General features: G+C 32.8%; 7 protein-coding genes across 16 annotated transcripts; 2 read left to right on the top strand and 5 right to left on the bottom strand.

Moving 5' to 3' along the window:
- Window positions 1-5,741: 5,741 nt before the first annotated feature.
- Window positions 5,742-13,831, bottom strand: Dap160 (dynamin associated protein 160). Of its 3 annotated transcripts, XM_014231486.3 has the most exons (13): window positions 13,707-13,831; window positions 12,940-13,482; window positions 11,944-12,759; window positions 11,441-11,865; window positions 11,104-11,377; window positions 10,899-11,046; window positions 10,573-10,839; window positions 9,864-10,510; window positions 9,504-9,759; window positions 8,903-9,223; window positions 8,421-8,694; window positions 7,037-7,210; window positions 5,742-5,956 (listed from the first exon to the last, which is right to left on the bottom strand). In XM_014231486.3, the coding sequence occupies exons 2-13, from the start codon at window positions 13,101-13,103 to the stop codon at window positions 5,946-5,948; spliced, it is 3,777 nt and encodes a 1,258-aa protein (XP_014086961.2). In that variant the 5' UTR covers window positions 13,104-13,482; window positions 13,707-13,831; the 3' UTR covers window positions 5,742-5,945. The 3 variants fall into 3 exon arrangements, with proteins under 3 accessions (XP_014086961.2, XP_014086959.2, XP_036222340.2); XM_014231484.3 differs by lacking the exon at window positions 5,742-5,956 and having other exon boundaries at window positions 6,251-7,210; XM_036366447.2 differs by lacking the exons at window positions 5,742-5,956; window positions 8,903-9,223 and having other exon boundaries at window positions 6,251-7,210.
- A 718-nt stretch (window positions 13,832-14,549) lies between these two features.
- Window positions 14,550-16,517, top strand: pths (probable ATP-dependent RNA helicase DDX47). The gene is made up of 3 exons (XM_014231495.3): window positions 14,550-14,833; window positions 14,891-15,149; window positions 15,371-16,517. The coding sequence occupies exons 1-3, from the start codon at window positions 14,663-14,665 to the stop codon at window positions 16,423-16,425; spliced, it is 1,485 nt and encodes a 494-aa protein (XP_014086970.1). The 5' UTR covers window positions 14,550-14,662; the 3' UTR covers window positions 16,426-16,517.
- A 158-nt stretch (window positions 16,518-16,675) lies between these two features.
- Window positions 16,676-18,621, bottom strand: E2f2 (E2F transcription factor 2). Its single transcript, XM_014231496.3, has 5 exons — window positions 18,268-18,621; window positions 17,875-17,984; window positions 17,554-17,809; window positions 17,162-17,486; window positions 16,676-17,108 (listed from the first exon to the last, which is right to left on the bottom strand). Exons 1-5 carry the CDS (start codon window positions 18,415-18,417, stop codon window positions 16,999-17,001), a joined length of 951 nt encoding a protein of 316 aa, XP_014086971.1. The 5' UTR covers window positions 18,418-18,621; the 3' UTR covers window positions 16,676-16,998.
- A 201-nt stretch (window positions 18,622-18,822) lies between these two features.
- Mpp6 (M-phase phosphoprotein 6) lies at window positions 18,823-19,570 on the top strand. The gene has a single exon (XM_014231420.3). It carries the CDS (start codon window positions 18,993-18,995, stop codon window positions 19,464-19,466), a length of 474 nt encoding a protein of 157 aa, XP_014086895.1. The 5' UTR covers window positions 18,823-18,992; the 3' UTR covers window positions 19,467-19,570.
- An 80-nt stretch (window positions 19,571-19,650) lies between these two features.
- On the bottom strand, window positions 19,651-20,968 carry LOC106615267 (ubiquinone biosynthesis protein COQ3, mitochondrial). Its single transcript, XM_014231408.3, has 5 exons — window positions 20,829-20,968; window positions 20,572-20,778; window positions 20,138-20,510; window positions 19,928-20,087; window positions 19,651-19,857 (listed from the first exon to the last, which is right to left on the bottom strand). The coding sequence occupies exons 1-5, from the start codon at window positions 20,855-20,857 to the stop codon at window positions 19,742-19,744; spliced, it is 885 nt and encodes a 294-aa protein (XP_014086883.1). The 5' UTR covers window positions 20,858-20,968; the 3' UTR covers window positions 19,651-19,741.
- Window positions 20,969-21,365: 397 nt separating this feature from the next.
- Window positions 21,366-22,797, bottom strand: LOC138856396 (ubiquinone biosynthesis O-methyltransferase-like). Of its 2 annotated transcripts, none has more exons than XM_070107495.1 (5): window positions 22,662-22,797; window positions 22,386-22,610; window positions 21,910-22,282; window positions 21,663-21,822; window positions 21,366-21,601 (listed from the first exon to the last, which is right to left on the bottom strand). In XM_070107495.1, the coding sequence occupies exons 1-5, from the start codon at window positions 22,709-22,711 to the stop codon at window positions 21,486-21,488; spliced, it is 924 nt and encodes a 307-aa protein (XP_069963596.1). In that variant the 5' UTR covers window positions 22,712-22,797; the 3' UTR covers window positions 21,366-21,485. The 2 variants fall into 2 exon arrangements, with proteins under 2 accessions (XP_069963596.1, XP_069963597.1); XM_070107496.1 differs by having other exon boundaries at window positions 22,386-22,607.
- Window positions 22,798-22,960: 163 nt separating this feature from the next.
- On the bottom strand, window positions 22,961-93,691 carry Slob (Slowpoke binding protein). Of its 7 annotated transcripts, none has more exons than XM_070107490.1 (12): window positions 67,469-67,493; window positions 63,211-63,287; window positions 46,237-46,997; window positions 44,531-44,650; window positions 44,028-44,195; window positions 37,271-37,478; window positions 36,938-37,174; window positions 36,412-36,593; window positions 34,271-34,472; window positions 33,840-33,965; window positions 33,598-33,740; window positions 22,961-28,386 (listed from the first exon to the last, which is right to left on the bottom strand). In XM_070107490.1, exons 2-12 carry the CDS (start codon window positions 63,214-63,216, stop codon window positions 25,386-25,388), a joined length of 5,154 nt encoding a protein of 1,717 aa, XP_069963591.1. In that variant the 5' UTR covers window positions 63,217-63,287; window positions 67,469-67,493; the 3' UTR covers window positions 22,961-25,385. The 7 variants fall into 7 exon arrangements, with proteins under 7 accessions (XP_069963591.1, XP_069963592.1, XP_036222331.2 ...); XM_070107491.1 differs by having other exon boundaries at window positions 44,118-44,195; XM_070107493.1 differs by lacking the exon at window positions 22,961-28,386 and adding an exon at window positions 30,375-30,520 and having other exon boundaries at window positions 67,469-67,499.
- Between the last annotated feature and the right edge of the window lie 7,741 nt (window positions 93,692-101,432).

Below are 101,432 nucleotides of genomic sequence, written 5' to 3'. Positions count from 1 at the left end.
AATGGCCAGGCTTAACTAGGCTACTTAAATGCAACCAGCTGGCAACTCTACTTTACTGGAATGAGAATAGAGTGAAATTTTATCCAGATAATAGCGTTCCTTTCGCCGATCTAACCCTGTTTGTAGCGCTAAGTAAGTAACGGATGTATGTCATTTTTGTCAGGCCTCAAAAGTAACAATTTTTTATACCTTAAATAAAACACAAAATAATTTCTTGAATTCAATAATTTATTTATACTTGTACATTTATTGCATCAAATAAATTGATATATGTATGTACGTAGCTAAATGAATGAACTTGTTTATTACATATATGTATGTATATATATATATTTAGTTTTTATTCCTTATATGCTTGTATGTAGGTGTCTATATGTAGTTTCATTCATAAATTTATTGGAATTTCGGTTCAGCTTTATACACCTTTAACTGAATGACTGAATGCGATGGCATTTATTATATGTAATATATATTTTTTTTCATTTACGTGAATATTATAATTGCTTTTGTATTATCTTTATGAATGCCAAAAGCAATAGCGAGGCGCATTCAGGTGCTGTACAACATGCAATCATTGTCATGGATTGATTTAACATAGCAAACACCCTTTGACCTTCTGACGACACTGAAGCTACCATGACAACGTAGAAATTGTCTGGTAACTGTTATGCATTGAATTAGCTTATGTGTTTATATACATATGCTATTTGCGCGCGTAATTTAAATGGACTAGTCTGAGTCAAATTTGATCTGGAGTAGTATATATCAAATGCACGTATATAAATTTGTATGCAAAGCAAATTATTTGTAACATTGTAAATCATACTCCAATTGATAATTAAAAGAATATGATATCTAGAGTACACAACTTTATTGTGGGCGTGTTTCCTCTTTCCCTACACTTTTACGAGCGTTCATGCTGAAGCGAAGTTATATAACGTTGCATATTTCCAGGCGTTTTTCCCAAGTAACCTCAAAATATTATTATTTTATTGTTGCAGAATTTCAACGCTTATGGAAACGTTGCAATAATATTTTTTATATATTATTTTTATGTACTTGTCTAAATGTATTTCGTTACCGCCTATTGCATATTGTTGCATTTTTTTATTAACGCAAATTGTTACAATAATATTTTCACTAAACATTTGTATATATTTAGAATATACTAGTATGTAATGGAACGACTCAACATCAGGCTAATATACTTACAGTTTTACAGTTTATAATTGCATTAATTATTAATTATTGATTAACAAGATGAAGAAGATTCATTTAACTTCTTGTAAAGGCATTAAAGTTGAATGCATCATAAGTCATAACATATAGGAAGGTTTGATATACATATATATATATAGGTAATTTCTTGTTCTAGTATTACTAACTTAATTTCACATATACATATGTACATAGATTTGTATGTAATATGTATATATGCATGTTGGTTGAAAGTTGAGATCTTCAGATATTGGGCTATAGTTTATATGTTCAATATATATATTTATGTGTGTATATAAATACATGTAGCGTTATATAAATTTAACAAATTCTAGTATTCTTTGGTTTAGTAGTAAATATTAAAGCAACATATTTCATTCTTTCATGTATATTCGTATAATATGCATATAATTCTATGAATGCCTTCGCCCAAATATTATTTAATGTCAGTTAATGAAGCAGCTACATAGTGTAATCGTTTATAGAGTGGAATTCGATTTGAATATGTATATTAGTGTATCCGTTATTTCTCAAGTTGATTGTTTCTTTGTAAACGCAAACGAAAGTTTCAGTTTTTGCCCTAAAAAACATTATACAACTTAAATAAGTCAAAGTTATGCATAAAATGTACTGTATTCATACAGTACACCATGGCGTATGAGCAACACGGAATGTATAAATAACTTGTATAATTGCTCAGTACATTTGATATGATGTACCATGTAACTGTAATTACGTATAACTTTTAAAACAATATGTTTATGAAAAAACAAGAAAAACATTTAACTTCCGTTGCATTGTAGCTATAATTCCATCCACAAATACAACACGTTTCTTACAAGAACTTGATGCCGATCTTCAGTTTGTATGGCAGCTATATGCTATAGTGGTCTGATATCGGCAGCTCCGACAAATAAGCAGCTTCTTGCTGAGAAAAGAACGTGTGCAAAATTTCTGATCGATATCTGAAAAACTGAGGGACTAGTTCGAGCATAAACAGACCGGCAAATGTACATGCCTGCATCAACTCAGCTCATCATGCTGATAATTTAGATATCTATATATTTTATAGGGTCCGCGACGCCATTCTCTTCAAGTTGTAAGTTCAATTGCTTTGGGGATAAAAAAAAATATTATAAAAGTTCAAAAAATTCCATTTTTATTACGAGTATATGGAAAAAGTAAATATTCAAAGTGCTTGTTTTTGTTGAATCCTTTTTTTAGGAAAAAACGAAACTTCAGTGGGCGTTTGCCTAAAAAAACAACTTAAGAAATAACGGACACGCTTATGTATAAACTTATATAATTAAATGTCGGCTTGCATGTATATATGTATATAGGTATTACATATGAACACAAGGATGAGCAAAAATTTAGAAAATTTAAAATAAAAGTGCAAATCACTTTATAAAATATAATATAAATATATATAAAAATGTACTATATACATAAATAAAAAATCAACTTTTAGTTGTAATACATATGCACAGTTTTTTTGGTGCCTTTAAACATAAAATTATAATTAATGGATTTATCTAGAACAATAAAAGTGGAGTCGTAATAAATGTGCTTTTGCATATAAATTTTATTTTTTATTTAAGTTTATGCATGTAATTCGTTTTTATGCAATACACTTAATAAATATGATCTACTGCTTTTGACGATTTTGTTGGTAAGTTGATAGTTTTTAAGAGATGTTTATATCATTCCTAACGCATGATACATGACTTTTTCCCGCCGCTGGTTAGACATTAGTAAGTATGCATTATTGTTTTGAGTAATTATTGCATGCATTTTAACACTTTTATTAATAACTTTTTTAATTTATAAATATTTGTATATATTTAATTGTGATTGCAATGTTTTTTATTAATGTTATATGTCTATAATGTATGTATGTATATGCAACAGTTAACATTCAGATTATTTGTAGAGCGTAAGCATACTTACAAATACATATAAATGTTGTGTATATACAAATAATGTTTATATATTTAATGTGTGAATATATGTGTAAATGTTGTATATATGTATATAGCCGACAACTATTTTTTTTTAATTTTTCCATACATTTGTATGTATTGTAAATATTTCCGTTCATTTTTAATAGTTGGAAATTTGTAAAACACATTCGAAACAACAATTTTAGATATTTATATACATTTATGTATGTGAGTATGTATGTATGTTGTTATTATTTTCATGCCATCGAACATTTGTAACTCTTTATAATTATATACTATATGTATTAATGTTTGTTCTATTTCGTTTGGAACTTGAGCCAAATCCACAAAAAGCTTCTTATACCTATATTTTATTATAGGTGAACGTATATATTTTGTATATTTGCTGCTAAATATGTTCTTGGAAGTACAAGCTGTTTGTATAAATTTACAAATGTTTATTGACTTGCATAGTTAATTAAATACATGAAATTAAATTAAATTGAAGATACAGTTTTCAGATTTGATATCAACAAAATTATAGATTTCAATCATTTATAGATTCACTTAAAGGTTAGTTTGTAATTCATCAAAAAAATAATAATAATAAAAATAAAATTTCCCATTCAAATATCTTATATAGTTAATTGTATTTTTATGACCACCTTCTGCTAACATAAGTTGAGATTGTTTGCAAAATTGTTTAAAATTCGGTAATACTACAAGTAGGTAGCTGTTATTTAGTTTACCAAGTAGTTATTATTCAGATATTAAATTAAAATACAAACACTTGGTATTAAACATTTAAGAGAATATTGTTTGTTATGTATTGTTATGATTAAATTAAATGCTTAATATTATCAAAAATAAAACAATCTTAAAGAATAAAAAAAAAATTTTAATAAAAAAAAAAATTTTAATAAAAAAAAAAAATTAAATCAACAAAAAAGTTAAGATAAACATAAAAATTAATAAAAAAAAGGTGTAGAAGTAAAAAATTATTAAAAACAAAGTATAACCAATTTTTTTAAAAACAAAAAAAAGTTTAAGAAAAAAGAGTAAAAAAAATTACTTAAAAAAAAATATATGTATATAAAAAAATCTATTAAAAGTTAAAAGAAATATATTAAAGGTAAAAAAAAATTATTAAGAGTAAAAAAATTAATAAAAATAAAAAAGTGTTAAACATAAAAGGAAATGTTTTTGTAGTAATATTGTTAATTTGTTTTGTCATTAGGGATTTCGAAAAAAAATTATTAAAAGTAAAAAACAAAGTTAATAATAAAATAATGTATTAAAAGTAAAAAGAAAAATATTAAAAATACAAAAAAAAATTTATAAAAATGAAAAAGAAGTGTTAAACATAAAAGGAAATGTTTTTATAGTAGTATTATAAAAAGAGTTTTTATAGTATTATTGTTAATTTGTTTAAACATTTCGAATTTCGAAAAAAAATATTAAAAATAAAAAAGAAATATTAAGCATAAAAGATAAGTTTTTGATATTCATATTGTTAATTTATTTTTTCAACGAATTTCGAAAAAAAAATTATTAAAATAAAAAATAATAATAAATAAAAAATGTATTAAAAGCAAAAAAAAAATTTAAGTACAAAAAAATTAATAAAAATAAAAAAGATGTGTAAAACATAAAAAGAAAGGTTTTTGTAGTAATATTGTTAATTTGTTTTGACATTTCGAATTTCGAAAAACAGAATTATTAAAATTAAAATCAAATCTTTAAAATAAAAAGAAATATAATAAAAATATAAGAGAAATACTAAGCATAATAGAAAAACTAGTAATATTGTTAATTGGTTTTGTCATTTCGAATATGAGTATTTTTCTAAATTTTGAAACTATCGTTGTTTACATAATTTTATGGAAAATATGTGAACTTTCGTTATATAAATTCGTAGCAGCACTATATTAATATAGTAAATATTTCACTGCAAGCGAAATACATTGCAAACTGTTGCATATTGTCTCCAACTTTATCATAATTATTTTAATGTGTGGATGGTTAGCAAACTTTTTTTGTATAGTTCACAGTTACATAAAACATTTAAATAATTTAGAAATATATTTTTTTGCTAATGTTTAAACTATGTAAACACCTATAGAACGATAAAGAAATTGTAAAAAAAGTATACATTTTTGGAAATAGGAAATTAGAAAAATATTTTTAAAAAACTTTGAATTTGCCGATTTACAACTTATTAACAATTTAGTTGAGAGTAAAAATTACTTATATAATTCACAAGTGTTTCGTAAGCTTAAATTTAAAAAAATAGCCTTTATTTAGTCAACACAATATAACGAATTTATGCACTTTTCATTACTTTTGCTTAGTAAAATCAAAATAAATCTCATATTTGCAAACATTGTCAAGAGAAAATTAGTAATTGAGAACAAAAATTGCATTGTTCTTGCCGAGTATATAGTTCACAAATATTCATTTTTTTATATCTTAGACAAAAAATAACGAATAACATATGCTACAGCGCATGCGTCTAGTACATAACATAATTTTATAAATTTTCTTTATATATTTATGTCTTTATAATTCTAAAGTACCGTGTTACAGTAGTAATACTTTTTATTTAAATTTTTTGTTTGTTTCTTTTTCTAAACTTTAACCAAAACATTGTTGACATTTAAATTTGTTTCGTTTCTCTTTTTTAATTAAATTTTTGTTTTTTAACTTGCAATTTTCTTTTCTTTCTAATTACTACTTTTTTTGTCCTTTATCGGCTTACGCTTACATTTCAAGGCCTAATACTCGTTACACGTTTCCTGTAAAAACAAGGATGGAAATATACAACACAATGTTCAGCCATTCTTTGTAATAGGAATGCAATCAACTTTATTAAATTCAAAGGGTGAACCAAAAAAGAAATAACTCAAATAAGCGTTAACTTTTGAAAGAAACATAAACAATTTATTAAAGGATATATATGTGAGTTTATTTTATTATAGAATGCAAATAGCGCTAGTACAAACGATAACATTAATAGAAGATTACGTAAAGTTTATGAAAATTAATAAACGTTTATAATGACTACATGTTTATAGCAAATACTATGTTGATTGATAATTATTATTATTTTTTTTATTAAATATACAGTATAAACGTTGTTTCAAAAGAAAACAATAACAAAAACCAAAGTATAACACAATTATATAAGCATTTTAAACTATATCATTGCATAATGGAAATTAATTTACAACGCTTAGCGCGCACATTCAGCACTCAAAGTGTAATCACTGTATATTACGGCAGTGAGCATTCAATAGATACCAAAAAATTATACTCAACCCTGAACACGCAAAATAACAGCACAGCAAAAAACTTATCATGAAATGACGTACATTCGAAAAGAAAACAAAAATAACTTGTTTCAAGATATCACTAACATATACATATAAAATAGAAAAATCTATAAAATTAAACCTAAGCATTAATTGACACGTTGTGGCGTTATAAATTGTTTACAATGCAAAATATTGGAATGTACGCGTCAATTTACAATGGAAATAATAATATGATATATTAATGAGAACAAACAACAGTCTGGCACATAGACTGCTTAGCAATTGTACTTAATTAAGGCCATATGCCGTTAAGAGTGGAAAAGTAGTAACACTAGCAATGAGTTTTTGCTTTTAATATATTTTCACCTTAAGTAAGCACAAATGCTATGTAAAAGAGAGCGCAAAAGCAACGCTAGATAACTTATGCTACTTTGAGAGTATTCAACTTAATATTTTAAATTAATTAATTAAATCCATAATAAATAAATAAATATAATATTTTACAGTATGGTGGCAAATTATTTGAAACTCTGCATTATTTAACATTATTCGCCTTCTTACCGGAGGTTACAAATGGCCCCACATAATTGCTAGGAAATAGACCCGATAAACCATTTAGTTCGCCACGCCACCATTCGGGTTCGTCGCGTCCCAACACGCTGATAATATCATCCTTCTCAAACGAAAGTTCATCGTCGTTTTGTGCCTTATATGGATACAAGGCAATGACTTTGTCTACAAATAAGCGGATATATTTGGAAATTAAAAACTATATTAATATATAATTATATATATATTTTTTTTATTGGAGTGTACGTTATTTCGTAAGTTAATATTTTATTTGCAAATGTGCTCTTAAGTTTAAATTTTTGTCCAATACAGTACACCATGTCGTATGAGCAACACAAAATGTATAAATCACATGTATGAACATGCACATTTGATGTATAACTTTGACTGCGTATAACTTTTAAAGGAATATTTTTTATGGAAAAAATCAGCCAGACCTTTTTTGTAGAGCGGATAATTGTGTATTAAAATACACTTTTTAATGCAAAATATAAAAAAATTCCACATGAGTAAAGAAATATGATTTTGGCAGGGTTTAAATTGAAAATAAAGCGCTTGTTTACATTGGATAATTTTTTTTACAGCAAAAACTAAAACTTCAGGGCGTGATTGCAAAAAAAAAAACAAAAATCAAGTGGGAAAATAACGGGCACCTTAAGGGGTTACATGGGTTTCACGGCTTCAAAAAACAAAAAAAAAATTGGATTGTCTTATTTAATACTAAAACATCTCTAGAATATTGCCATAAATTGTCAAGTTGATCCCAGTAATAGTTTTAGAGGTACAGCTTTGAAAAGTTGAGCGCTCGAAGTCAGCTATATAGTTACTTAAAACTTTAAACGTGTTTTTCTCGAAACTGTGTTTTCAAAGTAAGTTGTCAAAATTTTACACAGCTCTTCGAGACTTAATTTACAAAGACTTGAACGAAGTATTTTCTTGTTTAATTTAAACTATTAAAAAAATAAGTCGAGAAATTTTCACCAAAATTTGCATTTTTGTTTAAAATAAAATTTTCTGTCAAAAATACAATTTTCACTTTTTTATTTTTCCTTCATCCAATACCTAGTTTATGGTCTTAATTGAAACACGTATTTTTTTCTTTTTACTTCGGAAGATCCTGTTAAGTTAGGCAGCTTTTTCTGCCTGGGCTGTCGGAAATGACGTCGTAATGAGCGAGTTTTGAATATTTTCCTTTGAAAATTTCACAAAATCTTTGTAATATATGTATCTTCGAAATAATAAAACGTTTGAATAAAATATTTCATTTTTTATATGAAGAAAAAAAAGGATTGAAAATAGGGCGTTTTTTGCTCGACGAAACCCATGTAACCGCTTTATATACTAGTACATGTGCATATATAATGGAAGTGCTTACCTAGAATTTGCTCTGTCATCTCGATACGACTACCCGAAACAGGCGTATTGCGACCACTATTACGTCCACCCTGCAAAACTTTCACATAAGTGGCTGGGAACCAACCGATTTGGCGACGTCGGCCTTTCGCCTGCAGTTCTCCCTCCCACCAGCCAGAGTCGGTCTTTTTACGTATCATAATTAATTGTCCACGGGTCAACGAAAGTTGTTCAGTACTCGTAGCCTCGTATGGTGCAATAACTTGTGCAATTTCAGAGCGTTTTGCGCGCATACCCTATTGTAGAATAAATTTGTCATTATTAGTAAATGGCAGCTAATATAAAAGCATTTAATATAATAGTTCAACAATTGTTGTAGTTAAAATGTTAATTTTCGTACAATACTACTTGTAATATAAATAACATCATAAGAATTCAACCTGTTGATGTAACTACAAATGTAGGTATATAATATAGGATAAAGGATGTTATCAAATTATTTACAGGCGTCATGGAAGAGGTGCGTGACATTGGGCGACTAAACGATTCCGCTGTTTCATTCTGACTCTTTGATTGTGTATTGATTTGTGAGACTTCTGTGTCCAAGTCTTCATTTGTACGCGTCTCTTCCGCAGCTGCAGCCGCTGCTGAATTATCAATTACGTTATCTGCGCTTATGCCGCTATTGAATTTCTGTTGTTGTTGTGTTGCTGTTGCTGTTGCAGTTGCTATTGCGGCTATAGTGGTGTCATTGCTTGTAAATTGATCGTGTGGTGTTGTGGCTGCTATGGCGATACTAGCGTTCGTATCGGCGTTGCCATTTTCCTGTGAAATGTTACAAAAGGCGGCAATGGAGCAGCATTTGAAGGAAATGTGGAAAAGCAATTTGTATCAATTGTTAGTAGTATTACAAAATACAACAATATGCATGTATGTAGAAAATGCAAATATATTCGCAATATGTGAAAATGCGCAATGAGTGAATGATTTGGAGCAACAGGAAACTAGTATACGTGTCACAAACCGTTTCAACACTAATGACAGCTACTAGTCCTTCAACGAAAACATAACCAAACAAACAAATATATATAAAACAACTACTTACCTTTTGGTCGTCAAAGGCACCGGCAATGTCCAGCGCTGTATCTGCCGACGCTGTGCCAACATCCGCTTTTTGCACATAATTTGACGGGAACATACCTGTTCGTGTGCCAATTGTGCCTGTCCACCAATCGCCCTCTTTCTTAATAACCATTACCATTTCACCGGCATTAAAACTCAAATCGCCCACTTCAGCGGACTGATATGGATATGCCGCAATGTAATACTCCACCTCACCGTTGTGTGCGTCCGCGCCAAGACTGAAAAAGCAGATTTTTATAAAAAAAAAAAAAAGAAAAAATAATAATAATAATAATAATGAGATATATGAAGCTGCAAGAAAATATTGTGTCTCTAATTTTACCTTTGGCTGTTGTCGTTGAAGGCGTCTTGTGCTGCATAACCACTTATCTGTTCACTTGTGTCAGGCTCGGCTGTAATGGCTTCAGTCGTTGTAGCAGTTGTATATTCATCTTCTAATTTTTCCACATAAGTTTCCGGAAACCAACCAGTGTGTCCATTTATCTCACCAGCTAACCAACCGGGTTCTGCATTTTGTTCCAACGGCACCAGTATTATATCACCTGGCACAAAAGTAATTTCATCCTGATTTCGTGCGGTAAACTCATAAATCGCGCGATATTTTACAAAACCTTCAGGTGCGGGCCCTGAGGTATCTACCGGTGCAGCGGCATTTGTAGTTGTCTCTGTCAGCGCGGCAGTATCATTTGAAAGTGCATACTGATCGACGCTGGTACCCCAAGCAGTCGATCCCGTGTCCCAGGCGGTTGTTGCTGAAACATTATCATTCTTCTTGTTATACTTTAGTTCGAGCACTTGCGTGCGTTGCGTATCATAATCAGCATATAATTCTTCGCATTTAGCAATTAATGCCGATAGCTCGCCTTTCACCTCAGCCACTTGTACATCGTTGGAATTGATATCTTCTTTTTTGGATTCAATTTCTTTTCGTATATTCTCCACTTTGTCTTTCAATTGCTTTATGAGTAACTGGAGGCATAAATTGTGCGCAATTTTAGCAGTAATTACGTAACGTAACCGTGTGTACTTACCTGTTTGTTGGCAAAAGCAGCATTTAATTGCTCTTGTTGTGCTGTATCGCTTGTTCCACTCTGAGCTATACTCTTACTCTTCGCATCCCATTTGGCGCGCTCCTGTGTAAGCTGTAGCAACTTTGCATTTTGCTCTTTTATGCGCGCTTTAAGTTGCGACATATCGGTCATTGAGGTGTCCCGCTGCGAGCGCATGCCATCGATTATAGTTTTAACGTTGGTCACACCTGCGCGTGTGTCGCAAATCTTCTGAGACAAATCTTTAATCTAAACATAACATTAATTTATAGTTTTTGCATATTTAATTGTTGATAGTGTGCATTTACCTTCTCATTTAGTGTGCTTAGTTCAACATTAAGTTGTGTATTGTGCGCTTTTTGTTTCAGAACACGTTCCTGCTCACGTTGCTTTTGAGCGTTCATCTCTGCTATGCGTGACTGTTCCCATTCCATTTGTCTCTGCTTTTCCAACTCCCTGCAAAAAAAAGAAGATTTTGGTTTCGACTCAAAGAGTTTTATATATTATATTCACTTTCTGGCCATTTCTTTAGCTTCAAGTTCTCGTTTTCGTTGTTCTTCCTTTTCCATTTCTAATTCGCGTTGCTTTTGCAATTGTCGTTCTAATTCCTCTTGTTGTTTGCGCTCGGCCTCTAGCCGTGCTTTTTCACGTTTTTCCGCCTCCTCACGTTCCTTGCGCTCGCGTTCTTCCTTTTCTTTACGCTGTTGATCCTGTAGTAATTTACGTCTTCGATCCAATTCTGCCTGGCCTTTATCAAAGTTTTCTTTGCGTTTGTCTTCAAACGTTGCTGCAGGGATAATAAATAAAAATTTATTATTATGCATCTTTAATGTATTTTTTTATAGTTTACTTTGAGGTAAGCCTGCAGCTGGATCTGCATCAACGGCTCCTTGCGATGACACTGATGCATGACGAGATGCTGTTGTAGATCCAGCGCGTGAACCCGTTCCTGAAATAGATCCTTGACGTGATTTGGTTTTCCGAAAACTGGGCGGAATCCAGTCGAGTGGCAATGTAACGGGTACTTTTTCCCCATTCATGGCTTTATCACAAAGGAACATGGCCAAAATGAATTCATCACAACTTAGTCTTCCATCGGAGTCCAAGTCGGAGAGTGTCCAAATCTGCGCGAGTGTAGCTTGTGGCAATTTGCTTTGTACGAGTATGCTGCGAGCCTGTGCGCCGGTCAAATAACCAGAACGCGTACGATCAGTTGCATTGAAGACTTGTGTGTACTTACGCTTCGCTGGACCCTTGATGGCCCACTCACTTTGCCTGATAAATTGAAACAAAATTAATTTCCGTTAAACATTAAACCATAAAATAAATTTGTACAAATGAACTAATACTTACGGTGATTCGATAGAAGGCGCACGCTCTGATATTGACATATGTCGACTGGGTGGATTGCTTTGTGGTGGAGTTGGTGTGGCTGGTAATTTGGAAACTTCACTACTGTTAGGTGGTGAAACAATTTTCCCAGGTGGTAACACACCACTGGGCACAGCTGGAATACCGGGTATTATGGCTGGCTGAACCACACCACCGCTTGCAGCTACTGACATTGGCACCATTCCAGGAATTGGAACTCCACCTGCTACTGGAGGAACAATGCCAGCTGACATTATACCAGCCGTATTAACGCCAGATATGGTGCCTACTCCAGGTACACCAGGTACACCTGGAATACCCGAAGCACTTACTGGCATTACTCCAGTTGGTATTACACTGCCAGGTAGAACCATTGCGGCCGTGCCAGCAGCATTAATTGGCATTTGCATGGGCAATCCTGTTGGTGGAATACTCGAGACAACACCGGTGGTCATTGCAGCTGGTATAGTTTGTGGTAACACACCCGGTAATGTACCCGGAACAATACCTGGTACAGCAGGTACAGCCCCAGGCAATGTTGCTCCTGATATCGGTACACTGGGTGCAACTCCAGGTACACTTGCCGACATTGATTTCAACGGATCTAGAGGACTCATACTTCCCGTGGTGGTGGGCGTCATTGTTGGCGTACCTCCCACTGTAGATAGTGAAGCAAGTAATGTGGGTGGTAAAACCTTCGGTATTTCCATTCCACGGAGCTTCAAATTAATCAATTTGCATGCAATACTAAACTCATTGATGTTCATTTTTCCATCGGAATCTGTGTCTGCCAAAGCCCTAAAATTATAACGGAGAAAATAATCTTTTAATCATACAATTAAAAAATTTATACATACTCGTACTAATAATATACACTTTTTTTATCATCACATTGCTGGGTTTGACAATTTGTATGTGTGGGTAAGCTCGTTCACGTAATATTCGTATTTAACAATTTATATTTCAATGCTGACTCACCATATTTGTCCGAGGATAAGCGGTGGCAATTGTGATTGTAAAAAGAAGCCTTTCGCTTGTGCGCCAGTTACAAAGCCACCTTGTGGTTGTAGTGCTTTGAATTGCTCCTGATACTTGAGCTTCTCTCTTTGGGTTATTACCCACGGATCAACTGCAGCGTTCATTGCGAAAACAATCCAAACGTTCACTCAGTAATAATTATTCTACTTTCGTTGAAGTCCAATCAATGATCGAAGAAACTGTGTTTTAAAGCTAAGTGTTCTTTCAGATGTGCAGCCACAACACTGTTGGTTAATGACTTCAATCGTCACACAATATTACAGCTTTCTTTCTAATTTTATTGGTTAGTAACAAATTTTAACACTTTCTAAGTAGAGCTCAGCGTTTTATTGTTATTCTGTTATCGTATGTATTCCTTAACGCCCCCTCTTAGTGCCTTGGCCTTATCAGCTATTTCCCCTATTGCCTGCCCCCTCGTTTATTGTGTACACCGAATTGTGTGAGGCTAATTTTATTGTGAATGCAGAGGGGAGGTGTAAAAATCTAAAAGTTGAAAAAATCAATTTAGCATTTTTTTACGAAAAACATATTTTTCTCTAACATAAAGATTATTCACTGCACTATTTAGCTACGATTAAATATTTTCCGATTATAGCATGTATGAAAAGTTAAATGGCAATGGTCTACTTAAACGAAAGCTATGTTTAGCACATAATTTCTAAAAGTAATTAATTATTGTTTTGTAACAATTTTCACATAATTATTACTTTATATCGCTATTAAACTGCACAGAAAATTTTATTTCTCCCAAACTTTTTCGCGACACTTAACTTTTTCACGAATGCAATAAACGTCACACAGAATCAATAAATCGAATTGGAACGGTGATGCCAGTCTTAAAAATCGTTTCTAGCTATCGTCAAACTAATGATCGAAAAGTTCTAGCAGAGAATGTAGATTATATATAGAGATATATTGGACCGTCTCTATAATCTACATTCTCTGCTTCTAATTTTGAAATACTGAGAAATTGAGAATGAATAAAGAGTTAAATAGAAAAGATAATTTCATTTTGATACTACATATTGTTTATGATTATATTCTAATCACGATTAAATTATATAAGGTTGTGCTGATATTAATTAATGTTGTCATGATATTATCATTCACACACTGATTTTGATGATTTTGTGTGATTTATGATTTATTCGTATTCAGTTATCATCAAATATCGCATTCTCATCGTTTGAAATATTTGAACAAATAATTAAACTATTTTTGAATCATGAAAACAAAGCAAAACGGCTGATACTGACACTATGAATTCAAACACTTATTACGAGTTGTTGTTTTTGGGCTATTGACACAACCTTATATAATTGAATCATGATTCTAATGTTTTACTTTCATCCTAAACATTTTATTTTTGTTGTTGTTGCTATAATTTACTTCTGTGTGGTTATGACGTTATGTTAAAGTGAGATGAAACTATATTGATTAACCGAGGTCGATTTCTCGCATGCCTAGACGTACGATTAGGTTGTAAAATGATTTAGTACATTCAATTACATCCCTAACGTAGATTGAGGTTACGTTTAGCAGCATGGTATTTCGTTCACTTTTAATTTAGCTGGCGCAGCGTGTATTTGCTAAAATAATTCATCTCTGGTAAATTTTGAAATTACTGCGCCAATCACTTATTTTATTAATAAAAAATAAACAAATGGGTACTTCAGAAGAGGACGAAAATTCTTCAAATGCAAGTGATGAAGGGCAGGAAATCGGCGAGGAAAATTCCGTGGATGAAGAAAACGATGAAGATGCGGAGGACACTGGGAGTATAGGAAATGATATAGCAGCGAACGTCGAAAGTTCTGTCACATGGAAAGACCTCGTAAGTAATCAATAATATTTTTATACATTAAATAGTATTGATTATGGTTTTTAATAGGGTTTAACGGATGCGTTATGCCAGGCATGTGAAGAATTGAAATGGAAAGCTCCATCTAAGATACAAAAGGAGGCTATACCAGTAGCATTGCAAGGAAAAGACATTATCGGTTTGGCCGAAACAGGTTCCGGCAAGACAGGTGCTTTTGCTTTACCAATATTGCACGCTTTGCTGGAGAACCCCCAGAGATATTTCGCATTGGTTCTAACACCCACACGTGAATTGGCTTTTCAGATATCGGAACAGTTTGAAGCACTAGGTGAGTTTAAAAAATGCAAAGTTTGCTTGACTGTATGGATAATTTTCTTTCCCCGCTATCCTGCAGTATTTTTATTTAAGCTTGCAATGATGTAAAAATTTATTTTGATTTTGTTATGTGAAATCATTTATTTTAGTTTCGTCACTACCTCTGAGTATTAGCTTATTTTTTGTATATTTAATATGTTGTGTGAGATGTACTGAATAAAAGTTATCTTTCAGGCAGTTCGATAGGCGTGAAATGTTGCGTTGTTGTTGGCGGTATGGATATGGTTTCTCAAGCGCTACAGCTTGCTAAGAAACCCCACATAATCATTGCTACTCCCGGCCGTTTAGTTGATCACCTTGAAAACATGAAGGGATTCAATCTGAAAGCTATTAAGTATTTGGTTATGGATGAAGCAGATCGAATTTTAAATATGGATTTTGAGGTGGAACTGGATAAAATATTGAAAGTCTTACCCCGCGAACGTCGCACTTTTTTATTCAGTGCAACTATGACAAAAAAAGTAAAGAAATTGCAACGTGCTTCGTTAAAGGATCCAGTAAAGGTGGAAGTTTCTAACAAGTATCAAACAGTTGAGCAACTTCAACAATACTACGTATTTATTCCTGTTAAATACAAAGATGTTTATTTGGTACACATAATCAATGAACTGGCTGGAAATAGTTTTATGATATTTTGTAGTACCTGTGCAAATACTGTCCGCACAGCATTAATGCTGCGTGCCTTAGGTTTGGCAGCCATACCTCTACACGGTCAAATGTCTCAGAATAAACGTTTAGCTGCATTAAATAAGTTTAAAGCGAAAAATCGCTCAATACTTATTTCTACAGATGTAGCATCGCGTGGTCTGGATATACCGCACGTTGATGTAGTATTAAACTTTGACATACCAACGCATAGTAAAGATTATATTCACCGTGTTGGTCGTACGGCTCGAGCTGGTCGTTCTGGCAAAGCCGTTACTTTTGTTACACAATACGACGTGGAATTGTACCAACGAATTGAACATCTACTTGGCAAACAGTTACCATTATACCCTTGCGAAGAGGATGAAGTTATGGCGCTACAAGAAAGAGTGAGTGAAGCGCAACGCACCGCGAAGTTAGAGCTTAAAGACTTGGAGGATAATAAGGGTGGCAAAAAGGGAAAATTTAAGAAAGCGGGAGATGATTATGATGATTCCGAACATTTTTCTGGAGCTCGGAAGCGTATGAAACCTCAAGGTGGCGCTGGTGGCAAGAAAAATTGGAAAAAGGCGAAAAGGAAGTAATCGCTTGAAACAAGTTCATAGCTCATAGAATTTCATTGTAAGATAGTTATTGCTCATAATTTTGAAAATAAATATTTTAAGCATATATTTTATATTTATATGTTTTACTTTTCATTTTGTTAAAACTTATTCGATCAAAAAATATCTGATTTGCTTTCTATGGTTACTAAAAAATCGAAGTTATTATACAGATGTTGTTTTAGTTTCATAATTTTTACGGATCAGGTTTGAAGTGATTTGGCTTTAAAGATTATAGTTTCAAAAGTGTATATCAAATTAAATTTTTATTAAAATTTTGTGGAAGTCTTTAATTTTCTTAATTAAGTGTATACAATATAATTTTCGCTAATTTATTAATTACATCGATATTAACTAAAATTGCAAATTTATTTTTTGCTTTTACATCTTGTCTATTTGCAGTTTTACGTGCTGACCTTTATTTTACATAAATTATACTATACAACCCACGATAACCTATTTTGCAACAGATAGGGTTTTTCATATGTCTACATATTTATCATACAAGAACTAATTAAAGATCAAAAGATTTTAGAAGGAATTTAAGGCGTAATCTCAATATGTATTGCACTGTATATCAAAAAGTTCACATACACCCTCGTCTTTCGTTAACACAAAATTGTAATCTTCATGGGGGGGATTTAACTGAATTAGTGGAGCATTTTCTGAAATTAATACAAAAATTATTGTAGAATTATGAGTAAACGAAAATATTTACCTAAATTGGGATCATCTGGAAAAAATCTGCGCAATGAGTGTTGTGCTAAAGAATTTTTAAAAATTATTCGAGCAGCAAGTTGATTTTCTAATTCATCTTGTTCTTTCTTATGTTCGGGATTACAAAAGTACGTATGCTCATTAGTGACTAGAGTTGGTTTATTTGAAGTACTTGATTCTGAACAATTAGATGAAGATGGTGATGGTGTTTCTAAGCGGGTAATTAGCGGAGAAGTTTCCAGTTTAGGTGCTACACAGGTGCCTTGTTGTGTAACTAGGCGTACATCTACTTTCCCTCCATTATCCAGCGATACGTATAACGAGTTCTGCAATAAAATATATATACATATTTTTAGATCGTATAAAAGTTCTTATAAACATATGTATTCTTACATGTGAAGGTTCTATTTTCACTTCATCGTCATGATTAGGTATTACCAATACAACATTTTGGCCATATATCGAAATCAAGTCATCACGAGTTACATATGCGTAAGATTTGTTTACTTCATCTTGTTTAATGTATTTTAAATTACGTCGAGCGTATTCTAATTGGAGATCTACATCGGCTTCAAGCGCTTTTAAATGCTTGGCTCGCGCATGCGCTGCTCTTAAACTTTGGTGCCCCGTACTAGTATTTAGTGCGCCACTGCAAAATTTATACATACAGAAAGTCAAAGTAAAAAAGTAATCCAATAATTTGAAAAGTATTACCGCCATCGTACTGTGCTGCTGTGTCTTGTCTTTTCAATTAATCCAACCCCCTCTAAAACATTTGTTATATCGTATATTCGGCGCTTCTGGACATCCAACAGTTCAGTTGCCTAGAAATAATCAATCTATATATGTACATATATATCACACATCAATGTGAACATATACTTTATACTATATATGCTCATAGAATTAACTACATTACCGTCGAGCAATTTTATATCCAATGAGCTAGTATCCAAAATATATTTTTTTCTAAACTTGAACTAAAACAACTCCAAACTTGAATCGTATAGAAATTATTGCGAAAGCGCCAAATAGTTTGGGCGGTATCACTACCACATTTCTAAAAAAACAAACGTGAATTTCCAAGGCGCACTTCTACGAAATTACCTCTTTGAGATCTATCCGTCCATTGTTCCATTTCATCAACTGGACGAATTTTTGTGTAAGTGCCACTAGAGAACCGACCGCTCGCTGTTGTTGTTCTTGCCTTGTTGGGGTGGGCGCGGAATCGTTCACCACCATTCGTTTGCTCATCATGGTATCTTTTACAATGTTCACATCTACGTAGCGAATTCGTATACTAAAGTTTCACTCCTTGCAAAGTATAGTAGAGCTTTATAATAATTAATTTCTTCTATGTTAAATATCTTTTAACGAAATACTTTAATATAGCGCGAATATTTATGATAAATATAATAACTAAACTTTCAACACTGCCGCCATTTCGTCTTCTTCTTCTTGGCAATGTCATTGAAGTTCTCTTAAGATCACAATAGCTTAATTTATATATATGGTTTATGTAGGTCACATCGGCTTTGATATTCCATGAAGTATTTTAAGTTTTTTTATGATTGCGTTGCAGAAACCCAATACAAAAACAAAATAATATTTTATTTTCTTACAGCCGATACAATGGTTTTAATAATTATAAATATACGCATGGCATCATCTTTAGCAACAAACGGACATCTATCGGGAAATACAGCTTATCAATTGAGTTGAACCTTCTTCCCATATTTCATCAATTTTGTGTTTTTCTCGTGATTTTCGTCAGCGTGCTTCAAAGAACGTTGTATTAATTTATATATTTTCCAATTACTACTTAAATCATAATGTCTGCAAAAAAAGTACGTCCACGCCTTTCAAAAGGTATCTTAGAGATGAAGTTCATGCAACGTACTAAAGCGAAAGTGGATAAAGAGATCGAAGAAGCAGAAGGCCGCGAAATGTATTCTCAAGAAATTACGCAAAAAATGTTGAATAGCAATTCAAACTATATTATGGAGCCGAGTTTTGTGCACTGCGAAAATCTTATTGAGGGGCGACTTAGTTTTCGAGGCATGAATCCGGAAATTGAACGTCTTTTAGAGTTAGAACAAGCGGAGCGGGTGGCCAATACACGGCATGAGCAACCCACTGAGGTGTCTGACAAGGATATGACCTCCTTTTATAATGCACAGCAAGTGACAATGCAAAAGAAATTCCAAACAAAAGCTCAATTCAAAGCAAAGCGCAACCACGTTGAGAAAACAACATGGCAAGGTAAAAAGGCGAGGTTTCATAAGCCGCAAGAGGACGATGTTTAAGATAACAATAAATTGAAAACAATTTAAACATATGTAAATTTATATACCATACACATGTAAAAATTCGTAACATGAATAAAAAAAAAACTCTAAACATTAAAAAACGTTATAAATATTATTTTTCTAGTTGACACCTACTATCATTACGAAAAGTAATCACATTTGAAATTTAGGAAGTCATAAATTTTTTAACAGTATATTAATTTTATTATTTTTTTAACTTTGTGTTTGAGGCATCATAGAAATAACACTAATAATAAAAATTGACCACTAATTTATGCAACCTTAATAGCTTGTAGTGCATAGCACATTAAGTTAGAATTAATCCACCGCCAGCGTCTACGACAAACATCGTATGTGAAGCCATTTATCAATACAGTTTGACAATCCACTGAAATCAACGGGTGCAAAAAACTGGCAATTAAAATAAATGTGAGTTTTCAATTGAAGAAAAAACTTACATGCAGATAGAATACGTTGCACATCTAGTGGTGATGCTAATTTTTCCCAGTGATGAGTATTTTTCGGTGCGATACCAAATACATTTTCAGCAAGAAAAATTCCTCCTATCCATAGTGGAATAGTTTTGTTCATGGTAGTAATGAATATTGATCCTCCTGGCTGAAAATATACCAAATATATAGAATTTTTGTATATAATACTCTTCGTACCTTCAGTGTTTGAACACAATGTGTTAAAAACCCGGCTTTATCGTCAATATGTTCCAACACTTCTGAGCAGACAACAGCATCGTAGTGGTTTAAATTGGTTTTCGCATGTACCTCAATTGGCTCAATTTTGTAAGTTATATTATGTTTCAAATCTGTACTATGTTCCTCCAAATGTTCTCTTGCAGTTCTTATTACGTCTTCGCCCAAGTCAACACCCGTTACTTTTGCACTAAGGCGTGCTAATGCCTCAGTTAATATACCGCCCCCACAACCTACTTCCAATATAGTCTTATCCTGTAAGACTTTGGTTGTATTTATTAACTTTGGATCTACGTTACCGCGCGCTGTGATACCGTCTCGTATAAAAGGCACTCTAAATTCAAAATTTAAGTTAATGTTAAGAATGTAATTCAATCAAAAATACAATTGGTTACCTAAGTTCGTTTAGTTTATGCAAACTTTGCATCGGTCCATTTAAATTCCACCAGTTTGCTGATAATTTGGCATGATGATCAATTTCTTTTTGTGTACTAGCGGTATGTGTGTGCGTTCTCTGCGTTTGGCCATTAGCTATCGAATTGTTAATCTTATTGGCAGCTATTTGTGCATATCGGGGATAATGAGTACCAACCAATAAATGCCTGTAAAAATTTAATTAGTTTTTCGAAGTATGATGGTTTTTGTTTTAAACCTTTGAATTTTTAATAAAGGGGACAACATTTTGACTTCTTATTGACACTTATTTAAAATAAACTTAAATATTACACCTCAAACCAATCAAATTCAAGTTTTATATTTAATACACTTAATATAGTTTTAAATAAATAAATAGAGATCATATGGAAATGACAGCAAATCGTGCTGCCAGCTGGTTATTTTTGCAGCACAAATGCGAATATGTAAAACCGTTGGGTTCCTATGGCCCTTTAAATTATATATCTGGAATATATTTATAGAACCAGTTTCATTTCTATCTTGTTTTATTTATTATTTTTAATTAAATTACAAAATTAATTTATCTGTTGATATATGAATATATGTAAATATACTGCAGATAATTTGTTTTTTTGAAATATATTGTGTTGCCTGTGTTTGTTTGTTATTATTTCCGGTTGTGGTAGAACTCCACGCTCAAATAATAATTCAAATCCAACAAAATTACGAAAAATAAAGCTTTTTACAACGTTTTAACAAATAGTATGGCCAAAGTGAAAAAAACGCTTCCTGATTGCTTCCACAATGCTTCAAAACGTTTCGTTTGTGTTTATTATGTAAATATAACATTGAGTATTAGAAATAAATAGTTTATGGTTTTGTAAAAAGATTAAATAAATTTATACGAAATTATTTATACAGCTTTAACAGCGTGGAGAGCATAGCACAGTTTGGTAGTATCAGTCCACCGCCAACGCTTATAGAAAATATCGTAAGTGCAGCCATACAGCGATACCGTCTGACAATTTACTATAACGCATGGATGTATTAAAAAAGGTTGGTATGTATTAGTAAGTAATATTATGCTTACATGCAGTTAGAATGCGTTTCACATCTTGTGGTGCTATCAGTTTACTCCAGTGATGTGTGTTTTTTGGTGCAACCCCAAATATATATTCTCCGAGAATAATTCCTATGAACCATTGTAGAACCGTTTTGTTCAAGGTCGTTATAAATATTGAACCGCCTGGCTGATGTTTCGTAAATAAATACGCGAAATAATTGATTTTAAAGTAGTTTATATACTTAAAATAAAACACTACTATTTAAAAGTATACCTTTATAGCCCTAACGCAATCTTTTAAGAAAATTTCTTTCTCGTCAATATGTTCCAACACTTCTGAGCAGACAATTGCATCATAATGATTTGTATATTTATTTGCATGTTCCGCTATTGACTCGGTTTTATAAGTTATACGCTCGACTAGTTCGGGACTATTTTCCTTTAAATGTTTCTCAGCCGTCATTATTACGTCTGCGCCCAAGTCAACGCCAGTTACATTAGCATTTAGACGTGCCAACGCTTCCGTTAATATGCCGCCACCACAACCTACTTCCAATATATTTTTACCTTGAAGTACCTCAACTGTATTGCTCAAACACATGTCGACGGTACTTTGCGCCATCAAACCATGGCTTACGAAAGGAACTCTGTGTATACATACATTTGTACGTACATAGTGAAATGCAAAATATTATTTAATCTTTTTATAAAATACTCATCCATTATACATATATGTACGTATTTGCGCACCTTATTTCGTTCAGCTTGTGTAAACCATGTAACGGACCATTTAAATCCCACCAAGTCGCTGATAAACGCGCGTGATGATCAATTTCTTTTTGTGTGCTGTCGTTAAATTCTTGTAATTCCTTATTTTTGCTGGCTGTGCGTGCATTCGGTGTTGAAGTGTAAGTTGTATTTGAAGATGTTTGTTTGTGTCGAGAATTGCCAAATGTATTTTGCAAGAAATATCTGCTGCAAAAAGTTATTGATAATTTTGTGTATAAATTGTTTAAAGAACAAAACCTTTGCTTTTGCAGTAAAGATGGCACAGCTTTGACTGTTCTCAGCGCCATATTTCTTACGAATGAGCTGAGTTCTTAATCCTGACATCACTTAAAAAGTTAAATGAACGCTTATAATAGTTATGGCATAGCGGAAGTAACGAAGAGTACTCGTTTATTAATCTTAAATCTGTTAATTAAAAGAGCAACCAACAAAAAGTGGCATGTAGATTAAGTGCCCACAACTCTAGCCATAAAAACTCATAATTATACTTACCAATTAGCTTATCAGTGAAATGTTGTTACAACAATAAACAACAATTTATTATTTAAGTCTTATTTACTTTATTTTTGGTTTTATTTATATACGTAGTTCAGTGGAAAATAAAAATAAAATTACATACTTAACAATATCACCGATTTACGCGGACCTAATTGAATAACTTTCGTTTCGAGAAAATATATATGTATGTATATGTATGTATGTTCTAAAGCTAATCAATACACTAACGGGTGTGATCATGTGCCAAAGGTATGCATGTCAACTATACATATTAATACTCGTATGTATTGTACTCGTATATAATTTACATATTCTGCAACATTAATTATTATGGTTTTAATTGATTTAAAATTGGAATTGTAAATCGAGCAAAAATTATGTACATGAAATTGTGTGATAATTATGACGTTACTATCATAACAGTTTTATAAGCGCAAACAAGTAATGTGGAATCGCATTTTTATTTTATGTTCTTTGCTTGAGAACTTAGTTTTCATTCAGTTTTGTAAGGTGCATTCCTATTATGAACTGTTAGTTTGGTTAAGTATGTATATTGTGAAATTTTTTCGCATGCAGATTCTTGTTATTAACATTGAATATTGTTTTTTTTTTATTAGTTAGTGATATCGTTTATGTTACTGTTCGATTGCTTACATCGTTAAGGTAACAAGTTCATTTTGTTGAGTAATTTTGTTGAATAACTATGTGTTTATTAATTTTCGCTTTTTTGTTGCGCTCTAAACGTTTTTTATTTGCAATATTTTTGGATTTTTGCTATTTTTCAATATAGTTTTTGTTGAACTCCAAAATATTATATATTTCTATTGCAAAATATTTACTTACATAACAAAAAAAAAAATTAAGCATTAAGTGCTAATAATTTTTAGTTAATTTTTAATTTTATTTTTATTATTAATTTATTTTTTTTCTATTTCTATTTTTATTTTTTTATTTTTATTTTTTATTATATTTTTAAATTTAATCACTAAAATAATATATAAAATGCTCATTTGTTCTGTCGTATAATAAATACATATGCATATACGAGAACAGCGTACTAACTTTCGTTTTTCTCTTCCTTCAACTATGACCTACGCTATAATGCAACGCTTCAAGTACGTCACTTTTTAGTAATGCAACTTGAAATAAAACTTTTTGAGGCCTTTTTTACGTTTTTCCTTTTATTATTTTCAGTTAAATGTGCTGAGAGCATATGCATACATATAAGTACATATATGCATTTTAAAGCTAATTTACTACCATTAAGTTGAGATTTTACGAAGTCTGTATCTACCACTAAGTGCGTCTATAATTACACCATTTACCTTATTTGTAAAAGAACTAAATTCAACACTAATTGCGGCGTCATCTAAACCTTTCCGAAAAAATGCTGAGAAATTGAGAAAGAATTCACAATGCATTTAAATTTAAATTTAAATTTATTTATTTATTTTTTTTTTTGAAAGCTCAATGCGTTTGCTGTTTAGTATATGAGTCAAATGTTCACTAACTTCAACTAGTACAACAAATATTATCTATGCGTTTTTTTTTCATATATTTTTTGGGAATTTTTAACGTTGCTAGTAATTTCGGTGATGTCAAAATGACACAAAAAGTTTTGCTATTACGGCAAAGTTAATATTTTCATTTAGTTAAAAGTTCGCATATTCGTATATACATACATTTGTACATATGTATAGGTGTATATATTATTTTTCTCTACCTTAAGAAATTAGGTTTGTCAGAATTTTCAAGCAAATAACGTTTTCCCTAAACATTACGTCATATTGTATATGCGGTATAATTATATTTTTTTAAGATTTTTTAAATCATTTGCTATTATTTATTTAAGTTTTTATTTGTTTTAAAATTGTGTAACGTCTTAGCATACGAAATATGACTTACTTAAATTCATATATATACTCGTATAACTATATAAATATATTTAGTGTAACGCTTTCATTTAATTCTTAAAATTATCATAAGGATGGTAGTTGCTGTTGTAATGCAGATAGTTGAATGAGATTTGCAATATATATATGTATATTTCTTATGCCGTTATATTTTTAAATAAAATTTGTTGCTTTCATTATACAAATATGTCTAGCTTTTCTTGCTTGGAGTATATTTAAATCGTACATAAATTTGTAAAGGTGTGTACAGTATCGCAAGGAAATATTATTTAAATATTTATTTAATTAAATGTGTGTAATAAAATAAATAATTTTTTTATCATGAAAGAGAAACATTGCTTAACTTCAATATATTTTTAAAAAAAGTCGACAATCCTTGCAACTTTCATGCATGCACTTTGTTATTGCGCGCAAAGCACCGTTACCGTTACCGTTTTCTAAGCAAATTTCGCTTGAGTTTACTTTTATATTATATATTTTATTTATTTTTAGTTATTCGTGATTTATTTGTTTGGAGTGTGTGTGTGTGTATTTACTGAAATTTAGTATATCACATTTTTTCGCCGTTGGTCGAATCCTCCGCCTCAGTTGGACTGATTGGCGACATCTCAACGCTGTCTAGCAGCGGGGTCTTCTCCTCACTGCACTGGCTGCTTTGTGCGTCGTGCATTGCGAAAATCTTTGAGAGTTCGGCGCCGCTCAGCGTCTGGTGTGTTGGCGAATCGTCGGGGGAACTGTTGTCGTCGGTGGCTGTGCCGTTGCTACTGCCGCTGCCGCCACTGCCAGTAGCACCATCGTTGCTGCAGCTCTTATCTGTAAAGTTGACAAAGTCATCAACCGACTTGAAAATAGCGCTGCGTGAGACATGTGGCAATGCATCTATCGTGCCGACAGCAGTAGTGTTGGAAGCGTTGGACGAGGGGGATTGTGCTGTAGCGGTGGAGGTAAAATTTTGATGGCAGGATAGTGTAGCCAAGGAGGTGGTCTTTATATTGGTTGTGCGGAGGCGATTTATGGAGCAACTGCTCCAGCTAAGTTGATTTGGGTTCGCACGTTTAGACTGTTGTTGTTGCTGCTGATATTTCTGCTGTTGTTGGTGATTGTGTTGCATTTGTTGTTGTGGTTTTGCTTGTTTTGCTGTCGGGTGTGAATTGTAGTGTGTACGGCGCTGTTGCGCTTGTTGAGATTGTTGCTGCTGTCGCTGCTGCTGTTTCGCGTGTTGGTGAGTGTGATGATGTTGTTGTTGTTGCTGTTGTTTTTCATTATAATACATATAACCGTAAACATTATTGTCATCATAGAAGCTCATTTCGTCCTCGGAGAAGCAGCATTGCTCACTTCCGCTCATTGTATTATTGATTGCTGTTTGTTTCAGTTTCGTTAGTGTGACCAGATGTCGCTCCGAATATGATTTTCGCGCATCCATAACACGTAAATAATCATTTGTATCACCAAGATCTTCACTCTTCGAACTGCAGTAACGACGCCCAGCACCGCTTACGCTAGCATTGCCACAAAAGCTGGTGGTCACTGCCAAACCTTGAGCACCACCAGCGCCGCCACCACCGAATGCCTGATTCAGTCCAGATATTTCATTAATGGAACTACCACGGTTTAACGATTGTCGACTTTGGCTTCGACTGCCGTAAGAGGAACTGCTGTCGTAGTGATTGTCGCGCAACGAAGACGGTGACAGACGCGCCGAGTGATTGGGTGATGTTTCCAACAGCGAGTCATTGGATTTAGCTATGCGATTTTTCCGATAAAACTTACTATCACGCCACATTGTTTGACGCGTGCTAACCGAACCCGATGCCGTAGCTGGACGCTGCATCTCAACACTGGCTATGATGCTTTTATTGCTCATTGGTGACGTGCTCGTCATTTGATTGGGCGTGTTGTCGAAGACTACTACCTGACTTGACGTCTTGCTGATGCGGAACGAGGCATGTGTAAGTTTCTTGTATTTCTCATCTCGCTGCATATTGACGCGATTTTCAGAGTTTGTGCGATCCGCAATCGGCATAAAAGCACTATCAATGCGACGCTCCTCTTCGAGTGAACGAAATGCCATGCGATTAACATTCTTTAAGAGCTTATCCGCAGATGAGCGCTTATTTGGTGACATATCCTCAAACGAACTGACGCGATATTTTTGTGAGAATACCTCAATTGTACCGATACGTTTCGATGGTGAAGTTGTATAAATAGAGTTTTGATCGTTAACTAGAATCTTGGGTGGGTCGAATTGTTGTGCTTGTGGTAGTGCGGCGCTAGACGAGGATAGTGACGAATTGCTAGAATTAGTAGTGGCAGTGACGAGTATTTTAGGCGAAAGCGAGACGGGAAATTGTTGTGGACGTATGTTGCCTGTAGAGCCGGACGAAGTGGATGCGCCCGAATATGAGCCGGACATGCAATCGTCTATGTTTAAAAAGTTACTTGGCGACGTTTCACGACAAGGCGATGATATGGCTGAATCTTGCGACACCATACTTCTCGGTATAGTGGCTAATTCTAAACAAGTTTCCTTTCCACCTGTTGTTGTTGCTATTATAATATCCTCTACACCCTCATCAATCGGCGAAGATATCGACTGAAAACTACTTATGCGAAAACTGGACGAACCAACCGAGAGATCATTGTCGGTTAGCGATCCAAAAGCTGAATCTTGCGAAGGATTACTGCGTCCATATTTCAAACACTTGAGTGAGTATTCGAGTCGGCGACTCTTCGAATTCTTATAGTTGCACATATCAGTCGTTAGTTGGTGGTTGAATGAACCACCGGCGGTAACACCATTCGTTGCGGCAGCCGCTGCTGACGTCGATGCTTTTGCATCATCGTTCACATGACTTTGGCTATTTGCGTCAACTTGGTGCGCCGATGAATCACTGCTAGCCGGGCTGTCATTGTTTGATGTACTGTCATCAGCTTCAAGCTCCAATTGACCTGACTGTATTGTTGCATTTTTGCCGATGCTCTTATCTTCTTCTACAATAAAGGCTGCAGCTGGCGTTGCGGCTGCAACAGCACCGGCGGTTGTTGAAGCAATACTTGTGCTACTACCCGATGAGCGACCAACACTTGAACCCAATGTTGGTGCATTCAAATTATTGCTGGAGCTACAACGTATTGTTGGCAAATGTGTTGGAGGTGGCGGAGAAGACGGTGACTCTATGTACCTTTGCTGTTGTCGTGACTGTTGTGTTGACTTTTGATTTTCTTGAGTACTATAGATATTGTCATCGGATTGGGTGGTGGTATTCTCACAATAATGTAGGGGTGATGATTCAATTGCGTCAAAGTCCAGTGGTTTGTTCTCACTGAAGTGATGATTTTGGGTGTGATATTGGCGTTGGTGCGATAATGTTGTGAACTGGTCGTAATAGTGTTGCGGATAGGAATGATGCTGTCGTTGGTGATAGTTTTGCATGCGTTGCAGCTGTTGTAAGCGTTGTTGGTGGTAATTGCCATCGACGAGAATTTCATCAAGTAATCCTTCCTCCGAATCGCTAGATATATCGAAAGAGTCCATTGTTCGACTATAGCTGTCAGGTGTTTTCGTTCGTTTACCGCAAGTAATCGACGTTAAGTAATTGAATGTAGAATCGAAAGAGAATTTTTATTAAAATAATGGCGATTTGTAGGTATTAAGTAACATATGTACATATATAATGCATAAATAGTACTTTAATAAGCATCAGTTAGTTGTTCACTCGCTCAATATTGAATGAGTTGGAGATGCTGTGTGAGGGTGTGAGTATGTGAGTGCGAACATTGAAAGAAGAGAATGAGCAATGTGATACGCCAATACATTTAAGCAAGCAAAGAACATAACTCAGAAAGCAAAATACATACTACTAAACAACAAAAAAAAAGTGCAAGTAAATATTTTCAAATTACTATTAGTATATTATTAAACAAATATACAAGCTACATATATTTCAAATTGTAATAAAGAAAAAATTTTAACGATATTTTACTGAGTTGGAAAATTAAGATTTCAGAAAATGTTTTTACTAGGCTTCTAGTTTAAGAAAACGCTAAGAAAAATTTGAATTGGAGTCCCAACTTATTTTTTCATACTAAAATTTTTTTTATCAGAAAGATGATTGACATTTTACCATATACAATTTTTATGCTCTTGCAACATGTTGCAACAGAGAGTATAATAGTTTTGTTCAACTAACGGTTGTTTGAATTACTTACAATATCTCAAGAACTACTTTAATCAAATTTGTTGTGGAAGGTTACCCAAATATTCCTATTATACGGCATGGACAAAATCAGATGACAACCAAGCCTACTTCCCATATAACAAATTTTCAAATTCCAACTAAATTTTTTACTTCACTGTATACAAATCAAACATCAATGAAGTTATCAGAATAAAACTTTGCACAAATAGTGCTGTCAAGGTATTTTATCTTACGCCCAAAATTGTCGAAATTGGACTATAGCTTTTCAATACATACAACTTTTCACATAGGTCCATACAGCGAATAGGCGGACCCCGGTTCCTTTGGCTGATTTTTTGTCAAACATATCGGTGAATCTGTGAGGGCTAGTGTTGAAATACAAGGAGAATATTTTTGTGATGACAGCATGACTCTGTGCCAAAAATGGATAAAATCGGGTCCAATACTTCCCATACCCATATACCTAATATAAATATTTTGAAACTTCCGGTTGATTTTATACCGCAGCTATCGGTCAATATGTAAAAATTATCCTGAAATTCAGAAAGAATCTTTTTCTAATAATAGCGTATATTTTTGTTAATATTCGTGTTTTTAAACATCCGCTTGACTTCAAACCTTATATATTGGTTAATCTGTGAGGTTTCTTAAGTTGCAAATTGCTTGAATATAAAATGTGCGGTTATAACCGAACTTTGCCCATCTTCACTTGTTTTGAATAAAAAAGCTTAATAAGCTTTGAATAGGATAAGCTAGCTACACCGAAATTATTTACAAATAAATAATAAATATAAAAATAAACATATGCAGACATATATACATAATTCAAGCTTTACAAAATGCTGCTTTGCTTTGTTGAAGGCAGTTGATTCTGTTATTAAGTCCAAATAGCAACAAAAAAAAAAAAAACATACAAGTACAAACATTCAACACTGTTTCGGCTCAAAAAAAGTGTAACTCACACATTATTAATTTATATACATACATACATGACATTCAAATATAAAACAAAAAGTGCCAAACAGAAACTTATCAAAATCAACTAATTGAGCAACAAATTAGATTTACACAATTTATATAAAAATAAACACAAGTTTACATATAAAAATCATAAACGAAATCGATTAAAAGATTAGTAGTTGAAACATTTTACTGTACTTTACTACTCTCTTACACACTGGCTGCAATTGCATGTTGCATATATAATTTTTGCGAGTAAAATTTTGGCATTGTGTGTTACTGTTTGTTTTTGGTGTTGTTGTGTTAACGTTTACTTTTCTTATTGCGTGTTGTTTATATAAAAATATTAATAATATATAAAATAAATCACACTTACCACTTCGACTAATATTTGCACATTAAATTTATATGTAGTAGTAGTAGTAGTAGTAGTAGTAGAAGATTTAATTAGTAGTAGGTAGGTGGAGGTACATAGGCTGTTGGGTTGTTTTGTCAGTTGTTGTTATGAAGGTACGAGTAGGTACTGTATCCAGTTTTTAATTTGATTGTGGTAAACAAAACCGCAAAATAGGCAATTTAGTAATATATTTTGCATCCATAAGTAGTAGTAGTAGTAGTACAAGTAGTAGAGATTGTTGTATTTTTATTTTTGAGCTTAATTGTATGCATTTCTAAAAATGTTAGTACATACGAAAGACTTCATAGGGCGCAGTTGGAACACTATATATATTTTGGTAACATATAATTATCTGAATTAATTGTAAAATGTGGCTACAATGTTTGAACATAGGCAAAATATAATAAAAAAAAATATGATCTAATAACACATATGCTTGTAAATAATAAGAAAAATTTACAGCAAAATACATACAAAACATAAAATCTTTAATATAATTATTGAATTAGTAAATATAAGTAATAAAAAATTAATTATTGAGTCACTAAGTGTTAATGGTTTTTATTTGTTTTTTAAGCAAAGTTCATTTTCTAAACATAACAAACATTTAATATGAACAAATATTATTTAATTTTAGTAAAGTAGAAAACAATTAAACATGCTCACGTATTTTCAACGTTACAGCTAATTTGAGCGTATTAATATTTATCAATTTGTTTTCAACCCATTAAAAAACGTGGGACTTAAGAAATTTTGAACGTGGTGTCCTGCAGCAAATAAAGTGGCAAAGTGGTGCGAAGACATAAGCAAAGGCGGTTTCGACAGCTTTAATTAAGCTTTGTCGGCTCAATTATTTTCTATGCTTAGTCTATTTTGTTACTTCACGTCGGCGTAATTTTACTTTTTTTCAAGTTTACTCGAAATATGTTTAAAACCAAATTAATTTTGCTTTTTTATTTATTTTTGCCAAACTACTTGGCTACGATGATTTCAACTGTGTAAACAGAATGATTTTTAAAACATTTTATAAATGGTGTTATTAGAGGTGTTAAACTTTCAGTAAGGATATAATATGGAAACATTTTTTGGCTTCGAAAATTTTTAAGGGGTTATATCATCTTGCATTCGAAAAAAAACGCGCGAAATGTCAGAGACCCTATTAAGTATATGTATAAATGATCAACGTGACTAGTAGAGTCGATTTATCCATGTTCCTCTGTCTGTATGTATGTTTGTATATATTCGTACTAGTCCTTTAGTTTTTGACATATCTTTCTGAAATTATACACACGTCCTTTTCTCCCCAAGAAACTACTCATTGGAACAGCCAATATCAGACCACTATAACATATAGCTGTCATACAAACTGAACGGTCGGTATAAGGCGAATGCATGGAAATTTTTATTCATTTTTCGGCTTGGGTTATTACCAAAGGTAATGATGCAATCTCGGAAAAAATTGTTCAGTTCGGATCACGATAGTGTTGTATATAGCTGGCAAACGATCGGTATTAAGTGTTTGTATGGCAAACTTTTCATTTGAGTAGATACTTTCATGCAGTTTTTTTACAGGGTTACTGTTTCAGGCAATGGTGCAATTTTCGAAGAAATTGTTCAGAGCGAGTCACTATAGCATATAGCTGCCAGACAAATTGACTGATTGAAGTTTTTGAAATACATTATTCGTATTTGTTAAAGGTACTATAGCTTCGTTGCAACTGAACCGAACCGAAGTTAACATTTATGTGCATTGAAGATGCATTTTATTAAATAAATAAATAAAATAATGTAAATTTACATAACTTCATTAACTTTATGACGGATTATCGCCATGCATTTTGAACAATTTTGCATACCCTTGATCCCGTAACCGATTTTCAGGAGTTCCTCGGAAAAAAGGTGTCTGACGTTGAAAAAAATGTTTCAATTTAAAATTATCTAAAATACAAAAAAAAAAACAAATATATATATATGTATATATTTATATTGTTGCTATAGATGTATACAGGTAAAAAGCGAAAGACTAGTAAAAATTTCGATTTTTGTCGAAATGTTGGCTTCTAAAAAAAAATTTTACACTTCGGAGTGGCTTAAAAATTCGAAACCATTATCAAAAATCTTATTCCTTCGATCATTACGTGACAAATACTCGTATATCAAGAAAATACTATCAAAACTTCAAGTCGTTGGATAAGGCCGTTACGACACTGAAATCAGCCAATCCTTTCAAATATATGTACAATCGATGTAGGTATATGCAAAAAAAAAAAATAATAATAATTCACAAGCAGATATAACCCCTTCAGTGATATAAGTGACCTCATATCATCAATAACGTGACGAATAAAGTGACTAAATTCATATATTTTAATGATAATGGATTAAGCGGTTTTATACGCCACCAATTTTCCGTAAGTAAATATGCAAAATTAGAGCGGTCGAGCGCGCTTAATTTTGCTTTATGCCAGAGTTAGCGCTCATAAACTTTTTCATTTTGCTGTTAATTAAGTGAGCTGCTAATTAAGTGCGCTGCTCAGTCGAGTACTTGTATAGCTGAGATAAGGAGAGTGTGTATAGCACCGCTCTGCCAATTTACACCGAGGCCGCGCCAAAAACCGTTGCTTTTCACACTTTGTTTGCTGGGACACACCACAGGTTTATGCGAGTAATCAGCAAACACCAAATAAAAAATTTACACTGACAAAACACAAAGAAATTACTATAAATATGTGATGAAAATGTGTGTATGTATGTATTAGGATGAGGAGAGAATGTCGCTGTTGGTAACAATAGTGATGACGATGACTACACGCACACAAAAGAACTTACAAATAGATGTGATGAAAGGCGAATACAACGAGGCATTTCAGCAGAGATCAAACAATGATATTACAGGAGAATTTCGCGTGTAACAGTGACAGAAATATGAAAAATTGCAGAAGAGAACTAGTAAATAGTTATGCATAAGATATGCCAGTCAGACGATCGATGTGTGTATATGATTCTAAAACATTGAATGAGTGCTTGGGGTGTGAGATGCAACATAAAACTGATATACATTACATTTCATTGTTAAGATTTTAATAATGAAAATTGATATTTGGCGCTAGATATCTAGGCTATTTTTTTATGTTTGCGCTTAAATATGGCATTGTGTGTGTGTGTGTGTTTGTGTTTGTATGTCTATTTAAATAAACACTTACCCGCGTCGACCGTCACGTGGCGTTGATGGCGGTGTGCTCGGTGAGCTCATTTCGCTAAGTGAACTACCGAGCGATGCACATTGTCGCTTCTTAACGGCATACAAGAGATTGAGAGTGGATCTGCTTAGGCTCGGTTTGATTGTCTACACAACACATATATACATACATTTATTTGAAATACATGGCAGGCATAAATTTGTAAGTCTTCATTGTCAGTTTTTTTTTGTTTTTTATATACTTACGCTAAAGCAAGGGCCACGTAATTCACGCAAATCGATGCTTCTGAAGAGATCACATAAGACTAGGTCTTCGACGGAGGGGCATACACCGCTTGGCGGTTCGAATATTAAGCCAAGTACATCTAAAATCTGTTGTGATTATGGAGAGAAAGTTAATAAATTAATTACAACTTTCAAAAAAATAAAATTTAAAAAAAAAATTGTGGTTGAGGCTGTACTTGGCGAGACTTTGTTAAAATCGGGAATTTTAAAATTTTCCTGGAATATTTTTTTTAACTTTTCTATTTTTCAAATTTTTTTTTTAAATTAATAAAACTGAGAATAAAATTACTAAAAATTAACTTGAAATATGAATATGCAGCTCTTCAGAATGTTTAACTTTTAATAGCAATTGAATAACATAAAATAATTCTCTTATATTTGCTTAAACTCACCTGTGGGTAATGCTCTAATTCCATTTCGAGCACCCGCATGGACGGTTTGGGTGTGGTCATTTCTTGACCGGTACACATTTCATATAACAAATGACCGAAGCAAATGATATCGACATTTTCGATTTCCGTTGTACTGCGCGACCACATGACAGCGTTTATGCGCGAACTAAGGCCGAGCAGGCCGTTCTCGAGGCCGGACAGTCTATGAAAGCATAAGAATAGAGTGTTTTAAATATATAAAAGCTCTATTTTTTTTGTATAAAATTGTTTTTGAAATCATATAAATTATTATTTTATATAGCATGCACGATTAGGCTGTTGCGCACACACCCTGTTAAGTCAAATATAGTGCACTTAGTAAAAAAAAAATATTTTCCAGCAGAGTACATATATGTGTACATATGTATGTATGTAAGAAAAATAGCATTATATTTATAAAATACTAATTAGGTATTAAAGAGGTTTCAACAAGTGATTTAAAAGCTATGCATTTTTTTTGTCAGTCGTATATTTTTATTTCAAGAGCGCACAAAACAAATTAAAAAATACAAGAAAAAAACTATCACTTCGGCTGGAAAACCCTTCGCAAATTAAAAGGTTTCCATACAAGTACTTCGTTTTGATCGTTCAGTATGTACAGCAGCTATATGCTATAGTAAGTTCGGTCTGTAAAATTTATTCAAATATTGTAGCGTTACTTTGAAATTCCAAATTTCGTGTAGATATCTTGTGAAGTAAAAAGTTTTCAATATAACAACCTAAATTTGATCATTCAGTTTGTATAGCCGCTTTATGCTATAGTGGTTCAATATCGGCGGATTCAACAAACGAGCAGCTTCTTGTGGAGAAACGAACGTTTGCAAAATTTCAGAGTGGTATCTCAAAAACTGAGGGACTAGTTTCCGTATAGATACTTGTGGCCTTTTAAAAAAACAATGAAGTATTCTTGATTACTGAAAATGTCATTATCGTATGAAGCAACAAAACTAAAAAAAAGTTAATTAAATTGTGCCTACTAAAATTCAAAGATCATTTGTTTTACTATTTTTTTTTAAGTTTTCAAATTTTTTAGAACTATTACATATAAGAAATTTTCAGTTTTTGTTGATTCATAGGAAAGAGAGATATTTAGAATGTGATCGTGACAAATTTCAACTAAATTGACTGATTAAAGGTTTCGAGAAAAATACGTTTGAAGTTTCGTAATCCGCCCAAACTGGTTTGGTTGCACTATAATTTTGAAAATCTTTTGAATTTTGAAAAATTCCCTAAGTAAAATATTTTTAAATATAGAAACTGACGAAATTTTATTTCTATGTTTTCAATTTTTTTTTTTTAGCTAGAATATAATTTAAGCTATATAATTTGAACGTGCATGAAATTGGAAATGAACGCTGTTAGTTAGCATAGCCGCAACATACCGCCCACAACTGCCTACCTTAATTAATTTCATTTGTTAACAAACTAATGGGAAAAAGCTAAAACTCAAATGAAATTGCATATTCATACTTGTACTTAGAATTTGCATTTTGCATCTAGTTGTGTCTTTGTTTGTTAGTTGGAGTGGCTTAACCTACTTTTGTGACACACTCGGCAAGTTAAAGTGCTCTAATATTTGGTTAACAGGGTGAACGTCAGCATCAGAATTTGTAGCACATTTCTATTTTCAAACGTGGTGAATGTCGAAAAGCGGACTCATAGCACAAATATAATATATTTAGTATAGGGATATTGTGTGATTTGGACAACATTGTAGAGAATACATGATCAAAGGCAGTTATCGAGATTAGATGGCTAGACAGGTAGAAAAATAAGAGAAATTGTGTTGTCAACTTCAGTTTATCTCTGCTTGAAGCAGTAACAAACTCTTTTTGCGAACTAATTTTCATTATTAAAATATTAAAATTTAATTAAAATTTTTTTTTGTATTTTTAGATATTTTTTTAGGAATTTTTAAAAATGTGCAATTGTGCTTTCTACTGTTACCCATTTTACTTTAAATGCTTATTTATTGAAGCTTATAGCTTTATTTTCAACCAATCTGCTTTTTAACTCATAATTTATGCACTTTGACAACATGTGCGACATATGTGAAAGCGCCCATATGAGAGCAATTAATTTATTTTGTGAAGTGTACCCACCTGGCGGCGCCATTTTGTAGAATCACATTTCCACTATGCAAATGTCCGTGCAGTGGGAAGCCGCGCTCTTTCAGAAACAGCAACGCCTCCAAGATTTGTCGACCCAGCCGCTGAACTTGTGAGACGGGCAAACCGTTAGGTTTGCGTGTATATTTGCGTGCCCATGGTTCGTTCCATTGCGCCTAGAGCAGCGGCATGCAATTAAAGGGGATTTAAAAGAAAATATATAAAAATAAAAAATAAATAAAAATGAAAATGAAAATGCAAAAGTAAACTGTATGAAATAGTGGCGAAGCAAAGTAATTGCTGCAAAGCGAACTTAAATAAACGAAGTACACTTGAGGCCAATGCCATTTCAACATACATGTGTATGTATGTATGTTAAGTCACATATGTGGGAACACATGCATATACGAGTACTATACTCATATATATGCATATACATATGTATGTATGTGTCGGCATGTAGGCAAACACCTGTGCGTATAAACAGTAGTGTGTTGAAAGGAATTTGCGTATGGCTTACCCTATAAATTAAATCCTTTAAGCTACCACGTGAATTGAATGGCGTCACCAGACAGGCAAAATTGCTTGAGCCAAGCTGCAGAAAACCCAAATCCAATATCGGATATATATAAGGATGATGCAGTGAGCCGAGTAATTCCATTAGCATCGGCTTCGGATTCTCATTGGCGGGCAAATCCTCGAAAGCGACACAGTCCGGTGGGAGTGGCAATAGTGTCAGTAGACGATCCGTGCGTACCTGTCAATAACGGTAGTTACAAGTAGTATACAAAACGTTTGTTTTGTTATATTACGACACAATCATGTGCGAATGAGCATGTTAGACGCTACTTACCGTCGCATCGGTCACGAGAAACCAATTCTTGCCATGACGTGAGCCAATTTCGTCCAAATGTGCGATTATCTCGTAACGACCATTCGAATTCTGCACCCACTCCTGCAATGCGTTAAGTGCCCGCTCACGTTGAGCACGCTCACGTGGACTGCGCTCCACAATGCCATTGCCGCTATCCAGCGCCGAGTATTGATATTTCAGATTTGGCCTGAAAGTTGAATAAAATGTTCGAAAATGCGGCAAATTCTGGCTTAAATGATAGAGGTGGTTACTATAAAGCCGGTGGTGGGATCAAAAGGAGGGATGGGGTGGCGGCGATGGATAAAATAATATAAATACAGGTATAACGCTAGATTTAATTGATTTTGAGGGAGCGGTGTTGAGGGGCGTGTTTTTAAAAATATAGATATTTTAGCTGTATAATTTCGATAACTAATTTCAATAACATATTATACATAACAATAAAATTTTTGCAGTTTTTTGATTTTATTTTTGTTTTTTAATTTTTATAAAATATAATTATTTACTAAATCTAAGAAAAACTTAATTTAATAATGTTTTCTAAAAAAAATTTGTATGCTGTATTCGGCAAATGCTGCTCACTGACATTTCTAATTATGACGAGGAAGTGTGCGAGGGTTGCGTTTCTCAAAACTCTGCAAAATACATTAAACGCTAGTTGCTTACTTTTTTGTGAATAATTATTATTTTGTTTAAAATAAATTTCTGATCATGTTTTGTTTTTAAAATTATTTAAAAAAAATTTTAAAATAATGTAAAACTTTTTTCTTTATAATAAATGAAAATAACTTAGGAGCTTGTGAACATAAAGGAACTAATTTTTGAAATATGTCCAAAATGCATTTTTGATTTATAGCTATGGGTAATAATGTGTGTTTAGGTATGTAATTTTCAGATTTATTTGAAAAAACTTGATTTTTAAAAACATTAAAATTCTGCAATTAGTTTAACATAACGCTGTTAAAATCGAATATTTTTCAAAATATGTACTTAATATAATAATTCACGAAATTATATTCTATAATCGCACACAGATTACTCGGCCACGTATAAACGCACACACTTCCTGCGTATAATAGAAATCAACAGTTTTATTAGACAACACACGGGCAAAGTGTGTGCTTGCATACATATGTGTGTATACTGTTATTTTATACTGTAATGAGAAAAATGCTGTAACACACATACGTATTTTCTTGCCCGTGCATTTGTTATACATATACATACATAGAAGCATATGCCATGCAATGTGCTGCCTCTGGACGCACACGACGGACAACCGGATTGCCGAGCATAAGTGGCAGTGACAGCACAGTACAGCATAGCACAACAAGACAGCGTAGCACAACAGCTGACAAATGATGGCACACAGCGGCGGCATGGCACAGCGGAAACGGAAGAGGAAAAAGATCAACCATTTGCGGTGAATAACCACAAAATGCGTCAGCAAACTTTCGTTAGTTGTTCGATTAACTTATTAAAATAAAAAATGCCTGCAAATTGAGAAGTCTGCAACACTTTCATTTTCTACACTGACATTTACATACACGTAAGTGGCACTAAGTTAAATGATATGTAGTTGTCTATTTTCAAGAAATTGACGAAATTTACTTTGTTTTTAATAGAAAAGTTGATGCGAAAATTTTTTAATTCATTCTTACATTAATTATGAGCAAACATATTAAGTTTTTATAGAGTTGAAACATATATTATTAAGAAAACATAGAGCAACAAAACACATATGTATTTAGGCAAAGTAGTTGCAATAGAGAAAATGAGTAAATATTTGGTAGAAAAGAATTTGTGTGTTAATTTTGTGTCTTATAAAGTGAAGAGTCTGTGTGGAGTGAACATTTATTGTTCAAAAATCGTTTTTCTCTGTGCGAATTTTCAGCAAACTTAAATAGAAAACGAGCTGTAAAAAAATTGGCGAGTGAAAAAAGCGAGCGACATCAAAAGCCATTAGAATGAGAATTATTTATGTTATATTATGCTTTATAATACATTTATTTAGTTTAATACAAAAATATATTTTTGTTGTTTGTGAATTTTATTTACCATATGTTAAATTGTCTGATTATTATTATGGAATTTAATTTAAAAAAAAAATTGTGATTTTTATCAATTTTTAACCTTTTAGAAAGTCTAAAGTTTTTATCGTATACGCTAACTAGAGTTGCTCTAACTTTTTCATTGCCTTTGTCGTGTATTCAGGTGCTTAATTAAACATATTCCGCTCTTGATGAACACTATAGAAGATTTACTATTCTGAATATCTATTTTAAAGGTAGTAAAATTTAATTTCGTATGTTCTCAAGAATTGAAAAATACTTGATTGCAGTAGCTTGTGCTTTAGACAAATGTTTAACTTTGGTGTAAATTCATTACACACACTTTTACACTCAAGATCACAGAAAACATTTTTTTTAATGGTTCGGCTTGCGCTTGCTGTTTATATGCAACTGTTCGCACCAAATTTGAGCTTGAAGATATGTAATTGACCAACCCGGTAAATTGTAGATACACTGTGAGAGAATTAAAAACGTTAATTTCGGCAGGAAAAGCTTGTATTAATTTTCAATAATTAATTTCAGGTCAGTTTTTATGGTAACTATATGCTATAGTAGTCTGATCTGAGCAATATATTCGAAGATAGTAGCGTTGCCTTGAACAATAATCCATGTCAAGTTTCGTCAAGATATCTTGTCAAATAAAAAAGTTTTCCATGTAAGCACTGGATTTTGATCGGTAATTTTGTATGACAGCTATATGCTATAGTGATCCGATATCCATGGTTCCGACAAATGAGCAGCTTCCTATATCATCATATATCCTAAAAACTGACTTAGCTCGCCATACTGATCATTTATATATATATATATATTTTATAGAGTCTCAAAAACATTGAGGAGGCCAGCCAACTATTTTTACTGGCGGCTTAATACACTGCTCTAGTCGCCTGTTAAGTGTGAAAGTCCTTGGCGGCTTTGCGAGCCACAAACACATTGCGGAGGAGAGTGGTGCGTATATTTATATACTGTTTAAATGCAGCCGGATGTATATATAAGTATATATATAATTTTTAAAAATAAATGAAAAATTATATACATATATATATACATATGTTTGTGTTTACATGCAATGTGCGATTGTGTTGGCAAATCAACCAAAAGCGCCTTTGGCAGCGCCACATTAACTGCAAACAATATCCGAACAAAAACCAAGTCGCATAGAAGCAGCCAAGCAGGAATGGCGATAGGCGCATTTTCTTTCAAGCATGAATAGTGAATAACTTTAAATTATTCATATGAATGACTAACAGCCTTGAACTCGCTGGCTGAAGAAATGTGCACTTGATAAAAATGTACACACAACTGCATAGACACCTACATGCATGTATAAGGAAGAGAAAATAACCATTATGCCCAGTAAAATGCCAATTTTTGGCTGCGCATTCAGTTGCGTACAAAGGTTCATAAATTTTTTACTGAATTCGCTAACGCGCAGTTATCTTTGTGATATACACGTGTATATGTTATATAAGTAAACATTTCGGTATTTGTATGTATGTTGATTGTAGTGGGCATTTAAAATGTTGCTTGTGTCTGAGAAATAACGGAAAAGACAGTCGACAGCTGGCAGAGACAGTACGAAATTATATAACTAACTGTGAGTGGTAAATTTTGCAACAGAAATAATAGAGAAAAAAATTATGAAAAAAGTTAAATTTTTTGTAAAAATGTAATTCAACAACAAAAACGTTAATTATGACTCCACCGAAGCTATAATACCCTTCACAGGTGCATTTTTATATAGCATAAAAATATTTAAAATTATTTTTATCTTGATTTTGATCGATTAGTTGGAATGACAGCTATTTGATATAATGGTCCGACAAATTATTTAGATATTTTATAGTTCTCTTGTACAAAAATCTAAGCAAAATTTCGTGAAGATATCTTGTCAAATCAAAAAGTTTTCAATGCAAGGACTTGAGCTCAATCGTTCAGTTTGTATGACAGCTATACGCTACAGTAGTCCGATATCGACGGTTCCGACAAATTAGCAGCTTATTGAGAAGGAAAGGATGTGTGTAAAATTTGAGATCGATATCTCAAAAACTGATAGCCTAGTTCGGTTAAATACAGACAGACCGCTATGGCTAGATCGACTCAGCTCGACATGCTGACCATTAATGTAAATATGTATACCTTATAGGGTTTCCGAAGTTTTATTTCAGGTGCTGCAAACTTCGTGGCAATCTTAATATACACTGATCAGGGTATAATAAAACTGTAAAGTACTGAAAGTAGTTGAAAGTAACTTTCTACGTGACGTATGCATTATAGAAGTATAAAGAAAATCTATGAAAAAAAATATTGGTGCTGCCACTTTGAAATATTCATAGTTAGCGAAGATTATATTCTAACAGATATCCTATAACTCCTGTCTGATAGCTCATTACTATTTTCGTAAAAAACATAGATTTACATCCGAAAAAAGTTTGTAAGAGTTACATACACTCTGAAACGACTTCTTTTTGCAAACTGAGAAAACTAACAGAGCAACTACCTAGAACTATCTCCGATGAAAGAAATATCAAAAATATGCTTTAAAACTTATTTGAACTAAACTAAAACTTACAACTACAACCTAAGCAACTACACTGCAAATTGTGGAATTCATTTCAATGTTCAATACTCGTATTGTCTGCTTTGAACTTTGCTATGCAGCTATTCTTGTATTCCTTTACTATTACCAAGACTCATCTAAACTCATCCGATTATAAGATAAAATGAAATTTGAATGCCATGTCATGCTCCATCTTATAACACACTCATACGTTCACTGTGCTATGCTAAGTTATGCGCATTGTTCTTTCAAAATTGACATAAGTATGTACTTGTGTGTGTATAAGTAAGCTATTCGCGTGTGTGCTTTGCTCGGTGCCGTGTGCCATAATGCCAAGGTAGTATGTGTAGTGTTCTTCTAAGATTTTTAGATATGAATTCATATATATGTTCAGACACCTTGTTCTAATTTTCTATATAGGTACATATGTAGATATGTATATATGTAATAATATGCTAATACACATAAAATAACTATAAAAGGATTAATTACCAAAACCAAAATGTATAAATTTTGTTTTTGTAGATGAGTGTTATGTCGTTTTGATTGTTAAGCGATGATGTCATATACTAGTATACAACTTTGAAAGAATTTACCAAAGTTAAGAGAAAAGTAGCAAACTTTATAGTTTTCAGTTGGTAATATAATTATAACGACTGCTGAGGGTACACTTTACAATTTTTGGTTTAAACTTCAGCAAAGAAGTATAGAGAAATTTTATTATTTAATTTGCTGAAACTGCTTTTATAACTATAAGCTAATTTTTTTAAAACTATTTATAGATACATATTCTATGAGATATTTCTTTAGCGAATTTGTTGTTATTTTTTAAAAAGCCTCCAATATGTAAAATTGCATCAGTACCTGACAATGAAATTTGGTCAGTTTGTATGGCAGCTATATGCTATAGTGGTACGATATCGGTCGTTCTGACAAATGAGCAGCTTCTTGAGGAGAGAAGAACGTGTGCTTAATTTCAGATTGATATCTCAAAAACTGAGGGTTAAGTTCGTATATATACAGACAGACAGCAAGACAGACATGGCTAAATTGACTCAGCTCGTAATGCTGATCATTAATATATATATATTTTTTAGTGTCTCTGACGTTTCCTTTTGGGTGTACACTGGCTTATCTCATTGTAGTGTTTTATTAAAGTGTTTAAGTAGTTTTAATTGTGAAATACATTCGAGTAAATGCAGCTCAGTCAACTGACTTATGTATTTTAAAAAAATATTTAATGTCACAAGTCCATTACTATTTTATGAATACCGGCCTAAATACCATTACTTACCCAATTTCATTTAAGATTTTGTCACTTTTTATAATTTTCTATTACATAAATTCCAATCATTTAGTTTAGACATTGCTAAGTACGCTTCGTAAAATATTAATTTCTAAAACTATATACACACAGTTACTTTTATACCTATAAATACTTGTATTACAAGTACTAACCGGTTGCTAACAAGTTATGATGTCAGTTAGGAACGAAATATTTAAGAAGCGTTGTGCGAAAGTACATTGAAAGCTTAAGTTTAAAACATGCTGGTGCCGTTTATAGAAATACATACATATTTGCATACATACATAAATCAATATATACAACCATAATATATACAGATATATTATACATTCATAAAGTGCACCACTACAAATTAGGTTATAATAACTACAAAGTGTTATGAAATTACAAAAAATAAAAATATATTTTTTTTTTTATTATAAAGTGTGTTGTCGTTAGTGGTTGGGTATAATACTATGAAGGCCGTTTAAATATATCATATATATGTACATCAAGATATGTCTGTTACAACGAAAACCATTTCTTCATCTGCGTTAAGACTTATTGTATAATAAAAGGTAAACAAGATTTATGTACAATTATTAAATAGAGTTTGTTAACTTATTTCAATTCAATTTAAACTTTTAGCAATACTGTTTTTTTTTTTTTTACTTTGTACAGTACGCTCACAATTACATTCAATAAATTTACTTAGCATACTGATAGAGAGGATAGTTTGGAGAGAGAACTTAAGCCAATAATAAGTTGCTTCTTTTTAATTTTAAAATTTTTTGAGGTAATAAGTAAAGAAAATGCAACCTTGTCGTTAGCACAGAATCTATGGTATCTCTACTTCCGGTTTCCGCTGGCATCGATTTGCTAAAAAATAGCCTAGCTAGATTGTCTAACCTCGCGCTAACCAATGGTGATTTTTCCGAGTGCTCGGATTGATCTGAATTATCTTGTTCCGAACTGGCTGATCGATTGCTGCAAGAGAATAATTTTGTTTGCATCGAATGAAACAAAACGTAAGAAACAAAGAACAGAACAAAGAAAATACACACACAAATTAGAAGATCAATTCAAAAACTGAACTCGTTCGAATTGTGGTATTTCAAAAAATGCTTGTTAATTTATGATATTTGATCAAAAAGTGTGATTGGTACAAACTAATAAGTTAACTAGGTGATTTTTATTTTATTTTTTATTATACAAAAATCAAATTAATACAAGTGGTGTGAAGTTTAAATGAAAAGTTAATACACAAATCAAAACCGTTTATGGGCAGAATATTCGTTCATTTGTCAGCTAAAAAGACTTACCTGCTGTAGATGTGCCGACGATTGGCGGCTGTGAGCGCGGATACGTCAAATTCGATCGCTGAATTGGAGCGTTTCAGTCCATTTTGTTTGTGTAATTTCTTCATTATGTGTTTAACTTTCCTGCGTTTTAGTATGAACATTTGGCGTGTTTTTTTTTTTTTAATTTAAATTTTTATTTGTTGTTTAATTGCATGCGTTTGAAAGTGGGTTTGGAGAGTAATTTAAAATGTGAATTAATCATAAGTTTGGTTAATTACAATGTGATACTTTGTTATTGTTTAAACGACATTTGTGGGAAGTTTCTTTTTTGGCGTATAAGAGTTCGCTTCCTTCAATCGAGATCATCCCTAACGCTATTATTTACATGAGCATACCGCTAAGGTTCTTCTCCTCAAAATATTAACTGTTTTAACTGTGATATTCTTAGTAAAAAACTAGTATATTTTACACTGTCTAACAAAGAAAGGAGCAGACTTGAATAGATTTTATAATTCTTTCAAGTATTTGCTATGTATTTAGATATTTAGAGGACACCCTTATTCCAATTTCATCCGTTTGGAAGCTAGTCGGTTTTCTGATGTCCACTTGCGTTCTAGCGTTGTACGTATGTACCTCAGGAGAGCTCGACAAGCGCTAGTCAACAATCAGAACTTGTGCCACTGCAAGAACCTTCTGGCCCAGCTTGAATTGTAAGAGTTCTTCAGAACTTCTCGCTTTTAGCAAAGTCAATCTCGCCGCAATTAGCTGCGGTACGGTAAATATTTTGTCGTCTACTCTTTGTCAAAGCTGTGTAAAGGAAGGAGAGGTAGAATCATCTCATCACTTTCCTCTATTTTCCGGATTTTTCCAGACTGAGATTGAAATATCTCGGTAGACACACCTTCGGCGAACCTAGCGAAGTAGTTGGGATCGATATTAACCGCTTTAACAAATTTGTAGTAAGCTCGAAACACTTCCTCGGTTTATCAGGATCTGGTGATCCATTTTTAGGAGTTTAAGCGTAACACAAAGGACCATTATCTGTCCCAGTAAAATTCATTGTTTGGGATCAGCCCTATGTTCTAACCTAATCAAACCAAGATACTTCACTAGTCTCAGTTAAGTGAATCTTTTCTATATTCTAATTGTTATTCTTCTTTTTGGTGCGGTGACGGATTCAACTAATCAGAGGTCATCAACATCCAATTGTGCTTGAGTCATAAATAAAATGGAAATAACCCGACTTTTATTTATTTATTTGGATGGATTGAAATTATTTTAGTAATACAAATTTTTACGATTGCACATTTCCTCAAGTTCAAGAGAAAGAGACTCGAAAGCACAATGAAGCTAATGATGAATATATTAAGTAAAGAGGATCTCAGTATAGACTGAGCAATTTTAGAAGTTAACGTGCGATCGAGCCTACTAAATGTGGTAGCTAATCCAATAAGGAGCTTGAAATACCAGCCCTTGAAAGAAATTTGAAGATGAAACTGGAAAACAATATAGCTCTTATTTTGGTTACAGAAGTGATAATGTACACTGATAAACGAAATCAGAATACTTAGGTTGGTTATAGCGTTTTGAGGTGTAACCAGTAGCTGGAAATATACTACAAATTCGCTGAGTTCTGCACTCTAAAAATTTCACACTAATCTCAAAACTTCCCACCATAGTCGTTTTTACACTTGAAATATTTTCATAAACTTCAATATTTCACTCACTTCTCGGGCACTGGTGGTCGGACAAACTGATCGTGTCCGGTGCAGGCGTTCGCCCGATTTTCAGCGCGATTTTGCGCGGCCGCTTTATTGAATTTAAACATTGTGAATGATTTTTTCGCGCTGGCAACCTCACAAACGCGCACAATGATCTTGCGACTGCTCTTGAAGACCGTATTCAATGTTTTATACACGAGTATCGAGACGGACTTGGAGGGTGGCGGATGATGGCTGCCGTTAACCGTTTGCGGTGGATGTAGGGTGGCCGGCAGTGATTGCTGTTGCTTTAGTTGGTGGATAGAGTGCGAATGTGGTTGTTGTTGTTGATAGTTGTTGTTATTGTGGTGCAATTGCTGCAACTCTTGTATAACTTTAGATGATTGTGATCTTGTGATAACTTTTTGATTTTGCTGTCGTAGTGGTAGTGGCGCTGGTGTATGGGTAAAGGGGTTGCTGCCACCGGATATGGGTGTGTTAATGGATTTCGTTGGGTTAATTGTTGGTTGGGGTGAGGTGGGAGTGGTGGTGGTGCCAGTGGTGTTGGGATTGTTGGTGGTGGAAGTAGAGTATGTGGATTTGCACGATTGTTGCTGCTGTTGTTTTTGTTGTTTTTGTTCAGTAAGCAACAGCTGCGCAGGAGGCTGTATATGAGTTGGCAACAGTAAAGGTTGCTTTTGCTGCTGCAGTTGCTCTTGCTGCCGGCAGCTGTTGTTGACAATGACCTCGTCGGCGGCTTGCACTGGCGGTAGATTGCTAGTAATGTCCTTTGTTGATAAGCAGAGTATTTTTTATTTATTGTTTTTGTTTTTAATTTTTTTTTGTTTTTTGATTTTTTTTCGGTTAGATATTTTAGAGTAAGAATTTAAATTTATTTTTTGCAAGTTTTGTATTTTTGTGTTTTTACATTTTTCAGTGTTGTGGGTTGTTGTTATTATTATTTTATTTTTATCATTTGCGTAAAAGAACCGAAAAAAAGAAAGAGAAAGAAAATTGTTTTTAAAAAGTGTGTTCAAGTGATAAATGGCTGTAAACTCTTTAACAACAACAATAAAAGCATTTAGACATTTTACTTTGCGCAGAGGCTTGTAAGAAATATACAAAAATTCCGTTAAACATAGTCGTTGCATATAAAACGTGTTACTGGCTGTTGCTGCACCGAAAGCGCGAACGAACGAGTGAATGATAGGTGGACGGGTGAACAACATACATACTAGGATAGCGGCTAGTAGCTGGACGTGACATGGAATGTGGCGTGTAAGGTGTAACGCTGGGCGAGTACGTTATGTGAAACAGTTGTAACTTTTGATAATGTACCATCAAGTGGCAGGCGGTGGGTGGTGAATGGGCGTAGAACGAATGCACGATTGTACGATTGCACTACTACTATTGGCAATATGAATGATGGCATACTACTGAATTCGATGAAAGCAAATTGTGTACTTATTTTGCCAAGAGGATTTCATACTGTGATTGTGAATGGTAGTATATTTATTTACTTATGTACAAGTGTCAGCGTGTGGGTTTATAAATTTGATTGCTGTACAGCGCTCAGTGCGAGCACTTATTAAAATCGTATCGTGATATAAATGTATATAAAGTAAGCTTCAGCGCACGCTGCACACATTTTGCATTGCAATTTAACTCTATTAACAAAAAAAAAATGTAGTAATGGAATTATTGGTTACAAACTCACACAATTATTTAGTAATAACTTGAAGCGCTTTTTGCATTAGCTATTACTCTGCTTTCACTTTTTGCTCACGTTGAAAACTAGTTAAATACAAATATGATACATCCTTAGCACTTTGGTTTTCATGGTATTTGTATTATCTACTCATAAGTTTGCTACAAAGCATACAATAAATACACTTAAATATATTAAATCCTGAATGAGATTCAATTAACTATCTAGAAAGGAAATGATTGATTGTACTGATTGAAATTATAATAATATTAAATAATAATAGTGATAAAGAAAAAAATCGAAGAAGAGCGAAGTGAGCGTGTTCATGTAATTTTTTTACTGACAAAATTACAATATTTTGTAGGTATTTAGAGACCATAACTACATCGATACAATGTACGAAGTTTCTCACTCTCCTAAAATTTTATAATGAAATATAATTAATTAAGGAGCTGCCAAGATAATTTGCACGCTTAATTGAGTTTAAGATAAACTTGAAAACGCTTTTTTGTCGATTGGTTGGCATTAATAATATGTGTAATTAACATATTATAACTTTATGAAAATTATCTGTGGTAACATATATATTAGTTATATAAAGTTTTTATATAGTTTCAAAAAGAAAACAATATAAAAAAGAAATACGATGTATGAAAGTATATTTTTTCAATCAAGTGCTTTGATTAATCAACAATTTATAAAAATATTTAACAACCAATTTTAATGATTTAAGGAATTATATTCATTTGCAAGTCAGAAAAACTGTGTTTTTGTAATTTTTTTTGAATTTAATTAAATAAAAAAAAATTTAAATAAACAAGATAAAACGTTAATTTCGGCTGCACCGTAGCTGTAATATCTTTCACAAATACAAAAGATTCCTTACAAGAACTTTATTTTAATCGGTCAGTTTGCATGGCAGCTATATGCATAGTGACCCGAACTGAACAATTTCTTTGAAGATTGCAGCATTATCTTAGGCAGTAACCCCTGCCAAAATTTTGTCAAAAGAAAAAGTTTTCTATACAAGCATCTTCCGATCGTCCAGTTGCCCAATTTCAGGAAGATAACTTTTCAAATGAAAGAGTTTTGCATACAAGCACTTTATTCCGATCGTTCAGTTTGTATGGCAGCTATATACTATGGTGGCACGATATCGGCAGTTCCGACAAATGAGCAGCTTCTTGGAGAAAACAGGACGTGTGCAAACATGATATCTCAGAAACTGCAGGACTAGTTCGCGTATATACAGGCTGACAGAAGGACGGACAGATAAACATGGCTAAATCGACTCAGCTCGTCATGCTGTTCATTAATATAGTATATATTTTATAGGGTCTCCGACGTTTCCTTCTAGCTGTTATAAGCTTCGTGACAAATTTAATATACCCTGTTCAAGGTATACAAAAGGAAATTTACAGTAGTTAATGTACTTTAAGAAAAGGCGATACATTTTAAAAAATTTTGGAATCCTTTTATTCCAGGAGGACCTTTGAAAAAAGGTGTCTGGCGGGCAGGAAGAGTTTTCTGCTTCAAATTATCTCAAATCGAAAAATGTATACAGATAACGATCGAAGGATTCGTCTAAATTTTTGTTTTGACAAAATGCCGATTTCCCGAAAAGTCGTTTTTGGTGAACTATTCAATACAGAAAGGCTTTAAAAATTAATTTATTAAAAAAAATCTAAAATTATTACCCAGAACCTTATTGCTTCGAATATTGCCTGACAAATATATCTATGAAGATCGTGTGAAAATTTTTAGTTGACGGTCCAGTCGTTTTGTAAGCGTTTACACTAAATTAAAAAATTCTTACAAATACGCTCATATCTTCGAAACGATTTTTCGAATAAATTTAAATCTTCGGAGAAAGTACCCAAATATATGTACATCTGATATATGGTATAATCAAACAAAAAAAATTTTTTTTCAAAAATTAATAGGTGTATGTGACCCCTTAATAAATTTTTTAGTAATTAAAATTTTGTCATAATAATTTTGTAAAATTTCATAAATTTACTAAATATAAATATATACCTATATATAATATATAACTGAAAAATGCATTTCAATATTAAAAAATTGTTTCAGCAATCAAATTGTAAATTTCGCATTTTCCAAACAAATTCACATGCACAATTTTATTAAACAATATTTAATTGCTAAGCATAAAGTAAATAAATAAGTAAGTATCATAATGGCAGCCAATTCTAAATTTTAACTACTAAAAATCGCAAAACAAAGGAAACCTTATAACTCTTTCTATTCCTAAAATAACTAAAATTGTTAAATTTGATTAAGTTTTTCATATTTTACAATAACAGCCAATAGCATTTATTTTGATTAAATTTATTTGGGTATTCAGAAACATATTTCGCACAAAACGTGTTGAGAATTATTTACAAAACGATACGAGAATTGAAAACTGAAATGTTTGTGTGAAATTTCAGTGAAAGTAAAACCACAAACTTTCAAATAATGAAGAAAACTTTATCATCCTATTAAAAAAAATTTAAACTGAACGTTTATTGCATGAAAATGCAATATTTTTTTTGATTTTGTGATACGCTCTTTATAGCTTTTTAGTGTCTCCAAAAGAAGGGTATTTTTAAAAAGCAATATTTTAGAACCATACGGTGAATACGAGTAAATGACAATCAGTGAAATTTTATGATTTTATGTTATTTGAATTTCTCATAACACTTAAATCACATAAATAAACACATATATGTACAAGTATGTATATGGCATGTACGTATATATGTATAAACAAAAGCATTCATTTAAGTATATCATAGCAAACCGATTTATTGCCATCATTTCGGGGAAACTCAATGGTTTTCGATTTCCTTATGTTTTCCTTGGTTTTCGTTGTTTTTATTGCTTTTACCGTTACCAGGAAACCGCCAAACGCGCACGGATTTACGTACACCTCCCAGAGCGTATATCTATTTAAGTGGCATCCGTTCGTGCATAACCTACCAACTAAAACCGGCAAAAGACGAAGTCAAAAAGTATGAAGCGCTCAGGTATGCGCTGCCACACGTGAGCTCACAGTCTGCCTCATTTTGTTTTTTGCATGTCTAGCTATATGACACTGTACGTGTCACATATATATTATATCTATATAGTCCAGCGACCTGCTCAAGGCAATCAAATTGATAAATACAAGTGTGTACAATTGATTTTTTTTTTGTTTTTTGTCAATTTGTTGGTTATTTGTTTTATTTACCAGTCATTGCTTTATGTCAATAAGTGTGGTGTAGTGAGCATGAATGTGCGTATAATTGTGCGTTTGTACGGATGTCTAACGTGGAATTGTTTATGTGTGTGTGTGATATTAATGATGTCTGCGTATAACTATAGCCATGGAAAATTTGTATGTAATAGAAGCAGAAACACGTTGTTTTGCCACGTGAGTGAGCGCTGAATGAAACAAAAGCTTGTATATCGCATTTAATTTAATTTCGGCTTCGAGTTTCTTTTACTTTTACTGTTTTCTACTTACACGTTATGTGTATTTGTAGCTGATATTCGTTTTACAGGTTCATTGATTTTTACTGAACTGTTTCTAAACTTAAATATCTTTACGTCGTTGTAGTGGTATAAAGTGTTCAACTGGGGCTAGATGATTTTATTCAGCTCGGTAAGTGCTTATATGACCTCAGAGAATTTCGGGCTGTAAAAAATATGTACTAGTACAACTTTGTAAAATTTTTTTTTGAAATTATATACTTTCGTAAAATGTTGCAAGAAGTATTAACATACTATTTCGGTCATATAATATTTGTAAACTTAAGAGGGGGACTGTGTTAGTGATAGCGCTAAATTTTAAGACATCGTGCCGAAATTTATCGCATATTTTAAGCTCACAAAGTCCTTATATAGAGATCTAATCGTCCATGTATCGATATTGTCAATAAAAAGAAAAAACGTTAGCTTCGGTTGCAGCGAATCTATAATATCTTTGACAAATTAAAAAAGTAAAATACTTGATTTTCAACGATCAGTTCGTATGGCAGCTATATGCTATAGTACTCCGATCTAAACATTTTGTTCGAAGATTGTATTGTTTTCTTAAATAGTAATCTGTGCCAGATTTCGTTTAAGTATGTCGTCAAATAAAAAAGTTTTCTTTACAAGAACTTGACTCAGATCGTTCAGTTTTTATAGCAGCTATATGTTATAGTGGTCTGATATCGGCGATTTCGACAAATAAGTAGCTTTTTGCGGAGAAAAGGACGTATATCTTGAACAATTGTGTGACTATATTTTATAGAGTATCCGCCTTTTTCTTCTTACAAACAGTTAAGTTTGCCAATATACCCTGTTCAGGGAATCAAAATTAAATGTGAACCGCGAAGGCTGAGCTACGAAAACTTATATATCATACTACTACCATATAACTGATTAAAATGGTCGTAGTGCTGTCACATTTTATACATAAAATTTTCTTATTTAATAAATTTCTGCAGCTTTCCCTTTAAACATGCGGGAATATATTTATCTTCGTAATAACAAACACCGCAAATACCTTAATTTATGTTAGGTGAGTATGCAATGCAATTTGGTGCCAAACATTAGTGAAATCCGAAATTTATATCTCTCGATTTCAATCTTAAAATCATTGGCAACTTATCTGCGATATCTTAATTAAACTTTGAAGAATATTACTGATAGCTTACCCTATGCTAACGCTATAATAGAGTAATCGGTTCAAAACATCTTTCAAAGACTATTTTTCCACCTTTTATTCCCTGTTTTTCTTTTTTTTAATATTGACTAATTTTTAATTCACTCGAAAAGCTTTCAATGCCATTGATCACTTGTTGTTGTGCATTGGGATTGAAGAGTAGATATTAATGTGTCATTAAAGGTCGTATGACTTGTGTGATAAGGCGGTGGTGCTTTCATTGACTTGGCCTTCCCACAACACATGCCCACACATTCACCCACATACATAAAATTGGTCATTAAATCGTCACTGAGAGTAATCAGATTGTCCTCCTGCTTGCCGCCGATTGCATTGCCACTACATTTGTGTATTGCTAGGTATATTTTAAAGCAACAAATATTCTTTGATTTATTTGTGTGTTTGTTTTTTATTTAATGCCTCTCCCCTTGCGCTATGCAATGAATTTTCATTGAACTGGTGCTGCGTGGTTGTAGTGGTATTGTAGTTGATTTACAATTCACTACGTGTGGTGACCATAAGCACACATATGTATGTATGTAGTGCCTGTTGTCCTGGTCTAAAGCAGTGTCAGCAAGTGTGTATTAGTTGTATCTGTTTTTTTTTTGTTATTTGTTTTTATTGTGTCTGTATGTATTTTTTAAATGTGCGATTATTTCTATGTTTATTGATGTGTTCTAATGCGACTTTGACATTTACTGACGTGTTTATTGGTTATCTGTGTCGAATTGAGTGCGCGCTTGACCGATTAAATGACTGTGTCAAAATAGATGAAAGCAAAAAAATCGTTAACTTTGGCTGCACCGAAGCTATATATAGTTATATGTATCGCAGGTGCATTTCTTATAGCAGCTAAACTAAATCGGAAAACGTAACCGGTCGAAGATCAATGTGTATGGTAGCTGCATGCTATAGTGGTCCGATCTGAACAATATCTTCGGAGATGGTAGCTTTATCTTTAGAAATAATTCATGCCAAATTTTGTAAAGATCTCTTGTTAATTCAAAAAGTTGTTCATACAAGGAATTGATTTTGAACGATCAGATTGTACTGCAGCTATATCTTACAGTGGTTCGGTACCAGTGATTCTGACAACATAAGAAGCAGTTTTTAAAGAAGAAAAGGGTCTATGCAAAATTTCAGATTGAGACCTTACAAACAAAGGAACTAGCTCGCCTATATACACACAGACAGACGGTCATCGATATAGCTCGTCACGCTGATTATTTATACATATAAAATACAGGGTCTCCGACCTAAATGTTACAAAGTTCGTAACAGACTTAATATTCCCTTTTAATGCATACAAATCAGAATTAAGTTATTGTACAATAATTGACATTTTTCGAAAATATACTTCCTGTTTATTTTATACCAAATAAATTGTCATCTGCAAAATGGTTTCAAATGTGAACTCTATAGTTACAGTTATGAAATTATGAAAAACGTGATCCAATCGTGGATTTAGAATCACATCAACCTAATATTGCTTGAAAGAACCTCAAATATTTACGATTTCGCAAAAAAAAGTAAATTTTACCGTCGTCTAAAAAAGCAGTCGGAGCGGTCTTTTCTTGCTTTTCGTTTAACTTCTGACAACCAGTAATTCAAACTGTCATTTTGGTGTCGTTATCAACACAGTATACGAGTAGAATATCGGTTTTGAGTTGCATAATCTCTCTTGAAGTGAGTAGATAACCCAAGCAAAAGTTTCATATTTAACGAAATTATTTAGTTAATTTTATCAAAATCGAAGAATGATAATAATATTATTAGGGCGCCGTAGAAACTTAGTTTTTTTCTCAACTTAGTCAAATGATATAAGTTTACCAGTATTCAATGGCTGTAATGGAGTACTCTGCGGTACTAAATACTTAAATCTTGTTTTGGTATAAATTCGGTATTTGGGATTAACAATTAATTTTAATTTTTCAATCCGGTGCTTGAGATTAAAAATTAATTTTTAATTTTTCAATCCGGTGTTTGAGAGTAAACATTTATTTTTGATTTTACAGTTTGGTATTTAGAATAAGAAATTTGAAATTTATTTAATTAAGATTTTCTAGATTACAAACAAGAGAAGAAAAAATTTAATTGAAATATTAATTAAATAAGTTTTGAATGCATTGTTCCAACCCTGATTATATCTGGGTATTTATTTTTTGTTTACAGAAGTAACTTCTTTACATAAGATAATAACTTATATATACTCATATATCATATAAATAGATTTATGTTAATTCTCATATTAATGTATCATATAAACTGATTTCTAACTGTTAACTGTTAATTCAACTCGCTTGTAATAACTTTAAACTTAAAATTTTAATTATTTTTGAATTTCACAAAATTTCCCACCAATTGCATTTCATTTCATCTGATATGTATTGCCAGTTTTCGTGAACTTTTTGTGCACAAATTTTGCTCTATAAATTACAACCTGAAACTTCAGTGCGTTTGCACTAATTAGACAGCTCAGTATGCCGCGACGAGTAGTTCAAAAGGGGTCAAGGCTTGCCACTGACACGCGAACATATAATATAACTTTCGCGTGCGCCTCATTACATTCATTTCCCTACTCCTACTGCTGCTAGATAAGCTTTGAAATACATACACAACATTTCGACCAGCGGGGAAAGAGTATATGGTTAAAATAAGTCAAATGGGTAGAAAAAAAAACGTCGTGGTTAGAACATGAAGTAACTCGGTTTTAACGTGACAATACGCTATTAAAGCATAAACTAGTACAGTTAGTTTAACTGGTCGCTCATCATTTCGTACAACCAAAGCTTGCGGTATTTACGTGTATTTTAGCAAATGTTTTTGAATGTGTGCGTATGCTGTTGGACAGATAGTTGTGGCGAGCGGTGGGTTGCTATCATTTATTGCATTATAACTAGAGTAATTTTTCTTTAAAAATAATTAGGCTAATGCTGTCCGTTTATGATTTCGTTTTTTTTTTATTTATTTTTTGTTGCGAAATATTTCCGTTCTATTTAAATATGCTTTTTGCTAATTGAAATTCATGCTGTGAAATTACTTTTACTTTTACGGAAATTTTCCGTTTGGTCGGTGGCGTTGACTTTGACTCTGACTTTCAACTTACTTTACATTACTTTTTTACTTGAAGGTTTATTTTGAGTTTTTTCTCGTATATTATTTAATATTCAAGTGTTTGTACTTGTAGTTATGGCTTATTAATTTTTATTCACTGTGGAATTTTTCGATGGCTTTTTGTGGATGGATGTGGATTTTTCATAGCCCATAGTGTGCTTTTCCATGTAAATTAAGCGGAAGTGCTTTTTTATTTGCACATACACATGCACATAACTGTATTTATGTATTTCTGTATTTATTTATGCATTTATTTATGCATTTATTGCTTTATGGCCTTAAGCCGCTGGCATTTTTCAAACAATTTCACACGTACTATAGTCAAGGTCGTCCAATACTTTCGCAGCGTATTTACATTTTCACGCTTCATTGCAATTTTATCGCGTTTGTGCTTTTTTAAAATGTTGCTTTTAATTTATATACGCTTTCTTAAGCGCACGGATAAGCAAACACATACATGTATTCTATATGTATATATATATATTTAAAATTATTTAATGCACTACTGCGCGGCTGTCAATCGACGTGTCATAAATAAAATTACTCCGTAATAATTTTTATCGAATTTGTAGAAAAATGCAAAAATAAAAATTAAATTTTCCGCCAGCACTATTTCTTCGATCGCCACGTCGTCGACTCGCGTTTCACAATGAAACCAATTCGCCGAAAGTATATTGGTTAAAGCGAAAAATATTGAATTTCACTTTATTGTTATTGTCTTTTTATGGTTTGGTAGTCACTATTTTGCCTCTTCGGTGCATTCATATATTTACACACACATGTACATGGTATGTGTGTATTTAAAGGTAGGTGAAATGCTGGAGTGGTGAGCATTGCGGTTTCTTGTTGACTGTTAAGCTCGCGTAATGGGTTTACTGCAATCGATTCCATTTTAAGCACACATACACGTGTGGTTTGGCGTACATGTAAATTTGTATGTTAATATTTTTACAAATATATGTATATACTCATACACACATGTACAATTCTATCGTACATATGTGTTTGGTTTAACGCTTCAGCACGTTTGCCAGCTTGCGGCGTTGCTGCGTCCAACAGCGCACACATGTATGTAAAGCCTTTGCTGACATATTTCTTTATTGCTTTCTTTGTCATTGTGGCACTAACCGGATTAAAAAATTGATTTTTAATTTTTATGACAAGTTCAACTACGCCATGCTAGCAATAGCGGCGACGCTGCAGCCAATTCGTACTGTGTGAACACAGTATGTGAATTGCAAGCGGTTGGCCACTTGGCATTGTATGCAGGTTTTATATTCACAGCTTAGTGGGTTGAGGTCAATTAGTTGCTGTTTGTTAGATTAAAACAATATTGTTTGAATTCAGTAGAAAAGCAGCAACCATTTCGTTAGTAATGTCAACAGCAGGTGTTGAATAACATTTGAATTATAAGTGCGACATGGCGTATGAGTGACAAGTGCATTATACTATTGGACAGTACAGGCGTACACAAAAGCGGTACAACTCAAAATGGCAAAATGGCAATGGGTTTCTTCATCTGAGAGAAATATATGCTGTTGCATATATTTATGCACATCACCTAACTGTTTCTCACCAATTTTTGGTTGAAATATTTGTGGCATGAGCATACATTTTTTTAGTACATATGCCCGTACTAGTTCCATAGTTTTTGAAATAGCGATCTGAAATTTTGCACACGTAATTTTCTTCACAAGAAGTTGCTCATTTGTCAGAACCGTCGATATCGGACAAATATATCATATAGCTGCCATACAAACTGATCGGTAAAAATTAAGTTCTTGTTGGGAAAACATTTTTATTTGATGAAATATTTTAACAGAATGTGTCATGCCTTATTACTGAAGGCAATGTCACAATTTCCGAAAAAATCATTCAGATCGAACCGCTGTATCATCTAGTTGGCATACAAACTGAGCGAGCGCAATCCAGATAAATATCTTTTTATACTCTTAAATGCTATAAAAAATGCACCTGTGCAGGGTATTATAGTTTAGGTGCAGCTGAAGTTAACGTTTTTTTGTTTTATCGTAAGTTTAGTATAAAACTCCTTACCGATCAACGCTATTCTAAAATTCTAATTTAAAATCCTTATATGTCTCTCAAAAAATATAATAAATGTTCTTCACAATTTGTTGAACGTAACTCTAATCACTTCAGAAAAATGTTGAAATAAACCATTGAGTTTCTTCTTGATTCTAGAAGTACTGGCTATAAAACAAATAAGTTGGTTAGATTGTGAAAATTTTATATTAGTGCACACCTGTGGTACTGCCAAACAAGAATGAAAAGCAACACTCGATATATCGTAAACACCACAAGCAATGAAAATATTTAAATTAATCTCCTCAGAGGTTGCATATAGTAAATACATCTATTTTTGCAAATCCAGATTAATGTAAATATTGTGTATTAATTTAATTGCCAGCAATAATGTCAAATATGTTAATTTGCTTGAAAGATTGCTCAAAATCCAAACGCTTCTTAGAAGTGCAACGTGGCGTATGAGCAACAATTAATTAGTAGCAAATAAAGTTCACACGAGAAGCACCTGTAACACTTTTATTGATCAAGTAACTGTTTTGAGGCACTTAACAGTACAACAATCAACAAAACTACAAAAACTTTAATACCGTTTAATTAAGTTATATTTTGCCTGTGTAGAATCAAATGTCAAACAAGTTTTATGCGTAAAATTTTCGCAGAAATAAATTTTCCATCAAACTCTATTTCCAGGTATACGTGTTGTGACTCGCTTTACAACTCGGCGCTAACTAAATTATACTAAATTCCTTTTCCCGCTAATATACTTGAAGCTAATGAACACGAAAAAAGGTTGAATATAACAATATGTCGTGTCCTTAACAGCGAGCCATTAACAACAACATGTCAGCTAATATAGTGATAGGTAAGTGCATATAATATATACATATATATATATATATATATATATACAATATATATATACGATTATAGAGTAATAAGTTAGACTGGGAGGGGAGTGGAAGAAATGGGCGTGAAATGACGCTGACCAAATGGTTAGCGGGCGCCAAGCGCTAATAATTGGCCCTGAATTTGTTAGCCTAAAATATTTTACTTAATGTCTGTATTTAGTTTAGTTGTTATACATATATTGCTGTTATATTTACATATTTTCGTTGACTGTTGATTGTGTTTGCTTTAAATGCCTACAAGCAAATCGTGAAAAAAACATTAATTTGCATTTTTTGAAGTTGCCATATGCACAAAATAAATCATAATATTGCCATATTTTAAATTCATATTTAGTTTGAATATGGTTGTTTTAAATGCCTTCAAACAAATTGCAAAGAAAAAAATATTTTCATATTATTTTTATTCAATTGCATTTTTCAACGTTGCCATATGGACAAAATAAATCATAATATTGCCATATTTTAAATTCATATTTAGTTTGAATATGGTTGTTTTAAATGCCTTCAAACAAATTGCAAAGAAAAAAATATTTTCATATTATTTTTATTCAATTGCATTTTTCAACGTTGCCATATGGACAAACAAAATCATTGTTTGAAAAAATAAATAAATTTTAATTTTTTCACGTTGCCATATTTACAAAAAAAATTTATGTTGCCATATGTGTAATTTATATTTATTTTGATGGTGGTTGCTTTAAATGTCTACAAACAAATTGTGAAAAAAATAAAATTATAAAAATTTTAATTCATTTCCATTTTTCAAATGCTGCCATATGGACAAAGCAAAGCATATTATTGCTATACTTTAAGTATATATATAAATGGTTTGTGGCTGCTTTAGACGCCTACAAATATATTACAAAGAAAAAAAATGATTTGAATGTTTTTGGCGTTGCCATATGAACGAAAGGAAATTATTATGTCGACATTTGAAATTTATATTTATTGGATTTTTTACATATATTTATATAAAGGACATATATTATATTATATATATATATTTAAAATGTTTATTTAATGTCGAGCTGGTGTGCAGCTGTAGAGTTTCCGTTTTCAGAAAAGTTGGGTTCGAACACTTTTTATTATATTATTCTATTAATATTAAACATTTATTTTATTTAGTTTTCATTTAAGGCTATGACACTTAATGTTCCCAACTAATTGCAGATTTATTTCCAGCAAAAAAAAACATTGGCAACTCTTGCTCTTTTGTTTCGCTTGCGATACCTTTCACCTTTTGCTGTACGCCTACGCTGACCTTTTGGGCCTAAATGCTATTCGTTGTAATTCGCTTTTTATTTGATTTTGTTTTTGCGCCCCGTTTTGCACTATTTACTTGTCCACCATAAATTTAAGAGTCATTACTTTGATGGCAATGGTTTAATGTTTATTTCAGTTGCGTATTGCCATTTATTATGGGGGTGTTTCCTGTCGAAATGTCAGTTGACATATACCAAAGGTTGTCTGCTTTCGGACATATATTTTTTGTGCTTCTGCATGTGTGTGTGTGTTAAAAAGGCATGTCGTGCCTGATTGTTTGGCGACGCTGCTGCTTGATATTATTTACTTGTCAGTCTGTCAATTGTTTGTGTGTAGGTATGTGCGAATAGCGCGTGGCTTTACAATGGTTGAATTATAACTATTATATTCATAGTATATGTGTGTATGTATGTAACGTTTGTAACCTTGAATGCTGTTTGCGTTGTTGCATAAGCCTGTTTTGGGCGTTTCAATTAACATGTGTGTTGCTGTCGCTATTAATGTATATTGCATGATAAAATATATGGTTATTTAAATACATCCTCTTTAGCGTTAGCGGCAGTTTTTTTCCGCCACATGTTGCCATTGTTGGTCAAAGTTACCTGTGTGGCATATATATATATATATATGTGTATATCAAATGTGTGTTCATTTAATTTTTTGCTCCTCCTTGAGCATTTCTATTTACATTTCGGTTGGCATGATTGTACTTGAACTTGTCAACAACAGCAGATAATCGCCAACCGCTTTCGTGGTCGCTGTCATTGCCGTCAAGGTAGCGCTTACTATCGCGTTGGGCGCTTTAAAAGCCGTTTCTTTTATTTGCAAGCACATAAAAGTTATTTAAAAAAGTACTAAAGCCTTTCGCGTACAATGAAGGTGTATACACATACCATATATTCATATGCAAAAATTGTTTCGAGTTAGTAAGTGTTGGTAAGTCCATTCTGTGCTTTTGTTTCTTTCGCCATATTCATATGCCAATTGGCACTCAACTATGGTACGGTTTGGTTAGTAAGTGCGTCACGTTGCCATTTGTCTTCGTGGCCGAGAGGCTTAATATTTTCATGTGCATATGTGTGTATACACATGCACCTTCCTTTGTACACACTTAAGCACTTAATGTATGCATACTTATTGGCGTATAGGCTTTGCTTGCATATGTTCGCTATTCAGCTCACACGTGGACCTATCATGAGCACTGCACTCAAGTGAATAAATAGCTCTATTTCCATTCCAGGCAGTTACTAGTGCTTCTAGATTTTATATATATATATCTTTAGATAATATAATTCTTTATAACTTGTTTCCTCTTAAAATAGAAATGCATAAATTCTCATTTGCTATGCTAAATGTGAAAGAAATCTTTGTTGTTGGTTGTACAGAAAAATTTGGTGCTCAGAACAACGATAAAAATACCTTAAGGGGCACACCTAGTGTGACAGTCTAAAAATGGCAATTTTTGTAAATTACAACAGAAAAAAATTGCTAAGTAAATTTTTGTCAAACTCTAAGGGTATATGTATTTATAAATATTATATTTTGAGAAGACACAGTAAAATTTGTATAGAAAAAATTAAATATTTTTTTGCACTACACACGATTTTCACCGCCGCTAAAAAAGGATGATGCTGCAGTGATTCTCTTCTAAAAGCTATTGTACGTACAATTACCCACAGTCGAAAAAATACACAAATTAACAAAATGGCGGCTTATTAAAAACAATCTCAATTTTATCCAAAATTTTCGTTGTTTTTGACCTGCTAATTATTCAATATCTGATCAGATGAAAAAACTGCTAAGCCATTGTATTGAGAACTACAGACAGAACATGTTAGTGATCGAATCATTTGTCATCGAGTAAACACTCTAGCAAATTAGAAAAATGTAGTTTTGAGAAAAACGCCTTTAAAGATAAACTGATGGAGCTGTTACACTTTAGAAGGCTGTAACTCAAACACTATATAAAGGATCGATATAAAATTTTAGTCGGTTACTTTCCAACCTATTGTATTAAAATATGAAAAATAAATCGATTTTGTTTTCAAATTTCACACCTTAAAGTCAAAACCACTAAGAGTCATTGTTGGTCTTTTATTTTTCAATAAGCAGAGGCATAAGTAATAGGTGACTTTTCTGATACTCAAGTCGGCTGTTTTGAAAATGTTGCAATGTATTTCAAATACCTTAAATTGAATACCGATATTTTAGTATAGAATACTTTTTTCTAAATATATATTCGCTGAATTTTCCCAACAGGCGAAAGCCAAGCACAAAAATATTTTGGACAGAAATTTATTTTACACCTGTTTAGTCCTTCTCCTACATTTATGCGTTCAATTCAATTGATATATACGAACCAGTTTTATAGCCATATTGCAATAATTTGTTTTACATATAATTTTGTTAAATTAAAATTTTTGTGGTCGGTGGCAAGCATGCAAAAAAATTTTCAATTGTAAGCGCTTGAAAATCCTGTCAGTTTTTAGTGTATTTTTATTTTACCCATTTTTTTTATTTAAAATTCTTTAGCAGGTGGCAACCTTCTAACTGTTGAGTATTGTGCCAAAGTATAAAAAGCTACAAGTTCCGCCTTCATGCCAGTGTCAATGTACACTGCATTCTTCAAAAACCGAGTTCATACTTAGCATCACATTCAGTTACCGCGCTACAATGCAAGGTTTACAAGGCAAACGAATGCGTGTGAATTTCAAAACCCTCTCAATGGCATTCAAAATGCGTGTTGGGATTTTATAATTTTAATTTAACTGGCGTTTATATGTATGAGTCTATAGCGATGATTGAAACATTTACACACACACACTAATTTGTATAGCATATATTCCTCTAGTCACACATACATATGTATGTACTTGTAGGTATATTAAACATATATCTACACAATAACTATATGTCCACTTCGCTATGAGTATTCACACAAAGTCAAAAGCTCAGAAAAAACATTATAAATGGATATTAATTCACCAATGGTTGATATAACAAAATATTGCTCTAAGTAACTATTATTTTTAGTTAACTAGTCTATTTACAGATATTTATGTCATATAATTATGTAATTTGTTAAAATATATATAAATAATATGTTTTGCTAATGAGTTACTGTTTATCAATAGAGTATTCGTTATTAATTAATTAGCTTACAATTAGGAGATTAATACAAATTCCGTCTTGAGTAAACTCGGTACTTAATACAAAGTAACTATTTTATAAAAATATACGAATAAGGTAAATATTTTTATTTAACCTACCTGCATCGTCGTATCCAATATGATATTACAGCGATACCAGCTATGACAATTGCACCCAAGGCACACCAAAATATGGTCTGTAAAAAATATAAAATATATGAGTGATTAGTTTTTGTATGTTTACTTTCTTTTATATAAAAAAAAATCAGCGGCAAAGCCTGAAGCACAGATGACGTAGCGTATGAGCAACTTTTCGAATGCAACGACTTTTGTACATATTTATTTAATCGTGTGTATTATTTACCATTTAATGACATTCATTCTGAATAATCGCCAAACTCATCAACAAAATGAGCTGGTGTCTCGAACGACATGTTACTCATATGTTTGTGTGAGTTTGTTTTTGTTACAAGTGCAATTGCAACTGGTTTTCATGGTTAACTGGGCTTGGCGCTCTGTGAAGTATTATTTTCATGTGCGTTTACTTTTTCAGCATTGGTTGAAAATTTTAATTGGAGTAATATTTCTTACTGCATGAAATTCAATAGTGGCAACAGGGTCGCCGATCCTTGAAATTGTTATGCGAGTATAAATATGAGTAGTCCTTAACCTTGCAGGTGTTTTAAGTTTGTAATTGCATTTTGCAATTACAACTACAAGTAAATGCATTATTATGCTGAATATGTAACACAATTTACTTGGTAATATAATATTATACATGCTTTTTGGCAGTGCCGCTTTAGGGAAGTCACTTTCTATTAAGGGGAACTAACGAGATTGGACATAAAATACCTCAGCTAATTTGTGTTGATTTCAAGGCGCATTACAGATTTGTTAGATATAATGTAAATATAAGTGAAAGTAGTATTGCTCATACGCCACGTTACACACAGGTGCTTCGTTAAGGTTTTGTATAAATAGTTTCATATAAAAAAAGTTGAGCTCGTTAATTTTATATAATTTAGGCTATATTCTACTTGCAAAAAAATGTGAAGATTGCGTTTAGAGAACCACTAAACTTGATCGGGCTACTAAATCTAATAAGAAAGCGGTGCAGAAAGTATAATTTATTTGAAAACTCGGTGCATCTACACAATTCCTTACACCTGAAATATGTTTCTGAGGTTCAGTGGAATGTACAAACCATTTAATCATCGTTACTATTAATTACAATTTCAATTTAATATCAAATAGTGATAGAGAAGATCAGCAGATTATCTTAAATATAAGGTCTAGTAAAAACAAACCATTATTTTTGCATTTTGAAAGTTTTATTTAGCATATTTAGGAGCATCCGATTTAGGTAAAATATGCACTGCACTATATTGTTCGACTGGCCGCTTTGTAGGTACTTTCACAATGCCGGTCTCATAGAAACCCTAGTCCCTACTGAGAAAAAACTGGGACAGTCGATTTTCACAAGCTTCCCTTGAGGTGATATTTGCATCAGTAAAATCATTCGCCATAGTCAGGAATAGGTAGTAATCACTTGATACCAGATTCGAATTAAAAGTTGGCCGTAGGAGAGCAAAGAAAGAAATGAACTATTTAAACCCAACCGCTAACATTACAATTATCGCTAATTAACTGTAAACTACATAAGTCACTCAACGCAGGCTTAATATGCTCTTCTGTGGCACTACTGGCAACGCTTGTCTGCCAAGAACGAATGTAATTACAGCACGCCCCTATTTGATTGTCGTCAATTGTGCACGCTAATGACGCCTTAATATCTCAAGCCCACGGCGCATAGAATCATTTAGACAGCCGCCTGCTGTCATTATATTGCAAATTGATGACAATTTAAGCACGAATTCTGTGCTGGTTAGCATGCAAGAATGCAATTCTTTCAAGCCAAGTGAAAAGTTTTTGGCATGTCACACTCGCAATGAGTTGGCGAAAACTGAAACCACATAACGGGCAAACAACAAATAATTCCAGCAAACAGTAGTTAATGGACAACATTTAGGCAGACTTTGCACATTGCACTGTAGCTGACGTTTTCGGTTATCTTTTGGCATGCATTCGTTTTTCCTACGACTTTTAGATTTTTCAGTTGTATTGGCACGCTGCCAAGGTGTACAAAGTGAGCGTTTAGTTGGCTGTGTGTATTGACTCAACATAACGGCACAACCAGAATACGTTAGAATGCAAACCAAAAATGAACTTTCAAGTGACGATTGATTTTTATTGTTTTACAATTGTATGGAAAATTATGTTTTTTGGCAGTCAACAAATCAGCAGTATCTCGGTGTGGCAACACCATGTATCCGGGTATTGATGTTAACCAAAAATTTACTCCAATGCATACATACAAATGCTTGTGTATATGAAACGAATGTTAACAGTAACATCATCTAAATATTTACATTTGACGGGTAATACATAAATACCTATGTGTATTTGTATTTGTAATTTATTTGTGTTTTGCGTCTAATGCGGACACGAGTTATTGTGCCGGTGCTGCCATTTAAACCGAAAATTGATGATAATAATTTTTTGAGATTAAAATTGACACTTAATTTTAGGAAGAAAGCACATAAAAAAGGTTAACTTCGGTTGCACTGCAGCTATAATACCCTTCACAAATACAAACATTTCTTACAAAAACTTGATTCCGATCAATCAGTTTGTAAGGCAGCTGTATGCTTTAGTGATCCGATAACGGCGGTTTCGACAAATGAGAAGCTTCTTAGAACGAAAAGGACGTGTGCAAAATTTCAGATCGATATCTCAAAAACTGAGTGACTAGTTCACGTATATAGCTACAGGTAGGCGGACGGACAGACAGACAGATATGGCAAAATCGACTCAGCTCATCACGCTGATAATTTTTATACACATTGTATAGGGTCTCTGACGTTTCCTTTTGTGCGTTACAACCATCATGGCAAATTAATATACCCTGTTCAGAGTATAACTGTGTTCTGCAAAAATATGATACTGTAGTATGCTTCGAAAACATATGTAGTTTCTTGCTGAAAATATCAATATAAAACTAATTTTTTCATAAATTTGGCATTTGTGAAAACAATGTTTGGTTTTTATATACTAAAAATGCAATCTTTTACACTCTTATATAAATTTTTCATTCGCTTGCCAAGCGGCAACACTGAAATACCGTCGACAGCTAAGTGGTAATTCAGCCTCATATCCACAAGAACACACACATAACTGTTGCTACAGGAGTGTATTGCGGTTGCGGCCAATATGTGTGCAAATTTACTTGCCTTCTGCACCTAGTCTGTGCAACGGTGGTAATACTTGTGAGCAAATACGCCGTTATTCAGCGTTGTTCATTTAATCTGCCCTTGTATATGTTTATATGTTCGCGCGTTGCATTTGCATGCAAATTGTTTACCCTCACGTATTGTGGTTGTTTATTTGTACATGTTTGCTTTATTTAGTTGTTTGTGTTTCTTATTCATTAGTAAATTCATTGTGCATGCTAATTCGGTATTACCGAATAAATATAAATTCTAAAATAAATTTTGCGCATATAAGATACAAAATATAATAGATATTAATTTTGTTTGGAAACAATTCGAAATTTATTTTTATCTTAGCTGATTTTAATGGATAAGCGTATAAAGTAAGTTTTTGCGTTTTACAACAGAAAGATAAAAATAGATATGTTTTAAAATATATTTATTTTTTTTTAATATATATTAATGCGCAGACCAAGTCATCGTTATGTGATCTATTTGAGAGACCATAATAAAAAAAAATATTAATAATATTTATAATTAACTTCGAAGGGTTTGGCATGACATTTGCTGTCTCGTGACAGGCTCATGAACACACTGAAATTAAGAAATACAACAAATAGTGCGGTTGTCTTTCAAATGGGTAAAATGCTTATAAATTCAGCTTAATTATTCAAGATTTCTTCTCGGTTATGAAGAAAACGCAACTTTAGTCAGTATTTATATTATGTGATTGTTATGCGAAACTCTAGAATGGTTGAAGTCACTTTTGTTATTAGATGTGTTATGATTAACAAAGTTTTCGTGTTTAAAGAAGATATTATAATTTTTGTGAGAGAAATCCCTCGCAAGTTCAACAAAAGACTCGGAAATTTTTATGTTCTAATTAATTTTAATGTAGAAGTGAAGTGCTATCTAAGCTAAATTGAACTATGTTAAATGGTTGGCATTTTTGTCGTTTAAAAATTTCAAAAATTTCCGCGAACTTTATTAAAAATTTTTGAAATTTCAAAAATCTACAAATTTCTATATAAAAATCCTTTCAGAAATTATGACTGTTAGAAAGTATCAAAGAAGTTTAAGTGAGGATATAAGTTACAATTTTTACTTACAATCCAATAGTGTGATTCAGCACGTTCTCTCACATTAACTTTCATTTCACCTTGATCGCCTGTGTCACAGAGTTAATCTAGAAAGATAAAAATAAATATATTATTTATTATTTTTTACTTATTGCCTTTATACTTTTATGTGCGATTAAATAAAAAATAATTTCGCTAGTAGCACGTGCGGGCAGCAGTCTGTTATTTTTGTTTTCAAAACTTACACAATAAACCTGAATGGTTTTATTAATTAATACAATGCTTAATATTATATAAAATAATGAGAAATATACAAATTTGTTATTTTTCTTGCGCGAAATAAACTCTTATAGGACGATACTACTAACTTGTTCTGAAAGGGCAGTCTTAAACAGATATGTTGGTACGGATATGTATGTGCTAGAAATTGATTATTCTGCATCAAATAATCCTTTTGAAAATAAAAAATTACTCAAATTTGAAATTAATAAGTCGACAAGGCGTTTTAATTCTTAATTGTTGTAATAAAATGGTTCCTAATTAAATTTTATTTTACGCTAAAAAGCAAATCGTTCTTTAGGTACACATAAAAGCTTAAAATTAAAGCAAATTAAATTTTTATCTAAAATATTCTACTATAAATTTAAGATATTAAAAACCCCTAAATGCCAAAGTAAAAGCCAAATATTTATAAAATTTTTTTTATATTAAATATGATTTTAGTTTTTATTTATAAGCCATGCTTTTAAAGCACCTATAAAACAGCTCCCTTTACGTTTCACACCCACACAAGGAACATTATGTGCAGGCGTAGCGCCAACGGTAGTCACGAGCAGACGCCCACATGCCTTACAATGTAGCTCAATTTAAAAGAATTGTTTGTAATTGCGGCACAGTTTGTTGCTATCATTTGTCACCCTAACCTGTGGGCACACGCACACGCACTGCTTGATTTCCACTGCAGCAGCAGCCCCTGTGATTATTGGGAAGCAGTCAACTTTTGACATTTTCGCAAAGCCTACACAAAACGCCATTCAGTGATGCCTGTCAAAATGTTATGATTACTTTTAAGTAATAAATATGTCTGCGGCAGAGGCGTTAGTGCTGTTTATCGACGAAGTTTAGGCATATTTGCGTTATTTTCATCTTTCAATGTGACATTTTTGTGTGTTGAGATTCTTGGAAAATTTGCGTGAATTATTTGCGGTTTCTCAAAGTCACCAGTAAAATGGTGTTAAAGCAATAATTTAGAGAAAATTGAGTCTAAGGCGCGTCATTTTTTTTTGATAAGTTGTATGAAATCTTTTCGTTTGCATGACGTTGTACTGGCGCAAATCTTTGATTTAATGGAAAATACTAATAAAGTATGCTAAATATTTTTAATTTATTAGAATATACTTTATAAACTTATCTAAGTATATAATTTGATATATACACATATATCACGCCTTCAAAATCCTAACATAAAATTTATTTTCTGATATTTTTATATAACAAAATAAGCAGTATAGTTTTCTTTTAGTAAGCTTTTTGAGGCTACAATTCTACATAACGTCTATAGTTTTCACAAGGGACCTAAAAAAAGAAAAGATAAATATGTGTTCAACCATCTACCAAGTGTCTTGAATAATACTGACATCAAGAAAGGCTCTTTACAACACAATTCACATACAATGGGCAATGTTGTACATGGCGTATGAGCAACTTTTTAGCAGCTATGACTGAAATGTTCTTTTCTTTTTATTTAAACTTTTGTACAAACAATAAAAATAAATATTAAGTGATGCGAAGGTCAAATGCATGCACATAAGTCTCAAAAAAGAAATCGGAAAGAAAAAATTTGCTTCCAAATTGTTGTGCTTTAATGTGAATACAGATGTTGATATGCTTGAAAATCTATGTAAATGCGTGTATATACGCATATGAGTTTCTAATGTAGCCGCTTCACTGCTTAACGTAATCGTATTAGCATTACTAAAGCTTACAGTGGATCTTCTTTTGAATTCATGCATTTGCGTATGTTACACTACTCAACAAATCTGAAACAAAATTTTGCAACTTATGTGCTAAGAAATCTGTGGGAGTATTAGAGGTGCCCTGATTACGAATTTGAGTTCAAAACTTTTCCATCACCTGCAGTTATTTTTATCATTTAAGTAAATGGTGGTGGTTTGACCCCTACACCCCTTGGCTACAACACAAAAAATACTACGTGTTAGGAAATTTTGACTATCATTTACGGTTTTAGCAACCCAAAATTAGCAAGGAACAGCATCTAAAATCACAGTCGCAAAATAACTGTAAACTGGTGTTATTATATATCTGCTACTCAAATGTAGCAATAAACTCTTCTTATATGTATTTCATCTTTTACAGTATTATTGTTGTTTTTGCTGTTATTAGCAGTCATAATAGTATTATTGCATTGGACGACGCCAAAATCCTCTGACATTGGTGGCGCTACAGCTTCAAGTCACAAACACTCGTTTCTTTGTCGCAATTTGAATTTTTTGTTATGGTTTTGAAGAGTAAGAAAGCTGTCTTAAGCTGGCGTATCAGAAGAATTGCTGTGAAATTTATGTGCGATGTGAAATTTTGATAATTTGTTAGATGACTCGTGACAAATTGTAGTTCCAGCGGCTTTACTACATTTGTGTTTACAGCTGAGCGAACAAAGTTGCGTCAGAATAAATGTTTTGAACTTTCGTATTGAAGTTTTGCAGCTCATGCAATAATTTAATGTATTTTTAAAGTTTTTTGAACACTTAAATATGCATACGTTTGTTTGTTTTGCAGAGCAATGTACCAGTTCGCTGTGCTTGAGTTTTACTCTTAAGTTTTTAGTTTAAAAATTCTTTATCTTTACGTTTTTGTTGCTTAAATGTCGCCATTCACCTCAAAGAATCACAATTTTATTTTGATGGAAAGTTTGGTGAAATTTTCATATTTTAAGTGGTGCCTGAGGATGTGCACTCAAATAAAAAGCACTAAAGAGGAAGCATACATACAAAGCAATCATAAAATAAACCAAAACACAAACAATAATGTAGTATGCAAGTACTGAGTTGACTAGCGGCAAAATTGTGGTTGAAATGTGTGCCAAAGAAAGATGAACAATTTTAATTGCAAAGCAAAAGTTCAGAAAAAAGTAAAACGGAATTTACTATTTTTAGGAAATAAATATATTTAAGCAGCACTTTTACTTTTTTTAATTTACCTTTTTTATTTACCTTTTAACCACTACTACACAATTTCAATTTAGTACGAAATGGAAAAGCTAGGCAGCTGCTTAGTATTGCAAGATTTAAAAATCGTATAATTTAATTAATATTCATTTCTCATTGCATGTAATTCCAGTAAAACGCTTCAACTGCTTTAAGTATCTGCAAATAGCGGAAAACTGAAAACGTTAAAGAAATGAGCACAAAATCAAATATACTCCTAATACCATCACACTTTGAGTTCACTTACATGCTTACAAACTTATGTACTTAAATACTTATTTGTCTAACTTTTGATATGCTTTTACAAAAGTTGAACATCTGCGCGACACAAAAATTGGTATCTCTCAAAGTAAGTTCGTAGATGCGCATATAAAAGGCAAGAAGGCAATCAAGACAGCTGCTATGGCGGCGTTTAGTAATTTTCTTGCCAACACGGTAAAGTATACGCCGGGGTTAATTGTTGGCGCAATAAATCGAAATGCACTCCAGTTGTGGAAAAACTTTCAGTGAATAAAGCCAAAAAAGTGCAATATGCAAAACTTAATAATTATTAAAATCAAAACACATAGACAAACACACGTTTGTGTGTGTATTATATGAAGTAATTTTTAAGGATAAAGCTTCTGTGTAATTTGATGTCGAAAAGTTCAAAGTGAAACTAAAATTAACTTTGCGCTTTCACTTTCAATGGAAAAATTAATAGTCAAAAAATATGTTGGTAATGTATGGGTTGTAGCAGATAATTTCGTATTTCTATTTAAAATTGCTTTACAACTCGGAAAAAATACGAACGAATACCCGTCCCTAAAATATTTTTGCACTAATTTATTGTGGTTAAAGTATGTTAAATAATATCTTGTAAAAATATTGAATTTTTTTGGTCATTTATGACAATAATTACTAAGAGTGACCTTAGCCATGCCAGGCTATAGTGTCATGTTATGCTGTTGGTAACATTGCAGTAAATTTTTTGCATTATTTCTGCAAATTATATTCTGTTACCTGTGGCGGTCGTTTAATTCAGCTCTACACTAACAATTATCGTAAAGCTTTCTCACCTGAAGTGTTCAAACATAACTGCTTACATCCTCTACAACCATAAATTAAAATGTAACTACCGTTATATTTTCCACTTAGAGAATTTTGCTCATTGCTTACACCAACACGAATACAAATATGCATTTATACATAATGTAATAAAAGAACTCGGGGACTTGTACATAAAGGTTAAATATTTAACGTTCCTGCGCTTTATTATTATTTTCACCCATTATTTGTTGGTAGTTGGTGAGAAGCTTAAGGTGCTTGTTTCAAGTGAGATGTGCTTACTTCACGAAAGTGAATGAAAAATGGCATAAGATAATTTGAACAAATTATATATAAGCTTCCACATTATTTCAAGAAAGACTTAGCATATGATGATTCTTCAATATTCCGCATTAGATGCGGCATACAATTTTTAAGAGCGACACACAGTGAGAGTAAAAAAAATTTTGTTGAATATTTTTAACGGGAAAGTTATATTAGGAAACAAACTTGTGCCTTCGGGTTCGGAAATATTTGTGCTGATGCTCAAGAGAAAACCTGTTTCACCTGTATTTAAATTAGTCAAAAATACAGCGTGAGATGAGAAGCTCCTGAGATGCCACCGTAATCTCAAATTTAATTACACTGAAGGGAGATGCTGGAATGCTCGCCTATAATATATGTAGCTACAAAAAGTCAAAGAGCAAATTATTTGCCATACCATCTGATCAAATTTGATGTGGACTGGTCCATATAAACTGTACGCGCATCTAAACTGTACCGAATCTAAAAAAAAAAATTCCGAGACGGTTACAACTTGTTTATATGCCAGTTTTTCTGTATTTGGCAGCTGTTTGCTTACGACGAGGCTTATAACAAGGCTATGAAAAATTGAATTGAGTGTTGGCATGCTTGTATTGGCTCAGGAGCCTATTTTTAACGAGATAATAACGTGTTACTATAAAAAAACGTTAAAATGTACCTTTTTTGATAGTGTGGTTCAAATTGTATAAGATAGTATTATTGAAATTGTGTTGGTGTAGCAAATAAAAGTAATAATAATGCTCATTTACTGTATATATGACCAATGATAATATACTCGCTTAATAATGTTAATAAAATTAATGTAAATATGTATAATACTCGCAAATATTTTTTCTGTAGCCGTAGTTTTAAAGCTGCACCAGGTTTTATTCTTCCTCATGAAGCCTTCAGCCTTAGGCTATGCTATACACATATCTACATGTACATAGGTATGTTTGAATGTATATTTTTGAAAGCGCTACCTCGCCTAACCATGGACGCACACAGCTCACAGGTTTAACAATATTGAACGAGTGAAATCCAATCAATAAAATTGATTGCTTGAAACGAAATGAAACAAAACAGGCGGGGTAGGGGGTAGCCGCAGTAAAAATAAAAGCGAGAATTTCATAGAGGCACGGAAATTGTGTCACAGGTGTATAAAATCAGAGGGAGAAGAGGTTAAGCCTTTACCACTTGTTGTAACTCACGCCCCCACTTCTACAGTTCAGCTCTTTGTGTAGCGCTATGAAATTCCACAGATGAATGTCGCAACGTTGCAGAAATTTTGCAAAATCATTTGCCGTTCAACTGGTGCGATTCGTTACAAATGCAACGTTCTTTTTATTGCCGCCAACTTGGTTGTAGTCGATATTTTAGTTCAAAGGTTTTCGCTTATGTGTATGTATATATATACTCTATACGTTAAGCTGATATGTACACAAGCTAAAAATAGGCTGGTTGGCAAGGGAGTCGATTGCACTAAGTCGAACGAGTTAATGAGTAGGTGCAATAAGGTTATTTTTAATTGGACTAAAGTTGGCTGATGGTGGTTAACAAGAGACAGGTGATTGCATTTCCATTTAAAATGCAGCTGCAGAGCTGATTGATTCTTAGCTGATTATTATAGTGATTTCCATATATTGTGTTGTTGTCGTGTAAGGACGACGGAATAAAAGTGGAGCAAAAGTGACATTAATCACAAAGATAGAAAAGGATGTAAAGTATGTGCTAAAAAATATATTTTTGTCTTAAGGATTTGTTACTGCACACGTTTTTCTCTATTATCCGCACTACGACCAGTTGTCGACGTTTATTGAGAGATTAGATGGTAGAATGGCCAATGAAACACTTTAATTAAGATTTAATTTTTAGATTAATATGCATGGATTATGTGTTTTTTTTTAAGATTTTGGAAATAATAGTACTGGCGTGTCTTATTTTTCTTCTAAAATAGCTTTAATATTATATATACTCATATATTTTCAAAAGATTTATTGGTGAGTAAAGGATCTTGCAGTTGCACAGGAGCGGGTCGTCGACCAGCGCCCGCTAAGCGCACGCGATGTCTATTAGTCCTGGGCTAGAAAGCAAGATACTAATGGAGATCCTACTCGGTCCCATTCCAATGTGAGCGGTGCAAGGGTGCTTTTCTGGCTAGCTCATTGGCTTTGAAGTTGCCAGCGACTGCGCAATGAAGAGGTCCCGGAATGAGTCTAATGCTGAAGTAGCTTTATGCTATTTCTACTGACAGAAACTTCTTGACTAGCTTTAAGTAACAGTTAGCGAGCTCAGCGCTATTACTGCCGCTCTGCTGTCGGAGTGAAGCTGCACTTTGTAGCAGCATCTCAACCACCGCCTTAATAGCAGCCTCTTCTTCCTAAAAAACATCTCAGTGGTCCGGTAGCTAAAGTTAAGATTGGCGAAAAGTTCCTTAGAGAAAACTCTCCCTCCAATCTTTCCTCATAGCTTCGACCCATCCGTGAAAGAACTTACTGCGCCTCTTCTCCAGCGACTTTTCCCCATCCACATATCCCTCGTCGGTATGTGAACAGAGAAACTGCCTCGACGACGCACTGATCCAAGTTTTCCGGAATGCAGTTGAAGGATGAGACAATTTTGGCATATGCTTGTTTGAACCCCTTACTTGTTCAGCTTTATTGAGCTTTAGAGCGCACTTCGCAGCAATGCACCAGCCGGAAACGTCTACGGGTGTAAAATGACATTAAGGGCTATTGTTGGTGTAGTCCTAAGAGCACCAGAGGTGCGCTGTTGTTGAATAATAATCTATGCAAAATTTTGTGAAGATATAGTGTCAAATAAAACAAGTTTTCCATGCAAAAACTTGATTTTGCATCGTTAAGTTTGTTTGGCAGCTATATCCTCTAATGATCGGAAATCAGAGGTTCCGACAAACAAGCAGCTGCTTGGAAAGAAAAGGACATGTACAAAATTTCAGATCGAGATCTCAAAAAATGAGGGACTGGTTCGCCTATATACAGACGGACATGACTAAATTTAGTCAGCTCGTCGCGATCATTTATATTTAATATATAATATATGTCTTAAAGGGTCTCCGAAGATTTCTTCTGGGTTTATACACTTAATGGCAAACTTAATATGTTCTGTTTATGGTATAATTAAAATTTTTTTGGACCAAATTCTAAATTTAACTTCGTGTGATTTACATTTTCAGACAGAGCAGTATTTCTGCATGCAAATTAGATTTGTGTGGATTCCACGAATTGTCAAGTATTTATATATCTACGCAAATGCAATTAGCGCTTGATAAAAAAAAAAATTTAATTATATATAAAAGAGGTCATTAAGTACGGGCGCCAATGAAAACGGTATTTACTTCTCAATACCGTTGATGACATAAGAAGGTGGGGAAATATAAACAATTAATTTTCATTTAATTTTTTTTCATTTCAGACCAAATCCCTGCTGATTTCATTCATTTAAGTACGAAAATAACTAACTATAAATTAATTACTGAACTGAGATGTAGTGCAGAGATATTCAGATATTTTTCAAAATTTTGTTAGTCTATTAAAATATTTTTTTCTTTCTTTTTTTTTTGTAATTGCATGTATTTGTGAGTTTTGTTGCAATGCTGATGCGAATTAATGGTATAAAGTTCCATAATTGATTCTCAATATTTTTTTTTTATATTATTTGACTGCTCAAGTTGTAATAGTCAACTAATTTTTATTGCATTGAAGAATCAATTTCAGTCACGCAATATGCAGTAAAATTAAAGTTTTCATAGCTTGAAATCTCAAATAAATATCACATGGTATTTCCATTTGGTTTCAATAAATTCTTTTGGTTTGGGTAAACAAAGTTTTTTGCAGATTAGTTTACAGAAATAAAATAGTTCGAGCACGCAGCTGCATGCATATTTAGGCCAATAGAGTTTTGGTATTTTATATCTACTACATATACAGATACCATAGTATATGACATATACATAATATATAGTTAGACAAGGATATGTATGTATCGTCACCTAAAATGCAAAATAACATAACATCAATTTTCAGCAGTTCAGTGGAGAAGAAGAAACGATAAAAAAAGGAACCACTCATATTGAAACAAAATTTTAATTTGGTTATAATATGGTTATATCTAATAGCAGAAACTGAATATTTTATACATTATTATTATGTATGCATAAAACAACTTAATTGCGACTTTTTTGAAGATACGTTGTTTTTTTAACTTCCCGCTAAGAAAATTGAAAATTTTCTAAAAATCGGGAAGATATTGGTTTCACCCCATTTTGCAAAAATCGAGTTCTCAACAGATCTCGTCGTTTTGAGGGTCGAGGAAGCTTCCCCGAACATTTCTACGATGATGTCCGTATGTCTGTATGTATGTGTGGATGTATGTGTGTGTGTGTGGATGTATGTGACCCTCTTATAACTTTTAAACGGCTCAACCGATTTGAATAAACTAAACGGCATTCCAAAGGGTTTCATTGCACTTGAATTTCGTGTGAGTTTGGACCCAATCGGACCAGTAGATTTTGAGAAATCTCAAAAATAAAAATTTTGAAAAATCGTTTTTTTCGAATTTCTTCCAAACGACTTGACCGATCGACACCATCAGTTCTAAACCTTGAAAAAACACATCGTTTGCCGCAAACCGGGATTTACTTGCTAGATATCGAAAACGAAAAATTTCGAAGAGTTCAAAAGCAGTGAAAAAAGCGAAATTTGAACGTTAGCGTATGAAATTAGAGGGAAGTTGCAGGGATGGCCCTTGAGGCCAACCGTTTTCCACATTTTTTTTATTTATTTTAAGTGATGATATATGGTATACTTATATGTTAGAACTCTTGAAACTTTGAGCAAAGTGACGGCACTTTAGTGTATGATTTTCGGGTATAAGTATACTGTATATACAAACGCGTTTGCATATTTTGTCTATTATATTTGGTTGTCAATATTTCAAACGCCTGTGTTTGACAGCTAAGCGTTGCTAAGCACTCTTATATATTTGTACGTAGCCATATATAGTAGCAGCAGTGAGTCTTTTCATGGAATTCATATTTTTACAAGCTGGAATAAAAAGCACGGTAAACATATTTGTTTAATTTTTTTCGTTTTAAATTTAATTTTTATGTGTATGACAGCATTGCGCAAATAATTTTATTGTGAGGGAAATTCGTTTAGTAGCGATGATTGATTGAGTAACTTTTTATAAAAATTCTTTAGTGTGTTTTTCGCTCTAGACAAACATAGTTTGGCCTTTTAAAAAAACTAGTTGGCTTTTATAAATTGGCTTTATAAACAATACACTGCAATTGCTACTATTTTTTGCGATTTTACAAATTCTCCTCACTATTTGTCCTGATCAAAGCAAAAAATCCGCTTGTGCTTTGTATTTGTTTGTATACTAGTGGTTGCTTTAATTGATTAATGAAAACACAGAAATTCAATAAAACTGTCAATTTCCGCAAAGCTACTGGACAAACATACACATTTTCAATTCCACATTTACATTTTGTTTTTGTGCAGTTATCGCGGCTAAATCAATATCGTAAACTGCTAAGTGACCGGTCTTATGCACACAGAGGACATTAATGACGTTTTTTCACTGCTCTCCACTGTGCTTAACAGTTATCTAACGCCCACAATATAAGCACAGACGGATACGCTCACAATTTCTACTCAACTCAGCTGGGCTGCTGCTTAAAAGGCTCACATTTAGACCATTTCCTGCCACAAAGCTAAGCTAACTGAATTTTCCAAATCAACTTACAAAGGTAAAACGTGCAAAAAAATCATTTTCCTTTTCCTTTCTAATGTTTTTGTTGGTACTTGTATTTACTCGTTTTATTTGTTTGTTATTTGCCGCGTACGTTTGTCAAGTCGCACCTGCTTTCGAAATTTTGCCGAGTGCTCATTTGAAAGCAAACAGCAATAAGAAATTGTTTGTGTTTGATTATTTATTTGATTGTATATGTGTGTGTATATAAGTGTTCTGTGTGCTAGTAGTGAAATTAATTTTACTACTGGCCAATTCCCACTCTAGTCTTATAGTATTTTTGTTGATTTCGTAGTCTTTTGAGTTGCGTGACGTGAATGACATATTGACTGCTATTTGACTGCTACCACTGCGCTCAGTTTAGGGGTCAGATGTGTGACGTCAATCATTGCCGGTTTTGGCTGACAAAACAAGCCAACAAATTAACTGACGTATTGACAACACAACGTGTAAATGACAAATCAAAGCATGGCTGGCAATAGCCGGTACTTGGTTTTGTTTTCACATTGCAAAAGTAAAAGTATAAGAAATATTTAAGGTATAAATGTGTAAGGAGTTGTCATTAAAAAGATTTGTCAAGAAAATATATGAAACAATAAGAAACATTAACTTCGGTTGCACCGAAATTATAGCACCCTTCACATATACAAAAGATTCCATACAAAAACGTGATTTTGATGGACCAGTTTGTATGGCAACTATATACCATAGTGATCCGATCTGAACTATTTCTTCGAAAATTGTACCCATGCCTTGGACAATTAAACATGCAAAGTTTTATGAAAATATCTTATCAAATACAAAAGTTTTCCATAAAAGGGCATGATTTTGATCGTACAGTTTGTATGGCAGCTATATGTTATAGATATCTGATATCGCCGATTCCGACAAATGAGCAGGATCTTTAAGAGAAAAACACGTGTGCAAAATATTTGATCGATATTTCAGAAACTGAAGGACCAGTTCACGTAAATACAGATAGACAGACATGGCTAAATGAACTCAGCTTGTTATGCTGATCATTTATGTATACATATATATTTTATATGGTTTCCAATTTTTTTTTCTGGATGTTATCAACTTCTTGGCAAACTTAATATGCCCTGTTCAGGGTATAAAAACAGCTGTAAGAAAACTTTTCATACATTTTTGTGACATTTGGATTTTGAAGAACCATCAAATGGTTGGATAATATAAAGAAGACTAAAAGAAATAGTAACAAGGCTTAATCCAACAGCTTGAATGAGATAAATATTTTTAGAAACACATTTTTTTTGTAAAATTTCGAAAATCTTACTGAGCATAGTTGGCACTTAGAGCGATAGTCAGATTATAGCGTTCTTCCAGCTTTTGGATACCATTTTGTTTGCACAATTTGGTAGTCTTGGTTGAAAATTTAATTCAGGCTCTGTTTTAATTTTTCTTTTTGTCAATTAACTTATTAGGAACCTCCATTTTCTAAACCTTTGGGAACAGAAAAAATCCAAATTTGAAAAATATGGAGAAAAACCAAACTAAAATATATACAATTCTATAACGATTTCATTAAGTGTTGTTAGTCCATCGAATTCCGGAGTTAAATGATGGAGCCATCTTTCTTCCATTGTTACATATTGAAGCAGACAGCTAATTTATCATCTAACCTAATCTTTCGTTATTACAGAACATTACTTTGTTTTAACTATTTACCTTTCTGAAATATCATAACTTGCGTCTTCCAAAAAAAAAAAAAAAATTTCTGTATCTTATGAACCAATTTAATAGATTTTATGCTAATGGCGCGTATTCATAGAAATGACACTTTTCAGCTACCCGAGAATCTACAGAGAATAAAGCAAGATCATCCAAAAAAAAAACATAATAATAATCAAAAAATCTGTCAAATATACCCGTACTCCTATTCATAATACATGTATATTTGATTAATCGATTAAATTTGAACGTCAATCAAATACAAGTAATCTCTTTTAGCATTTTGACGCAGGGTATGAACGTCTAAATACGCAAGTAATGAATAGCTGTTTAGTAAATGAACAAAAATAAACGATTTAATTTTACTCATGCTCATTTATTTACAATTTCTACTTGAACAAATATAAGTATTTTGTGTTGTGCGTTTTTTCGTCACTTCTTTACTTATGTATGAAATACTTATTGTTTGCTTGTGGTGTCGATTGCATATTTCAAATTAGTAAATATATGTGGCTATATCTGATATATTTTGATGTAATGAGTACTTAATGACCAAATTTGTAAGTGTAGTAAGCAGTTAATCAGTAGAGCAAGTGTAATCATGTTGTAAATTGTTATTGCAACTAGCAATGCATAATGCATACATATCAACATATAAATATTAGCATAAGCAAACTATTGCAGTTGATACTCAGAGTGAATTTCGTCTAATATAGTAGAGATATAGTTTTTTTTATTTGTATATAAATATTTGCAAACTTCGGTGCACTTATGACCATATTTCACAAAATTTGCAAAAAAAAGATGATAGCTCGTAATTAAGAATGCCTGATTGCCACGCGAGCATGATAATGTTATATTTGATCATAATATATTTTTATATAGGTAGAACCGATTAAATAAGGATTTATAGCTATAAAGTGAGTACATTTTAGCAGCTATTAACAGCACATATTGATGTTAACTTTTAAACCCACAAAAAGCCACAACGCAAACCCTGAAATTATAAAATATTTCAAATAAAATTATAGTGGTTTTTAAGCTTAGCATAATTAAAATGAAACCGAATCTAGCAAACAAAACAAAGTAGCTTCAATTACATTTAAATTATTGTTTGCTCTTTGCGCTTAATTGCCTGCTTTGCTCTCTGGGATTTCACAGGCGGCAATTAATTCTTGTAGTTGGGTTTTATTATAGTATATGCCAGCTTGTCTGTTGAAGGCGTTGCACAGTGATTTATTTGCGTAATAAGGATGAATAAATATACATAAAATGTGAAGAATGCACTTTAAGGCAAAAATTACGCTGTCATACTAAATTATATTTTATATAATTTATTATTATATTTATTTGTTTTTAGAGTGCATATAGTTTTTTGATCCAAAAAAAAAAAAAAAAAAACACATGAACTCGTAAACAGCCACAGACTGGCTATGAAAAGTATTGTAATATAAAAAATAACATAATATTATAATAATGGGCAGGAAGGAGATCGAATAATAATTCAAAAGCTTAGCAAGCTTGATTTCAGAATTCTTCTTAACAATTTTGAAAATATTTTTCCATTAAACAAAAAATAGAAAAATATATATAATAGGATTAAATCACAGAGTTAATTAAGAATTTTCGTATTTATTATTTATTTATTTCTATTTCTTTATTTTTCTACTGTTCCCTCACTTAGAAACCACATAGTATGCCTTCCAGTAAATCACGTATACGCCCTGTACTACTTTCCTACACGTTATACTCGTAAAGTCATTTATCATTTATTTAGGTGTGTTTGGAGTCAACTTATACCGGCGAACCTTTTCATCGCCAAATTAAGCAAGCCAGTAAATGATATAGTCGTAATATAAACTACTAATAAGAAAAAAAGGTTACAATGAAGCCATTTGTAAAAAAATTACACACACGCTCACATTTTGTTTAAACACATGCTTTTGTATTAAAAATCAAATATACGCTACGTGAGAAAAAAAATGAAAAGAAATCGAATCATAAAAAATAAAAGGATATTTAATGAAGTGCAGAGAACCAGCAGAAAGTTGAAAGCATAAGTAAGCGATTGATAAGCAGTAGTTAAGCTGCAGAAGAGGTACGGAAGTGGTGAATGGTAACGAAAAGCTTTTGTAATGAAAATTGAATAATTTTGAGTGCTATTTGAAGTCTATATGCATATGATAACTGTAGTAAAAATTGGAAATTTATGCTTCCTACTTAGATTTTTAATTTCGTGTGGATAAATAATATATTTTGATCTATTAGCTGTCCGATTTTCTTCATTAATAATAGCAGTAAGGTTATTATTTTCATTGTAAAAATTACTTAATATTACATATCTACCATATGTATACATTTCTAAATGTGGGGTGAATAATACAAACAACTTATTTCGCTTTGCAAGCCGGAAAGAATGCGTTTTCCTGTTTTTTTTGAACAGGAATGTAAATTGCAGGATTTTGTGTACTTTAATAATTGGCGCCTCGTTTTGAAAAAAGTTGGATTTCCTTGATACTGTAGCTGATTTGCAGGTATTCATAACAAAAAAAACACAAAAAAAAATTTTATTAGTATAGATTAATATAGGTAATAGTTTTGTTCGTGTCAAATTGCTGGCTTCCCAAAACAAGTCATTTTTTGTAACAAAAAATATAAAAAAAAATTTAAAAAATTATTATAGTAGTCACTATTGGCTATTAGAGAATTCTTTTATTTTCAAATAATTTTTAGTTTTTGGATATTTTGCATAATGTGTACCCTGTTTGTTTTTATCCTTCCAAGCTCGTGTTGAAAGGTTCATTTCAGCCAAAGCTTAATCCATTTCAAGAATGTAGACTATTTAGCGCACAAATAACTCACGATATTGACAGGAGCGAATAAATCCACGCAATACTCCCGTGTAGAAAAAACACACTCTTTCAGTGGCAGCACGTTTAAATTTATTTTCCGGATACAGTTTATTTTAGTTACTTTGCACTTGGTGCGAACGCGGAAAATAACGATTAATTAACGGCTATAAATCGGTAGTAGCAATTTATATAAACATTTTGACACACATATGCTCATGCCATGTGCGAGCTTGGCGCTATTATTTAAAGTAATTTATTATAGCCACTTTCAATGGTAGCTTGATTACAAATTAAATGGTGTTAATCGTGGCGGCCAACGAAATTGTTCGCACGCCCAAACTTGTTTGCTCAAATAGTCGCAGTTTTGACATCATTATCAGCTGAAATTTATGCAATTTGGCAAATTGTTGTTGGTTGGACAAATTAGGGTATTTTTTTGCTTCTCCTCCATTTTGCTTAATAAATTACTGCTAAACTAATTACAGTGCTTTGCATGTATTTTGGTTTAAATATGTGTTGTTGTTGTTTTGCGCATAAAATTTGCATTAATCAATGACTTTTGACGTTTATGAAAAGCATATTAATTTGACGTCAAAAATATGCTCGCTATTATTAAAATTTTTAATATTTTACTTCAATATGTTTTCGATTACAAATTGGCAAGCGTATAATACTTTAAGAGGTTACATGGATTTCGTCGAGCAAAAAATGCCTTATTTTCAATAAATTTTGGTGAAAATTTCTAGGTTTTTTTATTTTAAATAATTGTAAAAGAAAGAAGATAATTGTAATTAAATTTAGGACCTTGTAAAGGATATCTTGGATATCGATGTAAAATTTAATTAAGATCGGTTGAGTAGTTCGGAAGAAATCTTGACAACCGGCTGGTTTTAAATGACTATATTCCAGACGTCGAGCGCGCTGTACCCCTAAAACAATTACTGGAATCAACTTGAGAACTTAGGACAATATTCTACAGATGTTATAGAATTAAATAAAACAAAATTTTTTTTTTGGGTTTTGAATTTTTTTTACCAAAAACTACCGCATGATCTTTTTTTAAATTTTGATGAAATATTCATATATAATTCATGAATATTTACAGAAAAAAAATAATTATTTGGCGAATTATTAATTTTCTCAATTTATGTTACAAACAAAAAGTCTCCACTGCTGTAATGATTGCGGTTTTAACCGCAGTTGAAAATAAATGGAGTTGCCTTTTTTGTTGCAAAAAAAGGTATAAAAAGATCTTTTTCTTGATTTTGATCGGTCAGTTTGAATGGCAGCTATGTTTATGCTACAGTGTTCCGATCTGAACCATATGTTTGGAGACTAAAGCGATGCCTTAGATTATAATCTGTGCCAAATTTTGTGAAGATATCTGGGCAGAAGGCCTTGAGTTACAAAATTGATCGATCAGCTATATGCTATAGTTGTCCGATATCGTCGGTTTCGACAAATGAACAGACACTTGACGGGAAAACAACATATGCAAAATTAATTAAAAAAGAAAAACGTTCAAGCAATTGTCTTCGAGTCTCAACTGCAGTCAATTTTAAAAAATTGTAGTTTTGAATAAAACGGGGTCTAATAAAAACTTATTGACTACATTGACTATGGACGACTACATTGAAGAAGGCTATAGCTCACAAATTTTTTGAAATGTTCATTTAAAATTCCAGTATGTTATTTAAATCCATGTTTAAAGGTATATACTTTCAAAATATGCAAAAAAAAAAACTTTAATTATTTTTTTTTTTTAATTTCGCACTAGAGGTGTGTAAGGCGAACTGTGTGTAACTACTAAAATTTGCAGACACAGATGTGTGTCTTAGGTATGATTGTGGAAGAGCTAAGCAAATACCGGATACTTGTACGTGTCATTGCGGTTTTTCTTACACATATTTTGCAAAATAAATGGGTGTGTTATTGACTAGCATAATAGCAAACCAACTGACTTACTTTCCAACTAAGTACCTTTTCATTTAACAATTGACTCGACATTGTTATATACACTACACATAATATATAATGTCAAATAAAGGGAAAGGAGTACAAATTGTGTAGGTCGAAAAGTAGCTCTGCTGTGTTTTAACAACATAAATTACTATGTTCTTTTCTTTTGCGTGACATGAATAGAGTGACACTTGGTGCTATCACTTTTATGGACATATATCCTTACATTCAATGTGGTGTCTACTCATATTTGGGACGTGTAAAAGTGTCTACACGAACAGTATTTATTGTTAGCTTATTAACCTGCATTTACACCGAGCCACTTTTATGTTGGCAGTGGTCGTATGACATAATTGAGGCGGTTCATCGTTGGCCATTCAAAACACTGCTGCCTTTTGCCTATTTGTCACTTTAACTGCTTTCTGAGCTGTCTCAGTGTAAATATACGTGCAATGGAGCTAGTGATCCTCTAGCCGTTAGCGACATGCATACATGGCCACTATGAGTAGAGTACCGACGAGACACTAACGTTTTATCTACGAGTATGTCTCATATGACATGCGGCATACTTTTGAGCGTCCACAATATGTGGTTTATGGAAACCGATTGGATAGTCAATAGGCTTTTATTAGAAAATTTCCACACTTTTCTTGCTGAAAATTTGCTGAATCTCATCCTTTTTTGAGGACTAATGTAAAGCATAAACGTTGATGTGTTTGCGGGCAGTCAGGCGTTCTAAAAATATGCAAATTGGTGTGATATGCTGTACAATATTAATATGCATAAACTTATTTATATGAGTTTGCTTAAGTGAATTTCTATGCATATTAATTTCGAGTTATGTATGTGGGAGAGAGAGGCAGTCTTACATATTGACGATATACCTATATATAACTTATTTGTGATATAGTACATTTTTCGCACATATTAAGTGGAAGCTACAGATATATATTTCAATGTCCGACTAAAAATGAATTTTAGCATTCATTTGCATAGAACTTTTTTCTTAATTCTGAAAAATGTAATTTATTGTTATACCAAGAGTATTTTATAATTGAATCTTGACACTCTTTTGCTGGCATTTAACTAAGTAATCTACTGAGCATGTATTGTATAAAATACAATCAAAGTATGTACTTTAGGTTCTATCAATTTCAGAGACATCAAACGTTTTCAACATGCGGAATTAAGTAATTCTGTTTGTTAATTATTTTGTTGGAAATTTCAGTAACATATTTTCATGCTTTACTAAAGAATGAAAAATGGCAAATTTATATTTGAATCACTCATTATATCGCCAGACAAACGTCGTTAACGAACAGCTGCCAAACACACACTAATTGACATGTGCAGAAGAAGTCTAACAAAAACATAAAAAAGGCTGAACCAATCTATAAATTTTGTTTTTATCGGTTCGGTTTGCACACAGAGTTTATTATATATGGGTCAGTCCTAGTCAATTTTGATATTCATTTTATGTCAGTTATCAATAAAACATTAAATTTTATACGAAAATATAAAAACACCTCTACTTTTCAGGCTAATTTCTTTACAAAATCTCTAAAACACCGAAAATGTCACATATAATATAAAGAGTCTACCAAATAGAACGACGCTATTTTAAAATGAAATAAAACACTCAAATTTGGTCAAAATGGGTTATGTGTTTTTTTTGTTCACTTGGCCAGCACGGCTCCGTTTGCATATCTCCCCCCGTTTACGCCAATTTTCAAAGACCCGGTGCAACATGGGACGGCGCACCGTCTTGTTGGAAATAGAGATCATTTCATAATATTCCGGGCGAAAAAATCGGCCAACATTTCGAAAGAAATATGGCCATATTATACCGCCGTACCACAAGCCACACCACACAAACACTTTTTGGGGAAACAATTGCGGTTCCTGAACTACACGAGGACTTGGCACAAATCCGTAAACAAACATGGCTAGTCGCTGTAGAATAATAAGTTTTAACCCAAACAACATTAGAAAGCTTGTCAAAAGACGAATGGCAAATGATTTTGAAAAAATATATACAATACGCATACAAGTGGCTATTACAGCAATAAGTGTCGGAATTTCGATAATATCAGGGAATGTTATCATGTCAAGTGATTGACGTGGGTTGTAAAATTGATGAACGCACCTGCTGGCACTCCGGTAGTGCATACAAATTGCAAGGAGATCTTATAGAGTAAACTGGTTTAAATTCCTAAACACTTATGGGCAAATATTTATGTATGTACTGATATGAAATTTCAACTTCAATGTAAATGATGACAGACACTCTGCAACAAACATGCAATAATCATAGTTTGTACGTTTACTTAATTCATTTGCATATTCAAGCACTGTTGCACCTGTTCTATTGTCTCAAACGAGTCACGCACAATGAATTCCAATCAATCCATGCATCATGATAACTTGATTTATTTAATTCCATTTGGCAATTGCAACTATTGTGTGTAAACAAAGATTATTTGTTGAAGCGTATGTGATAAGTGACACCAAAGTAAATACCTTGAGTGCAAGTGTTAGAATTTAAAATTTCTAAGCATGCAATAGCAATAGAAATACTCAAGATTGAAACTCGGACTAATAGATATTTACTCAACTGTTATGTTATATAATTTGTAAGCATTGATGCAATAATATTATATATTGCTAATAGTGAAAAAAAAAGTTTTCGGACAATATAACAGATGCCTGCGAAAATACTCATACGCTCTGTCGCACATCACATTGTTTAGTGTGTAATAATGGATTGCTGATTTAGTACCTATATTTGTGATTGATAATCCAAATTTTACGTGAACAGTTTAAAGGTGAAGGTTTGACACGCTATAAGCCCACTGATGAGTTTTCACTCGATTTGATACATATGAGACCATACTATCACTACTTTTTTTTCCTTGTCATGACACTTTTAACAACTGGAACATATACAAAAATATCGGAAAACTTCTAACTTTAATTTTTTTTTTTGTAGATTTTAAAAACATTTTTAGTGGAGTTTAGTGCCTTGTCACATAAAATATATATCCATATATAAAGAATTTTCAAATAAGAGTGATATGATTTAACAAAAAACACCCATTAATTGTAAAGAAATTCAAGTTTTTTTATTTAATGTGAAGTAAAATCGATACAATTCAGAATATAACATCATTCAAATAGCCTCCACGACTTCTTGTGCAGGAACGAATTCGATGAATTAAATTTTCGAGTTCTTTTTCCACTAAATCAAATCGTATGCCATGAATAGCACGTTCAATATTGACTTTTAAAGCTTGAAGATAGTTTGGTTGGTAGGTCTAATGGTGTTAAATCACAACTTATTGTACGCTATTCAATGCCAGAATTTCTTGAAATTATCCAATCTATAAACTTTTTTCGCAATAATTCAGTTGTTGCACGTGCTGTGTGCTTGTTAGAACCAGATGTTGTCAAGATCAACTTGTTTCAATTGCGCCCATAAAAATTTGGTTACCATCGATCTATACCGCTATCCATTGACAGTAACACCAGCTTCATTTAGAAAGAAGTACGGACCGATGATTCCAGCAGACCAAAAACCACACCAAACTGTCAATTTAGATGAATATGAATAGAATGGTTGTTCATGAATAATTTGTGGATCTTTTTGCACCAGAATCGACAGTTTTGTTTATTCAGCGAACTACACAGATGAAAGTGAGCCTCATCGGAGAAGAGGATTTTCTCAAAAGCGCATGAAAAGTTGCTATTGGAGAACGATTATTTTCATAATTAAATTGAATAATTTGTAAACGTTGTTCTTGCATTTATCTTTCTATGATGAAATTGTAATCATTACTGAATACAAGAAAAAAAAATTACATATCATGACATATTAATAATGGCCTAAACGACACTTAGAAATCATAACATCCCTATTGAAAAACCCGATATAAGTACATAAAGTTGTTGTAGTATGTACGTGCGTATAAATCTCAGCTGAGCCATTTCCCAATTGTAGCTCATTATTTGAATGAAAATACTTGATTTTCAGACGGCTATTATGTTTCTTCGTCGACTTCCTGATTGCTAAGTTTATACAACACAGCTTTTAGCCTTTATTGCTGCAATTATAGGTACTAACACTAGATACATTAAGAGTTTTTTGCGGTGAACGAACAGTGAATTGATGGGTACATTCATTCTCATTTATGCGAATTTTTATAACGCCAGCACATGGGCTCGTAAAAGTTCATTTAGTTCGTATGTGACTTTTTCATTCCTTTTAATATGAAATTCCAGGGAATGTACGAGTATGCTCTCATAGAAATGTGTGCATAAAATACTACGCATCTGAATATGTATACGGTAGATATGATATTTCTATTAAATATTCGGAATATTTTCTACACAAAAAGAAAATCACGTTTAAACCCAAAAAATGGTTGAGAATATACTAATAAGCAGAAATACTTAGCCAATATTAGTTAAAAAAGTAAACTTCATTATATTAGAAAGAGCTTAGCGCTGCTTGAGCGCATTTATGGCAAATTATATTAATAGCTTATTGATAAACCCTTTGGCCATTGAAGCGCTTATTATTACATCTATTCTACGCAATACTTGCGTTTCATAATAATTTTATTTACTGTGTATCGTCGCCTTTTCTTTTGGTAAAGGATCAAATTGTAAATACCTTCTAATTCGTGCATAACCGATGTAAACTAACTGAGTGATTCTTGTTAGGGAGGCCATCTAAGCTCAATGAAAGTACTTTCTCACATTTGTATGTATGTATTTGTTTTCTTTTTGCACTTGCTCTGCTTATTATAAAATATTTATTTATGCTTTGCTATAACTGCGCTGTTGCTGCTCAAATGCCTTAGCGCTACTGTGCGCTTACTTAGGACCAATAAATATTGCTCATACGCCACGACAACCAGCTATTTGTGTAATATAATAATGCCTGTGTTTATTTTGCGTGTGGTTGTGCGGCATGCGTTCGTGTTTTTATAATGCAAATAATTTGTAAATAGCTGAATGAAATTTGTTTTGAGATATTTATTCGTTGGATTAAAATAAACAATTCCGCATGCAAGTTCATTTACCAGCACTAGATTGCTAAATGTACATATATGTAGTAGCAGTGCAGTTTGCATGTTTACGATTCTGTTTAATTCTTCAATAAATGTTTATATATTGGTGTTTACTTTTGGTTAGCAATGTGTAACGCAATCTATATATGTTTGTTTTCTTTTAAATAAAATCTTTATCCACTTAACGAGGTGGCGATGTGTGAGAGTAAACAGCATAAAAATTTGTATACACTCGAAGCATATTGCAGCGATACAACAGTTGTTTTTGTGCACTTAAGAAGTAGACTAAAAAGTATTTCCAATGAAATAATATATTTCAAAATGAATTGACTCTGTACTTTGACGCTATACTTTGCAATTAAGGAAGAAGAATGTTAAATTTGGCTTGTATGCCGATAAAATTAGATTATGCATGAAGAAGAAAATGTAGGTATTTTTGTGTAATTTCATACCTTACAAACGACTTAATTAAACTCAATAAAATTGTGTGCCTGCTACTGACGTCATAATATTTTATTAAATTTTCCATATACACATAGTACGGCCGATAAGCGAAATTTTTTGTTTTTTTTTGAAAATTGAGAAATAGGTGTCTTCTTTCATATATCAGTGATAGTGATGACCGTCCACCAGGTTGACTGTATTCCCCGATATTTCTATCAGCATATCATAAAATTGTAGATCACTCTTATAATTCGTATAATATAATACTATTTATCTCTAAAAATTTATGAAATGTTTCGATATATTCTCTTAGTACACATATAGCGTTTATACTAATTTGCGTTTATTATGTTGTTTTTGGTTAGTTTAGTGGTGTAAACAAATAAATTATTTTTTAGAAGAACATGAGTGAGTAATTCTGGTAGTAGTATAGTGTCGGTCTTTATGTGTATCCATATATCTCTTTAAGTATATGTGATGCATTATGCATTTGCATCTGACTGCTTTTAACTCGCACAAAATACTCATAATTACACACAAAATGACAGCAATTTCAAACGCAGATATACATATAATCCTTCATATACAAGTAGATTCGTATTTGAGTTCGCATGACAAATACACATACATACACTACCAGAGCACAGCTTGGAATTTTGAAGATGTCACTTTGCGTAGCATTGCTTACGCGTCAGATTTTGTGAATTTCTGTCCTCAAAATTTAGCATTTGTTGTCAGTGGAGTGTCCTTGTTCTAAAAATATGTACAGCTAACAGAAATTCGGTTATGCAATTTTAAAGGGAGAGAGGGAGACAAAAGACCGCGCCAGCGGCATAGAAACAAAGAGACGAAATATGGGTTTACGAATATCAAACATTAACGTAGGCGTAAAAACCACAATTTTCCATATATATCCATTTGTGGAGTTATACGTATTAAGCTATCTGGTCGAAATTGTGGTTTCCCACTTTCAAATAGTCCGCTAAATGTGTGCGACATACGGAATACAGAAAAACAATCGCAAATATTTTATGATTTTTTTATTAAAATGGATGGGTAAGGCTTATTAGATATGTTTAAAGGTCAATTAAAAAATATTCTATTATTTTACTAGTATATGGGTTTAGTAAACTGCAGCTCCCGTTGTGTAAAAGCGATCGCGCCACGGTCTATTGCATTAGAAAGGTAAGATTTTGTATAAAAAAAATTTCTCAGACAGTGTTGTAATTGCTTTCTCATTATTTCTTAAGCCTGCGTCAAAGGTGGATACTAGCAAAAAGAAAATATTTCACATTTTACAGCGTTTCCGCGATAAAGTCGAAAACATATGTCATGTGGCTAAAAATATGAATATTTTTTATGGTTCCGATAAGGTAACAGAAAATAATGTGCAATTTTGCTTTTGACGATTCCATCAGTGACAGCAAAAATGCACCACGCTATAGAAGGCCAATTGTGCCAAATATTGATAAAATGAATCAAATCGTCGAGTTCGACCATTATGTAAGCACTGTTTTGATTGCTCAGAAGCTCAAGAATCTATTTGGAACCGTTCCTATAAGGTTGCATACAAAAAGAAGCGCGATGTATGGATGCCACACGAGTTAATGCAAAAAAGACCTCATGGACCAACTTTCCAAATCGTATCGCTGTTGAAACGCAACAAAATCGATTTATTTTTGAAGCGTTGGGTTACTGGTGAAGAAAAGAGTGTCATTTACAATAAACATCAAGCGAAAATGGTTCTTGTTGAATTGCGGTGAGACGGCGCAAATAGTGACCAAGACAGGATTGGCGGTCAGGAAGGTTTTGCTATGTGTTTGGTAGAATTCGGCAGAGAATTATCCCCTATGAGTTGCTCGTGTATGGCCAAACTCTTAATTCGGATCTGTACAGTCAACAATTGAAACGTCTGAAAGAAGCCATCGCATTGTAGAGGCCAGTCTTGGTCAATAGAAAAGGAATGGTATTCCATTAAGCAACGGCAGGCCACAAAAATCGATAGTGACACGCCAGAAGCTTGGTTGAGAGGTTCCTTTGCATCCATCCAACTTAGAGTACGGATCTGCCACCAAATGACTACTATGAAGTAGCATATATTTACGACAAAAGTGCTAGCATAATATCCAATTAATTAGAGTTATTTTAAGACTCGTAAAACTAACATTACCACTACTAGTCTAAGCAATATGTATGTGACTGCCTACCTTGTTGTGTTGTGGCAATGCGTTTTTGTGCCTACAAATACCACAAATCAAAAATTAAACCAGATTTTGCTTTTAACATTACTTTCTCTTTGCGTGTGCTAAATACCAACCTGCAGTGTCAGTTATTATTTACTTGCTTGCAACTTGCCTACGCACTCTTACGTGGTTTTGGGTTTGGATTTGGTGTCCTTGAATCTTAATTGAATTGCACTTGTGGCCTGCAGAGGACATTGAACGCAGCATTGCAATTTAATTATACGTTGTTGTAGGTATGTAATTAAGTAGTTATATATACGCTGATGGACGTTGTTGTTATTGTGCGCACTCAATTAACCCTATGTTGTTAATTGTAAGCATACTGAACGTATATTTATTTGCGAGAATTTTTATTTTGTATCGCAACAAGAACTAATAAAAGAAAAATTTGATATCATATTTTTAGCAATTTTACCTCATCCTGACTGACCTGCCTTACATATTATTTTCAACACAACAATTTTATTTTTGATAACGAATATCTACTCACCTGCAACCGATATCCATTCATTTACTGCTTTAGTTAATTAAACGATTTTCTATTTTGGAAATTAACTTTTTAGGTCGCTTCGGGCTGCGTGTGGCTCCACTTGGCTATGCGTTTTCTTATTTTTTTTTTATTTTACAGACACTTAAACAACATATATTATCGTATAATGAGAATTTATGCACTTCATTATGTTATGACGATGTTAAAACGTAATTGTTGTTGTTGTTGTTGTTTATAATTTTGTGATGCACAAGACTTGACTTTAATGCTATTTTATGAATTGAACTGTAAAAATGTAAAAATGAAAATATTTAAATTATTATAAATTATTCATTTTTAAATTAAAAACAGCAAGTTGTGTTTTTGTGTTTTTGTTGTACTTGTTTTATTGTAATGCACACGTTTTTTGATTTTTTTTTGTATTTGTTTCTAACATGCCGCTTCAGTTGGCTTGCACTTGTTTTTATTGCTGTTTTTACTATTAACACAAAATTCAAAGAGAGAGAGAGAGTGTGTGTGTGCAAAAGAGCGCGCGTAGTGATGTGATTTTCCAGTTCAATGGCAGTGTGTATAATTTATGTAAAGCAGAAAAAACATCAAATTAAAGTTGAAGTTAAACATACGTGATTATTGAGAGAAAATGCTCGCATTAGCTTAAAATATATTTTTTCCTGCTGCCTTTTAAGTTTTTCTGACCTTCTTGAGAATCTTTCACATGCGTATTCTTAGCTTACAAATTTGTCTTTTCAATTTCTAATTTCCAATTTGAATTTAACTTTTACTTTTACTAAAAGCTTTTATCTGGCTTAGAAGCAATTCACACACCTCACTGTATGTTGTGTTTATACATATACATAAATGTGCTACTACACACATCCACACATACTAATACACACTTAGTTGTGTCGAATGCTAGAGCCTTCCTTGCACAAGAGCTGCACACTTTTGTTTGCTGAAAATTGAAAATTGCTAAGAAGCTGCTAAATTTCACTTCTCCTACACTTGCGACACATTTGCATTAGGTTGTTGTTATTTTTGTTTTACAACACACTTTCCTTAAGCTATAGCCAACTGCAACATTGGCAATGCAACTATTTGAATATACCATCTGAACCAAAAAAAAATTCCATATCCGTCGACACGTCCACTTCGCCCTGTGACTCTAACTTGAATGATTGAGCGGCCTGTGACCACAGAATTCATCGGCCGAATATGTGCGTGTCTGTCATTTATATTTGTGTGCATTTATGCGCTTGCGAGTGTATCCATTAAGTTTATATTCCACTGACACGTAACAGCGCCTGCTACCGCTCCACGCTTGCTCTACAAGCGCATTTGACTTTTACGTGTACTCTCCAGCTGACACTGAGAGTAACGTAAAATTTCCAGTAACACTTACTTGCTCACTTTTCGTTGTGACTACATATACTAGCGCAAGAGAAAAGCTTCATTGGTGTTTTCGAAATTTTCCTTTTTGTGCGGGCACATTTTGTGTTAAATACGTTTTTAGCAGTCACAGCTGATTTGTGCTTTTCGTGATGTTGTTGTTTTTTTCGTTTGCGTAAAGGGAGCAAATGGTAGCATGCTTGTGTGGGGGCGATGTGTAGAGAACTTTTTCCAGCAAACTCATGCAGATTGATGACGTCTGAATAGCAAAATAAACAGAGAAAATACTGTAAGTGGTATGCTATTAAGTCAAATAGGAAAATCTCACAAAAATAAAAGGTAAATTTAGTCTTATATTTGTTTACGACTTGTCTTATTTCATAGTGCTGATTTGTAGCAGGAAAAAATATATTTGTCTTTTTTTTAGAATTTTTTTGCGGAAGTAAAAGTTGTATGTAAATCTGAAATTTGTTTTAATTATTTTAGTTGATGTTTTTATTTTTACTTGGAGATTTTAATTTAGAAACACATTAACATTAGTTGAAACGGTTGGTTTCGAAGCATAAACCTTAATGCTTATTTTCCATATTTATACGAGAGTTGTCTTCTATATTTCGGTACTAGAAAACAACAACAAATATTAATCATCGAAAATGTCTTTATTGTTTTTCACAATATTCTCCATTAAGATCTATACACTTTTGCATGCGTTCGAACCAATTTTCAAAGCAATTTTGACACGCTGATTGAGGTATCTCCAAAACATATGTTCTGAACGCATCAACCGCCTCTTCAGGTATCGAAAAATGTAGACCTTTTTGTTTATTTTTTAATAAAAAGAAGTCATTCACGTCGAAAGCTGTAAAAAATAATCGTGCGAAAATATTCGCGCTTTAATGCCATTTTTTGGCCGAGATGAATATTTTAAGTTACTGTAAAACACACACCAAAAACGCTCGTATGTCAAAACGTTCTGAGTATGTATAACATCAAAGATGTCAAACTTAACGATAAAGTTGTGAGTTACGAGATTGCAACACTAGGGTTAGGATTGTTAAACTCCGAAATATAAAAGGCAATCTACGTTTGAGCTCAAAAGAAGATACAGCGCAGGAGAAAATATTTAGAAAATTTATATAATTCCTACCAGAATTGAAATTTTTTATTGTTTTGTGTAAAGACAAAAACGAACTATATCTTTTGGTTTTTGTTTTTAGCTTTCGTCCACAGAGAAAACCGGAAACATTGCAATAGTAGAGGGCCTGTTTTTATCGCCGTCACAGAAAGCGTGTAACTCGAAAAATATTTCATTTTGATCTTCAAAAGTTTTACCGTATGTACTTGAATTATTTATAATTAAAAACTATCAATTTTACATAGCCTATTTTACAGAGCCACAAAGTCTAATAATTTCAAACCTATAAACATTTCGTTGCTTACAATTATATCTCATTTCACTCATATTTACCGTATAATTTCACCACAGCATTACATGTTTTATCACAAGTTAATTTCTAATTAAAGAGAATTATTTGGCTTGCTTTATAAGAGCGCATGTGCTTTTCTATTCGCTCTCTTTGGCACGCAAAAAACTGTTTCCAGATTGCACTCGCCTACAAAGTGATGACGGCAAAACAGGACATGCCGATTGTAAAGCTGCCTCTGCAAGCAACGAATGCATATAGCATAGCATAATGAAAGTGAGGGGCATTGCGCGAGGTGCGGGGTGCAGTGTTGTTGGCAATGGAAGCGGTCTCTATGGCTATGGCCTCTTGTATGCCGGATTCATTGATGCCCAAATATAGGTCAACAATGTGCACTGGGCGAAAATATCGGATGCAACGGATCGGCGAACAACGAAGTAAACGATAAACGACAAACGAAACGGTATGAAACCGACAACAAATAATTTAAATACATATTTTGTAGAAAATAAAATGCTGCTGTGCTGCCGCAACAAACTGAAAGTGAATATGGATACGTGTGTTGTATGGACGCTGCTGCCGAGAAGCTCACAAATGCAAAAGAAAAACGTGCTCAACAGCAGTGAATTAGGAATAGAATGACAATATTATTCAGTATGTGGGCAGGTGAAAATGTTTAAGTATCAGTAAGCGCATACTTTATGCAACAAATATGGTATTCACAAAAAGTTAAGTATACGCCCAGGTGGTGGCCGCAAAAATATTACACTATTGCCGATATCACATGCTATTATAGTGATATATAGTTGAAGTACAGTGGTGTGACATATTAACCATATTAAGATGAGACCACAAACGATAACCAGTGCCATGAAAATTTTAACTTTCAATCGAAATCTGCATTGCAGGGTTAATGTGTGATTGGTGCCTTGTATTGCCATGATTGAACCGCAAGCAAGCCAACTGTTGGTAAAATACTTATGCACACATCACTGTATGCACACGTACACGTGTGAATTTATATTGGTGGTTACTGTGTGATGCACGCGTGCACACAACCAACCAAATCACCGGTATTGTGCTCGTTTCGAGCGCCTGCAGTTTGTGGTGCGTCTGCAACAGCGGTACGTGGCATGCGGGCGTGTGAGTTGATTTCACATGTCAGCGCGAAAGCATGACATTTTATTAGGTCAGGCATGCAGTAAAAATGCTCACATTTACCGTTTCGATGTGTGAGCAAATGTAGAGGTGTGCTTACGAATTTATGCATTCGTGCTGAGGTGAAGTGTTGTAAGCTAGCGAAATGTTTGTATGCCAATGCATATGGCGTGCGCACATATTTGCCTATACAGTTGTGCTTTTTAGTGTTAAAGTTGTGCTGTGTAAATTATGCACTCGCGCTACTTTCTCTACTTTCCACCTTATATTGGCGACTTATGCGCGCATCAAATCGTAATTCGTATAATGCTTTTTCTTCTTTTTTTTACCTTTTTGCCGTTATTGCTTAGGCGTGCGTGTAAGTTCGCAACGTTATCTTCTTAGCGTGATTTGAATATTGCGCAATATTTACGGCTTTGCTATGCCGCTGGTAAGCAAAATACGTTTTCCTTTTAGTTTTTCAAATCTCGGTCTTAATATTGTTCCTTACCGCAGTTATGGCATTTTTAATAGCACACAACGTGGCATATAGCTAGGGTGCCCTTGACGATGACAAAAGAGTGAAGTATTTAATTGACAGTTGAACATTGTAGATCAGCGATTATATATACGTCCTTATTTGCAGATATTTGTAGTTGTTGATATTAAAGTCGCTTGGGTGTGTTTTCGCTTATTATCAGCATACAGAAATCCCTTTGAGGGTTTTGGGTTTTTTTTTCTCTGTTTCCTAAACTTAAGTTATATTTCCATTTCCACCTAGATATTTTCTGAAATAGTAATAGTATAATATAAGTCAATTTAATGAAAAAGAAATTTAATACCGAGCTTACATAAGTTAAATATTTACATTTTATGCTCTATGAATTTCTTGGGAAAAGGGAATGGAGCTTCAATGAATGACAGCTGTATGCTGTAGTGGGCCGATCTGAACAAATTTTAAGGATATAATATGTTAGTGTTGATTCAGATAGATTTACCCAATTTTGGAAAGATAATTTGTCAAATTAAAAAACTTGATTTTAATCGGCAAATTTATATGGCAGCTGTATGCTATAGTAAATCGATCTGAACAATTTGTTCGGAGAATGTAGCTTTATATTAAACAATAATCCATGACAATTTTCGTAACAATATCTTGTCAAATAAAGAAGTTTTTCATACAAGGACTTGGGTGTGTTCGATCAGTTTGTATGAAAACTATATCCTATTAATTAATATTAACCTATAGTGTACCGATATTGATAGTGCCAACAAATTAACACCTTTTTGGGGAGAAAAGTACGCGTGCAAAATTTGAGAACGATACAGCAAAAACTGATTGACTTGTGTGCTGTTCAGTGATTACAATTTTTCAATATATTGATTTTGAATTATTACAGCAACACAGCTTAAAGCTTAGATTAGAATTCAAGTTTGTGTATTCATTTTGTTAATACTACAATAGTTTTAAATAGTTAATTTTATTGTAAGAACAAGTTGATTGGCGGAAACTGTTATTAATAACGCTGTGGTTGCTTTCGTTGGTTTTGCTGTGTTGGTTGCGGTCGCTGCTTACGCTACCGCAACAGCTATTGTTACCAATAATGTTTACACGCTCTTTTATGCATTGTTTTTGTTGTTTTTTGCTTTGTCCGCTGCGGAATGGCCTTGCAGCGATGCGTTGACCTCAAAAAGTCAGTCTGAATCGCGCAAAAAATCCACACAAAGCGTGTGGAGCGCCAACATAATAGTGGCAACGAAGCAGAGCGCTGAGCGCTGCGGCTAATGGGGACACGCATGGTGGCCACGTTGCGCAGCAATGACTTTGTTGCTGCTTATACACATACACATTTTCACTACATCGCTTGCACGTTTGCATAGAAATTTGCTCAAAAGGGAGTAGCTCGTTGTTGCGTTGGCGTTGCACGCTGCTTTCTCTTGACGCTCGCAAGCTCAAACGCGTTCCGTTATATTTAATGAAATTTTTGAAAGTAACTTGCGCCACTGCAACATTACACCGTCGTGACAAAAAGTTGGCGAGCAGCAGCATGACCTCTGAAGTAACGGCTTTGCAGTGTGGCACAGAATGCTAATAGGTCCTTTGCGTTGCTTTTGAAATTAGCAGACTACATACCATCCTCTAACTAAATGCCACACCGATTGTTGCACAGTTACAATGTAATTTTGAAAAAAAAAAAATATATATATGATTTTAGATTGTCGTCTTTAACGCTTCACGGTTCGTCTTGTGTTGGTATTTCTTTCTATGCGTTAATTCTTAGTCTTTTTGTCGCGGTTATCACACCGTTGGATTGGTGTGAAAGTAGAAATTGGAGAAAAAGTAGAAAAGTTTTAGCCTATACGTATATTAAAGGGTTAATAAAAATAGAGCATTGACACTTCAATCACAGCTTGTATGCTCATTAACTATGAACTTACTGTTGAGTTTGTTTTAAAGTCAAATTGAACTCTCCTCATTTCTGGTAATAAAATATGCTGAAACAACTTCTCAACAATTTCTTGCCTCATTTCATTGCTGACAATATCTGAAGTGCTTCAATTTTCCACACAGTGGCGTTCATTTAATGCTACGTTCTATGCTCGTTGCCATGAGCATGTGTATGTGACTCACAAATATATTGCAAATGTTCGTCAAAGTGAGTGAATGTGGCTCCCACTCGCCCACCATAAAAATTTATATATTTATACATATAAATATATCCCTTGCATATGGCATCATATATATGTAGCAATATGTATAAGCATACGAGTGGGGTGTGTGTGTGCTTTTCGCTGCGCAACACCAAAAATTATGTCGTAATATCACGAACTCAGCTTTTGATATTCTTATCGCAACGATGACGTCTGTTTGCCAATGTCTACTTTCAGGCGCTGCTATTGTCATTGTTGGTTCATTGTTCTTTTTTTCATGCATTTGTATAAGTATGGGTATTTATTTCCATATGGTGGTTAATATGTTGCATCGTAGGTGGTTGTAAATGGTGTACAGATATCCAAAGAAATACGTATGTATATGCAAGTGCTGGATTTACGAATTTTCCTTATTGAATTCTTAGGACATATGACGATATTGCATTATTTGCTTGAATACTTACGTTTTTTTGCAGTTTACATATAAATGTGTTTAAATATACACATATAAATAAGAGAGTTCATAATAGAGTTTCTTGGGTTACTTTTAATGGAACATTTTTTTTCGGAGTTAAAAAACTTACTTTATCATTTGGTTTAAATATTTAAGAATTTATTAATATACATATATGTTAGGAATGCACATTAAATTTTTTGAAATAAGAATAAAATATTTTTCTAGTTAAATGCAATCTGCGACAGCGCTAAAAATAAAGGTCCCCCGCTGCTGCAGTAATTTCGGCATTCTCCGTGGGTGAAACTTAAAAAAAATTCTACTCGAAGATACTGTTCGTACAATTAACCACAGACGAAAAAATACACAAATTGACAAAATAGTGGAATTAAAAAAATATTTGAATTTTACCTACAATTTGGATCGTTTTTGTTTTGTCAATATTCGATTTTTGGTCATATCAATAAAATGGAGAACTATATACAGAGCATGCAGAAAGAGAGTTGATAGTGATCGAATCGTTTGTCTCCGAACAAATTTGAAAAATGTAGTTCTGAGAAAAATATAGACTGATTGAACTGAGCGGTTACAATTTAGAAGGCTGTAACTCAAAAACTGTTTGAGATATCGATTTAAAGTTTCAGTATGTAATTTTTAAAGATATCTGTCTAAAATCGATTTTAAAAAATTTCAGTCTAGGTGTGCTACTTAATATTGACTTACTCTTTGGGTTATCTTTTCGTGAGATATCTTTTACTATCTTAAGTTGCAGATCACTGTACTGAACGTTATAGTATTAAAAGGGTTGTGGTTTCAATAATAACACCATTCAACGAAAAAAAAAATTTTTTTTTGCGTTTCTGTTTTCGTGCTCAAATTCTGATTCTAGACATTGAAAAATAGTGCAATTTTTATTTTTAAAAATAAAAATCGAATGGGTCTGATTCGCTCAGACAAACATCAAAAAAATACAAACAAAAAAATCTACAAAGCAAACTTTAATCAAAGAAAATTTTTTTTTTTTATATTTTCGGTGTAGGAGAAACTGAAATTTAACATGCAGAAGTCAGACCCAAAAACTCTGTCTACTGGTGTAATATACTCGTATGTAAGTAGCATGTATATCGTGTCAATTACAACAATTGATTGTTTGATTAGGTGTATTACTCATCTGTCTGGTTTTAGTTAGTAAATGACTCATGCCCAAGTCACGTGACTGAGTGACATAACGCAATTAAATCCATATTTCAATTGCTTTGAATAATAATTTATTAGTTACTTATCGTTTTATCAGATCTAATACTAAATTAAGTCAACTGAAACATTTGGTACATTTTGCTGAATAATTAATTATGCCGCTACAGATAAGTTCTCTAGATCGATACGCATGTGCTTAATCAGATCCATTTTGTAGGCTTGAATATATTTTATAGTGTACATACGTGTGTTTAACAGTTATACAATGATTTATTGTACTATATTGTTTTTGGTTGTTAAATTTTTTCATGCAAATTTTTCGCTGCGAAATATTTCCTCAGCGATAAGAATTCACCTGACTTTAAATACAATATAGGTATAGATATCAATTGCCGCCTTATAATCAAGGCGCTACCCAATTTATAATTGCTTCCATTTCTTTGCGTTGGTAATAATTACTTAAATATATGCATATGTGTTCGGCAAAGGTAAACAATTATACTTAGCTTCATATATACGCGGTTGAACAGAATTTTTATAAACATATGTATATGAAGTCAACTTACCGGCACCCATGTATGTATACAGAGTGATTCCCACATTGACGATAAAAAAGGAAATATAATACCCAGTAATATTTCGCTATGTCAGCGCGCTATTGCAT

Source organism: Bactrocera oleae, chromosome 3 (assembly GCF_042242935.1).
Source record: "Bactrocera oleae isolate idBacOlea1 chromosome 3, idBacOlea1, whole genome shotgun sequence".
NCBI lineage: Eukaryota > Metazoa > Arthropoda > Insecta > Diptera > Tephritidae > Bactrocera > Bactrocera oleae.
The sequence above is the reverse complement of the archived record's forward strand: the minus strand, read 5'-3'. Positions and strand labels throughout refer to the sequence as shown.

Coding starts and splice junctions, on each gene's coding strand:
- Dap160 (XM_014231484.3), bottom strand. CDS start 13,103: ATGAACGCTGCAGTTGATCCGTGGGTAATAACCCAAAGAGAGAAGCTC. Junction 9,760..9,863: donor TTCAACGACAACAGCCAAAG/GTAAAATTAGAG, acceptor CTGCTTTTTCAG/TCTTGGCGCGGACGCACACA. Junction 7,211..8,420: donor GATGACAGAGCAAATTCTAG/GTAAGCACTTCC, acceptor GCTTATTTGTAG/ACAAAGTCATTGCCTTGTAT.
- pths (XM_014231495.3), top strand. CDS start 14,663: ATGGGTACTTCAGAAGAGGACGAAAATTCTTCAAATGCAAGTGATGAA. Junction 14,834..14,890: donor CTGTCACATGGAAAGACCTC/GTAAGTAATCAA, acceptor GGTTTTTAATAG/GGTTTAACGGATGCGTTATG. Junction 15,150..15,370: donor GGAACAGTTTGAAGCACTAG/GTGAGTTTAAAA, acceptor GTTATCTTTCAG/GCAGTTCGATAGGCGTGAAA.
- E2f2 (XM_014231496.3), bottom strand. CDS start 18,417: ATGATGAGCAAACGAATGGTGGTGAACGATTCCGCGCCCACCCCAACA. Junction 17,985..18,267: donor GACGGATAGATCTCAAAGAG/GTAATTTCGTAG, acceptor GATTATTTCTAG/GCAACTGAACTGTTGGATGT. Junction 17,487..17,553: donor TGAAAATAGAACCTTCACAT/GTAAGAATACAT, acceptor ATTTTATTGCAG/AACTCGTTATACGTATCGCT.
- Mpp6 (XM_014231420.3), top strand. CDS start 18,993: ATGTCTGCAAAAAAAGTACGTCCACGCCTTTCAAAAGGTATCTTAGAG.
- LOC106615267 (XM_014231408.3), bottom strand. CDS start 20,857: ATGTTGTCCCCTTTATTAAAAATTCAAAG. Junction 20,779..20,828: donor CCTTTATTAAAAATTCAAAG/GTTTAAAACAAA, acceptor AAATTTTTACAG/GCATTTATTGGTTGGTACTC. Junction 19,858..19,927: donor GCAACGTATTCTATCTGCAT/GTAAGTTTTTTC, acceptor CGTTGATTTCAG/TGGATTGTCAAACTGTATTG.
- LOC138856396 (XM_070107495.1), bottom strand. CDS start 22,711: ATGGCGCTGAGAACAGTCAAAGCTGTGCCATCTTTACTGCAAAAGCAA. Junction 22,283..22,385: donor CACAAGCTGAACGAAATAAG/GTGCGCAAATAC, acceptor ATGTATACACAG/AGTTCCTTTCGTAAGCCATG. Junction 21,602..21,662: donor GAAACGCATTCTAACTGCAT/GTAAGCATAATA, acceptor CATGCGTTATAG/TAAATTGTCAGACGGTATCG.
- Slob (XM_070107490.1), bottom strand. Junction 44,651..46,236: donor CGACCACCAGTGCCCGAGAA/GTGAGTGAAATA, acceptor ACTAAAACGCAG/GAAAGTTAAACACATAATGA. Junction 36,594..36,937: donor TAAAGGATTTAATTTATAGG/GTAAGCCATACG, acceptor CCGCTGCTCTAG/GCGCAATGGAACGAACCATG.